Raw genomic sequence first — 144,179 nt, 5'->3', positions numbered from 1 at the left:
CACCCGGATCCTGCGCAGCAGGCGGGGTAGTAACTGGAGCGGGGAAAACGCATAAAGAAGTTTGAACTGATGCCAAGGGCAAACCAACGCATCGGTTCCGCAGGCCATCGGATCCCTTGAGCGGGATATGAACCTGTCTAGTTTCTTGTTGAGTCTCGATGCCATGATATCCACGTCCGGCACTCCCCATCTTTGGCAGAGTGCTTGAAAGACTTGTGGATGCAGAGACCATTCCCCCGGCCATAGAGTCTGGCGGCTTAAGAAGTCCGCCTGAAAGTTGTCCACTCCTGGAATGAATATTGCCGATATGCAGGGCACATGAGCCTTTGCCCATAGGAGAATCAAGCTCACCTCTCTCTGAGCGGCTTGACTGCTGGTTCCCCCTTGGTGATTTATGTATGCCACGGCCGTGGCATTGTCTGATTGAATTCTCACCGGGAACCCCTGCAATTTTGACGTCCAAGCCCTGAGGGCTAGTCGAGCAGCTCTGAGCTCCAAGATGTTGATGGGCAACTGCTTCTCTGGCTTTGCCCAAGTACCTTGGCGAGTGCAACCATCCAAAATTGCTCCCCAGCCCGTCAGGCTGGCGTCTGTGGTCACTATCTTCCAAGCCACTGGGCTGAAAGACTTCCCCTTCAGTAGATTCTGAGGGTCTAACCACCAACACAGACTTTGTCGGACTCTTGATGAGAGCGGCAACGGGATATCCAAGGCCTGTGGCCTTCTGCTCCATGCTGACAGGATGGCTGCCTGTAGGATGCGAGTGTGGCTCTGGGCGTATGGTACCGCCTCGAATGTGGCCACCATCTTGCCTAGTAACCTCATACATAGGCGAATAGTCGGTTCTTTCTTGCTTAGAACCAGTAGGATTAATTCCTTGATGGCTTTTACCTTCCTCAGAGGTAGGAACACTCCTTGTTGTTCTGTGTCTAATCTCATGCCGAGATATTCCAACTGCCTTGTGGGCTGGAAAGCTGACTTTTCTCAATTTAGGACCCAGCCGAACCTCTCGAGGTATTGGACCGTGAGGGCCACTGCTCGCTCCAAGCCGGGAGACGAGTGGTCTATGACTAGGAGGTCGTCCAGGTATGCTAGGATCGTGACCCCTTGGATCCTTAGCTTGGCTAGGATCGGAGCTAGGACCTTCGTGAACACCCGGGGGGCCGTAGCCAACCCGAAGGGAAGCGCCACGAATTGGAAGTGACGCGAAGCCACCATGAAGCGTAGATATCTTTGATGTGGCTGATAAATTGGAACATGAAGGTAGGCATCCTTTATGTCTATGGACGCCATGAAGTCGTCCTTCTGGAGTGTGGCAGCTGCTGACCGCACGGATTCCATCCGAAATGAGCGGATCTTTAGATATGCATTTACCATCTTTAGGTCCAAAATTGGCCTGACATCTCCCTTGGATTTTGGGATGATGAATAGGTTGGAGTAGAAACCCAGCCCCTGTTTTTCCAGGACTGGTACCTCTACTATTACTTCCTGGGAAAGTAGATGATCTAATGCCGATCTTAATGCGGCTCCCTTTTCCGGATCGTTTGGAATCCTCGACTTCTGGAAATGAGGAGGAGGAAACCTTAGGAAATCTAATTTGTAGCCTGTGGCCACGGAAGACCGTACCCACTCGTCGGGAATGCTGGCTTCCCAAATCTCTGAAAAGAGTCGCAGCCTTCCCCCCACCTTCGTGGGTGGGGGCGCCCCTTCATAAGGTTGGCTTGGGGTCTGGTTTTGCTGGTTTGCGAAACCACTGCCTTTTGCCTCTAACAGCCTGTCCTTGTGATTTGCTGTTGAAGCCGAAGTTTGCTTTTGCAGGAGGCCGTCGATACTGCTTGGCATTAGAGGGCCCCTGCCCAGGGGAATACTGTCGTTTAAACGCAGGTCCCTGAACCTTCTTCTTAGTTGGCAAGAGAGTACTCTTGCCGTTTGAAATGGTCTGAATGTATTTATCTAGGTCTTCTCCGAAGAGTCGTCCTCCATGGAAGGGGAACCCTACCAGGAGCTTCTTGCATGGGGGCTCAGCCTCCCAGCTTTTTAACCATAAGAGTCTTCTCATATGGATAAGGGATAACGATAATCGTGACGCTTGCTGGATAGAATCCTTGATTGCGTCTACCGTAAAACATATGGCCTTAGGGACATCCGAAAATTTTTCTGCCTGCTGGGCCGGAATAAGTTTAAGCATCTGCTTAAATTGATCCGATAATGCTTGAGCGACCCCAATCGCAGCCACAGCTGGCTGTACTACTGCCCCTGCAGTAGTGAAGGAGTTCTTAAGTAGTGCTTCCAAGCGCTTATCAACTGGATCCTTGAACACCTGTATGTTTTCTACAGGGCATGTTAACGATCTGTTAACACATGAGATGGCTGCGTCCACTGCAGGAGTAGCCCATCTTTTGGAAAATTTTTCTTCCATAGGATATAGGACAGAGAACCTTTTAGGTGGTAAGAAGATCTTATCTGGCTTGTTCCAATCTTGGAACAAAATTCCCTCTAATAGAGGATGGATCGGAAACACAGCATTGCTTTGAGGCGCCCTCAGTGAGCCCAAAGCTGAAACCGTCGATACCTGGAGATCTGGTACTGGCAAGTTGAACTGCCCCAGACTCCTCTGTATCCGGATCTTCGATCCCTGAACCTACTTGGTCCTTGTCCAAGAGGTCGTCCAATTCCCCTGAGGAAAGGACCTCCTCTTCTGAGGGTCCGCGCTCGGGCGACGGAGATCTATTCCGCTTACTGCCCCGCATAGCTGCGGCTACCCATGCTTTTCTGCATCTCTTTTAAAGAGGTGAGTAATACCTCCTCCGTGACCATCTTAGGGTTGGACTGACCCGCGTCAGCTCCAGCCCCAGATCCCGATGGCCCCAAGGCTCCCTGTGGGGAAAGCAGCGGCATAGCTTTGTCCGAGACCTCAGACTCTCTGGGGGAATCCCCACCTCTTGTACCCTCTGACCCGGATGCCATGGTACAATACCGAGGTACACCTGCTACCTATTGGTATTTGGAACTATAAAAGTTAATTGCCCAAACACCTGTTTGGGGGATAAAAAATGCTTCCTCTCCCCTAGATGACTTTTTTTTTTTTTTTTTTTTTTTTTTTCAAATCCAGGAAAGAAAAAACATTCTGTCCCCCTGAGTAGTATTGCAAAGAAAAACTATGAGATGGAAAGAAACAGCCTATTTCTAGGCTTGAAAAACAGTCCTCTGAAGACTGCAATATCCTTTCTGGCCACTGTGTGTCCTCGGCGCCCCCGTGCTGCCGCTCTGGTCTTTCTCCTCAGTTCCAAAGTATTGAATGGAACAAACAAGGAAGGGCCGCCCCTTCCTTTAAGCCACTGACCCGCCCTTCCCCCCCAGCAATCTCAAACAGGAAATGCCCCTCCCGACGGGGGGGGGGGTTTGGGAGGAAGGGACCTCTCTGTTCCAGCAAACTGCAGCCTGCAGCCTGGAACCATGAGGAGGTCAGCGTTTTGCCTGCTTTGCAGGCCTTGAGGAGGAAGACTGAATGGAGCATCGCCTGGAGGCTTGCAGGTAAGCACAGCTCTCTGACACACACATATATTTTTATATAACACAGGCCCCACTCAATGCTTTTCCAACACTACAAGGGAGGTCACATCTTATGGGGAATAATACATAGAGAGCCATCCTATCTTTATGATATGTGACTAGTTTGCCAGATGCAGTGCATAACTTTAGGCATGTCCCCTGTGACCCCCCAGAAAAAACCTGCTAAGAACCAAGTTCCGCAAGTTTTCCCCTCACTTACCTGCTCCATGCCGCAGGACTTTGCCAAGCAAGAGGCCCAATCTTCCCCCATCTCCGTGGGGATGTCTAGACCTTCAGGCCCTGGGTTCCTATGAAGGATCCACTGTCCTGGGCCCATATAGCACCCTGGCAACAGAAAACATTAGGCACCCAAAGGTTTCTAAGTTCTGGGCCCAGGGTCCAGCTCTCTAAAAAGAAAAGCATTATGGGCTATACCCCAAGGGTTTGGGGTCCGGTTACTGACCACTTTAGCGCTGAGGCTTTTTTGGACAGAACCGGTAGCTCACCTAATCCCAAGGATGCGGAGGCAAGCTAAACCATGACTAACACCTAAGACACTGGCGTAAAAACTGAGGTACTCCTCCTATGGGAGGGGGTTATATAGGGAGGGGCATTTCCTGTTTGAGATTGCCAGTGTCTACACCTGAAGGTACTCCATATAACCCATATAGTAATGAATGCCGCTCTGTGTCCCGTGATGTACGATAAAGAAAAAAAATCCATAAATATATCCTATAGTTTGTAGACACTTATTAGGATATTTTGTACCAACAACATTGACCTAAATCAGAGGTCTCCAAACTGCGGCCAGGGGGCCAGATGTGGCCCTTTGCTTGCTTTTATTCTGGCCCTTGGGTACAATTCCTCCTACTGCCACCAATGATGGGGCACAATTCATCCAATGACACCGATAATGGGGCACAATTTCTCCCAATGACTCCAATGATGTGACACAATTTCTCCTGAAAACACCGATTATGGGGCAACCATTACTCCCATTGACACCAATTATGGGGCACAATTTTTCCCATTGACACCAAAGATGGAGCATGGTTTTTTCCCCACTGACATCAGGACATTTTGTACTCCAAATGGCCACAGTCTGGCCCTCCTGAAGCCTGAAGCACAGTAAACCAGCCCTTTGTTTAGAAAGCTTGGAGACCCCTGGCCTAAATTTATGAAAAAACGTTTAAAAAATTGGATATGTTATATAGCAGAAAGTAAAACATTTTTTTTTTTATTTTTTTATTTGGTCTTTTGTTAAAACAAAAACAAAAAAACACGGAAAAAATAAAATAACGCAGAGGTGATCAAATACCACAGAGAAAAAAAAATACAAATTCTATTTGTGTACAGCGTCGCATGACCGCGCAGTTGTTAAGTTATGCAGTGCACATCGCAAAAAATGGCCTGTCATGTCCAGAGGTCACGTGGTTAAACCGTGAATTTTTTTTGCCCAGAGTTTATTTATACTTCAGGCAATAAACCTGGGGTGTCACAAACATGAAGTGATCCTCTGTAGGAGTTTTCCATATGACAGAGGTGCAGACATAGCCGAGGGTACATGGTACCAGTACAGGCCAATTACAGACTGCCTGAAGTATAAATAAACTCTGGGCAAAAAATTGGACCTCTGGAAGATTTACCCCCCTTTCATGATAGGCCATGTTTTGCTATGTGCGCTGCTTAAAGCGGGGGTTCACCCTTAGAGGGCACTTTTCCCCCTTAGATTCCTGCTCGTTTTTACTAGGGGAATCGGCTATTTATTTTAAAATATGTGCAGTACTTACCCGTTTACGAGATGCATCCTCTCCGTCGCTTCCGGGTATGGGCTTCGGGAATGGGCGTTCCTTCTTGATTGACAGTCTTCCGAGAGGCTTCCGACGGTCGCATCCATCGCGTCACGATTTTCCGAAAGAAGCCGAACGTCGGTGCGCAGGCGCAGTATAGAGCCGCACCGACGTTCGGCTTCTTTCGGCTACGAGTGACGCGATGGATGCGACCGTCGGAAGCCTCTCGGAAGGCTGTCACTCAAGAAGGAACGCCCGCTCCCGAAGACCCATACCCGGAAGCGACGGAAGAAGATGCAGCTCGAAAACGGGTAAGTACTGCTCATATTTTAATAAAAATAGCCGATTCCCCTAGACCGAACGAGCAGGAAGCTAAGGGGAGAAAATTTTTTTTTTTACAAATGGGTGAACTCCCGCTTTAAAGTGGAGGTTCACCTAAAAAAAAAAAAAATTATCATTGCATTTAGGCTATTTAGTAGAATGAGAATCGACGTTTGTTTTATAAAAATGCTAGCGGGACATACCTTTTTCTATATAGATGATCAACGCGGCAAATAACAAATAAATATACAGTATAAGACATAAAAATCAATAGTACCCTACTGGATATTGCACCCAAAAGCACCAGTGCTGCAAATATAGAAAAGTGTGCAAACAAAGCAAGAGAATTCCACATGCAGATAAAGTTCATTAATGCGGTAGCAATATCCAAATAAGATGCCCCTGCTGGGTACTGCAACCAAATGTACCAGTGCTGTAAAACATCGAAATATGTGCAAATATGGTGAATAAATAGATAAACCAAATATATTTCATAGGATGATAAAGTTCCTCAATAAAGTGTCCTTTTTTGTGTTTCACACCCCACATCAATGTGTCCAAGCAAATAAATACATCAAACAGATCCCAGCGGTGATAGAAATGAATATATGACGGTGTGATCACTCCATATGTACTAACAGCTCACCTCACACCTCAGGCCCCGTACACACGACCGAGGAACTCGACATGCCAAACACATCGAGTTCCTCGGCGAGTTCAGTGTGGAAGCCGCCGAGGAGCTCGGCGGGCCGACTTTCCTCATTGAACAACGAGAAAATAGAGAACATGTTCTCTTTTCGGCCCGACGAGTTCCTCGTCGGCTTCCTCTCTGAAAAGTGTACACACGGCCGGGTTTCTCGGCAGAATCCAGCTCCGACCGAGTTTCTGGCTGAATTCTGCCGAGAAACTCGGTCGTGTGTACGGGGCCTCACATCAAGATTGTTTACAGCACTGGTGCTTTTGGTTGCAATATCCAGTAGGTTAAGGTTGTCTTATTATATTTATTTGTTATGTGCACATTCACTTGAACTTTATTGATGAATTTGATCTGTATATAAGGAATTTTTTATTTTTATCAGTTTATTCTGGTTTGTTTGCACATTTTTATCTATGTGCAGCACTGGTGTTCTTAGTTGTAATATAACCCAGTAGTGTGCTAATGATCTCTGTTAGGGGTGTACCTTATGTTTTTAGCACATTCATCTGAACCTCTTGTGGCACTGAATTAGGGATTGCCACACAGTCACTACAAGTCCCAGCATGTCCAGGACTCCCCCTTTCCCATGCTGGGTTCCTGTCACTTCCTCACATATGGGATGTTCCCAGTACAGGGGGGAGTCCAGGGAAATCTCAGCCCCCCTCAATGTATAGAAGCCCCCCCAGCCATGTCAGTGTCCAGGCTGGACTTTAGAATGCTCCAACTCCCTCCACAGTCCACATACACCCCCCCCCCTGCATCTGACCTCTTGGTGAACTTGCTTGCAGCAACTTCTCTGGCTCCAGCTTAAAAGCACGTATCTCCAGCTGGACCCCGCCATGACTGAGGACAGGTGAGGGGGGGACGAGAGATGAGGGATGTGAGGAGAGATAGGATCGCACGGACTTGCAGTGAGAGATCTAAGAGGTGGAGGGGGCGGAACCAGCTCACAGAGCAGCAGGGACAGGGAGAACACTCACGCTGCTGCTTGGAGGCAGTCACTCTGCATACGATGTTCTATGGAGAGCTGATGGCCCTCCCATTCAACTCAGCGGTCCCGTGCGATGGGAGTGGTCTGTCAAAGTTTTTTTTTCACAGTCCCTTCCCTCAAGTGCCCTGGCGAGATGTGACAGCCGCACGGCGCCCGTATTGTCCAAGGCGCCTTGTGCGATCGCACAACGCAAAGGCCGGCCCTGCTCACGCAGACCCAGTGGAGGGAAAAAAGAGATTTTTAATACAGCTTACCTGTAAAATCTTTTTCTTGGAGTACATCACGGGACACAGAGCGGCATTCATTACTATATGGGTTATATGGAGTACCTTCAGGTGATAGACACTGGCAATCTCAAACAGGAAATGCCCCTCCCTATATAACCCCCTCCCATAGGAGGAGTACCTCAGTTTTGTAGCAAGCAGTATGCCTCCCAAAATGGTCCCCAAAAGAGGGGTGGGAGCTCTGTGTCCCGTGATGTACTCCAAGAAAAAGATTTTACAGGTAAGCTGTATTAAAAATCCCTTTTTCTTTCTCGTACATCACGGGACACAGAGCGGCATTCATTACTATATGGGATGTCCCAAAGCAATGCTTACAATGAGGGGAGGGAGAACATCTCCAAGACAAAAGGATTTAATTTAGAGATATACTCAAATCATAATAAATCCAACTTAGTTGAGAAAAATAATCTTAAATTTTAAATTTAACTCAAAAAAAGAGGAGCCCCCGGAATCCGAGGGTCTCAAACTGCAGCCTGCAGCACTGCCTGCCCGAAGGCAGTATCAGTATTCCTTCTTACGTCCAACTTGTAGAATTTTGTAAATGTGTGGACAGAAGACCAGGTTGCCGCCTTGCAAACTTGAGCCATAGAGATCTGGTGGTGTGCTGCCCAGGAGGCGCCCCTGGCTCTAGTAGAATGAGCCTTTAATGATACTGGAGGAGGCAACCCCTTCAAGCCGTAGGCCTGAGTGATTAATTGCTTAATCCACCTAGAAATGGTGGACTTTGCAGCTGCCTGCCCCTTCTTGGGCCCATCCGGTAAAATGAACAGCACATCTGTTTTCCGGATCTTCTTTGTAGCTTTAAGATAGGCCTTCATGGCCCTGACAATATCCAGGGTATGCAGCAACCCTTCCTTTCTGGAAGTAGGTTTAGGGAAGAAGGATGGTAATACCAAATCCTGGTTCAAATGAAAACTGGATATAACCTTCGGTAGGAAGGAAGGATGAGGGCGTAGAACGACCCTGTCCTTATGAAAAATAAGATATGGTTCCTTACAGGATAAGGCCGCCAGTTCCGATACTCTTCTTGCGGAAACTATGGCGACCAAAAATACTAACTTCCTTGTCAGTAAAACCAAAGGAATTTCAGCCAACGGCTCAAACGGTTGTTTCTGTAAACTTGACAGAACAAGATTTAAATCCCACGGACAAAGCGGGGATTTAACAGGAGGTTTAATACGTAAGACCCCTTGAAGGAAGGTCTTAACCAGCGAGTGGGTGGCCAGCGGCCGCTGAAACCACACTGACAGAGCTGAGATCTGTCCCTTGATTGTGCTTAATGCCAATCCCTTATCCACTCCTAGCTGGAGAAAACTTAAAACTCTATCGATGGTGAACTTGCGAGGAAGCCAAAGTTTGGACTCACACCAGCCTACATAGGCCTTCCAGACCCTGTGATAAATCACCCTAGAGACCGGTTTCCTGGCTCTGATTAGGGTAGAGATTACTTTCTGAGACAGACCTCTACCCCTGAGTATCAGGGATTCAGCCTCCAGGCCGTCAAATCTAGATGCCGTAAGGCAGGGTGGAGGATCGGACCTTGCGATAGCAGGTCTGGCCTTAGAGGCAGAGTCCAAGGGTCTCCCACTACCATCCTTAGGATTAGTGAGTACCATGCCCTTCTGGGCCATGCTGGAGCTACCAGGATAACTGGTATGTGCTCCACCCGGATCCTGCGCAGCAGGCGGGGTAGTAACTGGAGCGGGGGAAACGCATAAAGCAGTTTGAACTGATGCCAAGGGCAAACCAGCGCATCGGTTCCGCAGGCCATCGGATCCCTTGAGCGGGACATGAACCCGTCTAGCTTCTTGTTGAGTCTCGATGCCATGATATCCACGTCCGGCACTCCCCATCTTTGGCAGAGTGCTTGAAAGACTTGTGGATGCAGAGACCATTCCCCCGGCCATAGAGTCTGGCGGCTTAAGAAGTCCGCCTGAAAGTTGTCCACTCCTGGAATAAATATTGCCGATATGCAGGGCACATGAGCCTCTGCCCATAGGAGAATCAAGCTCACCTCTCTGAGCGGCTTGACTCCTGGTTCCCCCTTGGTGATTTATGTATGCCACGGCCGTGGCATTGTCTGATTGAATTCTCACCGGGAACCCCTGCAATTTTGACGTCCAAGCCCTGAGGGCTAGTCGAGCAGCTCTGAGCTCCAAGATGTTGATGGGCAACTGCTTCTCTAGCTTTGCCCAAGTACCTTGGCGAGTGCAACCATCCAAAATTGCTCCCCAGCCCGTCAGGCTGGCGTCTGTGGTCACTATCTTCCAAGCCACTGGGCTGAAAGACTTCCCCTTCAGTAGATTCTGAGGGTCTAACCACCAACACAGACTTTGTCGGACTCTTGATGAGAGCGGCAACGGGATATCCAAGGCCTGTGGCCTTCTGCTCCATGCTGACAGAATGGCTGCCTGCAGGATGCGAGTGTGGCTCTGGGCGTATGGTACCGCCTCGAATGTGGCCACCATCTTGCCTAGTAACCTCATACTTAGGCGAATAGTCGGTTCCTTTTTGCTTAGAACCAGTAGGATGACTTTTCTCGATTTAGGACCCAGCCGAACCTCTCGAGGTATTGGACCGTGAGTGATCTATGACTAGGAGGTCGTCCAGGTATGCTAGGATCGTGACCCCTTGGATCCTTAGCTTGGCTAGGATTGGAGCTAGGACCTTCGTGAACACCCGGGGGGCCGTAGCCAACCCGAAGGGAAGCGCCACGAATGGAAATGACGTGAAGCCACCATGAAGCGTAGATATCTTTGATGTGGCTGATAAATTGGAACATGAAGGTAGGCATCCTTTATGTCTATGGACGCCATGAAGTCGTCCCTTTGGAGTGTGGCAGCTGCTGACCGCACGGATTCCATCCGAAATGAGCGGACCTTTAGGTATGCATTTACCATCTTTAGGTCCAAAATTGGCCTGACATCTCCATTGGCCTTTGGGATGATGAATAGGTTGGAGTAGAAGCCCAGCCCCTGTTCCAGGACTGGTACCTCTACTATTACTTCCTGGGAAAGTAGATGATCTAATGCCGATCTTAATGCGGCTCCCTTCTCCGGATCGTTTGGAATTCTCGACTCCTGGAAATGAGGAGGAGGAAACCTTAGGAAATCTAGTTTGTAGCCTGTGGCCACGGAAGACCGTACCCACTCGTCGGGAATGCTGGCTTCCCAAATCTCTGAAAAGAGTCGCAGCCTTCCCCCCACCTTCGTGGGTGGGGGCGCCCCTTCATAAGGTTGGCTTGGGGGCTGGTTTTGCTGGTTTGCGAAACCACTGCCTTTTGCCTCTAACAGCCTGTCCTTGTGATCTGCTGTTGAAGCCGAAGCTTGCTTTTGCAGGAGGCCGTCGATACTGCTTAGTATTAGAGGGCCCCTGCCCAGGGGAATACTGTCGTTTAAACGCAGGCCCCTGAACCTTCTTCTTAGTTGGCAAGAGAGTACTCTTGCCGTTTGAAATGGTCTGAATGTATTTATCTAGGTCTTCTCCGAAGAGTCGTCCTCCATGGAAGGGGAACCCTACCAGGAGCTTCTTGCATGGGGGCTCAGCCTCCCAGCCCTTTAACCATAAGAGTCTTCTCATATGGATAAGGGATAACGATAAACGTGACGCTTGCTGGATAGAATCCTTGATTGCGTCTACCGTAAAACATATGGCCTTAGGGACATCCGAAAATTCTTCTGCCTGCTGAGCAGGAATAAGTTTAAGCATCTGCTTAAATTGATCCGATAATGCTTGAGCGACCCCAATCGCAGCCACAGCTGGCTGTACTACTGCCCCTGCAGCAGTGAAGGAGTTCTTAAGTAGTGCTTCCAAGCGCTTATCAACTGGATCCTTGAACACCTGTATGTTTTCTACAGGGCATGTTAACGATTTGTTAACACATGAGATGGCTGCGTCCACTGCAGGAGTAGCCCATCTTTTGGAAAATTTATCTTCCATAGGATATAGGACAGAGAATCTTTTAGGTGGTAAGAAGATCTTATCTGGCTTGTTCCAAACTTGGAACAAAACTCCCTCTAATAGAGGATGGATCGGAAAAACAGCATTGCTTTGAGGCGCCCTCAGTGAGCCCAAAGCTGAAACCGTCGATACCTGGAGATCTGGTACTGGCAAGTTGAATGCCTTATGGACCAAGTCCGACAATCCTTGAATCCACCAGCTCTCCCTCAGGGAGACTGCCCCAGACTCCTCTGTATCCGGATCCTCGATCCCTGAACCTACTTGGTCCTTGTCCAAGAGGTCGTCCAATTCCCCTGAGGAAAGGACCTCCTCCTCTGAGGGTCCGCGCTCGGGCGACGGAGATCTATTCCGCTTACTGCCCCGCATATCTGCGGCTATCATTTTTCCCATGCTTTTCTGCATCTCTTTTAAAGAGGTGAGTAATACCTCCTCCGTGACCATCTTAGGGCTGGACTGACTCGCGTCAGCTCCAGCCCCAGATCCCGATGGCCCCAAGGCTCCCTGTGGGGAAAGCAGCGGCATAGCTTTGTCCGAGACCTCAGACTCTCTGGGGGAATCCCCACCTGTTGTACCCTCTGACTTGTTTTTTGATGCCATGGTACAATACCGAGGTACACCTGCTACTTATTGGTACCTGGGACTTATAAATAGTTAAATGCCCAAACACCTGTTTGGGGGATAAAAAATGCTTCCTCTCCCCTAGATGACACTTTTCTTTTTTTTTTTTTTTTTTCAAATCTAGGAAAGAAAAAACATTCTGTCCCCCTGAGTAGTATTGCAAGAAAAACTATGAGATGGAAAAGAAACAGCCTATTCCTAGGCTTGAAAACAGTTTTCTGAAGACTGCAATATTCTCTGAGGCTCTGAGGAGGAAGACTGAATGGAGCATCGCCTGGAGGCTTGCAGGTAAGCACAGCTCTCTGACACACACATACACTTTATACACAGGCCCCACTCAATGCTTTTCCAACACTACAAGGGAGGTCACATCTTATGGGGAATAATACATATAGAGCCATCCTATCTTTATGATATGTGACTGGTTTGCCAGATGCAGTGCATAAAACTTTAGGCATGTCCCCTGTGACCCCCCAGAAAAAACCTGCTAAGAACCAAGTTCCGCAAGTTTTCCCCTCACTTACCTGCTCCATGCCGCAGGACTTTGCCAAGCAAGAGGCCCAATCTTCCCCCATCTCGGTGGGGATGTCTAGACCTTCAGGCCCTGGGTTCCTATGAAGGATCCACTGTCCTGGGCCCATATAGCACTCTGGCAACAGAAAACATTAGGCACCCAAAGGTTTTTAAGTTCTGGGCCCAGGGTCCAGCTCTCTAAAAAGAAAAGCATTATGGGCTATACCCCAAGGGTTTGGGGTCCGGTTACTGACCACTTTAGCGCTGAGGCTTTTTTGGACAGAACCGGTTAGCTCACCTAATCCCAAGGATGCGGAGGCAAGCTAAACCATGACTAACACCTAAGACACTGGCGTAAAAACTGAGGTACTCCTCCTATGGGAGGGGGTTATATAGGGAGGGGCATTTCCTGTTTGAGATTGCCAGTGTCTATCACCTGAAGGTACTCCATATAACCCATATAGTAATGAATGCCGCTCTGTGTCCCGTGATGTAACGATAAAGAAAGAGGATTATTTTTAAACCAACTGAGTATCTGTCAAGTCCCTTCTACCCCTCCTTCTTTTGCGACTTGCTGCATTTGTTTTTTCCAATTTCTCTTGCAGTGATTTATTGGCCTCCTGGACCAGTATCACACTTTAAAGACCTGTCTGGTAACCCCATGTTCTCCCTTCTGAAATATCCATCATTCTTAGTTACTTCAACATCCTTGTTAATGTTAAGAGCCTGGCTACAGCTTAACTTTTCAACTTAAACTCATCATTTGACCTAACAAAATGGACACACCTCAACTCACTCCAGTGATAAATACCCTTGACCTAGTTTTCTCCCATCTCTGCACTCCTTGCAAACTGACCAACACCCCCTTTCATCTCTCTGATCACAACTGCAGTTTCGGTGTCCTTGTCTTCAATGACCCATACCTACAAGCATTAAACACTTAAGTCAGGAGAAGGGTACAAAAGAATTTCCAAGGCATTATATATACACACCATGGAACACAGTGAAAACAGTCATCATCCAGCAGAGAAAATATGGCACAACAGTGACATTAAGAAGAACTGAACATCCCTCAAAAATGTAGGAAAAGATGAGAAGAAAAACTGGTCAGGGAGGCTGCCAAGATCTGCCAATATTGCTACCTCTCACGACACCCTCAAACATTTTTCTAAAACGGAGCTTGTATATCCCCCCCCCCCATGCCCTCCACTTGGTCTATTCCATGAGGATGAATACTATAACCATCAGCCCTCCCCTCAAATCAGGGTACTAGGTGTAAGACTCTGATCTCTCCTGTTGGTCCCAAATCCAATCATTGTCCAAACCTTGTAGACCGTACCTCTGTAAGAACTCTAAAATTCACCCATTTAACTAATGAAACCATCAAGCTCCTCATTCACTGCCTTGTCTATTGCAACTCCCTTCTCATAGGCCTACCTTTACATAGGCTCCCCCCCCCCTCCCTTATGCATGCTGCCAGACTCCTTTACCTTAACCACTAGCCGACCGCCCACCGCCGTTATACGTCGGCAAGTTGGCTCGGCTGGGCGAGAGCACGTAGTATAACGTCCTCTCTCCCAGCCGCCACTAGGGGCGCGCGCGCGCGCCCCCCGCTCGCCCCTGACTCCCGTGCGTGTGCCCGGCGGGCGCGATCGCCGCCGGGCACACGCGATCGCTCGTTACAGAGCGGGGGCCGGGAGCTGTGTGTGTAAACACACAGCTCTCGGTCCTGTCAGCAGGGGAAATGCTGATCTTCGGTTCATACAATGTATGAACCAAGGATCAGTGTTTCCCCTAGTGAGGCCACCCCCCCCCCACCCCACCCCACAGTAAGAACACACCCAGGCATACTTAACCCCTTCCCCGCCCCCTAGTGTTAACCCCTTCACTGCCAGTGGCATTTTTATAGTAATCCAATGCATTTTTATAGCACTGATCGCTATAAAAATGCCAATGGTCCCAAAAATGTGTCAAAAGTGTCCGAAGTGTCCGCCATAATGTCGCAATACCGAAAAAAAAAAAAAAAATAAAAAAAAAAATAAAAAAAAATCGCTGATCGCCGCCATTACTAGTAAAAAAAATATAATAAAAATGACATAAAAATACCCCCTATTTTGTAAACGCTATTAACTTTTGCGCAAACCAATCAATAAACGCTTATTGCGATTTTTTTTTACGAAAAATATGTAGAAGAAAACGTATCGGCCTAAACTGAGGAAAAAAACATTTTTTTATATATTTTTGGGGGATATTTATTATAGCAAAATGTAAAAAATATTCATTTTTTTCAAAATTGTCTCTCTATTTTTGTTTATAGCTCAAAAACTAAAAACCGCAGAGGTGATCAAATACCACCAAAAGAAAGCTCTATTTGTGGGGAAAAAAGGACGCCAATTTTGTTTGGGAGCCACGTCGCACGACCGCGCAATTGTCTGTTAAAGCGACGCAGTCCCGAATCGCAAAAAGTACTCTGGTCTTTGGGCAGCAATATGGTCCGGGGGGTAAGTGGTTAAGAACCACTGTGTCTGCAACCCCTCCACTAGCCCAGCAAATTGAATTTAAAAGACCAACATACAAAGCCATTCACAACTCTGCCCTGAGCGACATTAATCTCAAAAAATTAACCCAAACTATCTTTTACACTCCTCCCAAGACCTCCTGCTCGCTAGATCCCTCGTCTCCTCTCTCAATGCGCGTCTCCAGGGCCTCTCCCATCCTCTGGAACTCTCTACCTCATCTGTCTGGCTATCTCCTACTCCGCCTACCTTTAGGCATTTCTTGAAAACTCATCTTTTCAGGGAAGCCCATCTCACCTCCACCTAGCAACTGAACCTTTTACTCTTCCATCGGCTCATCCCTCAGTGTTGTTTACTTCTGTGCCACTTCTCCCACCCAATAGATTGTAAGCTCTTTTGAGCAGAGTCCTCTTAACCCTCCCAAATTTAGTGTATTGTAACTGTACTGTCTCCCTTTGTATTGTAAAGTGCGGTCTAAACTGTTGGCACTATATAAATTCATTAATAAAAAAAAATTAGCCTGCAACTCTAAGCAGCAATATACCATTGGAAAAAATCAAGAGATGGAGTTGCGCTCCAATAGCATAGAATGGTGTAAGTGGTAAAATGTTTAAATAACCAAAATAGTATAATTGATAAATGAATGTGCAAATATGCAAATAGACATTCCATGTCTCACTGTGGGTAGTGGTTGGCCCTTACGGTAGTTGCCGCGCCCTTACCCTCTGCACACAGTTTCCACTGCAGCACAGGAATAACTACTTTACCCAACAATATACCCTTACCTTTGGTATTGTTACTTAATATTGAGAAGGGCAGAAGCCAATGTAATAAGGAAACTTATTAGGATTTAGTGCTCCAAACATAAGAAAAAAAAAAAAAAAAAAGTCTTTACTTACAGTTGTCTAATCCAGTGCTGGAGTTGTGAGCCAAACTGACTGAAAGAAAAAAAATATCAAAAGTCCAACCATGTACACAGTCACATAACAAAATTTGGGGGGGGGGGGGGCAGGTGCATGGGTCCGAACACAAGCACTGTGCATTCAGATCCATGCACTAGCTCCTTCGTGCAAGTAAAGTTTGCGGCTGTGTCCATGCAGCTGTTGAATTTGCATCCACCAATATAGGCTGCCTGTGTGCAGCTTGGGATGAATGCATGTACAAAAAACAAACGCAGCCTGCTTGCAGAATGGGCATCAATGCCAATTTGCATGAAGCCGAAGTGTCTGAGACTTTCCAACCCGTCTAGCACCAGCTTAGACCCGACTCACTTGGACATCAACTTGTAAACCCAACCCTGACAAGCAATGTCTACAGTAAGCTTCTGCAAAGCATTTTTGCAGCCAACCCAAACATGAAGCAGCTTTCTTTAAACTCTTGGGGTTTCATATGAATGGCAAACCAGAGGTTTAGACAGTTCTGACCACTAACAAGCCCTCCTTAAGATAAGTTGGACGTGGCTGCAATGGCTGCCTAATGACTACCATTTATCCCAAGTGGATTCATTGGATGTATAAATACTGGATACACATCTAAACAATTCTGCAGGCTCCACACCAATGTCTGTTTTTTTATGAAGTTGTAATATTCAGGTACGTGTACAGTAATGAGGGTGGTGTGTAGAAAAGCATGGATTGCAGTAATATCCTCTCATATAGCAAAATGGCCCCTTTGAAGCAGTGTACAGAACCAGCTTACAGAGATCCGACTTGGCTCAGATTTCAGTTGCTACTCGATTACGCCATGTCAGTGACTTCGCACTGCCAAGCCAACTGCATTTCTTAGGAGTCCTCTACTGTCAGCTGCTACTGTCACACTAATGTACAATTATGTATTGTGTCACATTCTGACTCTATGGTTACATAGGTTACATAGTAGGTGAGGTTGAAAAAAAAAGACAAGTCCAACCTATGTGTGTGATTATATGTCAGTATTACCTTCAATGCCCCCTGCTGAGACCACCGCCTTGTAGAGTTGGAGAATTATCTTATCTCTGAAGTCAATACCCTTTTTTAATGCATGCCAGTATTCTGTTTGCTTTGTTAGCAGCAGCTTGGCATTGCATGCCGTTGCTGAGCCCATCATCTACTAGGACCCCCAGGTCCTTTTCCATCCTAGATTCCCCCAGAGGTTCTCCCCCAGTGTATAGATTGCACTCATATTTTTGCCACCCAAATGCATTATTTTACATTAAACCTCATTTGCCACGTAGTTACCCACCCCATTAATTTGTTTATATCTTCTTGCAAGGTTTCCATATCCTGCAGAGAAGCCATTTCCCTGCTTAGCTTTGTATCGTCCGCAAATAGAGATTGAACCGTTTACCCCATCCTCCAGGCCGTTTATGAATTAAATAGCACAGAACCCTTTGTGGGACCCCACTACCCACCCCTGACCATTCCGAGTATTCCCCCAGATCCTGGAGGTACAAGAGGGAGAGGAACAAGGACTAGAGGGAGAGGGACTAGAGGGAGAAGGACTAAGCCACCTGTCCATGCTACCAATACCTGAAGAGAGTATTATGCAAGTATTTCTATGTTCTAAGGCCCCATGCACACGAGACGCCATTACAAACGCCTCTAATCTCAGCTTTTCAAAGGCAAAAACCGGCATTTAAAACGCCCGTTTTTGCCGCGAATTGCGCGGCGTTTTGCCGCGTTTTACCGCGATTTGCGGCTGTCAGCGTTTATCCCCAAAACACTGTAGACCCTCCCCAAGCTCAGAATCGAACTATTTGTGCCGCGTTTTGCGGCGTTTTGCGTCTAAAACGCAAAAGCTGAAAGCTTCTGAACCCAAAATTTTGGGTTTGGAAAAACGGCCCTAAACCCAACTTCTTTGAAACGCCAAAAAACGTGAACGTGTGCATGGACACATAGGATAACATTAAATGTGTTCAGGGGCAGTTGAAAAAAATGCCCAAATGCCTCTGAACTCGAGTTTAGCAGCGTCTCGTGTGCATGGGGCCTAATAGTTTATCATCTGCAGCTACCCATAGCTTCTTGAGTTTATTGCTGAATCCATCTGACAAACAAGCAGCTCTGTCCTAGTACTAGCTCAGGGCCTCCTCATCACCGCAGATCTTGTCTTCAGGTCTCCAAACACAAAGACAGTGTTGCACCAGAACTTGCTGAACAAGCAAAAAAATATGTGTTCGAACACACAAACACCGTTAAAGTCTATGGGACACGAACATGAAAAATCAAAAGTGCCAATTTTAAAGGCTTATATGCATGGTATTGTCATAAAAAAGTGTTTGGGGACCTGGGTCCTGCCCCAGGGGACATGTATCAATGCAAAAAAAGTTTTAAAAAACTGCAATTTTTTTCGGGAGCAGTGATTTTAGTAATGCTTAAAGTGAAACAATAAAAGTGAAATATTCTTTTAAATTTCGTACCTGGGGGGTGTCTATAGTATGCCTGTAAAGTGGCACATTTTTCACCATGTTTAGAACAGTCCCTGCACAAAATGACATTTCTAAAGAAAAAAAAAAAAAAAGTAACTACTCGCAGGTATATTGAATTGTCGGGTCCTGGCAATTCAGATAAAAGTAATTGAAAAAAATGTCATGGGTTCCCCCCCAGTCCATTACCAGGCACTTTGGGTCTGGTATGAATATTAAGGGGAACCCTGAACCAAAATAAAAAAAAAATGTGCGGGGGTCCCCCCAAATTCCATACCAGGCCCTTCAGGTATGGATTTTAATGGGAACCCTGCACCAATTTTTTTTTTTTTAAATGGTGTGTGGGTCCCCCTCAAAATCCATACCAGACCCTTCAGGTCTGGTATGGATTTAAAGGGGAACCCAGCACAAAAAAAAAAAAAAAAAAAAAAAGTGTAGGGTTCCCCCCAAAAATCCATAACAGACCCTTTTCCGCGCACGCAACCTGGCAGGCCACAAGAATAGAGGGGGGGGGGGGGCGACAGAGCGGCTCCCCTCCTCCTGAACTGTACCAGGCCACATGCCCTCAACATGGGGAGGATGCCCTTGTCCGGTGGTTGTGGGGGTCTGCAAGCAGGGGGCTTATCGGAATCTGGAAGCCCCCCTTTAACAAAGGGGACCCCCAGATCCCGGCCCCCCCATGTGAATTGTCAAAAACCACAGTAGACAGCTTGGGACAAGTCCTTTATGAAAAATATATATTCCCCCCCCCCCCCCCCAACAATGTAAATCCATTCTCGAGCGGAGGATACGGAGAATAAAAACGCTGACTCGATCGTGCCTATATAGCTGAGAGACCACCCGTCACTTGCACGGGTGACCCCGTCCCCTCTGACGCAATGGAGAAACGACAGGGTTACCCAGTGACATGTACGAGTGACTCTGCCCCCCTCTAATGCAACGGGGGTTTCCCGTGAGACCACCAGAAACCCCCGTTGTGTCAGAGGGGGGCAGGGTCACCCGGGCACGTCACAGGTGGCCCGGCCCTCGGTTATTTAAGAGCTGTCACGGCAGGTCCGCGTCATTTGGCGGGCGCCTCTCATGGAGGCGAAATCGATCGTGTGTATCATCGGGTCGTGAAAGGACTACATTGCTGGATTTTTTTTTCTTTTTTCTTAAAAAGGACTTGTCCCAAGCTGTGTGTGTTTTTTTCCAATTTTTGTCATTTTTTGGGGTGAAATTGTAGGGGTACAATGTACCCTGTTACAAATTCACATAAGGGGGCTGGGATCTGGGGGTCCCCTTTGTTAAAGGGGGCTTCCAGATTCTGATAAGCCCCCCACAACCACCGGGTAAGGGTTGTGGGGATGATCCCTTGTCCCAGGTCCCCAAACACTTTTTATGCCAATACCTTGCATATAACCCTTTAAAATTAGCACTTTTGATTTCTCATGTTAGTGTCCCATTAGCTTTAATGGGGTTCCGCGGCTTTCAAATTTTCCCCGAACTCGACACATTGTTCGGTGTTCGCCAGAACACCCGAACAACCAAAGCTCGGCCCGAACTTATGCACAAGCCGAATTGTTTGCCCATCCCTAGTCTTTAATTATATATAAACACCAGGATATAGGAGCTCAATTCCATAAGGACTCCTCCTCTGTACATACAGTCACAGGTATCTGCTCCCTTCTCCCCCTGAAACGTGACAAATGTGACACCGGAGGGGGGGGGGGTATTCCAAAAAGCGGAAGTTCAATTTTTGGGTGGAACTCGGCAATGGCACTGTTCAAATCTGTGCAACGCCGACTTTGCGGTGCCTCATCGATTTGAAAAAGTTAGCTCGTGCGCTACTTCTTGCGATTTCGGTTACAACTTGCATAGACATCTGTGCGTGAAGCCGTGCAGATGTCTTCCACGTTGCACTTGAAATCGCTCTGACATGCAGCCTTGAAATTATGCGATTTCAGATGAAGTCGCACAAGTCACATTCAATGTGAATGAGAGCGAAGTGTGACATATACCACTCATTAGGATCTGCATTTAACATCTCAAACTTGAGCTGATAGGTTCACAAAAGCTGCTATAACACTCACAAAAACAAGCTAAAGGTAATATTCAGACAATGATTCCAGTCAATGATATGAAAGATGGAGCAAGCATTTGAAAGATAAAAAGGAAAAATATAAACTACCTGCAACAAGAAGAAGGAATGCACCAAACATTGCTGGTATTTTTCTTTGGATGGCTCCTGAAAAACATACAACTTGGAGAATGGTACCAGGAATGATTAAAGCCAGTAAAAGGGCATCAAATTAGGTGAGCATTTAGGCATATTTACATTGGATGGCTTACCAGGGGTGGACTGACAAATAATGGGGCCCCCGGGCAATAGAACATTATGGGGCCCCCAGGCTTACAGATAGCCACCACGCCAGGAGGCATTGCAGAGGCGGGGCAGCTAAAATCTCAGAATTTTCACATTAAAAGCATGTCGGTTTCGGACATATCAGGGACAGATGTAAAAAAAAAAAAAAAAAAAAAAAACAAACACAGATTTTTACATACTGTCCCTGGTTTTATTGAGCCTGGCAACCCTGATGGGGCCCCCTAGTGGCATGGGGCCCTCGGGCAGTGCCTGAGAGTCCCAATGGTCAGTCCGCCCCTGTGGCTTACTGTGTATGTTGGTATCGTTTCCAGCGGAGGGAAGAATGTATAGACATGAGAAAATCCAGTAAGTTTGTAGTCAGGCATGCTGTAATTTTGGATGCATTTGGATGCATTTTGCCATTAAAACCAACTCAAACACACGTTAAGGGACACGTACCCAGCCATGGAGAACACATGGATTCTGGTGGGTCAAGAGACTCTCTGCTGCTCAACCCTGGGTTTCCTCAGTTTGCTGTGCAGAAGGATGGTGCTCGATGTCAGCTCCTGATTACTGTGTAGCAGTGTTCAACTTTCATAAAGCGGCACACATCCTTGGGATCTCAAACACCCTTTATTGGCCACAATTAAAAGTTACACGGGATGTAACTTTTAAATTGTGACCGATCGAGCATTTGAGATTCAAAGCTTTATAAAAGTTCAAGATTATTGTACTTTTTGTATGCAATTGTAGCGCCCCCTTACTTTCAGTATGGGCACTAAGCGAAAGTTAGTGGGGAATGGGAGAGTTACTTTGCTCCCATTCAAAATTTGCTAAAATTGGGACTTCTGCCACTCCAGAAACGTCCACTGGGTCAGTCTGAGCTCCAGGGATGCAATACCATCCCTGGCCAGCAGTTGGCACCAGAGGGGTTCTGGCAGAGCAACTTTCCCCAGCAGCCAATCAGAGAAGTTTCTCCCTCGCAAGGCATGCTGGGGAAGGGTATATCTTGGACAGGTGTCATGTGCTAGAAAAGGTTTGTGGGGTCCCGGTTGCACGTGCGGCATCCACCTTCAGGGTGCGGGCATCCATGGACCCCGCCAGCGAGGCCCACCAGGCCAGAATTGCAGTCTACATAAACCCTCATCTGGAGGTAAAAAGGGACTCCAGTGACTTACTGGGTCCCCAGTTCTATTGAAAGGATCCCAGGCTGGGTGCCGTTCAATTGGGGGGGTCGGCTTGAGGAGAACCCGGAGGCAGGTTGTCCAACAGGGCTTGAACGAACCAATCAGGGATCTGGTGACCGGAATGTTGACAGGTACGTTTTGCTGTCATCTGGTGACCTATGCTAAAACCTACTGGGAGGATTCGCTCCATTTATCCATCTAGCTCGCTTAAAGTAATAGGCCTGTGGCAGAGGCCCTAGAGCCAGGCCTGTGAGAGAGATCTGTTCCTCCCAGCGAATCCTAAGTGACACCTCGGCTGCCAGGCTTGTGAGAGGGGTCTGTCCGGGGGCACTTTACCCACTCCAGCTAAGAGTGGCGACGTGTTATAATTTGGTACTCTATTGAGCAAGTACTGCTCAATTAATATCCGGGCCTGACACGGTTCTCCTTTTTCTTCATCAACCTGCTTTTCCCACTTAATGTTGATGTTGGCCTGGAATAAAGTATTGGAAAACCCTTTATTCACTGTCTGGACCTTCGCTCACTGCTTTGTTCTCCAACTGCACTCATACGCCATATCAAGGTAACTCAATATGCCGATCCCAATAACAAATCAGCGGCTCCTTCGGGGGTAGCGCGACACAATTATATTAAAGCGGTTGTAAACCATGGCTGGTAAAAAACAAAAACACATCTGTAAGGCAATTGCATAATGTGCTAGTAGGCAATATCAATGCCTACTAGCACATTATGGCATACTCACCTTAGAACAAAGCCCTCCAGCAGCGCGCTGTCACAGTTCACATCTTACCCTGGTCTTTCTTCCGGGTTTGCGCGGTCCCGTTGTGTGATTAGTCGGTGTCGCCGATGATGTCACTCGGCTCCGACATGAAGCTCTAAAGGTCCGGCCAGGTATGCCTAACCTTCAGAGCGCACGCACCAGGGATGTTGCTGTCTGCATGCAGGGTGACTATCTCCTAAATGGCGCACGTTTAGGAGATATTAATTTTACCTAGAGGCAAGTCTTATTATAAGTTTACCTGTAGGTAAAAATAAAAAGAAGGCTTTACTACCACTTTAAATATTCTTGTTAGGGGGGAATGGTGATAAAATAAATATTCTGTGAAAACACACACTAAATAAAATATATAAATGGATTAGGATTTTTTTTTTTTTAAGATATATAAAACAAATATTTACATGGCAATTAATCCTATATAACCTGAACTCCCAAAATAAGCCAAATTCAATATCACCCAATATTTACGTATACAAATAAAACCCTGTTAAAGTTTATACAGATAAACCCAGTTTTATTTGAGCTTTTGTCACTGTAGCACTTGTAGCTGGTGATATATATTATAAAACAGAAGTTAAATTTGATTGCACCAGTATATACTTATTATACACGCACGTATATGATATAGATTGATATGGGTTTATCGGTCTATATGGTGATATTAGTAGTAATTCATAGATTTATATATTTTTGTTGTCTTGCATTTAGCTTATTATGGTAGTTTAAATTATATTATGAAATATTCCAAGAATAAAAAAAAAACCACACACACCACAGCAGGGGCAAGAAAATTCATAGTACATTGCTCTGACACTTGTTTTAGGTGTCCTATAGGTGAGCGCTCCTACTCCAAGGGCCATCACGTGGCCTGCTTAATCCTGCAATTTTTTATTATTATTTTTTAACCTCTTTGTCACCGCGCCATAGACAAAAGACGTCTACAGCGCGGTGGAGTTGTTCTGGGAGGACGTCCCTGGGACGTCCTCCCAGAATCCTCCTCTCGTGCACCCCCTGGGGCGCGCTCCCGGAATCATCTGTGATCGCCGGGTCTAGAAGACCCGGCGCATCACAGATCGCGGTAAAGTGCCACTGGTAGCGGCCGTTTACCACGTGATCGCTCCGTCAAATGACGGAGCTTTCACTTGTAAACAAACCGGCGTCATGTTATGACGCCGGTTCCTCCCTCCCCTCTCCGTACCGATCGGTACAGTCTGAGAGGAGAGGGGGGAGAACGGAAGCAGCAGCAGCTGCTGTGGGCTGGATCTGTGACAAATGCAGTCACAGATCCAGCCACCCCTCCCTGCGCAATACTCTACAATAACCCCCTCATACTCTGCAATAGCCCCCCCATACTCTGCAATAACCCCCCCCCCATACTCTGCAATACCTGCTAATATGACAGAAATTAGATTTTTATTAATTTTTCTACAGAATTTTCAGTGTTTTTCTTTTATAGCGCGAAAAATAAAAAACCCAGAGGTGATCAAATACCACCAAAAGAAAGCTCTATTTGTGGGGAAAAAAGGACAAAAATTTCAGATGGGCACAATGTTGTATGACTGAGTAATTGTCATTCAAATTGTGAGAGCACCGAAAGCTGAAAATTGGTCTGGTTAGGAAGGGGGTTTAAGTGCCCAGTGGTCAAGTGGTTAAATATAAAGACCTTTTAATGTTTATAAAGACTAGGGTTGTCCCGATACCACTTTTTTAGGACTGAGTACAAGTACCGATACTTTTTTTCATGTAGTCGCCGATACCGAATACCGATCCTTTTTTTAAATGTCATGTGACAGTTTTCAAACCACAATACAGACTAAGGATATTTTCTTTAGAATTATGAAGAACTCTAACTCAAGACATTATAAAAGAATAAAAATGAGTAAAAATGAATAAAAATGTTTTATTTGCTTGTCACGCAGTAGTAAAAAACTCAAAGAATTTTCATAGAACATGTTGATAAATACAAAAAAAGTATTCTATTTAGGTATCGGGAGCATTTGCGCGAGTACGAGTACTCCCGCAAATACTCGGTATCGGTCCCGATACCGATACTAGTATCGGTATCTGGACAACCCTAATAAAGACCATTTCTGACTGTTTTAACTCAGCATTTCCCTCTAGGGAAAAATGACACAGCCACATCTTTATAGAAAACAGGTCTTATTCTAAAAGGCAAACCACACATCACACCTGTATTGCATGACCTGTCAATATACAATGATTACATAGCCCTGGTGAGGAGAATGATCTAAACATTGTCCACAACAGTGTTTTTCAACTCCAGTCCTCAAGGCGCCCTACAGGTCAGGTTTTTCAGGCGTCCCATGATTTTGCAAAGGTGATTTGATCAGTTTCATTGCCATAGTAATTACCACAGCCGTTTCATCTGAGAGAAATCCTGAAAACATGACCTGTTGAGAAACATTGGTCCACAATATATAAAAACTTTTTTCTCCCAACAAGATTTTTTCCCTACAGACCATTTGCTATTAAAAGTCAGTACATTACTACCATCAGATACAAGTCATGCATACAAAAATCTTACAAACAAGTGACAACTATCACAAGAAGATTCACCAGCTTACTCAGGTGGGCCATAATCCTTAGAAGATAGGATAATCTCTGGTCTCAGAATGGGAGAGATGATGGGCATCCTACAGCAGCTAAAACTGCGAATAATAAAAAAAGAAGGATTGTAAACGAGCTACAGAGGAGCACAAATCATTCACACCAACTTACTCACTGCTGGAACCAGACACCACATTATTAGAAGGCAACAAACACATTTACTTGCCTACTTATACCATGTTCTCAAAAGGTAAGTGACACCATGTGAGTATGATAAAGCTCTGCATGCGGTTAACCTTGTAAGTGCTGGGACAATTATACCTCTATTTCGATTATTTTCTTTTATGTTCTTAGCTTAGAAACGATGGAATAAAAACACTGCATTCAACAAACCTTTTAGAGAGTTCTGATAAATTTTAAGCATTGTGCAGTTCAAGCCTGGGAGCGCTGAATGTAGGGACAATTCAATGTGTTGCAGCATGCCTTTTTTGCCATGGGGGGGATGCATAGCTGCTTGCCCAATAAAAGGGCATGTACTTTGGTCCGGTGCAAATAGGACAAAAGAAGAATGTTATTAGGCTATTTCCTATGCTGCTCAAATGTTTTTTCATTGATTTAAAACAGAAAGTACCACATTTGACCACTAGATGGCACTAAACGTCATAGAAAATGCTTAGCATGGTCTAGTGGCCATATGCGTTAGGGCAGTGGTCATCAACCCTGTCCTCAGGGCCCACTAACAGGCCAGGTTTTATGTATTACCTTGGGGAGATGCAGACTCGACTACTGCGATCGCTGAGCAGCAAATGATATCACCTGTGATGCATTTCAGTTATCTTGCAAACCTGGCCTGTTAGCGGGCCCTGAGGACAGGGTTGATGACCACTGTGTTAGGGTGTTATCTTAGTAGCCAGTGTGTTGGGGTGCCATTGCAGTAAGGCACTCTGGTATGTGTGTTGTGATACATTGCAGAGAAATGCACATTACTATGTGTTTTTGTAATGTAACAATCTGAACGGACCTTCACAGAGTACCTGGGTGTACTTCGCTCTATTGATGTGGAAAATCTAAATGGGCACTAAGCCTTTTCCGTAGTGCTCTTCAATCCACTCTGGTCCAGTTGGTCATAGAATCCTGTAGCTGTAAAGGAGCGAATGGCAATGGCTGTGAATTCTCGCAACAAAGATGTCACCCATTAGCTCCCATGGCCCAGCCGTTGTCGGCACTCGCTCTTCTCCCCTGCAGCAGCCACTCCACAATATTGGAGAAATTACAGAGCTGCAATGCTCAAATAATGGTGAAACCCCCTACATACAATAATAATAACAGAGATGCAAATCAACCAATGTATTGGAACATAATGATGGTGTCACCCTCTCTGCAAACGGTAAGAAATATTGCAGAGCTGCAATAAGCAAATAGTAGTTAAAACCCTATATATATATATATATATATATATATATATATATATATATATATATATATATATATATATTTATATATCTATATATCATAATAAAATGTAAAATTGATGTACATATTTTAAATTTTATTATGCACAGGTTTGACAAAGGGGGCGTGGCTCTGCATATCGGCTCCACCCGTTCCCAACATCAGAGCTCCGATTTGACAGCTCCACTCGTTTTTTTTGGTCATATACACACCCGGCTTGCCCACCATACCCTGCTATGCTGGATAGATATTCACATTTCTGCAAGTCCTGCTAGGACTAGGCTGTCAGCAATGGGTAGAGGCACTGCCCCTGAATCCAGGGACAGATTTTTTCCAGGGACAATGTACTAAATCCGGGGACTGTCCCCGGTAACCGGGGATGACTGGTCACCCTACTGTAGTGCAAATCTGCAAAAAGCACTATAAAAATGCAAAGGTGTGAATCGGGCCTTAAAGGGGTTGTAAAAAACGAGCGATGCAAACCAGGAAGTGAATGAGAGAACAGAAACTAGAATGCCGGAGGTGATATAGATGAAGGAATTTAATAGGTGTTTACTAGTTTTTTTAACAGAATCATTACACTATTCTGTCTGTCTACCTTGCAGACATTAATTTTAGGCAAATTTTTTTTTCCTTTAACTGACATCTAGAAAGACCAAAGATCACTCCCTTAGGGCCCTTTCACATGGGGCGGATCAGTAATGATCCGCTTCCATGTGTCCGTCAAGCTCAGCGGGGATCCTCCGTAAAATCCCCGCTGAGCCGGCGGCTGACAGGGCGGTCCCCGCACACTGTGCAGGGACCTCCCTGTCTTTCCTCCGCTCTCCCCTATGGGGGGATTGGATGAACACGGACCGTATGTCCGTGTTCATCCGATCCGCCAGACGGAAGAAAAATGGGATTTTCTTCCGTCCGAAAAATCGGATCTTTGCAGAGGCGGATGATTACGGGTGTCAGCGGATGGTCATCACATAGGGACCAATGTATGTCCCGTTTTCATTCGCAACGGAATTGTCATCCACATGTGAAAAGGGCCTTAATCTGCTATTAATGAGCCAGACCATTTACAATGTAACAAAATAACGTTGCTACATCATACATCTTCTACAGTGCAGATAGTGCCGATACATAAAGGAGCAGCAAGGTCAGCTACTGTGATAGTAATAACAAAGCCAAGATTTGCTGGTAAATGTGGTTATAGGCCTGCAGGGGGCAGAAAAGGTAACACATACACCCAAATACGGTTTTGTTGGATGCCCCCAAAGTCATGGACTGGTCCAGCCTTCACTCTATAGTAAATTGCAACATGCGTTGGCGAATGCGCAATGACATGGAGAGATGATGTGCATAACGTTGCATTATTAAATGCATTGTGGTATCGTTTTTTATTACAACGCACTGTTTTTTAAATTAAATGTCGCCCCCTCATTTGTTTCAATGTAGTGCAGTGCATGTTGCCCTAACCTAGCTTGCTGCAACTTTTTTTTTTCTGGGTCAGTGACTGAGAATGTTTTGCTGCCAGGCGACTTAGAAATGGTAACCTATCCTTCCCTCAGTACGGGTTTCCCTCCAAAAAGTCCATACATTGTTTAGGGTCATCCTAACTTGGTAACCAGTATGCAAACTATGCATACGTTTTCTGTTTTGTTGTGAGAATTGGAGTGCAAGATGAATTTATCCACAGACGTATGTTAGGGATAAAAGGAATGCTGTTTATTTTCTATTACCCAGAAATCAAAGCAATGTAGAACACATCAAAGTCTGATATATAAAATTCCCTCATCGCCCATCACAGCTGGGTACTTCCTAATTAGAATGGTATTAACGTGATCAAATGAAGTGATAGCGCCATGCTCTGGGATTAATCACATCTTCATGTTCTTTTCTCCATTGATCTAAAGCATATTAAAGTAATATAGGTTGGCTTTCTAAAGTTCAATATGCTCCTGAATATCAATGAAGCTCCCAAAAGACAAACGCACACATGTATTTTTATTGCATCACTGCATATAATTCAATGCAAGCTGTACTGCAAATTCACAGAATCAACCGGTAATACACCTTCTAAAAAAGTCTCCCCTAGGGGTTTGTTTACATCACAATCCCCGTTTAGTGTGCAGTTTCACATGTGCATTTAGCAAGTTTACGTGAGTGCAGGTGTGGGAATGTGTATAAATCGCACGCATTCCCGCGGCCACACACAACGCAGTGTTTAAGTGCCCATTCACACCTAGGCGTATATACGCCTGAAGCGCGACGCCGCAGCAGCCCCTGATACGCTGGAGGGGTGAGTTTACATTGTCGGCTATGGAGATGGTTCACATCTCCACGCCGAACGCCGAAACGCCTGAAGCCCAAAACAAGTCCCGGACCTTTTTTTCAGGCGGCTTTCGGCGTTCGGCCATAGCCGACAATGTTGATCACCCCTCCTGTGTATGATACCGCGGCGTATTTTACCGCTTTTTGTCGCGGCAAATCGCGGGACAAAACGCCGCAGTTTGTCACGGCAATTCGCAGTAAAATACGCCGCGTTGTAGTGTGAATGCAGCCTAAGGCCCCGTACACACGAGAGGATCGATCCGCTGAAATTGATCCGCGGTGTGTACGATCCAGCGGATATTTTTCCGCGGATATATTTCGGGCCGACCGATTTCCAGCGGATAAAAATTTCTTAGCATGCTAAGAAATCTATCCGCTGGAATCGGCTCCAGCAGATCGATCCGGTGGTCTGTACAGACTCACCGGATCGATCCGTCCGAACCCATCCCTCGCATGCGTCGTAATGATTCGACGCATGCGTGGAATTCCTTATATGACAGCGTCGCGCACGTCATCATCGCGGCAAAGGCGCGACACGTCATCGCAATGGTATGTACACTCCATCGGATCAAAATCCTCAGAGGATTTATCCGCGAAAACGGTCCGGAGGACCGTATCCGCGGATAAATCCTCTCGTGTGTACCCGGCATTAGGCTCACATGGGGCGGATCAGTTTATCTCAGCAGGGGATCTGTCCGCTGATCCCCTGATGAGCTGAGCTGAGTGACAGATCCACGGACACAGCCCGCTCTGCTCTATGGGCAGTCAGATGTAAATGGACAGGCTGTCCGTTTATACCCCAGGTCCACACACACCCCTCCACTGTCCCCCTGCACTCGGCCCTCCACGGCCTCCCGACCAACCCGATCTGCCTCCTGTCCTGATTGGCCAGGAGGAGAAGCCAGACGACAATAGCGAATATTGATTCGCTAGTGTCACAAGTGGGTGGGTTCGGGGCACAGTGCTCTGCGCCACAAGCCCAACCTTTTTCAAGCCAATTAGAGTCTCAGGCTCTAATCATGTGGCTTGAAAAAAAACAACAACTCAGAAACCTATAAGTCTGGTGCCCCACATGCATCCCTGCATGCAAACTAGGGGGGCTGGGCCCCTGTGCCCCTTTATGGACTGGCCGCTCTTGATCTGATCCCATCCAGCCAGACAGAAAGGAACGGATCCCTTTTCATTTGTTTTTGATTGGAGGTAGCCAGGTGTAAATACACATCCGACCAGGGCCTGGGACAAGGGGTGGGCAGGGGGGAGGCTGCCCTGGGCACTGTGGTATCATGTGAGGAGGGAGGGGCGCCACAAAGAGATTGGGGAGGAGGGGATTTTTGTTTGGAAGGGGGAATTCAGGGGACCACAAAAGGTAAGCAATGTTCTAGGAGGGGAGATTTGGAGGGAATTTGTGCTGGGAGAATGGATTTGAAGTGGGTGGAGAAGATGCGTACAAGTAGTTGCCCGCAATCACAGCAGGACCATGGATCTGCGTGCGTAAACACACAGATCCACGTCCTGTCAGAGGTGAAGAGACCGATGTGTGTGTTCCCAGTACAGAGGAACACAGATCGGTCTCCTCCCCTTGTGAGTCCCCTCCCCCTACAGTTAGAAACACTCACTAGGGAACATATTTAACCTCTCCTAGTGTTAACCCCTTCCCTGCCAGTCACATTTATACAGTAATCGGTGCAGTTTTATAGCACTAATCGTTGTATAAATGTCCCATAAATGTGTCAAAAGTGTCCGATGTGTCCGTCGCAATGTCACGGTCACAATAAAAATCGCAGATCGCCGCCATTACTAGTAAATATATCCCCTATTTTGTAGACACTATAACTTTTGCGCAAACCAATCAATATACTCTTATTGTGATTTTTTTTTTTTTTTTTTTTACCAAAAATATGTAGAAGAATACGACGTATTGGCCTAAACTGTGGAAAATGTTTGTTTTTTTATAATTTTTTGGGGGATAGTTATTATAGCAAAAAGTAAAAAAATATTGCATTTCTTTCAAAATTGTCGCTCTATTTTTGTTTTATAGCGGAAAAAAAAAAAAACGCAGAGGTGATCAAATACCACCAAAAGAAAGCTCTATTTGTGGGGAAAAAAGGACGTCAATTTTGTTTGGGAGCCACGTCGCAAAACCGCGCAATTGTCAGTTAAAGCGACGAAGTGCCGAATCGCAAAAAGTGCTCTGGTAAGGAAGGGGGTAAATTCTTCCGGGGCTGAAGTGGTTAATGAATAAAAAAAAACCTAACCAGTAAAGTTAGCCCAAATTTGTTTTGTATAATGTGAAAGAATTGTGATCTTTATTCTAAGCAAAAACAATCGTGATTCTCATTTTGGCCAGAATTGTGCAGATCTACCTGCAAGGGAATATTTCCTTTTCTCCAGTGAGAATCTCATTTGACTTCCATCGTCCAATCATGTGCAAGCAACAATAATGTGTTTTTTATTTTTTTTTGCTTTTTCTTCTTTGCACAAGATTTTCCTAAGCTAAGGGAACATTGCCTTCCCAGTGTCACTGGACAGTGGAGGGGCAATTGGTCATGCAATCAAACCCCCAGCAACAAAGAAAAACAAAATCACAAATGTTCTCTGGCTAATAAATGTTGAAAAGGACCACACTGTAATGTCTCAGCCAGAATTCGAATGCTGGCCATACACTATCCGAAAAATCGCCAGAATCCATTTTCAAAAAACAAACATTCGGCCTTGAGCGCAAACAATTGCGCCATCATGTATTGACCGATAAATCACTCAGTGGACATAAATGAATGCATTTTTTGTTAGTTTTTTTACATATACCTAGGGCAGACAGTTCGGACAGGAAACACATTAACCTTTCAACTTATCGTTCGTTCGGCAGAAAATTTCCAAACTTGTCCTTTTGGCTCAAAAATGTCTCAAAGATTATCGATTTTGTGCCCACTAACTGGCCAAAAAACTAACACATAGGTAGATTCAGGTATGGGCGCGCAATTTTAAGACGGCGTAGCCTAGCGTGTTTACGCTACGCCGCCTTAAGTAAGAGAGGCAAGTACTGTATTCTCAAAGTACTTGCCTCCTTACTTAGGGCGGCGTAAGGGCGCCTAATTCAAATGGGTTGGGGGGGCGTGTTTAATGGCAATGAGGCTTGACCTCACGTTTTTGACGTTTTTTAAACACTGCGCATGCGCCGGGCGACTACATTTCCCAGTGTGCATTGCGGTTACGTACGCCGCACGGGCCTATTGATTTCGACGTGTACGTAAACAACGTAAATCCCGATTCGCGGACGACTTACGCAAACAACGTTAAAAATTCAAACCTCGCGGCGGGAACGGCGGCCATACTTTAACATTGTTATTCCACCTAATAGGTGGAATAACTTTAGGCCTCCTAAGGCCTTACGGAAACGGCGTAAATCGACTGCGGCGGCCGGGCGTACGTTCGTGAATCGGCGTACAAACTCATTTACATAATCTACGCCGACCGCAATGGAAGCGCCACCTAGCAGCCATCCGAAAAATTGCAATCTAAGATAGGACGGCGCAAGCCGTCCTATCTTAGATATGTTTAAGCGTATCTCTGTTTGAGCATACGCTTAAACATAAGTCGGCGTAGATTCTGAGTTAGGCCGGCTTATCTACTGATAAGTCGGCCTAACTCTTACTGAATCTACCTAAAACTGTCTAAATGACCGAATTTCGGTAGATTTTTCATACAGTGTATGGCCAGCATTACTTTCAAATGTTTAAAATAAATGACGCGCTTAGTTTAAGTTTTAGCGTTGTAATGGGGAGGGGACCTTTTTATTGACATCCCCAAAGTGGAAAGGTTTTATCTACATTTATGTCTCAGTGACCATTTTGTCACCAGAACAGGAAAAACGTGAAAATCTCACCAGAGACATAGCAACTCAGGGCCAGATTCAGGTATATCTGCGTCGGCGTAACGTATTACATTTTCCGCGGAAAACTTGCGGCGGTGTAACGTAAATGTAATACGTTACACCGCCGCAAGTTTTCCGCGCAAGTGCTTGATTCACAAAGCACTTGCCTGTAAACTTGCGGCGGCGTAGCGTAAAGCCGTCCGGCGCAAGCCCGCCTAATTCAAATGGGGCGTGTATCATTTAAATTAGGCGCGTTCCCGCGCCGAACGTACTGCGCATGCTCCGTTTTAAATTTTCCCGCCTTGCTTTGCGCGAAATGACGTCGCACCGACGTAATTTTTTGAACGGCGACGTGCGTTTTTTGAACGATGAGCGCGTGTAGCTTCGTGGATCGCCGTAAACAGCTAATTAGCATACCCAACGCGGAAAACTACGCAAACTCCACCCAGCGGGCGCCGAAGTATTGCATCCTAAGATCCGAAGGCGTACAAAGCCGTACGTCTGTCGGATCTTAGCCAAATGCCGTCGTATCTTTGTTTGAGAATTCAAAATAAAGATACGACGTGGCAAATTTGAAAGTACGCCGGCGTATCAGTAGATACGCCGGCGTACTCTCACTGTGAATCTGCCCCAAAACTTTTTAGAACCTCTATGAACTTTGAAAAGTATTTAGGCCGGGTTCACATAAATCCAGCTGCGGTTCCCAGCATGGGGTCCGGTGCGTTCCTATTCACCGGTTTAGGTGCGAATGAGGTCCAAATTTTTGCCTGAATTTACACCTGAACTGGACCCAAACACGGCCGCCCCGGAACTGTGTAACCAACTCCATTGCGAGCCAGTCACACTCGCATGTCATGTAAATTGCATACTGGTAAACCTGCATCCAATTCACACATATGGGAACCCACCATTAAGGAAATGCCAAGAACAAATTTGTATATAAATGAATCAGCCTATATATCTTCTATATCTACAAGTCATTTTAAAATGTAGAAATTTCACTGAAGGTAATCTCTTCTATGTATTGTGTTCACCATATGCTGAGTTTTTGTTTGTGACAAATGTATGTTATGCTGGTTACAGATTAGGGTGAGCAGATATCCCCAGTCTGAGGAACAGTCCCTGATTTTAGGGAGCTCCCCCCGAAAAAAAAAATTTTTTACCCCCGGTTAAAAAAATGTGTAACTGATTTCTGTCCAACTTTAATAACAATGGTGGGCTTAGTTTCTCAAAAAATAGGTGCAGGAACTCAACCACGACCCCATTCAAATTTCACAAACAGTTCAAGGGTCTTAAAGGGGCAATAAATACCAGGATTGCATTACATACAAAGTGCAGAGTTCAGGGGGTTACACACAGAGTGCAGAGCTGTCACTTGTAAACACAGAAACCAGACTTCTATGTTTACAAGTGATTGTGGTGAGCAGGCACCAAAGGGTCTGAGCCAGAGGTGGTGGAACTGAGTTCCCCCAAGTTCCCCCTGAAAAAAAGCCCTGCAGGTAAGTAACCCTGTTCTCACTGACCAGTAAAGAAAGGGGGCACACTAAGCATCAAGGGAGTTCACTGACCAGCAATGGGGCACATTCACCACAATAACCAACAATGTTAATTGGGGAGAAAATAGCCACCGATCACGAACAGTTATGGGGCACTCACCACTGATCAGCAACATTTAGCGGCACTTATCAACCACCATAGATAGGAAGGCACTGACTCCTGACCACTAAAATCTACAAACTGTTCTGTACATGACAAAGTCCTGACCCCTGCACTTTGATTGCTGCACTATACAATATAGGTTTTATTGTATGCTACATCGTCCTTAAAGCCCTGTACACACGATCAGTCCATCCGAAGAGAACGGTCCGAAGGTTAACCGATGAAGCTGACTGATGGTCTGATGTGCCTACACACCATCAGTTAAAAAAAACGATCGAGTCTAACACGGTGACGTAAAACACAACGACGTGCAGAGAAAAATGAAGTTTAATGCTTCCAAGCATGCGTCGACTTGATTCTGAGCATGCGCGGGTTTTTAACCGATGCTTTTGCGTACTAACCATCGGTTTTGACCTATCGGTTGCGTCCATTGATTGAATTTTAAAGCAAGTTCTACATTTTTGGACCGAAGGATAACTGACCGATGGGGCCCATACACGATTGGTTTGGACCGATGAAACGGTCCTTCAGTCCGTTTTCATCGGTTTAGACTGATCGTGTGTACGCGGCCTACATTGTTAATGCTATGTTGTAGACTACATAGTCCTGAATGCTGCTTTGTTTACATTATGTTTTGGGTTACATAGTCCTGAATGTTATACACTATAGAAGCCTGAACTTTATATACCACAGAGGCCTGACCCCTGAACTCTATACACTACAGAGGCCTGACCCCTGAACTCTATACACTATAGAGGCCTGACCCCTGAACTCTATACACTATAGAGGCCTGACCCCTGAACACTATACACTACAGAGGCCTGACCCCTGAACTCTATACACTATAGAGGCCTGACCCCTGAACTCTATACACTATAGAGGCCTGACCCCTGAACTCTATACACTATAGAGGCCTGACCCCTGAACTCTATACACTATAGAGGCCTGACCCCTGAACTCTATACACTATAGAGGCCTGACCCCTGAACTCTATACACTATAGAGGCCTGACCCCTGAACTCTATACACTACAGAGGCCTGACCCCTGAACTCTATACACTACAGAGGCCTGACCCCTGAACTCTATACACTACAGAGGCCTGACCCCTGAACTCTATACACTACAGAGGCCTGACCCCTGAACTCTATACACTATAGAGGCCTGACCCCTGAACTCTATACACTATAGAGGCCTGACCCCTGAACTCTATACACTATAGAGGCCTGACCCCTGAACTCTATACACTACAGAGGCCTGACCCCTGAACTCTATACATCATAGGTGTCAAACACAAGGCCCGCGGGCCAAATCCAGCCCTCCAGGCCATTTCATGTGGCCCTCGCACCTCACCTGCAGCTGCAGGAGAGCTACAGCCCTCCTCTGTCCTACTCCAGACCCTTACTTTCTGCTTTCAAGCAATGCATCCAGATTTTACCCAGCAGTAGCATAAGGAAAGGGGGGTGTACTGTGATGTAAGAGAGAGTGGGGGGACTCAACTTCTGATGGTGGGGTGGCTCTTGACATCTAATGTAAAGGGCAGGGGATGCTCTGGACATCTAATCTTACAGATACAACCGGTCCTTTTGAGGGCAATCATAATGCTGATGTGGCCCACGATGAAATTGAGTTTGACACCCCTGCTATACACTATAGATGCCTGACCCCCAAATTCTATACACTATAAAGGCCTGACCCCTGAACTCTATACACTATAGAGGCCTGACCCCTGAACTCTATACACTATAGAGGCCTGACCCCTGAACACTATACATTATAGAGGCCTGACCCCTGAACACTATACATTATAGAGGCCTGACCCCTGAACACTATACACTATAGAGGCCTGACCCCTGAACTCTATACACTATAGAGGCCTGACCCCTGAACTTTATATACCACAGAGGCCTGACCCCTGAACACTATACACTATAGAGGCCCGACCCCTGAAATCTATACACTATAGAGGCCTGACCCCTGAACTCTATACACTATAGAGGCCTGACCCCTGAACTCTATACACTATAGAGGCCTGACCCCTGAACTCTATACACTATAGAGGCCTGACCCCTGAACTTTATACACTATAGAGGCCTGACCCCTGAACTCTATACACTATAGAGGCCTGACCCCTGAACTCTATACACTATAGAGGCCTGACCCCTGAACTCTATACACTATAGAGGCCTGACCCCTGAACTCTATACACTATAGAGGCCTGACCCCTGAACTCTATACACTATAGAGGCCTGACCCCTGAACTCTATACACTATAGAGGCCTGACCCCTGAACTCTATACACTATAGAGGCCTGACCCCTGAACTCTATACACTATAGAGGCCTGACCCCTAAACTCTATACACTATAGAGGCCTGACCCCTGAACTCTATACACTACAGGGGCCTGACCCCTGAACTCTATACATCATAGGTGTCAAACACAAGGCCCGCGGGCCAAATCCAGGCCATTTCATGTGGCCCTCGCACCTCACCTGCAGCTGCAGGAGAGCTACAGCCCTCCTCTGTCCTACTCCAGACCCTTACTTTCTGCTTTCAAGCAATGCATCCAGATTTTACCCAGCAGTAGCATAAGGAAAGGGGGGTGTACTGTGATGTAAGAGAGAGTGGGGGGACTCAACTTCTGATGGTGGGGTGGCTCTTGACATCTAATGTAAAGGGCAGGGGATGCTCTGGACATCTAATCTTACAGATACAACCGGTCCTTTTGAGGGCAATCATAATGCTGATGTGGCCCACGATGAAATTGAGTTTGACACCCCTGCTATACACTATAGATGCCTGACCCCCGAATTCTATACACTATAAAGCAGGCCCGGATCCAGGAGCGCAGTGACTCAGAGTAGGGCCCCCATGACTGGGTTATCAGTGAAAATTAACCATTGGCTGTGAGGGGTTGAGGGGGAGGAGAGAGGAGGTCATAAAAGGGGCTGTTCCCGCCCCTGGGAAAGCACAGTGAGCTGAAAAGTTCAGAGCAACAGGTATGTTTGACCTTGCTGCTATTTGGGCCCAGCTGCAGGCTGAAGCAGCTGCCCATGGACCTGACTGGCTGCGGGATCAACTGCGGCCCATACTGGGGGTTGCTCCCGCACCAGCGAACGAGGGGGGACGTGCGTCGGCACGAGCTCGCAGGTCTAGGCCTCCGGAGCGCTTTTCTCCGGATTCGTCCCCAAGAGCCCAGCGTCACTTTGGGAATCCCGATCCTCGGGCCCCTCCGGGCCCCCCCGCGAAGCGTGCGGCCAAGAATTCTGGGGGGGGGGTCCGGGAGGAATCCCCAGTGCGGACGGGGTTCTGCGGGCAGCCGCTCCGCCAGTCCTGGGGCGGCCGCGGCACCCGCGCGGCGAGTGGAGTCTGAAGTTGCGGGCCCCGCCCCTCGCGTTGTTACGCGGGGGTCGGCGCCTCTGCGGGGGAGACCTAGGAGCACGACCGCCAGGCCAGACACCTCCGCAGCCGGCGGCCTGTCTCCAGATGTGGCGGTGGCGGCAGTGAACTGCGTGGTAGCGGTCGACGGGGCTGGGGTCCCACTCCCTGGCCCACGGAAGGCGATGGCGAAAACGGCGAACGGGTCTGGCGGGCGGTCGGACGCCAGGCCTGCGGCCGCCAGGGATCCTTCCCCTGGTGAGTTGTCGGAAGTGTCGGATGAGCCTGCTACGCTCCGGTCCGAAGGGGAGCTTTCGGAGTCTGATGAGGAACCACCCCCCCGGCGGGGGGCAGCTGCGGTGGAGGTGATCGGGTCGGCTAGTGGTTCTAACCCTAGGCAGCCGGGTAAGTCAAATTCACCTTATTCTCCTGCTGTGCATTTGAATGTGGGGGGGCAGAGTGGCAGTGGGGGGGTAGGGGTGCCCGGTGTATTTCTGTCGGCGGGGGGCGGGTCCCCGCCCCCTGGCAATGTGTCAGGCGGAGGGGGCGGCGGGTTTGGCGGGGGGATTTGCGGGTTTCTTGGCGTGCATGAAAGAACTGGTGGGCAGGTTTGAGAGCGCGGGGGGGCGGCGCCAGGTCCGGCGGCGGCATGGGCGGCTTCCGCGGGGGGTGGGCCGAGTGTGGTGGTGGCTACGGCGGCGCCGGCGGCTCCGCTGGTGGTGGCAAGCTTGCCCCCGCCGGTGGTAGCCCCCGCGGCCCCGGCCGCTACAGCAACCTCAACGGCTCCACAGGCTGGGGACTCGGTGACTCCCCCGGTGGTGCCGCCTGTGGTGGCTCAGGCCAGTGTGGTGGCTCCAACGACGGCAGGGGATGGAAAAGGGGCCGGGGACACTGCTGCCAGGCAGGAAATTATCCGCTTGGCAGATGCGGCGAAATGTGAGATATATCTTTGCTATGAAGCATCTCTAGGGACTCATCTCAAGTCTGAAGTCAGGGAAAAGATCTGGAAGGGTGAGTATGTGGAGATTTTTTCTTTGCTCCCGTTAGAAAAATTTAATTTGGATAGGGGGAAACCGGACGAATCCAAGAAAGAGGAAGAGGAGAGGCGCAGGTACCGGCTGATCCCGCGTACGTTCGCCAATTGGTTACAGGCATTTAGCATACTGGCATGTGTAGTGGGGGAAAAGAAGCCGGAATGTTGTTCAGGTCTGTTTATTTACCAGAATGCCATTGGGGAGGCTCACAGGGTGTATGGGGGCTCCGCGTGGCTTAGGTACGACGAACAGTTTAGGCAGAGGATGGCGGTCCGGCCTGACCTGCGTTGGAATCAAAAAGACATGAACTTGTGGTTATGCTTGATGACAGCGGCCAGGGCTCCAGGGCAGTTATTTCCAGGGGGGGCCGGGGGTTCCAGTTCCCAGGGGCAACCGGCCGGCAGAGCAAAAGGGGTGTGTTGGCAATTTAATGCGGGCTCTTGCAAGTTCGGGGGTGCCTGTCGGTACAAACACGAGTGCTCGGGCTGCGGTGGCTCCCACCCGCAGTCCAAGTGTTTTAAGCAGAGCAGGGGCCGTACCGGGGAGTTTGCTCACAAGAGGGACGACGCCGGTGAAGGTGGAAAAGATGCGGCCGTTTCTCGGCAGATATCCGGATAGAAGGGCGGCGGCTATGTTGGAGAGGGTTTTTTTCAGTGGGGTTTTTGATTCCGTGTGAGCTGGGGGTTGTTCCCCCGGTGCCACGAAATTTACGGTCTGCGTTACTTCATCCGGACGTGGTTTCGGAGAAACTGAGAAAGGAGGTGGCTCTGGGGCGCATGGCAGGTCCTTTTGGGGAAGCACCTTTGGCGGACTTGGTGGTCTCTCCGCTGGGGGTGGTGCCCAAAAAAAGAACCTAACAAGTTCAGGCTAATACACCATCTGTCGTTTCCGAAGGGTGGGTCGGTCAATGATGCCATTGATCCGGAGGCTTGTTCGGTCAGTTACACATCGTTTGATGCGGCGGTGCACTGGGTTAGGCGATATGGGCAAGGGGCGTTAATGGCAAAGACGGATGTGGAGGCGGCATTTCGGCTGCTGCCGGTTCACCCGGACAGCTTTAGGCTGTTGGGATGCCACTGGGAAGGACAGTTCTACGTTGACCGGTGCCTTCCCATGGGGTGTTCTATCTCCTGTGCGTTCTTTGAAACGTTTAGCTCTTTTTTGGAATGGGTGGTGCGGGACGTGTCGGGAGTGAATTCGGTTATCCATTATCTGGATGACTTTCTGTGCGTAGGGCCGGCTTCTTCCAGGGTGGCGTCAGTGCTCCTGGCCACCCTGGAACACGTGGCGGAGAGTTTTGGGGTTCCGCTGGCCCCTGAGAAGACAGAGTGTCAGGGATCGGATGGGAGACTGAATTGATGAGGTCGGCCTCTCTTATATCTCCTGTCCTGGCTCCGCTGAAGGTGAAACAGAGGAAGCCGAAGGACAGGAGGGACACGAGTGCCTGGAGCCGGGGGTCCCGGGAGAACAGCTTGGCAGGGTTCAGCGGCCTGGAGTAGTCCGTGATGAGTTGCGCATGAACAGGTGAAAGCCAGGCAGGTAACCGAGGGTTAACAGTGACCAGGGGCATAGACAGGAGCAAGGTCTCAGGGATAGCCAGGTTCGTCAGCAAGCGGGCAGTGAGGTACCGAATCGTAGACAGAGCCAGAGTCAGGAACGGAGCCGGGTCAGAATACTGGGAAAACATACAGGATCAAGCAGGATTACAGAAACAAGCTGAAGATCAGTCAGCAAGGGCACAAGATCCCAGACACCCTTTAAATAGGCTGTCTGGCGCCAAACTGAATTAGGCTCGTACGTGTGCGCGCGTGCCCGTATCTGTGCGCATGCGTGCCCGCAATTGCGAGCTCTGGCGCGCATGCGCGCATCTGTGAGCCATTCTATGGCAAAGACTATGCGCTTGCGCACGTCTATGTGCAAAGCGTCTTACGGGAATTCCCTGACACAGAGGGGTCGCGCACGGTCATGACTTTTCTAGGGATCACTTTGGATTCCGAAGTCATGGAATGCAGGTTGCCAGAAGATAAGGTAGTGGCGCTTAAGGCTGAAGTAAAGGGCATGGTAGGGGTGCGCAAAGTTCGACTTAAGGAGCTCCAGTCATTGCTGGGGAAGCTGAACTTTGCGTGCCGCATTTTGCCAATGGGGCGGGTTTTTTGTCGGCGGCTGTCGGCTAGCACAGCGGGGGTGGTGGCTCCTACACATTTTGTTAGCTTACAAAAAATACACAGAGAGGACCTACGGGTATGGCATTCATTTTTGGAGGAGTTTAACGGGAGGGCTTTATGGATGACGGGCCCTGTCAGCAATTTTGACTTGGAGTTATACACGGATGCTGCGGGGTCCACAGGCTTCGGAGCTTTTTTCCGGGGCAGGTGGAGCGCGGGCCCGTGGCCGGTCAGCTGGGTGGAAGCAGGGTTTACAAGGAACCTGGTCCTGCTGGAATTGTTTCCAGTGGTTCTGGCGGTGGAACTGTGGGGGGCAGAGTTTAGGGATAAAAAGGTGAGATTTCACTGTGACAACCTGGGAGTGGTGCAGGCGATTAACCGGGTGTCGGCATCCTCGCCACCGGTGGTGCGATTGCTGCAACACCTGGTGCTGAGATGTCTGCAAAGGAATGTATTTATTCATGCAGTTCATATACCGGGAGTGGAGAACGTCATTGCTGACGCCTTATCTCGTTTTCAGTGGGACAGGTTCCGAGAGTTGGTGCCGGGATCGGAACAACACGGAGTGCCTTGTCCAGAGGAGCTGTGGAGGATTGCGTTGGCGTGATCTCTGGTTGGCTCAGAAAGTCAGTGAGTGAAGCCACATGGGTGGCGTACAGTAAGGTATGGCAAGAGTGGGAGTCTTTGGCTACCTGGGCGGCGATTGATCCTTGTGGGCCGGACGTGCGAGGTTTGTTATTTTATTGGGTGGCTAGATGCATGGAGGATGGGGTGTCAGTATCGGTACTAAATCAGAAGATGGCGGGTTTGGCGTTCCTGTTCAAGTTGCGGGGTTGCCAAGATTTCACCAAGGATTTTTGGGTTAGGCAGGCGCTCAAGGGGTATAGGAAAGCTCGTATGACCCGGGATGTTAGGCGCCGGTTTCGTTCTCGGTGCTGCAAGGTTTGGTGGGGCAGTTGGCGGGTATTTGTTCCTCGGAGTACGAGTCAGCGTTATTTAAGGTGGCGTTCATATTGGCGTTCTTTGGGGCCTTCAGGATAGGGGAGTTGGTGAGCCCATCGAAGAAAAGGCCCGGCGGCCTGAGTTATCAAGAGGTAAGTTGTGGGCGAGACAGGGTGTCGCTTTGGCTGCGCAAGTCAAAAACGGATCAGATGGGAAAGGGACGAGAGGTTCTACTATTTGCCCTGCCGGGGTCTACGCTGTGCCCGGTGGGGGCGGTTCGGGCGTTTCTTGACATGCGCCCGGGGGCAGAGGGTTCCTTTTTGATACATGGTGATGGGTCCCCCCTTTCCAGGTACCAATTTGTTACCATTTTTAAAAAAGGGCTCCGTGCGGGGGGAGTGGATGAGAAAAGTTTTTCTTCTCACTCCTTCCGCATTGGTGCGGCAACTGAAGCACATAGATGCGGTTTGGGAGTAGAGGTGGTGAAGCAAATCGGCAGGTGGGAATCTAGGAGATTTAGGAGCTACGTCCGCCCTCATCTGTTGGATAGTTAATCCCTGATAGGGAGGAGGGGGGGGGGGACAAGTGCATGGTGTGTATCATGTTTGAAATTTGGGGGTCAGTGTGTTGGTGTGCTGTGAGTTACCCGGTTCTTTCTTGTATATCTTTCTTTCAGATGGTACCCCGGCCTTGGTGTGGATCCTGGGCCACTCATATGTAGTATGGGGAGCAAGGCGGGCTGATGTTAGGCCGGATGGTCGGCAACTGGGCTTCCCAAGGGAGGAAGCCTGTGTGCGCTGGCTGGGGGTCCCGGGGATGCTTTGGGGCAGAATGGTTCCTGAAGTGCATCGTTTTGCACGGCTGGACCGGCCTCCCGATGTACTATAGTTACATGTCGGAGGTAACGACCTGGGGGTCAGATCGATGCTTGATGTCACCAGGGATATTAAGTTTGATATCCTAAGGTTGAGGACGGAGTTTCCGGGTACGGTTATAGTTTGGTCTGACATTGTTGCTCGGACCGCCTGGAGGTTAGCAAGGTCAGTAAGCAGGATCAACCGGGCCCGAAGGAAGATCAACCGGGATGTGGGCAGGTTCATGGCTCGGAACGGGGGGCTGGTGGTGCGCCACATGGAGCTGGAGGAAGAAACATGGAGGTATTTACGAGGGGATGGGGTGCATCTCACGTCAGTTGGGATAGACATGTGGTTCTTGGGCTTGCAAGACGGGATTCAGAGGGCCATTAGGGTGTGGAGGGGCACCCAAGGATAAGGTTTTACCCTTGGGTGCTGTGGCGTGGTTTTGGTCTCTGCGGGTGAAGGAGGAGCCGGAAAATAAGGGAGTTAAGACCTGTCGGTGACAGGAAAAAGGATGGTGCCCAGATAACGGAGGTTACCTGGAGGGAACGGTATGGTGCTCTGCGGTCGGGAGGGTCTCTGAGCACGCATCGGCTTGAGGCCTGACAGAAGGGCACGAGAGACCGCAGTGCGATTGAGGAGTTAATTGTATATATATGTTTATATATATATACAGGGTTTGAGTTTGTGTATATATATGTTTATATATATTTATAGTGTTACAGTTACAGGCTTTCGCCTGCAGAGACCAACGTCAGTTAGTTATAGGACAGGTGTGTTGTTTACGTTAAAATTGTTAAATTATTATCTTTAATAAAAATAAGGCTGCTACGGCCTATTATTTTACCCAACAACTGGTGTGGTCTCCATTTAATGGGAAGAAGGTTGGTTTTGGGTAGTAGGGGTAATAATACGGTTTAATTGCACATCTGTTATACCATAGTCAAGCAGGCCCGGATCCAGGAGCGCAGTGACTCAGAGTAGGGCCCCCATGACTGGGTTATCAGTGAAAATTAACCATTGGCTGTGAGGGGTTGAGGGGGAGGAGAGAGGAGGTCATAAAAGGGGCTGTTCCCGCCCCTGGGCAAGCACAGTGAGCTGAAAAGTTCCCACCCACCCTCCCTTGTTTTTTTTTTTCATATCTTGTGGTCATGTAGGTCATGTTGTACGTCAGTGTTGTGTTGTGTATGTTGGTTTGTGTTTTGTTTCATCCATAGGTTCAGCGAGGTTGTCGTGGCAGCGTGGTTTTGGTCTCTGCGGGTGAAGGAGGAGCCGGAAAATAAGGGAGTTAAGACCTGTCGGTGACAGGAAAAAGGATGGTGCCCAGATAACGGAGGTTACCTGGAGGGAACGGTATGGTGCACTGCGGTCGGGAGGGTCTCTGAGCACGCATCGGCTTGAGGCCTGACAGAAGGGCACGAGAGACCGCAGTGCAATTGAGGAGTTAATTGTATATATATGTTTATATATATATACAGGGTTTGAGTTTGTGTATATATATGTTTATATATATTTATAGTGTTACAGTTACAGGCTTTCGCCTGCAGAGACCAACGTCAGTTAGTTATAGGACAGGTGTGTTGTTTACGTTAAAATTGTTAAATTATTATCTTTAATAAAAATAAGGCTGCTACGGCCTATTATTTTACCCAACAACTGGTGTGGTCTCCATTTAATGGGAAGAAGGTTGGTTTTGGGTAGTAGGGGTAATAATACGGTTTAATTGCACATCTGTTATACCATAGTCAAGGCCTGACCCCTGAACTCTATACACTAAAGAGGCCTGACCCCTGTACACTATACATTATAGAGGCCTGACCCCTGAACACTATAGAGGCCTGACCCCTGAACACTATACATTATAGAGGCCTGACCCCTGAACACTATACATTATAGAGGCCTGACCCCTGAACACTATACACTATAGAGGCCTGACCCCTGAACACTATAGAGGCCTGACCCCTGAACTCTATACACTATAGAGGCCTGGCCCCTGAACACTATACACTATAGAGGCCTGGCCCCTGAACACTATACACTATAGAGGCCTGACCCCTGAACTCTATACACTATAGAGGCCTGACCCCTGAACTCTATACACTATAGTTACATAGTTACATAGTTAGTCAGGTTGAAAAAAGACACAAGTCCATCCAGTTCAACCACAAAAAACAAAATAAAAAAACACAGTAAAATCCTATACACCCAACTTCATACCCACAGTTGATCCAGAGGAAGGCAAAAAACCCCAGCGGAGCATGATCCAATTTGCTACAGCAGGGGAAAAATTCCTTCCTGATCCCCCGAGAGGCAATCGGATTTACCCTGGATCAACTTTACCTACAAATCTTAGTACTCAGTTATATTCTGTACATTTAGGAAAGAATCCAGACCTTTCTTAAAGCAATCTACTGATCTGGCCAGAACCACCTCTGGAGGGAGTCTGTTCCACATTTTCACAGCTCTTACTGTGAAAAAACCTTTCCGTATTTGGAGGTGAAATCTCTTTTCCTCTAGACGTAAAGAGTGCCCCCTTGTCCTCAGTGATGACCGTAAAGTGAATAACTCAACACCAAGTTCACTGTATGGACCTCTTATATATTTGTACATGTTGATCATATCCCCCCTAATTCTCCTCTTCTCAAGAGTGAATAGATTTAGTTCTTCTAATCTTTCCTCATAGCTGAGCTCCTCCATGCCTCTTATCAGTTTGGTTGCTCTTCTCTGCACTTTCTCCAGTTCTCCTATATCCTTTTTGAGAACTGGTGCCCAAAACTGAACTGCATATTCCAGATGAGGTCTTACTAATGATTTGTACAGGGGCAAAATTATATCTCTGTCTCTGGAGTCCATACCTCTCTTAATACAAGAAAGGACTTTGCTCGCTTTGGAAACCGCAGCTTGGCATTGCATGCCATTATTGAGCTTATGATCAACTAAAACCCCCAGATCTTTCTCCACTACAGACCCCCCCAGTTGTACTCCCCCTAGTATGTATGATGCATAGAGGCCTGACCCCTGAACTCTATACACTATAGAGGCCTGACCCCTGAACACTATACACTATAGAAGCCTGACCCCTGAACTCTATACACTATAGAGGCCTGACCCCTGAACACTATACACTATAGAGGCCTGACCCCTGAACTCTATACACTATAGAGGCCTGACCCCTGAACACTATACACTATAGAAGCCTGACCCCTGAACTCTATACACTATAGAGGATTGACCCCTGAACACTATACACTATAGAGGCCTGACCCCTGAACTCTATACACTATAGAGGCCTGACCCCTGAACACTATACACTATAGAAGCCTGACCCCTGAACTCTATACACTATAGAGGCCTGACCCCTGAACACTATACACTATAGAGGCCTGACCCCTGAACTCTATACACTATAGAGGCCTGACCCCTGAACTTTATACACTATAGAGGCCTGACCCCTGAACTCTATACACTACAGAGGCCTGACCCCTGAACACTATAGAAGCCTGACCCCTGAACTCTATACACTATAGAGGCCTGACCCCTGAACTCTATACACTATAGAGGCCTGACCCCTGAACACTATACACTATAGAAGCCTGACCCCTGAACTCTATACACTATAGAGGCCTGACCCCTGAAGTCTAGGAGCGCCGCCCCCCCCCTCTCCTGTCACTCTCTCTCTCCATAGATAGATTCATGCAATGCATAATTCTATCTATAATTCTATCTATGGTTGCCGCTGCTGCCCCCTATTCATGTGCCCGGCCCCTTGTCATATGAATTACAGCGGCGGGGGTGTTTTGGAAGCGCCTGATTAGAGCCATAGGCTCTTAGGTTTCCTGATTAGAGCCTGTGGGCTCTAATAAGCTTTCAAAAGGGTAAACAGCGGGCGCATTGCTGTGCGTTTGTTGATTACTCAGTGGTGTGTTAGGGAAGAGATACTGGCAGTTTTTCAAGCGCCTCAGTGTAAAAAAGGCCTAATAGAGCAGGTCTTGGGCTAGAATTATTGCTCTTGCTCTAATGCACGAGGCGCTACCTCACAAATGTTTTTTTTTTAAAATGCTGTTTACATATGTAGATGCAACTTGCGTATGTGTTCCCTTCTGTGCGCAAGCACGCGGGGAAGAGGGCTTTACATTTTTTTTTTTATCGTTTATTTTACTTTTATTTTTACACTTGTAAACATCCCTTGTAATAGGAATAGGGAATGGCCGCTCTTTATGGAGAGATGTGGGGTCTATAAGGCCTCCGAGGGTCTTAGAGATGACTGGAGACCATCTGGTCACCGGAAATCTCTATGATCAACGTCCAGCGGCGACCGATTCGTTCTCCGGCTCGCCGATCGCACGGGTGAGCTGGTAGAAGCATCGGAGGGCGGCCATCCCCTCCCGCCGCCTGTAAGAACGATCAAGTGGCTGAACTGCCGCTATGATTGTTCTTATGGTGCACAGAATCGCCGGCTGAAAAAGATATCTGGATGAGGCCTGCAGCCTCACCTATCATTCAGATATCCCCACTGTCCATGACATCATGACATGTCCATATGACGTACCTTGGCAGGAAGTGGTTAAATTGCAGTTGGTTTTCATTGGCAAAGCAGCTATATTAGAAAATCATGCTAACAGCAGTGTGTGACCCTTGCTCTCTGTGGTGAAGCAGTGGTCTCTCTGCAAAGATCTGCCACATCTCCAGAGCTCTCCAATTAGTGTGACGCCTTGCTGATTGCAGTGCTAGAAGTCTGATGCAGAAAAAGGTGTCTCTGCAGAGAGACTACTGCTTCCCCACAGAGAACAAGGGTCCTACTCTGCAGCCCCTGGGAGGGGACAGGTTTTTCTGCTCAGGCTGTGGCTGCTTTAGAAAGAGCATGAAATGTAATCCATTCAACATCTCTTGTTTTGATGCATCTGGAATGCAGTGGCGGCTGGTGCTCGAAATGTTTTGGGGGGTGCAAACAAACTGAAAGAAAAACCCCATCAATTGCAGCTACTGTGCCCATCAAACGCACCTACTGTGCCCATAGATTGCTGCTACTGTGCCCATAAATTGCCACTACTGTGCCCATAAATTGCCACTACTGTGCCCATCAATTACCGCTACTTTGATCATCAGTTGCTGCCAGTGTGCCCACCAATTGCTGCTACTGTGCCCATCAGTTGCTGCAAGTGTGCCCACCAATTGCTGCTACTGTGCCCATCAGATGCTGCCAGTGTGCATCCCCCGCCCGCCTGGCACTTACCTGTCTCAGTAGGGCAGCGGGTCACGGCGGCCATGTCCTCCACGTTCCTCGATGTGTTCTCCCGTCCTCTGCTATGATTGGATGCCTGATAGGCGTCCAATCACAGCGCCTGTTGTTTCAGCCAATCAGGTGACAGGTAACAGACCCGAGCACCTCAGTGTTAGGAAAGCAAATATTCATTCCATTTGCTTTCCTAACACAACGATGAGTGAACTGCGAACGCCCAGCATGGCGCCCGCTGTTCACCTTTTTGGACGCCTATTAGAGGCTATGGTTCTAATCCGGTGCTTCCAAAAAATACCCCGCCGCTGTAATTCAGGTGCCCGGCGCCCAGAAAGGGGCCGGCTACCTGAATAGGGGGTGGCGACCATAGATAAGGGGGAGTGGCGATGCATGAATCTATCTATAGTGATAGGTGACAGAAGAGAGGGGGTGGAGACTGTGCGCCCTTTATGGACGCACCGCCACTGCTGGAATGTATTGAAGGTGTATTTAGACATGCTGTGAGATTTTAGTTACCATGGAAGCCTATTAACATACCTATTGAGTTACCTGGCCTGATTAACACCCATGCAGGTTACAGTTTACAAATTACAGGTGCATTTAAAGAAGCAAAAACCAGAAAAACGCACAGATGTGAGGAAACCATGTTATATGGACTGTAGTGTGTTTGTGCATAACTGAAAACACGCTAAAAAAGCATAGGTGTGAACCAGGCCTAAATATGTGTTGTTGATGCATTGTCATAGCTCCCAACTGTCCCTGATTTGAAGCAATGTCCCTCTGTCCCTCTTTCATCCTCATTTGTCCCTCATTTTGGTCTGATCTATATAGTTGTTTATAAAATGCACTTTTTATCTATCAAAAAGTGTTTCCCAATGCTAAATCTTTCATCCAATTTCTAAATTGCTGCATATGTGCATTTTAAAAGCAAATAAAAAGGAATAGTAGTGGTAAAAAAAAAAAAAAAAAACTTGTGGATTTAATTAACCTTTTTTTTGGAGTTACTTCTCCTTTAAGGGGGTGTGGCAGGGGGCGTGTCCCGTGCCTACATACGTTTGTTAGTAGGTGCCCCTCATTCCCATCTCAAAATGTTGGGAGGTATGCATTGTGCATTGTGTAAGTTTTTACAGCGTCTGCTTTGCTTTAAATGATGCCCAGTGTGTAAGGGGGCCTTAGGGTACTTTCACAATGAGGCACTTGGTGCTATTTTTAGCGGCGCTTTACCGTCTTGTTTGCCTCAATTTTTGCCCGCTAGCGGGGAGATTATAACCCCCGCTAGTGGCCGAAAAAGGGTTAAATTTGCCTGCAAAATGCTGCTGCAGCTGTGGTTTGCAGGCGGTACGGCCGCACTGCCCCATTGATTTCAATGGGCAGGGGCGCTATAGGAGCGGTATTTGTTTACTTTTTTTACTGTCCTGCCAGCGCAATGCTCCAGTGTGAAAGCCCTCAATCTTTCACACTGGATAGAAAGGAGTGGCTCTTTCAGGGACTTTTTTAAACGCAATAGCGCCTCAGTGTGAAAGCAGCCTTCCGCAACCCTGTAAACAACGCCGTCCGCTGCGACGCACAATATTGACACAAAGCAGGCGTTTGCGAAGCTTTAAAAACGTAGGTGAAACGCCTGCTTTTAACACTAAACTTAGCCCACTTTTTTTTTGCAGGGTTCAAATGTGCTTTAAAATCCCGCAAACTACAAATGTGATACTGAAGGGTTATGCTGGGACTTCTAGTCCCTTTGCAACGTCTCAGCCAACTCTGAAAGATGTAATGCGCTTCTCACCTCGCCTGCTCTTCTCTCTTTGGCGCACTAGATGGCGCTCCCTCCACCGAGCAGACACAGGCCTGGACTTGCGCCGTTGCCATGTAACGACGTTGGCGTCGTCTCCAAGGGGAAGAAGTGTGGTGAGGAGTCAGACGAGGGGAGGAGGAGGGGGCTGCGGTCACATATGACTGTACACGACACTTCCGGTCGGCTGGTGGAGGAGGAGTGACGGGGACACGGGCAGGAGGGACTGGGAGAACAGCTAGCAATGAGCGGCAGTGCTTTAAATCAGAGGAGGAGATAAGACGAGGCGAGTGGAGTGTCCTATCAGCGTGTGCCCGGCAGACATGGAGCTACAGGTGAGAACTCCTCTATAGTGTGAGGTGGGGGATGGAAGCTCTTCTCTATACAGAGGACAAGTTTCTCATCGCTGAGCCCTTTAATTATTACTTACCCAGACAATGGGCCTTATTATCTAATAACAAGTGGTGGCCAATGGCCATACACCCTTCAATTCTTCTCATGTGAGATCCAATCCCTCAAACCAGAAACAAATCCAATATCCAGAACTTCCTCTCTCATCGATTGACATGGGAGCTGATTGATCAGCGTGGAAAATGATCGATTCTTCTGCATTAATGATTCGCTTCTACATTTTTATTGTATTGTGATGAGGTTGTCTGCTGGAAACTTGCTGGTCATATCTTCCTACTATCCATCAACTTCCACTTCCCTATGTGTGGAATATCGATCAATTGTGTTGATCCTATTAGGAGTGATCGATCGGATAAGAAATGTATCATTTTATTGGAGGATGTAAGACCAACAGACACCTATTGTACAGAAAATCTACTGACACCTGTGTATTGTGTAGGTACATCATTCCAGTACATTGGGGTAGAATCAGGTAGGGGCGCGCACTGATACGGCGGCGCAGCGTACCGTCTTTACGCTACGCCGCCGTAAATTACAGGAGCAAGCGCTGTATTCACGAAGCACTTGCTCCGTAATTTGCGGCGGCGTAGCGTAAAAGGGGCCAGCGTAAGCCAAATGATCCGGTAGGGGGCGTGGATCATTTAAATTAGGCGCGTTCCCGCGCCGAACGTACTGCGCATGCGCCGTCCCTAAAAATTTCCTGACGTGCATTGCGGTAAATGACGTCGCAAGGACGTCATTGGTTTCGACGTGAACGTAAATGGCGTCCAGCGCCATTCACGGACGACTTACGCAAACAACGTAAAATATTCAAATCGGGACGCGGGAACGACGTCCATACTTGACATTGGCTGCGCCTCCTAATAGCAGGAGCAGCCTTACGCCGAAAAAGCCATAATGAAAACGACGTAAAAAACGAACGCCGGGCGCACGTACGTTTGTGAATCGGCGTAAGTATGTAATTTTCATACTCTACGCTGACAACTACGGAAGCGCCACCTAGCGGCCAGCGTGAGAATGCACCCGCACCCGCTGGGAGCTTCGTTCTGGTCCCCCCTTCAACGTCGGCGCCTCCATTGCAACTGTGGGCACCTGGCCGTGACAGCTTTCGGCTTCACAGCCGGGCACTCACTATGCATGCGTGAACGGCGCAGCGCTCCCTGAGTGGACAGGTGATCGCCTGGGGCCTGTCACGTGTCCCAGGTGATCGCCTACAGGGAGGGGCCACTATAACGCGATATGACGTATCGCCTTAGAGATCCCTGGGCGGAAGGAGGAAGTGGGACAGGAAGTCCCACTCCTTCTGAAGCCCCCTCTCCCCCAAGAAAATGACATGCCAAATGTGCCATGTAAGGGGGCGAGGAGTGGATTAAGCGGAAGTTCCACTTTTGGGTGGAACTCCGCTTTAAGCCCCGTACCATTTTGCCGCTAAAGTACCAGGCCACTTTTTGCGATTCGGCACTGTCGCTTTAACTGACAATTGCGCGGTCGTGCGACGTGTCTCCCAAACAAAATTGGCGTCCTTTCTTTCCCACAAATAGAGCTTTCTTTTGGTGGTATTTGAACACCTCTGCGTTTTTTTATTTTTTGCGCTATAAACAAAAATAAAGCGACAATTTGGAAAAAAAAATCAATATTAACTTTTTGTTGTAATAAATATCCCCCAAAAATATATAAAACATTTTTTTTCCCTCAGTTTAGGCCGATACGTATTCTTCTACTTTTTTTTTGTAAAAAATCGCAATAAGCGTTTATTGATTGGTTTGCGCAAAAGTTATAGCGTTTACAAAATAGGTGTTAGTATTTTAGATTTTATTTAATATATTTTTTTTTACTAGTAATGGCGGCGATCAGTGATTATTTTTATTTCGTGACTGCGACATTATGGCGTACACATCAGACACTTTTGACACATTTTTGGGACCATTGTCATTTTCACAGCGATCGGTGCTATAAAAATGCACTGATTACTGTTAAAATGACAGTGTTGATGAAACTAACACTAAGCACTGCATAGTTGTTGGTAGATCTAAAGGAGAGATTGTGCAATGCGACTGTAACCTGTATGGCCAGTTTTAAATGTGTGAGTTTTCTGCTAGAGATTCAGGTCACACATAGCTAATGCAAGTTGCCTTTTTTTTTTTTTTTTTCCATCAATAAACTTTAATGTGTTTTGGCCTTGGCTTACAATGCACAATCTTTCCTACGATTTAAAGTGAATGTAAAGGCAGATATATATATATATATATATATATATATAATTTTATTTATTTTTAATCTTGCTGCATTCTACGCTGTAAGATAAAAAGCCTTCTTTGTGCAGCAGCCCCCCTAATACTTACCTGAGGTCCTCTCTGTCCAGGCGTCCCTCGGCCGTCTGAAATTCTCCTTCCTGATTGGCTGAGACACAACCGGGGCACTATTGGCTCCTGCTGCTTTCAATCAAAGTCAGCTAGCAATCAGGAGAGAGAGGGGGCAAGGCCGGGTCTAGGCTCCTTGTTTGAATGGACACAGGGAGCTGTGACTCAGCATGGGTGCCCCCATAGCAAGCTGCTTTCTGTGGGGGCACTCAACAGGAGGGAGGGGCCAAGAGCAGCAAAGGCAGACCCGAGAAGAGGCGGATCTGGGCTGCTCTGTGAAAATCCACTGCACAGAGGAGGTAAGTATAACATGTTTATTATTTGTATAGGGGGGAGGGGAGGGAACTTTCCAATCACTTTAAGCAGAACTCCAATGTGGAGCTTTTTCCCTTATACCCCCCTCTCCAGCTTGCTGGTCTAGTGACATTGCAGGACATTCTTCTTTCTCTGTGGTGGTGATGGTTGGGTGGACATTCCTCCTAGACTGAGCGACAGTCATGTATTGACACATGAGCACCATTTACTCCTGGAGTACTGTAAGCCCAGCCTGCGTAATGATGCACTTCCATAGTGTGGTTGTGTTTGAAGGGCTGACTGTGGTTACAAGAAAAGGGCAGAATGACGTGACTGTCATCCTGCCCAAAGAGAACTGGTGGTGGTCTGAGGAAGTAGCTGGGGACAGCGCTGGAGTGTGGAGAGGGTAAGTAAGAATTGGCATCTTTTTAATTTAATAAAAGAGGGGGGCACATTATTATTAAGAATATTATGTTTGGTGTCCTGCTTTAAGCACTGAACAGTGGTGAAAAGCACCAGGGGAGGAGTCATGTCCAGATTAAGACGCCTTTCACACTGGGTCGGTTTGCAGGCGCTATAACGCTAAAAATGGCGCCTGCAAAGCTACCTGAAACAGCCGCTGCTGTCTCTCCAGTGTGAAAGCCCCGAGGGCAGTGCGCTAGGAGGACGGTAAAAAAAAGTCCTGCTAGCAGCATCTTTGGAGCGGTGTGTATACCGCTCCTGCCCATTGAAATCAATGGGCACCACGGCTGGGGCTTTGCGCTGGGTTTTAACCCTTTCTCGGCCGCTAGCGAGGGTAAAAGCGGCCGAATGGCATCGCAAAAATTGACAGCAAAGCGACGCTACAAATAGCGATGCTTTACCGCTGACGCCGCCTCCGCCCCAGTGTGATAGTGACCTAAGAGAATGCTGTGCATTGTTATGCTGACCATACATTACACACATGGAAATTTGGCCAGTTCAGCAGGGGCTGGCTGAATTTCAATCCATGTATGACCACTATGGTTGAACAGAAGTAAATCTACCGATGACTTCTGTCCACCTGCCCTGTTGGAAAATGTGCTCTTGATCAGTGCAGCAGGCTATAGACTGCAGTGCTGATCGGTGTACTCCAATGAAGGGGTAGACTATCCACTGGTAGAATACAATGACACAGCTGGGAGGATTCCCCCATCCACATCAAATATCTACTGATTGAATGACCTCTCTATGGCCAGCTTAAGCCATGCTACTGATTATATATATATATATATATATATATATATATATATATATATATATATTTTATATTATATATTCCATTTTGCTTTTACAGCACCTGACACAAGACCGCTGTTTTGTAGAGACCTCGTCAGGAACTTCACCCAAATGGGGAAGTTGCGCTTATTAACATACTCTGCCCCCCGCTGCCACACTTAGCACTTTTTGGGGGGGGCGGGGGGGTGTAGTGGACACTGAAGATGATGGCGCCTGCACCCAAAGCTGATTTGAATAATCGGCTCAGCGGGGGACATCACTGGATCCCTGGACAGGCAAGTGTTCTTATAATAAAAGTCAGCAGCTATAATAGCTGCTGACTTAACGTTTTATTGGGGGGAGACTGGAGCTCCTTTTTAAGCTAGCCATACATTTTAGATGTCTGTTGTTCAATAAAACAAATCGCCTGCTTTCCACCAGCCACACTACACTGCTTGGATGGAGGAATCTAAACTGGCAGCCACAGTACTGGTAGTTTCCTGAGTTTCCCGATCAGCCATTGCATCTGATTGGTGGCTGAACGGTGACTGCATCCAATTTTTTCCACCCTTTTGTCAAGCCTTTGAAGCTGAATAGGCCACATCTTGGGCCAGATTCACAAAAGAGATACGATGGAGTATCTCAGATACACCATCGTATCTCGGATTTTTTCTGGTCCTATCTATGCACCTGATTCATAGAATCAGTTACGCATAGATAGGGCTGAGATCCGACAGTGTCACACTGTGTTACACTGTCGGATCTTTTTTTTGATTTAAAAATGGCGCCGGGGGCGTTCCCGCTGATTTACACTGAATAATATGTAAATCAGCGAGATACGCGAAATTCACGAACGTACGCGGACCCGACGCTGTGTTCTTACGTTGTTTCCGTAGCGGTTTTCCGTCGTATACTTACCCTTTCTAAAAGCAGGGGTAAGTATTGTTAAGTATGGCCGTCGTTCCCGCGTCGATTTTGAAATTTCCTACGTCGTTTGCGTACGCCGATTCACGAACACGCGCGTCGCAAGTCCCGCTCACGTCGCAACCACTGACGTCCTATTGACGTCAGTGGGAGCAATGCACGCCGGGAAATTCCCCGGACGACGCATGCGTATTTAAATCGGCGCGGGAGCGCGCCTGATTTAAATATGACACTCCCCTAGCCGCGGAATTTGAATTCCGCTGGGGGAGTTAGGATCCGCCGTCGCAAGTTTGGAGGTAAGTGTGTTGTGAATTTGACACTTTCCTCACAAACTTGCGAGGGCGGATCTTAATTCACATAGGTTACACGGATCTAAAGATCCGCTAACCTTTGTGAATCTGGCCCCTTGAATTTCAGTTGATGCAGCCAAAGGGCCAGATTCACAAAGAGATACGATGGTGTATCTCCTGATACAACATCGTATCTCTGACTTACTGGTCTTATCTATGCGCCTGATTCATAGAATCAGGTACGCATAGATATGGCTAAGATCCGACAGGTGTAACTGTGTTACACCGTCGGATCTTATTTTCAATTTGAAAATGGCGCGGGGGGCGTTCCCGCTGATTTACAGTGAATAATATGTAAATCAGCGAGATACGCAAATTCACGAACATACGCGGACCCGACGCAGTTTCTTACGACGTTTCCGTAGCGGTATTACTGACGTATACTTACCCCTGCTTCTATGAGGCGCAGCCAATGTTAAGTATAGCTGTCGTTCCCGCGTCGATTTTGAATTTTTTGACGTCGTTTGCGTACGCCGATTCAGAAACCCGCGCGTCGCAAGTAACACTCACGTCAAAACCACTGATGTCCTAGTGATGTCAGTGGGAGCAATGCACGCCGGGAAATTTCGCGGACGGCGCATGCTCATTTAAATCGCCGTGTGAACGCGCCTGATTTAAATAGTACACTCCCCCTAGCCGCGGAATTTGAATTCCGCCGGGGGATTTGCGAGACGCCGCCGCAAGTTTGGAGGTAAGTGGTTTGTGAATTACCCACTTGCCTCTCAAACTTGCGGCAGGGTATCTTAAATCAGATAGATCACGCGGATCTAAAGATCCGCTGATCTACCTGAATCTGGCCCAAAATGTTTATTTTATTGCAGGTATTTACCGTATTTATCGGCGTGTAACACGCACAGGCGTATAACGCGCAACCTAACTTTAAGAGGGAAGTTTCAGGAAAAAAAACTTTCCGCAGCCCCCTGTGTATAACACGCAGGCACAGTTTCCCCTCTATTTTCAGGGTAAAAAAGTGAGTGTTATACGCCAATAAATACAGTACATAGATATTGCACATTCACATCAGTCCCTGCCCTCAAGTAGCATACGATCTAAAGTCCCTAATTCACATGCTAGGGCCAATTTAGATAGGAGCATATCTTTGAAGTGTGGGAGGAAACCCGCACAGGGCAACTTTTTTAAATTCCATGCAGGAGGTGTCATGGTTGGGATTCGAACCAACGACCTAGTGTTGTCGGTCAGAAGTGCTATTCACTAAGCCACCGTGCTGCATACACACATTTTGTGCAAAGTAATCATTGGTCACCGACTTCACACCAGTGCGATTCGACAGTTAAAAATCGCATGACATTTCGTAGCCTATTGCCGGCAAAAAAACTGTTCAAAACGTTGTGATTCTGAAAAAGGTTTCAGCACTCTTTTTTTTTTTTTTTTTTTTTTTTTTTTTTGGCGATTTCATTGCGACTAGCATTGACTTCTGTTACATGAAGCCGCAATGAAATGGCACATCAAAATTGCATTGATTGGCGGCTTTGAAATTGCGCTGCTGTGGTGCAATTTCAAAGCCGCACTTGTGATTATTATTTGTGATTATTTGGAGGGTGAAAAAAATCTGTAATTGTTTTATGTAGGAATTGAATTGCTAGAAGAGATGTTGTGTTGGGGCTGCGATGATCCGTGTCCCCAGATGTTTACTTCTTTTGTTTCTTTGTCGATCACAGAAGTTGTCGCCTGAACAGTCATGGGGTTTTTATGACCTTGTTTTGATTAAGGATTGTGTGCCGGCTCTAACCAAACAAGTTTTTCTGCCCAACTTGTTCATTATACACTTTGGGAAACCAGATTCTTGTCTTGTGCAGCTGAATCATTCTATTTCCGTAGTTCTCATTTGTTGCAGATTTCTTGTGTGTGTAATAAAAAAATATATATACACGCGCGCACACACGATCAAGCAAGAGGATTTTTAACCACTTCAGTACCATGGGTGTTTTTCAGATTTGGTGTTTACAAGACTAAAACTTTTTTTTTGCTAGAAAATTAATTAAAACCCACAAACATTATATATATATTTTTTCTAATACCCTAGAGCAGGGGTCTCCAAACTTTTCAAACAAAGGGCCACTGTATTGTCTTTCAGACTTTAGGAGGGCCGGATTGTGGCCAGCAGGGGGCAATGTCCCGGACCCAGCTCCAGTGAGAAAAAATGTGGCCTCAGGGTTGGTGGTCAGTAGGAGGAGGAGTAGGGCCCCTATCAGTATGAGAAATAGTATCCCATTATTGATATTAGTAGAAGAAATTGTGCCCCATAACAGTTGGAGGAATAGTGCCCCATATGTGGGAGGAATAGTGCCTCATATGTGGGAGGAATAGTGCCCCATATCAGTGGGAGGAATAGTGCCTCATATCAGTGGGAGGAATAGTGCCTCATATCAGTGGGAGGAATAGTGCCCCATATCAGTGGGAGGAATAGTGCCCCATATCAGTGGGAGGAATAGTGCCTCATATGTGGGAGGAATAGTGCCCCATATCAGTGGGAGGAATAGTGCCCCATATCAGTGGGAGGAATAGTGCCTCATATCAGTGGGAGGAATAGTGCCTCATATCAGTGGGAGGAATAGTGCCCCATATCAGTGGGAGGAATAGTGCCCCATATCAGTGGGAGGAATAGTGCCTCATATGTGGGAGGAATAGTGCCCCATATCAGTGGGAGGAATAGTGCCCCATATCAGTGGGAGGAATAGTGCCCCATATCAGTGGGAGGAATAGTGCCCCATATCAGTGGGAGGAATAGTGCCCCATATCAGTGGGAGGAATAGTGCCCCATATCAGTGGGAGGAATAGTGCCCCATATCAGTGGGAGGAATAGTGCCCCATATCAGTGGGAGGAATAGTGCCCCATATCAGTGGGAGGAATAGTGCCCCAAGGGCCGCATAAAGGCTAGCAAAGGGCCACATCTGGCCCTCGGGCCGCAGTTTGGAGACCCCTGCCCTAGAGAATAAAATGGCGATCATTGCAATACTTTTTGTCACACCATATTTGCGCAGCGGTCCTACAAGCGCATTTTTTTGGGGAAAAATTCACTTTTTTTAATTAAAAAATAAGACAGCAATAAATTTGGCCCAATTTTTTTATATATTGTGAACGATAATGTTACGCCAAGTAAAATGATACCCAACATGTCACGCTTACAAATTGCGCCCGCTCATGGCATGGCGTCAAACTTTTACTCTTAAAAATCTCGATAGGCGACGTTTAAAAAATTCTATAGGTTGCATTTTTTGAGTTACAGAGTAGGCCTAGGGCTAGAATTATTGCTCTCGCTCTAATGATCGCGGCGATACCTCACTTGTGTGGTTTGAACACCGTTTTCATATGCAGGCGCTACTCACGTATGCGTTCGCTTCTGCGCGCGAGCTCGTCGGGACGGGGCGCTTTAAAAAAAATTTTTTTTCTTATTTATTTTTATTTATTTTATTTTTTACACTGGGGAAAAAAATAAATGATCACTTTTATTCCTATTACAAGGAATGTAAACATCCCTTGTAATAGAAAAAAGCATGACAGGTCCTCTTAAATATGAGTTCTGGGGTCAAAAAGACCTCAGATCTCATATTTAGACTAATATGCAAAAAAAAAAGAAAAAATTGAAACTGTCATTTTTTCAAATGACAAAAAAAAAAAAAGTTTCTTTAAGACACTGGGCGGGACTGACGTTTTGACGTCACTTCCGCCCAGCAGAGCTATGGGGACGGGTGGGGGTGATTTTTTTCCCTCACTCGCATTCCCACACAGCAGCCGAGCGGACCCGATCGCCTCCGCCGCTACCGACGGCTCCGGTAAGCGGCGGAGGGCGCGGGAGCCCTCTCCCGCCGCCGATAATGGCGATCTCACGGCGAATGCGCCGCGGAGACCGCCGTTATCGTTAACAGAACCGCTCACACTAAAGATGAATACCTCGGTTGTGGCAGCAGCTGCTGCCGTTACCAAGATATCCGTCTTTAAAGTTAGGCCGTATAAAGTCGTACATCGGTCTGGAAGTGGTTAAAGGAATGTATTGTAGCTTGTTCAGCGCTTTGAAGCTGAGTGAATAGAGACTTAAAGAGGTAGAAAATCCAGGAAAAAAAAATTCCCAGCCCCCCTGCAAGGTAATGGCATAGTGTGCTAGTGTGCATCACATGCTAGCACATTATGAAAGACTTGCCTTACAGAGGAAGTAAACCGCAACCCCCCCCCCACCCAAAAAACGAAATTAACCTGCGAGAGAGACAAAATGAGCTAGTATGCATAGCATACTAGCTCATTATGTGGCACTTACCTGAGATCGAAGTCCTCCTCGTTCCCGCCTCCGTCGTCATGTCTCCTTGCATCATCTTCCTGTTATCGGCGATGTGATTGGCCGGAGCGGCGATGACGTCGCTCATGTGCAAAATCACGGCATTAACCCCCGATAATGCCATTGACAAAAGTCACTTTCAGTGCGCCTGTCTAGGGGATACAGGAACAGGCATTGCTACTTGTCCTGTCCCTCCGCTAGGGCTGGGGAAAAATCGCTTTGAATCGAGTTGCGAGGGCAAATCGATTTAGATTTTTAACAAATCGATTTTTTTTTTTTTTTTTTTTTTCATAGGACCGGCGCTCCGCAGACTAAGCCGAAACCGCGGCCTCGCCTAAAAACTTAGGACCGGCGCAGTGTCCATCAGGGAAAAAAAATTTGAATAGTGTATCGACTTTTAAAAAAAAATGGCAGATTTATTTGGGGGCCAAAATCGCCCAGCCCTACCCTCCGCACCTGCCGGCTCCTGTGCTGCCCGCTTCTTCCAGAAGCTTCAATCTGTGGGCAGCCCCACATTTACATGGTGGAAATGAGTATGCAATAGTGGACAGGAGTGCCTTAGAGAAGAGGCTGTGAAGGATTGGCGAGGACAATGTTGTAGCACGTTCCAGCACCCCTACAAATAAGATTGTTTCTGCGGTTGGTCTTTATTTATTTGTTAGGTTTATATACCTAGTGAGACCTCCTTTGCAAGAATGAGTTTGGTTAGAAAGTTATATAACCATTGTATTTAATGAAAAGCTTATTGGCCAACTAGGGTTAAAGGCTAAGTTTTTTTTTTTTGTTAAAAAATAAAAATAAAAATATTTATAATTGCACTTCATTTTGCAGGCGTATAACACGCACCCTTACTTTAAGAGGGGAAGTTTCAAGAAAAAAACTTTCCACAGCCCCCTGCGTATAACACGCAGGCACAGTTTACTCTCTATTTTCAGGGTAAAAAGTGAGTGTTATATGCCAATAAATACAGTAAATAAAAAGCATTTTTTTATTATTATTTATTTACACTGCAGTGTGTAAAGTATTGCATCTGCGATCAGACCCATACAGGCAGATGGTTACTGATGTGCAAGAAGTGTCAATGAACCACACGAGTGCTCACCAGGGCCCGCTCAGGTAATTGAGAACTAAAAGTCACCTGCTGCGGTGGTAGATGGTACTTGTAGTTCTTTCATTCACAAAGCTGTGTAAATGACTCGGCTGTGTGAGCGGAGCCGCGCATAGCTGTGCTGTCTTTAAACTTTGACAGCAGGTGCAGGGAGAAGATCCCCAGCCCTCTGTCACACAGTGGTATGGGGGGGGGGGGGGGTAGGTTCTTTATTGTAACGTGTACATGCTACACCCATATTTAGAGCGTAAAATGTTACAAAAGGTGAACTTATCTTTTAAACACTGACCGGCCCCTAACACTGGTCTGTATCTGTTGTGAAACATTTGTGAGTAAAGTCTACCTGTGTTTAGTATTGCCGAGGCCCATAAAAGGCAAGAGATCAACATGGAAGTGATAAGTGCACATTTCAAAGTTGCCTTTTTTGTATTACTTGTAGTATAAAGGTTCTGATAAAATGGGGATATCTCTGCCATGTTTGAACTTTAAACATTGATTAAGTGGCTTAATGAACTTGTGTCCTACTTTCCAGAGGAGTTTGCCATTGCTGTCCATGAGTTTGCTTTAAAAAAAAGGTTTTACCAGTCAAACGGAGTGTTGTGTTTTTTTTTTTTTCTTAATTAAAATGATTTTATTTGTCATCTCCCTGCTTGGCCTCTTTCACACAGGGCTGTCTGATCAGGTTCGCCTGTCAGTTTTTCAGGCGGTCCTGATCGGCCCCTGTCACACGGTCTGACCGATACGTCCCCATCCATCCATGTCGGATCGGGTGAGATCTGATGAAAACGGACATGCTGTCCGATCTCTCCATAGGAGACAGCAGTGCTGGACAAGCCCCTCCCTGCTCAGTGAGCAGAGAGGGACCTGTCATCCACCGGCTCAGCGGAGATATCTTGTGTCCCTGCAAGGCAGGAAATAGAAACGGTGTATAATATTATTATTATTATTATTATTATTAGTGTCACTTGAGATGTCAGTATCAGTTAGTTCCGACCCAGTGTCAGATTGTATGCTGCACTATCACAGTCCCGCTCTAAGTTGCTGATCGCCACCATTACTAGTATTAAAAAAGAAAATAAAGAAAAACTCCAGTGTGTGTGTGTGTGTGTGTGTGTGTATATGTGTGTGTGTATATATATATATATATATATATATATATATATATATATATATATATATATATATATATATATATATATATATATATATATTATATACCATATTTGGCTTTGTCGGTCGTTAAAACAACAAAAAAAAACCTGGCTCCTAACTTTTTTAGCTGGCTCCTAGATTCCAAGCAAATTTGTCAAGCCCTGCTAACAGCTTTATCTTTGCTTCTGCCTTTAATGTGGATTGCTGGATAAAACGGTCTCTTTCTAGATTAAGCGCGTTGACGCTCTTTAACCACTTGACCACTGGGCACTTAAACCCCCTTCCTAACCAGAAGGGTTTCAGCTTTCGGTGCTCTCACATTTTGAATGACAATTACTCAGTCATACAACATTGTACCCATATGAAATGTTTGTCCTTTTTTTTTCACACAAATAGAGCTTTATTTTGGTGGTATTTAATCACCATTGTTTTTTTGTTTTTTTTTACGCCATAAAAGAAAAAAGACTGAAAATTCTATAATTGGGGGGGGGGGGGGGGCGCTAAGAGGCTGCTCTGCTCTGTTCTTCTTTCATGCAATGAGGGCAGTAAATCTTGTCTGTATCAGTACTGTATGCAGAAATCTTGTAATTTAGGCTGTGAAACTCAGTTTTTCTACTGTTCTCGACCAACTACAAGGCGATAAACTTTATCTTCATATAGGGCTTACATGACCCGGTGTTTCTGTTTATCCCTTGTATCGATACCGGCAGTTTAACTCCATGAATAACTCACTGTAGGAAGACAGACGATGAATCCTTTTGAATGTTCCGTTTTAATGATGGATAATTATAGGTAGAAAAATGTTGCAGTTGTAAGGCACATGGAAGATGTTTAGCATGGAAAGTATACAGGACTTATGAGAGAGAGACAGGAAGTGGAGGAGAATATAAGGAACTACAGTGAGAGAGAGAGAGTTCAGCTGGACAGAAGGGAACAGAGCTTAAAGGAACACTAAAGGCAAAAATGTTTTAAAAAAACAAACAAACATGTTCTACTTACCTCCACTGTGCAGCTCGTTTTGCACAGAGTGTCCCTGAACCCTGTCTTCTGGGGTCCCTCGGCGGCTGTCTTGGCTCCTCCTCGCAAAAGCTTTCCACCTGGTGGAAAGCCTTTGCGAGCGCGCTCCCGTGATACAGCGGCGGGCATAGCCGCCGACTGTATCACTCGGCCCCGCCCCCCGGCGCGCCATGTCATCGGATGTGATTGACAGCAGCGCCAGCCAATGGCTGCCCTGCTATCAATCCGTCCAGCCTAGCCAATCAACAGACAGGCTGGGAACCGATGAGGATCACGGGGACACGCGTGGGACTTTCAAGGGGTGAGGTAAGTAAAACTGGGGTTTGGGGGGGGGGGGGCCTTCACCGTCGGATGTTTTTTTACCGTCGGATGCATTAAGGTGAAAAAACATTTACCTTTACAACTCCTTTTAAAGACACAGAGCAATAATAATTCACATAGTAACACAACATCTCCAATAATATACAGTATCTCTATTCTGTGGATTAGAGATTTTGCTCCCTAACCATATAGCTGTTGTTTTTTTTTTTTGTTGTTTTTTTTTAAGATTTACCACGGCATAAAGATAATTGAGGATAAATTTACTTTTTTTTTTTGTTTTTTTTACTTTTACATATTAACTAAATTATACACCACACTTTTTTTTTTTTTTTTTTTAAGGTTATTGATCGAAACAATAATCAACCAACTAATCGATTATGAAAATTGGTTGCAGCCCTAAGGAATTCCCTCCAAAGTTAGGGATTTTCTGGTGATATTCCAAAATTTGCGTTCTCTTTCGCTCTTGGTGACGACTGCAAACAGGACAAATAGAGGGTGACCTTTCCTAAAGGGGACACAGACAGGTGTTCAAATCCATCTCCAATCTATCCAAAAATAAAAATAAAAAAAATTCCCAGTAATTTTATACTTTAAATAGAACAAATGTTCTGAGTTCTGATCATGTTACTTCAATGCTAGCTAAACCACATTTGCTGACAAAGAAGAAAAACAATAAAATGACTAATAATTTCACTTCTTGTTTTCTAAGTATCACTCATTTACATTGTTCTGATTTTGCTTGGAAAACAAAAGAGGTTGATTTACTAAAGGCAAATCGGCTGTGCACTACAAGCTACAATCTGGGGTGAAGACCTGAAATGAGGGGAAGCTCTGCTGATTTTTATCATCCAATCATGTACAAGCAAAAATGCTGTTTATTTTCCCTGCATGTCCTCCTCAGATCTACAGCGACTGCACCTCCAAGTGCACTTGTAGTGCACAGTGGATTTGCCTTTAGTAGATAACCCTCAATGTGTGACTGACTTTCCAGGTATAGTAGCTGGCCTATTATATTATTATAAGCCCCCCACCCGCAGACCCCCGACAACCAACGGCCAGGGTTGTCGGGAAGGGGCCCTTGTCCTCATCAACATGGGGGCAAGGTGCTTTGGGGTGGGGGGTGCAGGGCCCGCCCCAAGAACCCACCCTCCCATGTTGAGGGCATGCGGCCTGGTGCGGCTCAGGAGGGGGAGGGGCGCTCGCTCGTCCCCACCCCCTTTCCTGACTGGCCGGGCTTGTGTTCGGATAAGGGTCTGGTATGTATTTTGGGGGGGGGGGGACACCCACGCCATTTCTTTCGGCGTGGGGGTTTCCCCTTAACATCCATACCGGACTGAAGGGCCCAGTATGCTCATGAAGTGGGAAACCCATGCTGTTTAAAAAAAAAATAATCGGCGTGGAGTTCCCCCTAATTATTGGGGGATCAATGTCGCACTTCAAGTTGTGGGGCAAAGTCGGATCCACAGTGGTATGACTGTCTTGTCAAAATCGCGGCGACTTTGAAGTCGCACAAGTGTGAAAGAGGCCTTAGGCCTCATGCACACTGGTCGTTTTTACAGCTGCTGCTTTTGGCTTCAGGCATTTTTTTTTCTACAGCCAGTAAACTCCCCAGCGTGTTATCTGATTCACACATTGTTGTTATCAGCGTTTTTGGGCTGGAAAAAAACCCCAGATCTAGCGAGTTTGAAATTTTTTCAACTGTAAAAACGCTCTAACGCAATCAAAGTCCGACAATCGAGAGAGAGGGGGTGGGGCTGAATGGCAGCTTGTTGTCTAAATGGACACACAGAGCTACATCTGGGCTCGGGTGCCCCCATAGCAAGCTGCTTGCTGTGGGGTCACTTGACAGGAGGGAGGGGCCAGGAGCAACAAAGGGAGACCCAAGAAGAGGAGGATCTGGGCTGCTCTGTGCAAAACTACTACACAGAGGAGGTAAGTCTAACGTGTGTTTTTGTTTTTTTTATTAAACAAACATTTTAGAATCACTTTTTAATGTTCTGGATTAACCACTTAAGGACCGCCTCCTGCACATTTACGTCGGCAGAATGGCACGGCTGGGCACAGATACGTCCCCTTTAAGTGCCCAGCCATGGGTCGCGGGCGCGCGCCAGAGACCCGGTCCGAAGCTCCGTGACCGCGCCCGTGGGACCCGATCGCCGACGGTGTCCCGCGATTGGTCACAGGAGCTGAAGAACGGGGAGGTGTGTGTGTGTGTGTAAGTGTGTAAACACACCTTCCTCGTTCTTCACAGTAGCAATGTCACTGATCGTCTGTTCCCTGATATAGGGAAAGGCGATCAGTGACGTCACACGTCCAGCCCCGCCCCCTACAGTTAGCAACACATATGAGGTCACACATAACCCCTACAGCGCCCCCTAGTGGTTAACTCCTAAACTGCAATTGTCATTTTCACAGTAAACAATGCGTTTTTATAGCACTTTTTGCTGTGAAAATGACAATGGTCCCAAAAATGTGTCAAAATTGTCCGATGTGTCCGCCATAATGCCGCAGTCACGAAAAAAAATTGCTGATCGCCGCCATTAGTAGTAAAAAAAAAAATTAATTCCCTGATGTAAAGCGCTGCGCAAACTGTTGGCGCTATATAAATCCTGTAGTAGAATAATAATAATGCCATAAAACTATCCCCTAATTCATGGGTCTTCAAACTACGGCCCTCCAGTTGTTCAGGAACTACAATTCCCATCATGCCTTGTCATGTCTGTGAATGTCAGTGTGTTACAATGCCTCATGGGATGTGTAGTTCTACAACAGCTGGAGGGCCGTAGTTTGAGGATCCCTGCGCCTAATTTGTAAACGCTATAAATTTTGCGCAAACCAATCGTTAAATGCCAATGGTTTACCAAAAATAGGTAGAAGCATACGTATCGGCCTAAACTGAGGAAAACATTTTATTTTTTATATCTTTTTTGGGGGTATTTATAATAGCAAAAAGTAAACAATATTGTTATTTTTTTTTTCAAAATCGTCGCTCTATTTTTGTTTATAGCGCAAAAAAAAAACAAAAAAACGCAGAGGTGATCAAATACCACCAAAATAAAGCTCTATTTTTGGGGAAAAAGGGACGCCAATTTTGTTTTAAAGCCACATCGCACAACCGCGCAATTGTCAGTTAAAGCGACGCAGTGCGGAATCGCAAAAACTGGCCAGGTCCTTTACCTGCATAATGGTCCGAGTCTTAAGTGGTTAAGACAAGTACAGGTATGCATTATAAAGGCATATGCTTTTTTTTTTTGCATATCATGTACGAGGTTTACAACCACTTCATATCACGTGTTTAGGAGTAAGGTTCCCTTTTTTTTAATTTCCAATCTTTTTACTGCTGTTTTTATAATGTGAGAAAATTACAAAACTTCATCAACTGTTCGTATGCCAAAGAAGTACGGAGAAGGTTGGGTGTCCTATTGTCTTACATGAAGATAATATAGTTTAGTCTGTAAATGTTGTTATCTTAGTAAAGTTAGGCTAAGATTAGCCAGTGTTCCAGAAGATAAGCTAGAATTACAGTGCTGGCTGTTGACTAACGCCGTGTCATATTGCAGCCTTTGGCACTTGGATTACCGGTAATGTTGGGCCAGGGTAATACAGTTCACTATTGGAAATGTTGATTAGGTTCACTTATCTGCATATGAAGAGGAACTGAACTCTGGAAGTTGTGCCTGGGGAATAATTCAAAGAAAGCCGTCACCCCGGGGTGGGGCAGGGATAGCCACCTCCGCTGGGAAAAGACAGTAATTATTATTATTATTATTGGCTAGAATAGCCACTTCCTATAATCAAACTTAGAATCCAGCAGGGCGATTGTATCAATTGTCGCCGCCGTGCCATCAATTGTCACCGCTGTGCCCCCTCAAAAACTACCAGTTTGCCCTGTAAAATGCTGCCAGATTGCCCCCTCAAATACCACCAAAACGCTTACCTTTCTCGGGTCAGCCACCCTCCCTCCACTGTCCCGCGATGTCTTCTCCCGCCCTCAATGTCGCTTCAGCCAATCGGGTTACCGGTAACCCGGTGGACCTGATTGGCTGAGACGCGTGTCAGTGTTAACCAGGGAACCCACACCCCGTGCGTCCCCTGGTTAACTGTTTGGAAGCAGATTACTGCCAACAGGCTGTAATCGGAAAGCCTATCGGAGCCAACGGCTCTGATAGACACTTCCAAAGCCAACCAGCTGCTGTTATTCAGATGGTTCGGCGCTCACCAGGGGGCCGGCCATCTGAATAGTGGGTACAGCGGCGCTGGCGACACTACATAGATTCATGCAATGCATGAATCTATGTATTGTTGACTTCAGTGGCGGTGCAGGAGAGAGAGAGGGGGCGGCGCTCCTGCGCTCACTATCGAAGCACCGCCACTGCAATACTATATAGCAGCGATCTCAAACTCAGTTTCAGTTGTGTGTGTGTGTGTGTGTGTGTGTGTGTGTGTGTGTGTGTGTGTGTGTGTGTGTATACACACACACACACACACACACACACACACACACACACACACACACACACACACACACACGTTGGAGGAAAGCTTCAGAATGGCAAAAATGTTTTTATTACGAATTACGTGAGCAGCCTGCAGTTCCTCTTTAAGGCAGTGTTTCTCAACCCGTTTCCAGTCTAGGCAACCTTTAAAATTATAGACAGTCTCGAGGCACCCTATTCTACAATGTAACAAGCTATTCGAATAGCTTTACATAATGCAGCAACACCAACACACGGAGGCGATTTATCCTTCCAAAGCAAATACACATAACTGATGACGTCATTGGTTGTTAGGATGCCAGTGTCTAGAAATTCGTTATGTTGCATAATGAAAAGCCGTGGCTTTGTGTAACCAAGAGGCAGGCTGGATACACCTGATGGCTTTTTGCTAAGCCACCCCTGAAGAAACCTCAGGGAAACCTGGTTGAAAAAGGCTGAATTAAAGCGGGGGTTCACCTGCAATTTTTTTTTAAAAAGCCAACAGCTACAAATACAGCAGCTGCTGGCTTTTAAAACATGGACACTTACCTGTCCAGGTTGCCAGCGACGTCGGCAGCCGAAGCCGAGCGGCTTCCCCCGCCACCATCCTCGGTAAGGGAATCGGGAAGTGAAGCGCTGCGGCTTCACTGCCTGGTTCCCTACTGTGCATGCGCGAGTCACGCTGTGGCGTTCCACTGGTCCCTGTTGTGTTCTGGGAGCCGAGTGTTTCCCAGAATACAACGGGGGGGTGACGCGGAGGGGCCGGACTCCCGCAGGAGTCTATACCCGGAAGTGGTGCAAGTCCCTGTTTTATACAGGTATCTGCACCCCCCCCTGAAAGGTGTCAAATGTGACACCAGAGGGGGGAGGGTTTCGAAAAGCGGAGTTTTACTTTTGGGTGAACCTCCGCTTTAAGAAAACAAAGTTATTGCATGTATCAAATGCAGCTTCCTATTTGTATTTATTTAGTGTGCATTGAATTAGGGCAGCTTTAGGCCCCTTTCACACGGGGCGGATCAGTAATGATCCACCTCCGTAAGCTCAGCGGGGATCGCTCCGTTGATCCCTGCTGAGCCAGCGGATAACAGGGCGGTCCCTGCACACTGTGCAGGGACCGCCCTGTCTTTTCTCCGCTCTCCCCTATGGGGGGGATCGGATTAACATGGACCGTATGTCCGTGTTCATCCGATCCTCAGACGGAAGGGAAAATAGGGTTTTCTTCCGTCTGCAGAATCGGATCATTGCGGAGGCGGACGAGATCGGGTGTCAGCGGATACCCGCAATCTCATAGGGACCAATGTATGTCCCTTTTTCATCCGCACACGGATGGATGAAAAACGGACATACGGTCCGCAGGTGTGAAAGGGGCTTGCACACCCACACTAAAACTAAATCAATACCTAACCCATAAAATAGGATTAGCGTTTACTCTTACCTATTAAAATAAACATTGGAAGTGTTTTGTTTTTGTCCCGGAAAGTGGCTCACTGTGGGATTTAACCCCTTAAGGACCGCCTTGCGCCGATTTGCGTCAACAGAATGGCACAGCTGGGCACAATCGGCCTGAGTTCCATGACCGTGGGACCCAATCGCTGCGGGTGTCCCACGATCGGGTCACAGAGCTGAAGAACGGGGAGAGGTGAGTGTGAATGTCACTGATCGTCTGTTCCCTGTCATAGGGAATGACGATCAGTGACGTCACACACCAAGCCATGCCCCACACAGTAGTAATCACTCCCTAGGAAACGCTTAATCCCTTCAGCGCCCCCTACAGGTTAATCCCTTCACTGCCAGTGTCATTTTCACAGTAATCGGCATCAGTGCATTTTTATAGCACTGATCGCTGTAAAAATTACAATGGTCCCAAAATAGTATCAAAAGTGTCCGATGTGTCCGCCATAATGTCGCAGTCACGATAAAAATTGCTGATCGCTGCCATTTCTAGTAAAAAAAAAATGAATAAAAATGCAATAAAACTATCCCCTATTTTGTAGACGCTATAACTTCTGCGCAAACCAATCAAACGCTTATTGCGTTTTTTTTTTTTTTTTATACCAAATATATGTAGAAGAATATGTATCGGCCTAAACTGAGGAATTTTTTTTATATACTTTTTTGGGGATATTTTTTATAGTAAAACATATTGAATTTTTTTTCAAAATTGTCGGGTCCCCCACCAGTGCTCCTGGCTCGTGCCCCCTCTCCAGACCAGCCTTCTAGCAAGTGCTGGAAGATCAGAGTGAAGAGCGGTGACTGACAGTTACTGCTCTTGGTAGATCGAGAGCTGAGCGATCAGTGCTTACGTTATCTGATTGCTCATTTCTCTTGCAGCACTGAGGGGAGTATGTCTGTCTGTTTTGTGTTTTTTTTTTTTTTTAACGCCCACATTTCTTCTTTTAAACACACCGATGTGACATAATGTACTGTAGGTAGTACATGTACCGGCAAAGATGGTGTTTCTGTGTACAGTGGCAGTAGTATAGCCCGGGTGTGACTAAGGTTGTGATGGCGGTTTTGAAGTGTAGGAAGAGGAAGTGCACACACCATCTGATCAGAGCAATTCTGATGATATGAAAGTATATAGAGAGGAAGTTTCAGAAGTTCTGACAGTAAAATATAAAAGAGCGTGCATTCCAGGAAACGAAAGGAAACCAGTTTCCCCGTCAAAAAGCTGCAGGACACGCAAAGGTTTATGTCATCTGCACCTGAACATGAAGGAAGCCAAACTGCAAGCATCGGGACACACAGTGCAATCTGATGGCTGTACTAAGCAAGCAGACACCAGACAACTTTCTTAAAGTGGACCTATAGTTAACCACTTAAGACCCGGACCATTATACAGGTAAAGGACCTGGCACCTTTTTGCGATTCGGCACTGCGTCGCTTTAACTGACAATTGCGCGGTTGTGCGACGTGGCTCCCAAACAAAATTGGCGTACTTTTTCCCTCACAAATAGAGCTTTCTTTTGGTGGTATTTGATAATCTCAGCGGTTTTTATTTTTTGCGCTATAAACAAAAATAGAGCGACAATTTGGAAAAAAAATCAATATTTGTTGCTATAAAAAATATCCCCCAAAAAGATATAAAAAAACATTTTTTTCCTCAGTTTAGGCCGGTACGTATTCTTCTACCTATTTTTGGTAAAAAAAAAATCGCAATAAGCGTTTATCGATTTGGTTTGCGCAAAATTTATAGCGTTTACAAAATAGGCGATAGTTTTATGGCATTTTTATAATGCGATCAGCGATTCTTCTTTTTTTTTTTTTTTTTTTTTTTTTTTGTGACTGCGCAATTATGGCGGACACATCGGACAATTTTGACAAATTTTTGGGACCATTTGGGACATTTTTGGGACCATTGTCATTTTCACAGCGAAAAATTCTATAAAAATGCACTGATTATTGTGATAATAGCAGATGCAGTTTAGGAGTTAACCACTAGGGGGCGCTGTAGGGGTTAAGTGTGACCTCATATGTGTTTCTAACTGAAGGGGGGTGGGGCTGGACGTGACACGTCAGTGATCGTCTTTCCCTATATCAGGGAACAGACGATCAATGACACTGCCACAATGAACAACGGGGAAGCTGTGTTTACACACACCTCTCCGTTCTTCAGCTTCTGTGACTGATCGCGGGACACCGACGGCGATCGGGTCTGCGGGCACAGTCACGGAGCTTCGGACCGGGTCGCAAGCGCGCACTCTCGCGACCCCACAGCTGGGCTCTTAAAGGGGACGTACAGGTACATGCCGTGCCATTCTGCCGACGTATATCGGTGTGAAGGGTTTCTTAAGTGGATAAAACAGAACTAAAGTTATTTTATTTTATTTTTTTTATATTAAACATACAGTAAAACCTTGGTTTGAGAGCGTTTTGCAAGACAAGCAAAATGATTAAATACATTTTGCCTTGATATACAAGCGATGACTTGATATAAGAGTAGCGTCATGTCACAACTGAGTATAACTGTAGCAATATGGTTACATTTAATGAAGGTACAAAATTTAGAAACTTATTGCTACACTTAGAGGTGCCTCTCTTCTCTTTTATACCCTGTAAAAAAAATGCTTTGCTATACAAGTGCTTTGGATTACAAGCATGTTTCTGGAACGAATTATGCTCTCAAACCAAGGTTTTACTGTACATACAAATATATGTCAGATTAATTCATAAGGTCTCAAAAATAGGAAAACAGACAAACCTTGCACCTCTCGGACTAAAGTATCTTGGCGCAATAGATACATTTTACACATCAAATTGTTTGCCACTAATCCTTAAACTATGGCAGCTTACTTTATACAGTGTCAAATTATCTTTATTTTGCGCACACATTTCTTCTCTTCTTTTACTCCCATCTATCTCCTCTAGCTCCCTCCTCAAACCATCATATAATTGATTACTAGGATCTAGCCAACATGACCATATTTTATCAAACCTTTAGGGCAGGTATATGCAATTACAGCTGGAGGTCCAATCATACCTCTGCCTCTGGGTGTCATGCTTGTGGCTGTCAGAGTCTTGCTATGCCTCATGGGACTTGTAGTCCTGCAACAGCTGGAGGTCCGCTAACTGCATATCCCTGCTTTAGGGTGTACCTCTATGCTTTATATGTTAATTTTTCTCTTTTAAAGTGGTTGTAAACCTTAAATTTGCACTTTTACCTACAGGTAAGCCTATAACAAGGCTTACCTGTAGGTAAAAAGAATATCTCCTAAACCTGTACGGTTTAGGAGATATTCCCCTCGCAATGCGGGCGGCGCATGCGCAGGAGGGATCCACGGCGGAAGATCCGGCAGCCGCCGGACCTTGCCGATTTTAAATCTCCCGCGCGCATGCGCGGGAGTGACGTCATCGCCGCTCCAGCCAATCACAGCGCTGGAGCGGCGCCGCTCCAGCCAATCACAGCGCTGGAGCGGCGATACCCGGAAGACACGCCGGAGCAAGATGACATCTCGCTCGGCGTGAACCAGGTAAGTGTCGTTCACCTCGTTTTGAGGTAAGTATTTCATAATCAGCTATTATGCGGTGCATACTAGCTGATTATGCATTTTGCCTTACAGGTAAAAAAAAAAAAAAAATTATATATGCGGTTTACAACCGCTTTAAATATTTAGTTGCGTTTCTCAACACGTTGTTTATTGGTTGGAGGATCAGCAGATGACCATTTGTGTAAAATAACTTTACATGCTAAATATAAGGATCTTCTCCACACCTCTACTGGCTGTACAGCGTGAAGAAGGCGCATGTTTTGGTGGCCCCTATGTACCTGTAAGTGACTGGTGTGTGTTTGTGTACAGCCTCATGTACCAATCCAGCTATACACATGTCTATGCACATTTGAGCAGTTGGATGCGTACATTAGAGCTGCACGATTAATCGTCAAGAATCGTTATCGCCATCTTTTTCCAGTTGCGATTCTTGACACAGGGTTTCAAGATCTTTGACATGAAAATAATTTTCTCTCTGCACTCAGCCAAAAGTCAAAGTCTAGGCAGCCTGCCAAGTTTTGAAAACCTTCTTTATCAGTGGAAAGTTAAGTCTAAACATTGTATCACATTGACTTTTACATTAAAGGAATAAACTTCTGTATGTAAATTAGTAACATTTAAAATCATTATTTTTTTTGCTAGAAAATTACTTAGAACCCCCAAACATTATATAATTTTTTTAGTAGAGACCCTAGAGAATAAAATGGCGGCTGTTGCAATATTTTATGTTGCACTGTATTTGCGCAGCAGTCTTTTTTTGAAAAAATTACTTTAATGAATTAAAAAAAAAAAACTAGCCAGTAAAGTTAGCCCATATTATTTTTTTGGTATAAATGTAAAAGATTTTATGCCGTGAGAATCGTGAGAGAATCGTGATCTTCATTCTAAGCAAAAACATTGTAATTCTCATTTTGGCCAGAATCGTGCAGCTCTAGCGTACATGCAACACAATCTACTACCTCATCTTCCCCAGTGCTGCCAGCAGTCACATGAGGCTGCAGTGGGTGGGTGTGTCTGGGAATCTCTCCTAGCATGGGTTCTCAGATTACAGCAGAAGGGACTGGAGCGGAATGAAACGCTTACTTTGGATTGAAAAACGTTTTAGCACTTGCAGTGCTTTGAGAAGGTATTCATACCCCTTGAAATGTTCCACATTTTGTCATGTTGCAACCAAAAAACGTAAATATATTTTATTGGGGTTTTATGTGATAGACCAACACAAAGTAGCACATAATTGTGAATTAGAAGGGAAATTATAAATGGTTTTCAACATTTTTTTTTCTCCAAATAAAGATGTGAAAAGTGTGGCATGCATTTGTATTCAGCCCCCCTGAGTCAATGCTTTGTAGAACCGCCTTTCTCTGCAATTACAGCTACAAATCTTTTTGGGGATGTCTCTACCAGCTTTGAATATCTAGAGAGTCACATTTTTGCCCATTCTTCTTTGCAAAATAGCTCAAGCTCTGTCAGATTGGTTGGAGAGCTTCTGAACAGCAATTTTTAAGTATTGCCACAGATTCTTAATTGGATTTAGGTCTGGCCTTTGACTGGGCCAATCTAACACGGGGATATGCTTTGAAATAATCCATTCCATTGTAGCTCTGGCTGTATGTTTGGGGTCGTTGTCCTGCTGGAAGGTGAACCTCTGCCCCAGTCTCAAGTCTTTTGCAGACTTTATAGGTTCTCTTCTAAGATTGCCCTGTATTTGGCTCCATCCATCTTCCCATCAACTCTGGCCAGCTTCCCTGCTGAAGAAAAGCATCCCCACAACATGATGCTGCCACCACCATGTTTCACAGTAGTGGTGTTTTTTTTTTTTTTTTTTCTTCCAAATAGTTTTTATTGAGTATATTTCAAATACATCGGTATGATATTGTAAAGGTGAAAAGCCATAAACAGTATAGAGTATCTCAACGGAGCATAGAAACATGCAGCGGTAAATAGCACACTATAGAGGCCATATAGTCGGAATGCATAAATCAAACAGTGTTGCTGTAACAGAAGACATCTATACTAACAAGAGGGGAGGGGGGAGAAAGGAGGGGGGGGGGTATCCGCAAGGAGGGGGGGTGGGGTGAGAGCGATTCAGAAGGAGCAAAGTTGGGACATAAGTACCTGAGAGTATCAAGAGCATCAAGCATATTCAAGCAAATTCAAGGGTGCATTAATGATTCCATTTGTGGGCGTACCAGTGTTGCCACGGGTTCCACAGGGCCATTATGGTGGAGTGCGAGTGTCTCCCCCTAGCTAGGATGGTCTCATAGGAGTAATGGGTTTGTACCAAGTTCACTAGTTCGGACATGGTGGGGATATCTTTAGATTTCCAGCGTCTAGCAATCAAAAGTCTAGATGCCAGTAGAATGTGTGATGTCACCAGTCTCAAGGGGGGTGGTATATCGTCAATGGTCAGATTAAGGATAGCTAGGTGTGGAGTCAGTGAGATGGGTAGGCAGAGGATTTCTCGTAGCATTGATTCTACTAGTGTCCAGAAGTGTCGTATAGTGGGGCAGAGCCAGAAGATGTGGATGAGAGTGCCTTTGTCGTTACAGTCCCTCCAGCAATTAGGGGAGGTGCGGGGATGGAACTTAGCTACTCTGGATGGTGTCAGGTACCATCTCATCAATAATTTTTGTGAAAGTTCCCACAAGGAGGTGCAGGAGGTACACTTGTAAATGGATCTGATCGCAGTTTGCCACTGGTAATCAGAAAATTGGGTTTGTAAGTCAGTTTCCCAGTCAGTGATAGGTTTGGATTTTTTGAAGGAGTGCTTTTCCTGCAGGGTTGCATAGATTAGGGAGGTGCCCTTGCTAAAGTGAGTCTTAGAGAAGAAGTACCGCCAAAGGTTCGCAGGTAAGGAACCCTCTAGGGACGGGTTCGCTAGGAGACAGTGCTGAAGTCTATAATAATTAAGGTAGTCTGAGTTTGGAGCTTGGAAGGTTGTTTGCATATAGGAAAAGGACGCTTTAGCTACCAGGGGGCGCAGTTCGTGAGTGAGGGTCATGTTGCCAGTCAGCCAGTTTGGGACAGTCAGGTCAGGGGTTAACAGTTTAAGCGTCTCTATAGGTATGGGGATGGGTTTGGTTGGGAGAGTCGCCCACTTGGAGGAGTGTAGTATGTTCCAGATCTTGGCAGAGGCTTGGATGGTAGGGGAGTAAAGGCTTAATTGCGGGTTTTTAACGGTTGTACTAAACAGCCATTGGGGTAGATTTGAGCCCGGAACCATGGCGGTCTCAATATCCCCCCAAAGCGTATTGGGAGTTGGGGACATCCATTCCTTTAGCTGCGATAGAATCGTGGCAACATAGTAGTCTCTGATGTCAATGAAACCCATGCCCCCAGCAGTTCTATGTTTTACAGTCTTAGCCTGGCTACATCTGGGTCTTTTACCTTGCCATACAAAACGACCCAGGATGGATTGCAAGGATTTGAGGTAAGAGTGTGGAATAGGGATAGGAAGAGTTCTGAAGATGTATAGTAGTCTGGGCAAGACCATCATCTTAAAGGCCGCAAGCCTTCCTGCCCAGGAAAATTCATGTTTGGAGATGTTTGTCGTTTCGCGGATAAGCATCTGTTTTATCTCAGCGTAGTTATGGGGAAACAGGCCTTTTGTGGATTTGGTCAGGGTGATACCCAGGTATGGTATTCCCAAGTCTGCCCAAGGGTATGGGAATTTGTTTCTAAGTAAGTTGCTGGTGATTGCGTCTAATCCTATGTCTAAAATGTAGGATTTATGTTCATTCACTTTATAGTAAGATACAGCACTAAATCGTTGTAATAACTCTTGTACCGAAGCCAGGGAGGACAGGGGGTCTGTTAGCATAATGACCACGTCGTCTGCAAATAAGTTAATTTTATGGTCTAGGGTGGCAATTTTGAATCCCGCAATTTTGGTGTAGTTTCGGACGTGTTCTGCCAGAGGTTCCATAATAAGGTTAAATATTAGGGGAGACAGGGGGCAGCCTTGACGAGTTCCATTGGTGATTGAGAAAGGTCTCGAGAGAATTTCTGAGGTGTATACCTGGGCTGAGGGGGAAGAATAAAGTGCCATGATGGCAGACAAAATGTGTCCCTTAAATCCAAATTTTTGGAGGGTGGCGTGCATGTAGCCCCAGTGGACCCGGTCGAACGCCTTCTCCGCGTCCAGTGATAGGAGCAGAGAAGGCGTTCGAGTCGACTCGGCAGTATGGATGATGTTGATAATCCTACGGGTTGCATCAAAGGTTTGTCTGCCCTTGGTGAAACCAGACTGGTCTCTGTGTATGAGTAGTGGCATTAAGTCAATCAAACGGTTGGCTATGAGTTTGGCATATATCTTAGCGTCCAGGTTAAGGAGAGAAATGGGTCGGAAGTTTTGGGCACAGGTGGGTTCCTTGCCTGGCTTCGGCAATGTAACAATTAAAGCAGATAACATTTCAGGGGGGAGAGTGGAGGAGGAAGCAGCGTCATTGCAGACATTAGCAAGGAATGGCGATAGGATCGGACCAAATTTTTTGTAGTACTCGCTAGTTAGGCCGTCTGGGCCTGGGGATTTGTTGGAAGGCAGTGCTGAAATCGTGTGTAGGATTTCCAGGTGGGTGAAGGGGGCATTCAGCATCTCCAACTGCCCCTCAGACAGTGTAGGGAGATTGATTTCTCGGAGAAAGGATGCTATGTCATGAGGGGAAGGTTGGGGGACAGACTGGTCATCTTTCAAGTTATACAACTTATGGTAGTAGTGGCTGAAGGCATCAGCAATGGCCGAAGGGTCAATCAACTTTTGGTTTGAGGACGGGTGAAATAGGTGGGTTATCTTAGTTTTGGCGCGATGGCCTTTAATTCTATTGGCCATAGCTTTGCCCGCTTTGTTGCCTGTGGAATAATGTTTTGCTCTAAAATGTGTGTGGGCCCTCTCAAAGGAGTCCAATAGATGGGCCCTCAGTTCTTGCCTAAGTAGGTTTAGTTTATGTTTGGTCGCAAGGTTCGGAGTAGATTGATTTTGGGTTTCTAGGGCCTTTATATTGGAAGTAAGGGTGTCTAGGCGCTGCGCCTTCATCCTCCTCTCCCTAGCCCCCAATTGGATAAAAATCCCTCTAACGAACGCCTTATGGGCGTTCCATAATACAGAGTTGTCAGCCACTGATCCTGCATTGAGGGAGAAAAATTCAGTTAAGCGTTCCTTGATGTATTCAGAGTGAGTAGGGGAGTGGATGAGGGAGGCATTTGCCCTCCAAATCCGTGCCCGTGAAAGGGAGGGGGAGTCATTGAGAGACATGGTGACAGGTGCGTGGTCAGACCACGTAATGGTGGAGATGTCGGATGCAGAGATTCTGGGAAGGGACCATTTGTCCACCAGGAAATAGTCAATCCTTGTATAGGAGTTGTGGCGAGGAGAAAAGTAGGAGTAGTCTCTTTCTGTAGAGTGAAGACACCTCCAGGCGTCATAGAGATCGTGAGTTCTTAAGAAGGAGCCCATGGGCGATGTGAGCCTGCTCGGTCGGGAAGAGGCGTCAAGTGAATTGTCAGGTACAATGTTAAAGTCCCCGCATAGTATGAGGTGGCCGTGTTTGAAGCGGTCGATTTTCTTCAGGAGTTTGGACAGGAAGGTGATTTGTTTTGTGTTGGGAGCGTATACAGTCACAATGGTGTATCTAACGTTGTTCATGGAGCAGTCCAGAGCCAGGTATCTGCCATTGACGTCCACCAAGCTGTTGTGGAGAGTAAATGATACCGTATTTTTGATGGCAATGAGGACACCATTCTTTTTGTCAGGTCCAGATGCTTTAAAAATGTTGGAGAAGTGCTTATTGGTGCAAAGCGGCTCTGCAGATGATTTAAAGTGTGTTTCTTGCACACATAGGACATCGCAGAGGGATGACTGAGCCGTTTTCCACATAGATGCCCTTTTGACCGGGTGGTTTAGGCCCTTGACGTTCAGTGTCAGGAACTTTGGCATTGTCGATAGGTGAACTTGTTATGTGTAGGTAAAGAGGTACTCACAGTTCGCGGTGAAAGGTAGATCAGCGGTTCAGGAGGGAGATGCTCTCAGGGTTCCGGTGCTCTCTGGGTGCCGGAAGGGGGGTTAGGAGGAAACAAAAAGAAATACAGGTAAATAGAAAGTCAGTATCCACGTATGTAGATCAGCAACGTTGATGGGTGTACGAATACACCAGTGTCAGTAGTATACCAGAAAGACTACTGAGTATTTGGGGGGTAAAAGTTCGTGGATTTACTGCAACGAGCAGGCACTAAACCGGAGTGCATTGTAGGACTGGTAGTGAGGAGTATACTAACCACGGGTTCACATGTCAACACTGGGGTGAGGACCCTTGAAGTTGGAGCGTGGTGTACTAGGGATCGACGCTTGAAGCGGTGTAGCATCGCCGGGAATCAAATGCCACTTCTTGAGGAGCTGGATGCCTTCTTCCACCGTATGGACGCTATGTTTCACCCCATTCTTAGTGATCAGAAGTTTGGTCGGGAACCCCCATTGATATTGGATTTTGTGGTTATTCAGTGGTTTGGTAATCGTCTGAAGCTGTCTTCTTTGTTGCCGGGTGTACTGGGAGATGTCAGCAAAGAGTTGCAGCTTAGCATATGGCATAGGTAGTTCACCAAGACGCCTGGATTTGGACATGAGCATATCTTTGGTGTGGTAGAAATGTATTCTCATGAGAGTGTCACGAGGGATTTCAGGCGGCAGGTGCGATGGTTTGGGTAGGCGATGGATACGATCGATGATTGTCTCAACAGCCGGGAGATCAGGGAGGAGAGAGGCAATCATTTGTCTGGCATAAGCATTGAGATCGGCTGGAACGATAGTTTCGGGTATGCCACGTATTTTCACGTTGTTGCGCCTGGATCTGTCTTCGAGATCCGCCATTTTGGCTCGCACCCATTGATGTTCATCCCTGGTGTGATCATGTGCATCTACCAGGTCATTGACTGTGACTGTCATGGCACCCATTTGTTGTTCAATGTGTCCCACTCTATGGCCCATATGCACCATTTCATTTTTAAACGCTGAGAACATGGAAGAAATATCATTATGTAAGGAGCTGTGCAGGGATATCAGCATGTCTTTCAGCGTTGTGTCTATGACTGGCTGATTATTGGTGGGGAAGGCAGCGATGGGGGATGCTACTGGTGACAATGTGGGGAGACTGTCTGATGTAGGCCTTACCTCAGAGGCCTGGGAGCCAGAGTCCAGCCGCATCCGTGTCTTCACGGGACTGCTAGATGAGGAGGCCGGTCCGGGCGGCGGGGACATGACAGGAGGAGACGAGCGTGGGTGGACAGATTCCTCATCATCCGGGAGGTCTGTGTATGCTCTATCGCCGCGCGGTGAGCGGTCGCGGGCGCCATCTTGGCCTCGAGTGTCATGAGGCAGTGAGAAAAAGTCTGTCAGTTTCCGCGGTTGGCGGTCGTCTTTTCGTTTGCGGGAGGATCCGGTATGTGTCCCCAGTGTCTGAGGAGCAGGGTGATGCATTTTGGTGCCGTGGATTAGCGCGGTAGTTGTAGCTGTCCTCCGGTTAGTGCGGGAGCCGTGAGTTCAGGCGTCCATGCAGCTCGGCAGTTGGCCACGCCCCCCAGTAGTGGTGTTTTTCAGCGTGATGTGCAGTGTTACATTTCTGCCACACATAGCGTTTTGCTTTTAGGCCAATAACTTCTCGTCTCCTCTGACCAGAGCACCTTCTTCCACATGATTGCTGTGTCCCCCACATGGCTTCTCGCAAACTGCAAATGGGACTTCTATTGGTTTTCTTTCAACAATGGCCTTCTTGCCACTCTTCCATAAAGACCAGATTTGTGGAGGGACCAACTAATAGTTGTCCTGTGGACAGATTCTCCCGCCTGAGCTGTGGATCTCTGCAGCTCCCCCTGAGTTATCATGGGCCACTTGGCTGCTTCTGTAATTTAATGCTCTCCTTGCCCGGCCTGTCAGTTTAGGTGGACATCCTTGATTTGGTAGGTTTGCAGTTGTGCCATCCTTTTTCCATTTTGGGATGATGGATTAAACAGTGCTCAGATGTTCAAAGCTTGGGATATTTTTATAACCTAACCCTGCTTTAAAGGGGTTTTAAAGGTAAATGTTTTTTTAATTTAATGCATCCTATGCATTAAGGTGAAAAAACATCCGACAGCACTGAGCCCCCCCACTCCCCCTCTGAGCCCCCGTTTTATTTGCCTCACCCCTCGAAAGTCCCGCGCTCGTCCCCGTCATCCTCTTCGGTTCCCAGCCTGCCTGTTGATTGGCTAGGTTGGACGGATTGATAGCAGCGCAGCCATTGGCTGGTGCTGCTGTCAATCACATCCAATGATGCGGCTGAGGTGCCGAGTGATGCAGTCGGTGGCTATGCCCACCGCTGTATCACGGGAGCGCGCCCGCAAGGGCTTTCCACCATGCTCGCTCGCATGAAGGTGGAAAGCTCTTGCAGAAGGGGAGCCGAGGGACCCCAGAAGACGTGGATCTGGGCCACTGTGTGCAAAATGAGCCACACAGTGGAGGTAGGTATAACATGTTAATTATTATTTTTTTTTTTTTAAATAACAAACTTTAGTGTCGCTTTAAACTAATCCACAACTTTATCCCTGACCTGTCTGGTGTGTTCCTTGGCCTTCGTGGTGCTGTTTGTTCACTAAGGTTCTCTTAAAAAAAAAAAACCTCCTGAGGGCTTCACAGAACAGCTGTATTTATACTCGGTTTGAATTGCGCACAGGTGGATTCTATTTACTAATTGGGTGACTTCTGAAGGCAATTGGTTCCACTAGATTTTAGTTAGGGGTATCGGAGTAAAGGGGGCTGAATACAAACGCACACCACATTTTTCAGATATTTGTAACAAATGTTGAAAACCATTATTTTTTCTTCCACTTCACAATTATGTGCCACTTTGTGTTGTTCTATCACATCAAATTCCAATAAAATACATTTACATTCTTGGTTGTAACATGACAAAATGTGGAACATGTCAGGGGTATGAATACTTTTTCACTGAAAATGAACTGAATCGATGGCCCATTTTAGTAAACCTATCCTAATCCTATACGTTTGTTGGCTATTTTTTATCTAGGTATTTGTTTTCCTTTTATGTTTAGTATGCATGTATATTTTGCAATACATTTTTTACTCTGATCTAATTGAATGTATATGCAGAATCTATAAAAGAAAATCCTGTTATTACCTAGTAGACTCGGAAACCTTGAGGTAGCACTTGGCTGGTTTAGTGGCGTGTTCTCCCTTTTCAATCCATCATTGTGCACGTGGAACCGCTTTCTGTAAAACATGTGCATGCTGAAGATCCTTCACTAATGGAGTTCTGTAAATAATTGAACAGCTTTCATTTAAAGACCGCTATACTCCGTTACTCATTACAGCCAAATAAATTTTCCATCCTAAAAGACTGTTGGTTAACCTCTTGCCGACCAGCTGCCGTCATTGTACTGCGACAGGTTGGCACGGCTGCTCAAACCACCATAGGTGTATGTTGGCCACATTTAAAGCGATAGGGGGCGCAACGCCGGAGCCGATGCTCGTCGCCGACAGTCTGCCTGTCCTCCGGCCACCTGGGATGGCTCCGTTCCCCTGTTCTGATAGTGAAGTAGAGGGAGATCTGCTGTTCTTAGTGATCAGAAACCGTGATCTCTCTCCTCCATCAGTACAATTTCCCCCCCCCCACAGTTAGAAACACCTCCCCAGAGAACACTTACCGTATTTATCGGCGTATACCGCGCACTTTTTTGCCCTGAAAATCAGGGCAAAATCGTGGGTGCGCGATATACGCAGATACCCGCTTCGCGCGCCGTGTTTGAATGCCTGCGCCGGCATATACTGAGCGCAGTACGCTCGTGTACATTCGGCCAGGCTCGGCTTCGCTCGTAGTCACGCTCTGTGACGTTTATGCCTGAGAAGCCGAGCCTGGCCGAATATACCCGAGTGTACTGCGTTCGGTATACGTCGGCGGAGGCTTCAAACTGAGCGTGGGAAGCGGGGATTCGACATGAAGACAGCGCGGGAGAAGCCGGGAGGACACCACCACGGACGCCGGACCAGACGAGGCCGCCGATGGACGCCGGGCAAGACACCAGAACTGTAAGTAGTAAAATGTAATAAAATGATTTTTTTTACAGGATTTTAGGGTCAAAATTAGGGGTGCGCGCTATATGCCGGAGCGCGCAATACCCCGAGAAATACGGTAACTCCTTGATCACCCCTTCCCTGCCACTGACATTTATGCAGTAATCATTGTCTAGTTTTAGCTCCGATCACTGTATAAATGTCACTGGTTCCAAAAAAGTGTCAAGTGTCCGATCTGTCCGCTGCAATGTCGCAGTCCCACTTAAAATTTCAGATTGCCGCCATTACTAGAAATAAATAATAAAAATGCCATAAATCTATCCTCTATTTTGTAGACGCTATAACTTTTGCGCATACTCTTATTGATTTTTTTTTTTTTTTTACAAAAATATGTACAATACAGGGGACAGATGCAGCATTGGACCAATGCTGCATCCATCTAGGTGAGTATAAATCTGAAAAAAAAAAAAAAAAAAGATTCCCATACTTCTCTTCTAAGTGGTTAAAGTAGAATTATAGGCAAAACTTTTTTTCTCTTTCATCCATGGATGGACACGGCTCCCTTAAATCTTGATATTTCACCCAAATGTCAAGATTTAAAGGAGCTGTGTCCGTCCATGGACTTCAGAGAAAAGGATTTTGCGGCAAGTACAAAAATCCTTTTTTTTTTTTCTCCTGCAAATTAAGGGAATCTCTTGGGGAACCCTAGGCCACCAGAACTAGTGTCCCCATTGGAAGATTTCCCCTCCCTTTTTTATTTAATTTTTAATTTTATTTTTTTACTTTCAATGCTAATGGTAAACGGGACAAATGGAGACCGCAATAAAAACTGACCAGGATTTCCTCTCCACTCTATCCAATAATCCAATGAAAAAAAAAAAAGTTGTGCATTTTAGTTATACTTTTTATATAAATGGAATATTGGGGGGGGGGGGGGGGTAGAAAAGCTAAATAAAAGGAACCTCAAAACTTGGTTCTGTGATGACAACTTTTACCATTCGGAACTTGGTTTCTTATACCTATTTTCTGTACAGAATGCCCTTTTGTAAATGAGTAATTTTGTATTTGTTTTCCTCACAGGAGACTTTGCTGATCTACAAGGAGATCCTTTTAAAGTATTTATTTGATGGCAGAAAATTTGTGAATGAAGCCTGCAAAGAACTTGAACCATGCCATCTTATAGCGCTGACGTTTGCCTCCGCGTTGTTAATTGTGTGGCTTTACAACTTCGTCTTTCAAAAAGAGAGTAAGTTTTCCTTTAGTAACCTACAAGGTTAAAGGGTATCTCCGCTTTTGTGGGAAGCAAAAATTGCAATATCGCAACATGGAGATGTTCTGTACTGCCTTGGTGTACAAAACACCCCCCTAGAAATGTCATTTCCTGCTTGTGTAATTGGCTCACTGATTTTCCCAGAAGTCTGCACTAAGATACAAGTCAGATTTTAGGCATCCTAATGCTCCTAAGAGGCCATTCACACAGGTCCGACTTTGGATTCGACTTCAAGTCGCACTGCATGAAGAAATTTAATGTAAGTGAATGGAGCCGTCTTGATGCACACTACTGCAGTCGCTCCGATTTGAAAAAAGGTTCCTGTATTACTTCAATCAGACTTCTAGGAGACTTGTACCCATTGATTTCAATGGAAGTCGCCTCCAAGTCGGATCCCCGTTCATAGTGAGGCAACTTTACAGGAAGTTTCCCCAGTGTGAACCTGTTCTAAGGCAAACCCCTCCCTCCCACAGGGGAACTCCACGCTAAATTTTAAATAAAAAAAACGGCATGGGTTCCCCTCCAGGAGCATACCAGGCCCTTGGGTCTGGTACAAATTTCAAGGGGAAACCCCTACGCCCCAAAAAAATGCATGGGGGTCCCCCCAAAATCCATACCAGACCCTTATCCGAGCACGCAGCCCGGTTGGTCAGGAATGGGGGTGGGGACGAGCGAGCGCTCCCCCCCCCTCCTGAACCGCACCAGGCCGCATGCCTTCAACATAGGGGGGGCCCCCATGTTGAGGGCACCCCCTTTGCTGACCGGCCGGGCTGCATGCTCGGATAAGGGTCTGGTATGGATTTTGGGGGGACCCCCACACGTTTTTTTTGTTTTTTTTTGGCGTAGGGTTTTTTTCTGTGTACGGGGTTCCCCTTGAAATCCATACCAGACCCAAGGGCCTGGTATGTTCTTGGAGGGGGAACCCATGCTGTTTTTTTTTTTTTTTTTTTATTTGGCATCAAGTTCTCCCTCTTGGAGGCGACTTCAAGTCGCGCTGAAGTCGCCCCAGTTCGCGATGAAGTCGCCCCAAGTCACGCTGTGATTCATACTCAAGTTGTGTCCAAGTTACCTCCCAAAGTCTTGCTGGAAGTCGTGTTGCCCCTGTGTGAATGGGCTCTAAAGGTTTAATCGCTTTTAAAGGGATGCAGGCCCAGCAACTTTCCTCATTGGAGCATTGCATGAGCATCAGCTCATTGATAATTAGGGGCACTCCAATTCAGAATCCATATCCAAAAGATATAAGCGTACACACAGCTATTCCTTTAGTGTAGAAACAGGTAGGAATCTGCAAAAGTATTCCTTTAAAATTCCTGCATCGTACATGGATCACCCAGAGGGGATTGTTTTTTTGGGTTTTTTTCGCAACAAAAGAAGTTACTTTTTAAAGCTGCTAATCTATTAAACAATAAGGACTGTATTTCTACTGGGATTTTTTCACAGGAAGACTTACAATGGCCTTTCAGTATAGTTATCAGGACTGTAGCAGGTTTTTCTGCACAATTGATGGTTCTTCTCATTTGTCATCCGGTGATATGTTCTTCTCTGAAGCTCTTTGTTTACATTGCTTGTGTGAGAGGAGGAAGCAGACGCCCTTTCCCTAGCTAGTCCCTATGTCATAAGCAGCATGTTACCTGTGTGCTCATTGTATTCACTGCAGGGAATATGAATAATAAATGTGGTAACCATATGTGCTTTTATATATTGGAGACAAGCATTTCTGTAGTCTGCATCTCACAGCAATCGGTAATACCACATTGTGTAATTTATCAAATTTTTCGCTATATATAAGCGTATTAAAAGAGAAGTCCTTTTTTTTTTTTTTTTTTTTTTTTTTTTTAATAGTCATGCTTCGGATGCAGCATCAGACCGATGCTGCATCTGTACCTTGGCATCTCTGCAGTGAAAACCGAGCCAACGAACGCCGCTGATGGCTCGGTTCTCACTCCTCCCCGAGCAGAGCGATGCTGACTTACTGCTGCTCCACTTCTCGGCGCTCATTGGAGCGCTGAGCAGTGGAGGGGTGGGGAGCGGGCTTCTCAGCGGGGAGCTGAGACTGCCATCAATCGGAGCAGCTGGCGGATCCAGACCTGGACACGCTGCCCCAACTGATGGCAGTGACGTCGGCGGAGAGCAGACTTCAGACCGCTCTCTGCTGAAAACGAGTCCAAAACGAATTGCACTCCTGTGACCCTTAGGAGAAGCCCAGCCTAAAAAGCTCAGGCTGAACTTCTCATTTTAAGCCCTGGTTCACACTGATGCTACTTTGAAATGGTGCTACTTTACTTGAAGTTGCACGATTTCAAAAGTAGCAGGGTCAGCGCAATTTCAGGTGCTACTTGATAGACATTTGTGTGGCTTCATACACAGATGTCTATAGAAATTGCACCTGAAATCGGCAAAAGTAGTGCAGGAACTACTTTTGCAAATCTGTGCGGCGCCGCAAAATCGGTGTCGCACCGATTGGAACAGTGCCATTGCCGCCAATAGGCTGCGACTTGTCATGCGATTTTGATCTCTCAAATCGCGTGACAAATCGCTCCAATGTGAACCTAGGCTAAAGGTTGTTGAGGATTTTCACAGCCTTTGGGAAGTCACATAATTGGTGAAATGATGTCCACCTATGTGTAATTTAAGTGTCACATGATCTGTCATTACATATACACACCTTTTTGAAAGGCCCCAGAGGCTGCAACACCTAAGCAAGAGGCACCACTGATCAAACACTGTCATGAAGACCAAGGAACTCTCCAAACAAGTAAGGGACAATGTTGTTAACAGGTCAGGGTTAGGTTATAAAAAGATATATCCAAATCTTTGATGATCCCTAGGAGCACCATCAAATCTATCATAACCAAATGGAAAGAACATGGCACAACAGCAAACCTGCCAAAGACGGTCGCACACCAAAACTCACGGACTGGGCAAGGAGGGCATTAATCGGAGACCTAAGGTAACCCTGGAGGAGCTGCTGAATTTCACAGCAGAGACTGAAGTATCTGTACATAGGGTGACAATAATCCGTATGCGCCATAGTGTTTGGCTTTATGGCAGAGTGGCCAGAAAAAAGCCATTACTTTCAGCAACAAACAAAATGGCACGTATTGAGTTTGCGAAAATGCATGTGGGAGACTCTCTCAAAATGTATGGAGGAAGGTGCTCTGGTCTATGAGACTAAAATTGTACTTTTTGGCCATCAAAGAAAACGCTATGTCTGGCCCATCACATCACCCAAAGAACACCATCCCCACAGTGAAACATGGTGGTGGCAGCATCATGTTGTAGGGATGTCTTTCAACAGCCAGGACTGGGAAACTGGTCAAAGTTGAGGGAAAGATAGATGACGCTAAATACAGGGATTTTCTTAAGCCACTCGGTGTGTGATTTGAGGCTAGGGTGGAGGTTCACCTTCCAGCAGGACGATGACCTCAAACACACTGCTAAAGCAACACTTGAGTGGTTTAAGGGGAAAAATGTAAATGTGTTGGAATGGCCTAGTCAAAGCCCAAACCTTAATCCAATAGAAAATCTGTGGTCAGACTTGGATTGCTGTTCACAAGCGCAAACCATCCAACTTAAAGGCGCGGGAGCAGTTTTGCAAGGAGGAATGGGCAAAAATCCTAGCGGTAAGGTGTGGCAAGCTCATAGAGACCTATCCAAAGCGACTTGGAGCTGTGATAGCCGCAAAAGGTGGCTCTACAAAGTATTGACTTTAGGGTGGTGAATAGGTATGCACATTTACTTTTTCTGTTATTTTGTCCTATTTGTTGTTTGCTTCCCAATAAAAATAAAATAAAAATCTTTCTGTAAATTAAATGATGCAAATCCTCAAACAATCCATGTTAATTCCAGGTTGTGAGGCAACAAAACATGGAAAATGCCAAAGGGGGTGAATACTTTTGCAAAGCACTGTAGGTGAATTTGAATGCACTTTTCAGGGTTTTCTAGTAAAATATAATGGCTTGGGTTTTCTCATTACGCAATATTTTCTAGTTCACCTGATATTAAATTTAATGTGCGTCAAAAAATATAAATTTCAGCGATTCAGTTCAAAAAGTGAAACTCCTATATTCTATAGATTCATTACACACAGAGTGATGATATATTTCAAGCATTCCCTTTTAGTTTTTATTATGGCTTACAGCGCGTGAAAACCCCAAATTAATATTTTTTTAGAAAATAAGAATATTGTGAAATATTGTAGACTCATAGGGGTTGATTTACTAAAGGCAAACACTGTGCCCTTTCCAAAGAGTAGTTGCACTCTGCAAGACCAGTTGCTCCAGAGCTTAGTAAATGAGGAGCAGTTCTGCCGACTTCCATCATCCAGTCATGTGCAAGCAAACTTTTTATTTATTTTTTCCTTGCATGTGATTGGGCATTCTTTGCAAAGTGAAGATTTACCTAATTTTACCAAGCTCTGGAGCAACTGCAGTACACAGTCTATTTGCCATAGTGTCACACTCTAATTAGCTGATTAACTCAAAAAATTACCTGTCAAAGCCCCGCTCTCCTCTTGTCCGTTTTTCATCCGATCCGCTAGACGGATGTAAAATAGGGTCTCCATCCGTCAGGATTGTATCAGATATCGGTGAATGTCAGTGAACATGTCACCACTGGCATCCATTGCTCCATTAGGCCAAATAGAGCATCCGATCAAGTCCGCCTAAAAAACTGACAGACTGACCTGATCGGAAAGCCTGCATGAAAGGGGCCTAAATGGTCTCTCAGTCTGGTTCAGTAGTTTAACCACTTCCCGCCCGGCCTATGGCCGATTTACGTCCGGGAAGTGGTTATGAAATCCTGACAGGACGTTCTAGAACGTCCTGCAGGATTTCATGCCGCGCGCGCCCGTGGGGGCGCGCATCGCGGCGATCGGTGATGCGGGGTGTCAGTCTGACACCCTGCATCTCCGATCTCGGTAAAGAGCCGGAGACGTGATCAGCCGTGTCCAACCACGGCTGATCACGATGTAAACAGGAAGAGCCGTCGATGGCTCTTCCTCACTCGCGTCTGACAGACGCGAGTAGAGGATAGCCGATCGGCGGCTCTCCTGACAGGGGGGGTTAGCGCTGATTGTTTATCAGCGCAGCCCCCCCTCGGATCGCCACACTGGACCACCAGGGATGCCCACCCTGGAGCACCAGGGTGGGCAAAAAAAAAAAAAATGACAAAAAAAAAAAAAAAAAAAAAAGCCTAAAAAATAAAAAAAAAAAAAAGCATAAAGAAAAAAGATGCCAGTCAGTGCCCACAAATGGGCACTGACTGGAAAAAATCAGTGCTGCCACCCCAGTGTCCATCAGCGCCACCCCAGTGTCCATCAGCGCCACCCCAGTGTCCATCAGTGCCACCCCACAGTGCCCATCCATGCCCAGTGCCCACCTATCAGTGCCCATCTGTGCCACCCATAAGTATCCATCAGTGCCGCCCATGAGTGCCCATCTGTGCCGCCTATGTGTGCCCATCTGTGCCGCCTATGTGTGCCCATCAGTGCCGCCTATGTGTGCCCAATCAGTGCCGCCTATGTGTGCCCATCAGTGCCGCCTATGTGTGCCCATCAGTGCCGCCTATGTGTGCCCATCAGTGTCGCATACCAGCGCCGCCAATCAGTGCCACCTCATCTGTGCCCGTCAGTACTACCTCATCGATGTCCATCAGTGCCATCTCATCGGTGCCCATTAGTGCCGCCATATCATTGAAAGAGAAAACTTATTTACAAAAAAATTAACAGAAAAAAATAACGTAATTTTTTTTCCAAATTTTCAGCCTTTTTTTAGTTGTTGCGCAAAAAAAAAAATCGCAGAGGTGATCGAATACCACCAAAAGAAAGCTCTATTTGTGGGGAAAAAAGGACGCCAATTTTGTTTGGGTACAGTGTAGCATGACCGCGCAATTGCCATTCAAAGTGCGACAGTGCTGAAAGCTGAAAATTGGCTTGGGCGGGAAGCTGCGTAAGTGCCTGGTATGGAAGTGGTTAAACAATCATGGGGAAGAATGCTGACTTGACAGGGGTCCAGAAGACAGTCATTGACACACTGCACAAGGAGTTCAAGGCCCCTTTCACATTGGCGCCGCTATACCGTCAGATTTGCCGCGGGATTCGGCGCTAGCGGTGCCGTATTAACCCCCGCTAGTGGCCGATAAAGGGTTAATACCGCCCATAATGCCCATAATGTGTATCTGCAGAGGTGCATTGCGGGCGGTATTGCCGCGGTTTCCCATTGTTTTTAAATGGGAAGGAGCGGTATACACGCCGCTCCTCTCACCGCTCCAAAGATGCTGCTGACAGGAGATTTTTTTTCTCTTCCGCCAGCACATCGCCTCAGTGTGAAAGCCCTTGGTATGCAGTGCAGGAGTTTTTCAGGCGGTATATAGCCGCGCTATTTTTAGTGATGTACCGCCTGAAAAACTCCTCAGTGTGAAAGGGGTCTTAGTCACAAAAGGTCATTGGTAAAGAAGCTGGCTGTTCAGAACGCTGTATCCAAGCATATTAATAGAAGGTTGAGTGGAAGGAAAAAGTGTGATCGAAAAGGGTGCACAAGCTACAGGAGAAACCGCAGCCTTGAGTGGATTGTGACAACCTCAGAAGCGCCTTACCTGGGCTAAGGAGAAAATGGACTGGACTGTTGCCCAGTGGTCCAAAGTCCTTTTTTCAGATTAAAGTAAATTTGGCATTTTCTTTGGGAGTCAAAGTTCCAGAGTCTGGAGGAAGAGTGGAGAGGCACAGAATCCAAGCTCCATGAGGTCCAGTATGAAGTTTCCACAGTCATTGATGAATCAGGGAGCTGGTGTTGGTCCACTATGTTTTTTCAAGTCCATAGTCAGTGTAACCCTCTAGCAGGAAATTCTAGAGCACTTTGTGCTTCCCTCTGCTGACCAGCTTTATAGAGATGCAGATTTTATTTTCCAGCAGGAGACTTGGCCACCTGCCCACACTGCCAAAAGTACCAATAGCTGGTTTAATGACCATGGTGTCACTGTGCTTGATTGGCCAGCAAACTCGCCTGACCTAAACCCTGTAGAGAATCTGTGGGTTATTGGCAAAAGGAAAATGAGACACCAGACCCAGCAATGTAGATGAGCTGAAGGCCGTTATCAAAGCAAACTGGGCTTGCATACCACCTCAGCACAGGCTGATCGCCTCCATGCCACGCCGCATTGATACAGATTCAAAAGTAGCCCGACCAAGTATTGAGTGCATACTATACTGTACATGGACACACTTTTCAATAATTCAACATTTCTGTATTAAAAATCTTTTTATTTTAAAAAATGTTTTGGTCTTCTGTAATATTCAAATTTTCTGATATATATACTGTTTTGGGTTTTCACTAGATGCAAGACCTAATCATGAAAATTAAAAGAATGCTTGAAATCACTCTGTGTAATGATTCTATAAAATGAGTTTCGCTCGCTCATGCGATGACCTGCTATCACTTACGATTTACACAGATGTTAATATGCATACTAGCTCATATATGCCTTTGTCTTGCAAGGTTTTTTTTTTTTTAAATGGGGTTTACAACCACTTTAAATACATTTTAGTTGGTATGTTCAATACTTTTTTGCTGTGTCATTCCTTTTTTTTTTTTTTTTTTTTTTTTTGCATAACCGAATTTCTGAACTTATTTGTTTTGGTTTCTTTGTATGGATTGCATTGGTTGTTACTGACATGTGGTGAAAATGTCATGTCAGTAGCACCTTTAGAAATATATTTACCTGAAAAAAAATGGTGACGTGTTCAGTACTTATTTTAATTCAATCTTACTTTATTCAGAAAAAAGAGAAACAAAGACAAATAACGTCTTAAACCTTACATACAGTAAAAGCAAGTACATCAACTGTAAGCATCGTGTTTGACATAGTGAAAACATGTCTAAGTTACATGGGAAAAGGGAAAAGAGAGAAAAAAAAAAGAAAGCGAATAGGAGCATGTGTGTGTGGACCACTATATGGCCGTACGATTGAGCATTCTCCCGGTATATGGAATAATCAGTAGTTGTATCTACCAACCTCACATTAGTGAGGGGTTCAGTATTGCATCACACGCGGTATATTGGGAGAGATTATACACAAATCTGGAAGTAAAATAAGACCCATAGGGTCTCACAACGGGTAGATAGCCATAGGCGGGTCGGGGCCACGATACGTTAGCTCTATGAAGTCTTAAGGAAGTATTTAGAGATCAGGAAAAGGACAAGAAGCAGGGGCAGATAAAAAGGGGGGGCAAAGAAGCAGGGGACAAGAATCAAGAGACAAGGGTCACTCCATCATGGCGTCAGGGTCACATCATCCATGCCTCGCTCGGCCCAAGATATAAACTCAGAAGAGTATCGGAACATGGACCATGAAGTCCAGGTGAGAGAAAACTGCTCACTTTTACCACCCTCCTCTGCCAACAGACGCTCAAGGTCCCTTATGCGGTCCACTTCCACAGCCCAGTCCCCCAGGGAAGGCATGGTTGCCGATCTCCAATGACGGGGGATCACCACTCTGGCCGCCGCCAGGAAGTGACGTAGTACATCATTTTTGATGGATTTGAACGTGCCAGGAAGTATAGTTCAGTACTTATTTTACCTGGTGTGTGTGTGTGTGTGTGTGTGTGTGTCATATTCACTATTTTGTCAAAAGTATTGGTGTACATGAACCTTAAAGTGGATGTAAACTAGGGTTGTCCCGATACCACTTTTTTAGGACTGAGTACAAGTACCGATACTTTTTTTCAAGTAGTCGCCGATACCGAATACCGATACTTTTTTTTTAATGTGTCCCCAAATGCAGCCATGTCTCCCCACAAATGCAGCCATGTCCCCCCACAGATGCAGCCATGTCCCCCCCATATCCAGCCATGTCCCCCCCATATATGCAGCCATGTCCCCCCCCATATCCAGCCATCTGTCTCCCCCCATCCAGCCATCTGTCTCCCCCCCATCCAGCCATTTGTCTCCCCCCCCATCCAGCCATTTGTCTCCCCCCCATACAGCCATGTGTCTCCCCCCATCCAGCCATGTGCCTCCCCCCCATCCAGCCTTGTGTCTCCCCCCCCTATCCAGCCTTGTGTCTCCCCCCCATCCAGCCTTGTGTCTCCCCCCCCGTCCAGCCATCTGTCTCCCCCCATCCAGCCATGTGTCTCCCCCCCATCCAGCCTTGTGTCTCCCCCCCATCCAGCCATCTGTCTCCCCCCCCATCCAGCCATCTGTCTCCCCCCCCATCCAGCCATCTGTCTCCCCCCCCATCCAGCCATCTGTCTCCCCCCCCATCCAGCCATCTGTCTCCCCCCCCATCCAGCCATCTGTCTCCCCCCCCATCCAGCCATCTGTCTCCCCCCCATCCAGCCATCTGTCTCCCCCCATCCAGCCTTGTGTCTCCCCCCCATCCAGCCATGTGTCTCCCCCCATCCAGCCTTGTGTCTCCCCCCCATCCAGCCATGTGTCTCCCCCCCATCCAGCCATCTGTCTCCCCCCCCATCCAGCCATCTGTCTCCCCCCCATGTGTCTCCCCCCCATCCAGCCTTGTGTCTCCCCCCCATATGCAGCCATGGCCCGCTTACCTGCTACCGCCGACTGTGTACAGTACTACGGCCAGGAACATTACAGCTTTGAATAGCTTTAATGATTGGAGCCGCGCTGCGTGTATAGACACTCCCCCTCGCTCGGGATTGGACAGTTCACCCGAGCAAGGGGGAGTGTCTATGCGCGGCGCCAATCATTACAGCTATTCAAAGCTGTAATGTTCCCGCCCGTATTACACAGTCGGCGGTAGCGGGGATGCGGCGTAACGGCGGCGGATCGTGGCGGTGGTTTGCGGCTCCGGCGGCGGTGGCGGCGGGGGGGTTAAGTATTCTATTTGTGTATCGGGGCAGGGTATCGGCGTCTGAGTACCGCCGAAAAAACTCGGAATCGGTCCCGATACCGATACTAGTATCGGGACAACCCTAATGTAAACCCACTCTCATCCTTTCTAAACTCCTGCCATAGTGCTGATCTATAAGGATATACATGCCTCTCCCCTCTGTCTGTTATAAGAACGGAAAAACTGCAGATTCTGTGGGTGGGTCTGTTGTCTGGAGCTCGGTGGGTGGAGTCGTGATGTCAGAAGACTCGCCGCCCTCCTCTACACTCCTTGTCAACATGCATTTTTTCCTGTGTATTCCTTACACTAAATTCTGCTATGATCACTAACATCCAGTCAAAATAACCACATGACTTTAGAAAAGGGGTGGGGGTGGGAATTAAAAAATAATGCCTGTCTCCAGGCAGAGATATGTAAATAACCTGTCACTCTCAGCAAGGGGGCAGAACGGACCAAGGTTTTTCTCTGCAAGTCCGTTTTATTTCACTTAACAAAAGAGGATTGCTCAGAGCTGGATTAACTCTGTGTGGCAAGACTGAGCACAGATGATAGGAAATCTCATACTCTACATTGTGACATCAAAAAAATAAATACATTTCGGATTTACAGCCACTTTAAAAGGGGTTGTAAACCCTCAGGGGTTTTCACCTTAATGCATCAAGGTGAAAAATCTTCTGTTGCTGTCAATCAAATTAGATGATGCAGAGGCGTGGCCGAGTCCTACATTTGGTGTCTATGGATGCCCGATGCTGGACTTGGGAGTGCATCCGCAAGGTATTGCTGAGATCTTGGCTTTATTCTTCAAATAGTTGGGTTATTAAAGTGGTTGTATACCCGCACATGAAGAATTTTTATACATTTTTTGCTGAAATGGACCAGAAGACGCACCGGGCTCCTGTGCAATTTACACCGGAGTCGCTCCGGAGATGTGTGAACTGGCTCCATAGACTCACAATCTCCTGACATGTGAATTGGATGCAGAGAAACCAATTCGCAATCATGTGAACCCAGCCATAAACTACTTTTTTTTTTTTTTTTTTTTTTTTTTCAGTGTTTGTTGATTTTTATCATAGGAAAAACGGTACATATGAATAGATGTCCCAAACCACTTTTTTTAATCTAATGTATATATATTTTTCCATTTTATAGGCCTTCTAACACGGTGCAAAAAACAATTTTTCCGAATAATAAGGAAATTGCCATTCGTTGGCACAAAAGTAAGTAAACAATATTATTACCGCCATGCCACACACCGTCCAATTATGTCTTTTGATGTTTGGTTTTACATTAAATATGACTGGGGGTCACTGATTTAAGCTGGCTACCACATTGGTAGTGAATGTAGATGATGCTGCTCCAGATACAATAGTGAAGGCGTGCAAAGATTGACAATTTTATTAAAATGAAAAACACAATCCAGCCATTTTTTTTTTAAATGGGAAGGAAATCCAAATCAAATTTGGAGGTGGACTTGCTGTTGTGTTTCGGATTATTGTCCTGCTGCATAATCCAAGTGCACTTCAGCTTGAGGTCATGAACTGATGGCCAGACATTCTCCTTTAGCATTTTCTAGTAGAGCTCAGAATTCATGGTTCCAACAATTATGGTAAATCGTCCAGGTCCTGAACCTGCGAAGTGGCCTCAGACCATCACGCTACCACCACCAAGTCTGACTGTTGGTATGATCTTGTTCTGAAATGCTGTATTTAGTTTTATGCTAGATGTAACCGGATGCAAACCTTCCAAAAAGTAACATTTTTGTCTCATCAGTTCACAGAAAATTTGCCTTTAAAGTCTTAGGAAAAATCAAGATGTTTTTTTGGTAAATGTGAGATGAGCCTTTGTGTTCATTTTAGTCAGCAGTGGTTTTGGCCTTCCCATGGATACCATTTTTGCCCAGTCTCTTTCTTATTGTTGAATCGTGAACACCGATCTTATCTGAGCCAAGTGAGGCCTGCAGTTCTTTAGATGATGATCTGGGTTCTTTTATGGACGACCTGGATGAGTCATCGTCATGCTCTTGGAATAATTTTTGTAGGCCAGCCACTTCTGGGAATGTTCACCACTGTTCAAAGTTATCTCCATTTGTGGATAATGGCTCTCGACGTGGTTCACTGGAGTTCCAAAGCCTTAGAAACGGCTTTGAAACCCTTCCTAGATCGATACATGTACATTACTTTTGTTTCTAAGCTGTTCTTGAATTTTTTTAAATTGTGGCATGATGTGTGGCTTTTTGTGATCTGTTAGCGTGCTTCACTTTGTCAGACAGCTTCTATTTATGCGATTTCTTGATTCAACAGGTCTGGCAGTAATCAGGCCTGGGTGTGACAAGTGAAATTTAACTCTACTTTCCAAAAAATTGTGGTTAATATATAAAAAAAAAAAAGTTTCCTCAGTTTAGGCCGATACGTATTCTTCTACATAGTTTTGGTAAAAAAAATCGCAATAAGCGTTTGATTGGCTTGCACAAAAGTTATAGCATTTACAAAATAGGGGAAAAAATAGGGGATAGTTTTATGGCATTTTTATTAATATTTTTTTGTTTTGTTTTACTAGTAATGGCGGCGATCAGCGTTTTTTTTTTTCTTGTGACTGCGACATTATGGCAGACATATCGGACACTTTTGACACATTTTTGGGATCATTGTCCTTTTCACAGCGGAAAGTGCTATAAAAATGCACTGGTTGCTGTGAAAATAGCAGTGATGGGGTTAACCACTAGGGGGTGCTGTAGCGGTTAAGTGTGACCTCATGTGTGTTTCTTACTGTAGGGGGGCGTGGCTGTAGGTGTGACATCACTGATCGTCGTTCACCTATAACGGGGAACAGACGATCAGTGACACTGCCACAGAGAAGAACGAGGAAGGTGTGTTTACACTCTCCTCTCCCTGTTCTTCAGCTCCTGTAACCCGATCGTGGGACACCGACGGCGATCGGTCACGGAGCTTCGGACCGGCTGGGCTTCTTAAAGGGGACGTACATGTACGCCCATGTGCCCAGCCGTGCCATTTTGTCGACGTATATTCGTCGTGCGGCGGTCCTTAAGTGGTTAAGGATTTCCATTTTAGGACCACAAGATGGGAGCAACCAAAACAAAAAGTAGAGGCAGCCATTTAGCTAAAAAAAGTGAGTTTCAGTGTGAGCACAGCCACCGCTTTCATAAAGTAATAAGTACATGTAGAAAATGTTACTGTATTTATCGGGGTATTGCGCGCTCCGGCCTATAGCGCGCACCCCCTAAAGTGGACCCGATATTACTGTAAAAAAAGATTTTTGTACTTAGTTTTGGTGTCTTGCGCGGCGTCCGTCTGCGGCTTCGGGTGTCCTCTTTGTCGGGTCCGGCGTCCTCCCCGCTCGATCCTCGCTTTCCTGTGCCGAATTTGAATACTGCGCCGGCATATACCGAGCGCAGTACACTCGCGTATAGTCGGCAATGCTCGACTACTCTCGCGCTCACGTCCTGTACGTCCATGACGTGAGCGCGAGAGGAGCCAAGCCTGCCCGACTATACACGAGTGTACTGCGCTCGGTATATGCCGGCGCAGTATTCAAACTCGGCGCGGGTATCGGCATATATCGCGCACCCAGGATTTTGCCCTGATTTTCAGGCAAAATAGTGCGCGGTATGCGCCGATAAATACGGTACATTCCTCCATATCATGTGCATACATACCAGGTAATATACAAGTGTATGTGATGCTAGGTTTGCTTTAAATATTCATCAAAAACAGGCAACCCAGGCTGTAATCTTCTCTCTGCAACAAAGGGTTAATGGGCTTGGACACGCACAGTCTTTTCAAACAAAGTAGCTGTGCGTTTATCAAGGGACATTGTGTTTTTTTTTTTTTCTTCTCGCATGCTTTGTCCTCTCAGCCAACTGTCGCAGTTTACTAGAGGTCATTGCACTCCTCCAGTCTGTACAAATGATGTCATGCTGCTTGGTATTTTCTAGACTTCTTGGAGAACCTTTAGGGCTTTTTAATTAAAGCGGAACTTCAGTCATTTTTTTCATCTTTCCGTCTATTAAATCCTCTGCTGTTGTTGTTTTAACTTTGGATTGTAAAACATTTTTTTTTTCCTGACAATAAATGCCTCAAACAGCCCACTTTCTCTTTCTTGTCTGATAAAAAGCCTAGGCTTATGACAGCATGCATCTCTCCCTTCCAGTTTTCCAGGGAGGATGGATGAGACATAAGAGGGCCAATGAGAGCTGTGTGTGTGTATATATATTTAATTGTGTGTGTGTGTGTGTATGTGTGTGTGTATATATATGTATATGTATATGTGTGTATATATGTATATATATATATATATATATATATATATATATATATATATATATATATATATATATATATATATATATATATTTATAATAAATTAGGGATGCACCGATATGTCGGTGCCCGAAAATAGCAATTTTGGGGACATGCCGAAATACATTTAAAATTGCTGATAATGACCGCCCTCCGTGGGCGGTACCATTGCGTATAGGAGGGGTGGCAGGTTCTTGTACAAAAGAACCTGCCACCCCTCCTACAATTGAAAATTGAGCTAGGAAGAGCGCTCGCGGCAGTCGGCACACAATATGTACAGTGCCACTGCCGCCTATACGCAATGGGTACCGCCCACGGAGGGCGGTCATTATCGGCAATTTTAAATGTATTTCGGCATGTCCCCCAAATTGCTATTTTCGGCCGATATATCGGTGCATCCCTAGTAAAAATGTATTTGATTACCTGCCGGTTTTGTATGTTTGCCCACTGGTTTATTTTAACGGTGAGAGACGGGATAACAAATATCTCGAAAAACGCATTTCAAATTTAAAAGTTATAAATTTGCAATTTAATGAGTGAAATAAGTATTTGATCCCCTATCCATCAGCATGATTATTGGCTACCAGGTAGGTTTCTTCTATACAGGTAACGAGTTGAGATTAGGAGCACAGGTTCGCACTGGGCTGCGGGAGTGATGCCGTCCGAGTTCAGCTGAACTCGCACAATTTCACTCCCGCTGGCAGTCCCGATTTCGGCCACGGTTTCAGAGACATCTGTGCAGGTTTCTGCTCAGATGTCAATGTAAATCGCGGCCCGAAATCGCAAAAAGTAGAACAGGAACTACTTTTTGAAATCGGTGCAGCGCCGCAGGTGCGGCATCGCACCGATTAGGACGGTGCCATTGCCGACAATTCCCGCGGATTTGAGATGCAATTTGACATGTCAAATCGTTCCAAATCGTACCAATGTGAACCAGGCCTTTAAAGGGAGTGCTCCTAATCTCTTCTTTTTACCTGTATAAAAGACACCTGTCAACAGAAGTAATCAATCGGATTCCAATCTCTCCACCATGGCCAAGACCAAAGAGCTGTCCAAGGATGTCAGGGACAAGATTGTAGACCTACACAAGGCTGGAATGGGCTACAAAACATTTGTGTAGCAACTTGGTGAAAGGGTGACCACAGTTGGTGCGATTATTCGCAAATGGAAGAAACGCAAAAAAAAGCTTGTGGCGCTTCAATGATCATGAGAACGGCGAGGCATCACCCGAGAACTACACGGGAGAATCTTGTCAATGATCTCAAGGCAGCTGGGACCATAGTCACCAAGAAAACAATTGGTAACACACCATGCCGTGAAGGACTGAAATGCTGCAGCACCCGCAAGGTCCCCTGCCCAACAAAGCACAAGTACAGGCCGTCCGAAGTGTGCTAATGAACAGCTGAATGATTCAGAAGAGAACTGGGTGAAAGTGCTGTGGTCAGATGAGACCAAAATTTGGCATTAGTATTTTGCCGTGTTTTCATTTTTTAGCAGCTATAATCTCTCAAAAGCGTGCGGCTCATAAACGCTGAATAGCTGTTTTTTTGTTTGTTTTTTTACGTGTTTTTCAGCGTTTAAGCTTTTTTACAGCTGAAAAACTATCCTTCAAACGCAATAGTTCTGGGGGGGTTTCCAGCTTGAAAACGCCCCGCCAAAAAACACAGATAAAAGCTTGTGTGCAGCATGGACCCATAGGATAACATGTTGGGGAGTTTACTGCATGTAAAAAAAAAAAGTCTGACACCCAAAACAGCCGCTGTAAAACCGTCCAGTGTGCGTGGGGCAAGTGGAACTTATCGGTGGTGTTCTCAGGGGCAACAGTGCTTCCCAATGTCAAAGCTCAGCTATAGATATGGTATTGATTGTAAGGGGGTGGGGAAGAAGCAAGAAAACCACTAATGTATAAGTGATGAGTATCAACACTTAAAGTAGATCATGTGCCCTGTTGGGTACTGTTGCTGTAACCAATACTAGTAGTCAAAAATGAGGGGAAAAGGGATCAGGGAAACGATCAACAGGGGGACCTAAAGAAGTTACTCTAAGCAACAGTTAATGATCGAAAGTTACCATGGTACAAAAATTATTTTATTAGTAGTATCAAAGGTAAAATTTAAAAGATATACAGCTGTGAATAAATAGTATTCAGACATAGGTAACAATTGATTACCATATACAAAATTACAAACGGGACTGACAAAGACACACAAACAAGAAATTCCAGCACGGTCCGGACGAATATGTGTTCAGCCTATAGTTTGGTCAGCATAGAGTAAATTGATTATGAGTCGCAGATATGGGGTATGACGGCATCTGGGAAAAATCCTAATCCAGATGCTCCTCTCTGCAATTGCCAAATTATGCTGACTAGTGAACTGGCTGGACACCGTGCGGGTAGGGGGGGAAGGGTACAGGATGGGAGGGATGCGGGGAGATGGAGCAGGGAATGGTAAGCTTACTCTGAAACCACTGGTTAATGTTCTTGTTTGAAATATACAAAACAAGAAAAAAAGTGAATGGAAGGAAGGGGAAAAAAAGTTCCCATAAATTATCAAAAAGAAAAGTAGTAGTAATGTTTTTGATATTTCCCAGACACAAATTGACAATAATCCTGGTTAGCAGATGCTTGGAGTATGTCCAGAGGCAATCACACGGCAAAGCAGATTAGTTGTGTTAGTTTAGTTGGATAGCACAGAAGAAGTCTATTATTAGTTGTTTCTAATCGCTAAACAACTTGAAATTTAGTGACTGGACTCATTAGTTAGTATTTGGCAGTGATACTGAACAGATGAGGCATACCTTACACTTTGTGCTTGATAACTGAAAGTAGCACACCTTTAAGCACGGCAAATAGATTAGCAGTAAGTAGAGTGTTAAATGCTTTCACATTAAAGTGGAGTTTCCATCCCAATTTTTTTTTTCATTATTGTGCTCATTAGACCTAAAAAAGTGAAAAAAAAATTAAAACATTTTTTTTTACTCATCTGGAAATGCCTGTTGCTATGCGGTCCCACAAAATCTGCCTTTGAAAGCACCTAGGATTCTGACATCATCTCCCTCTAATGCTTCTGGGAAATATGTGTCATCATTTCCCAGGATGCAGTGCGCTGTCCAATTATCACTCCCCATCCAAGTCTTCCAGGAAGTAAGTGCTTGTAGGCTTCACAATGCCCACAAGCAAAATGACAACGGTGTAGACATAGTTTTATAAACCAGCTTTTTTGAATATCTATGCGGATCGGCGGCTGATTGTAAAATAGTAAGTGACCAGATTTATATTAAATAAAATGCATGATGAAAGGACATACATTTAAAAAATGCTAATTGTGGTTGGAACTCCGCTTTAAAGCTTGGTTTTACATTACCACATTGTTATCTGCTTAAAGTTCAGGGAAATCTTTCCAAGCTTGTGAGTTCTAGGTAGCATCTCATGCGTGGTCCTTTAAGTAGGAATATGTCCAGGTTATCTCTGAATTTTTCCCTGAAGTCTGTATGGATCCCGTGGGGGCGGGGGGGGGGGGCGGGCTGTATCTGCCTGATTCGCAGTTCAGCCGGCCTGTTTAGCTCGTGTGCTCAGGAGCTCCAGCTCCAATAGGGGTGGTAGGCACTGCAAGACCTCCACCGTCCTCCACGTCCGTCCTTCCCACACGCGCACTACGTCATGTGACCGCGCCGGGTGATGACGCCAACGCGTTTCGCCTAGCTCATTGGCGTAGCTTCTTCTCAGACGTGACGTATATGGTAATCAATTGTTACCTATGTCTGAATACTATTTATTCACAGCTGTATATCTTTTACATTTTACCTTTTGATACTACTAATAAAATAATTTTTGTACCATGGTAACTTTCGATCATTAACTGTTGCTTAGAGTAACTTCTTAAGGTCCCCCTGTCGACCGTTTCCCTGATCCCTCATTTTTGACAGCTATAGATATGACATGTCCTGTTCCATTCTTTTTATTTCTTTTTAGACATAAATGGTGACATCTGCTTTAGAGAGTGACAGTGTGGTGTACTTTTTTTTGAACAGATCCAGAAAGAACTGGATAAAGCTTTAAATGACATGGCTCATCTTGTGTTAAATGCAAAGGATGGCGTGAGCTTCGTGACCTCTCTTCCTCGCAATGGACTGAAGCAGGAGCAAGTCATGGAGAAGCTGAAGGAATATTCTGCTCTAGGTATGACATTTTTTAATTATTGCTGTCCTGTTAATTTTCAATAAGGTGTATGTACACACTGAAAACTCCATAATCGATCAGTGAAATTAAAAGGTCCACCACGACCATTCTTCTTCCTTTTTTTTTTTTTTTTTTTTTTTTTAAACCCAGCAAGGAAGGTTTAAAAGCCCTTTGATTGTATTACATTGTCTCTACTAGTTAGTTTTTCCTTTCACTTCCTGTCTTTCTAACACAAAAATAATCCACACTATTTTAGTAAAGCAGAGAAAAGTTAGAGCTTCATCACTGTTTTATTGCTGTGTCCTTATGGAGGGATAGTCTAGCTTGCCCATGTTCACAGATATGAATGCGCAAATTCTCAGAATGATCAATAACTTGACGTGTGGTTGGCTGTTTTTTAGATTCATTGTTTGCTTTAATTACTGTAAATACTCGAGTATAAGCCGACCCAAATATAAGCCGAGGCACCTAATTTTACCACAAAAAAAAGGGAAAATGTATTGACTTAAGTAAAAGCCTAGGGTGTCCATCTACATGCCTCACTGTGCCTATGCCTCACTGTGCCTATGCCTCACTGTGCCTATGCCTCACTGTGCCCATGCCTCACTGTGCCCATGCCTCACTGTGTCCATGACTAGACTTACGGTTAACATGGGAGTATATAGAAGGGGTGCGCAGCTTTGAAAAATCAGTGGTCCCCCAGATAGCAAACTTTGCACACTTGTAGACGAGAACTGGTGCTACATGTGTGCCAAGTTTCGGGTCCAGGGGACCTACGGCTGTTACCGGAGAAATTACCGTTTAACATTGGAAGTCTATGGGAGGGGTGCCCGATTTTGAAAAATCGGTGCTCTCCGGCCGTAGGTCCCCCTGGACATCAAACTTTGCACACTTGTAGAGGAAGAGAAGTTTGGGGTCCAGGGTACTGGGCCGGTACTGGGTCCCTAAAGTCCGGAAGATCAGGCGCAAAAAGGTGACTTGAGTATAAGCCGAGGGGGCATTTTCAGCACCAAAAAAATTGCTGAAAAACTTAGCTTATACGCGAGTATATACGGTACTTGCACTGAATTCACTGGGCTTCATATTTCCACTGTTTCTCTGTTCTATCTCCAGACATTACAATATAGTCTCAGAATGTGCACATCATGAAGGAAAGAAGCCAGCAGATAGGACGCTCTCCCCCACCATGTTATAGAATACAGGCGGTCCCCGGGGTACAAACACCCAACTTACAAACGACTCCGACTTACTGATTGAGGGAGACAACAGGAAGTGAAAGAAAATCTACCCCTAGGAAGGGAAATTCTCTCCTATAAGAGTTATCATGGGGGGATAAAGGTGTCTCCTCCGACGCTTTATCAGCAATCCTTTATTTCTACAACAATCCAACATTTTCAAAATACAATTGTCACAGGGACAGAAAGTGAGGTGAAATCTTCCGAACAGTCGCACGTACCACGTACAGCAAAACAAATTATCCAGGGGTGCTAACCCTTCCCCATGCTATCCCAAAAAGTTACTTAAAAAATGTAACTGTTCCAACTCCAAATTCGACTTAAGAACAAACCTGCAGACCCTATCTTGTTTGTAACCCTGTAATAGGTTTTCTTCAAATTTTGTCCCATTTTACATCCATTACGTGTTCCGTGTTCAACTATTATAGCGCCAGAAATATCAGAATTTCTAAAGCCTTATACACACGATCGGACTTCCATCGAACAAATCCGTGGATTTTTGTCCGAAGGGCGTTGTCCGTGAACTTGTTCTGCATACAGACGGCCGAACTTTTTCGGCCAACATACACCAAGCCACATGGTTTTTCAGCTCTTTACCGCCACCCTTTGGGCAACTTCTGCTATTGTCTGATGTTTAGCAGTGGTTCAGAGCATGCATGCTTGTACTTTGGATTTTAGTCTGGCGGATTTGTGTACACACGATCGGATAATCGAACGTAAAACATTTGTTGTCGGACAATTTGAGAGCATGCACAGCCAACATTTGTTGTTGGAAATTCCGACAACAATTGTCCTATGGAGCGGATTATCCGATAAAACATGTCAATCGGGCAATTGTCGGAATATCTGATCGTGTGTACGGGCCTTAACACGAATACGCCTGTGATGCATATACTTTAGAAACTGGCCAGTAAAGAGTTGATGCACATATACTGTTGTAAAAACTGGCTAGTGAGCTCCCTTTACCGGAGGACCATCTCACAGCTGACATGTATGCTGGAAAGCTAGGTGTGTGTGTGTGTGAAGGACCCAGTGTAGAGGGTGGAATGTCACTTGTGGGGTATCCTCTATTAAAGCGGGGGTTCACCTGCAAACATTTTTTTTTTAAAAGCCAGCAGCTACAAATACAGCAGCTGCTGACTTTTAAAAAATTAACACTTACCTGTCCAGCGCGTAAACCTCTGCTTTTAAAGGCTAACGCTGTATCTTAGACCCTATAACATATTGCACCGACTGTAAATTTAGAGTGTAACATGGTGCCAATCTGACCCTCCAATAGTGTGCAAGAGTTCAACCCCCCTGGTAGTCACTGTCATTTATTCTCAGATGTCTGTGAATAAACTACAAGTCCCATCTTCCACTGCTGCCAAAACAGCCCTTATCCTTCAAAGTATGGAGTCTATTTGACCTCTTAGGCCCCTTTCACACGGACAGACAGTTCAGGTCCACCTGTCGGTTTTGACGGCGGACCTGAACGACCACTCCATGTAGTATTATGGAGCGTCGGATGTCAGCGGAGACATGTCCGCTGATATCCGATCCGCCAAAATCGGACGTATGGCGATACGTCCATATTGGATCGGGAGAGATCTGATGAAAACGGACATGCTGTGAGAAGAGAGGAGCTCCGCCAGCTCAGCGGAGATCTGCGGACTGATCTCCCGCTGAGCTGGCGGGAGTAGGCGGACTCGTGTGTAACTGGACTTGAGGTATGCTGTGGTATCTGGCACTAAGCCATTGGTAGTAGATCTTTTAAGTTCTGTGTATTGTGACTTGGGACCTCCCATGGATTGGACATCCCACAGATGCTTGATTGGGTTGAGATCTGGAGAATTTGGGGGGAAGGTAACATCTCAAACTCAGATTTTTGCAATGTGACAGGGCATAGAATGCTGCTGAATGAGGACACTGCCATCACGGAATACTGTTTCAATGAAGGAGTTTATTTGGTCAGCAGTAGATAGTATGTGGCCAAGTAACATCCATATGAATGATGGGACAAAAGGTTTCCCAACAGAGCATTGCCCAAAGCATCACACTGCCTACGCCTGCTTGCCTTCTCCCCATACTGCATCCTGGTGCCACATTTTCCCCAGGTAAGTGAAGCACATTCACCTGGCCATCCAAATGTGATTTTATTGGACCAAGCTTCCTTCTACCATTGCTCTGTGGTCCAGTTCTGATGCTCACATGCTCATTGTAGGCAAATTTGTCTGTGGACACAGGTCAGTGAGGGCACCCTGATTGGTCTGCGGCTACACAGCCCCATACAAAACAAACTGTGATTCCCATTTTTTCTGCTTTCAACATTCTCTTTCAATAGATTTTTATTGAGGTTTATATGGAAACATAATAACCGGTTACAGAATAAACAATTGTTTAAAACTGTTGAAAAAAAAAAACATTACATGCAACATGAGCAACATATCTAAAGCCTGCAGAATCCTGAGTACTTTGGTTGAAAACATTGCGGTCTTCGCCAATATGCGAGGAAGGTTAGAGATCCCCAATCCCAGCACCCCTAATGGGATCAAACTGTGCTAGGAATCGGACGTCATAACCATCCAAACTTAATCAATGTTCTGTCACAGACGAGGAGGAGGCGGGGCTTTGTTACATTGGATGGCCGCCGACTAGACTGCATGTCACATCACCGGTATTCTGGAGATCAGGTACATGAGGCAGGCAAATGGGCACAGTGAGGCTGCAGATGGGCATTGTTTACCCTCTTTCCCACTTACAGTAGCTGCTGCATTTCTTACCCTAGGCTTATACTCGAGTCAATAAGTTTTCCCAGTTTTTTTTTTTTTTTCTGGTTGAGTTGAGAGGTATCTTAATATAGCGCGTTCTTCCCCCGAAGAGTCCCTATGCGCATAGCGGAGTTCCTGGGGAAAAAGAGGACCCAGGAACCAGAAGCAGCACAGAGCAGCAGAAGGGGTGGAAGACAGAGGCTACGCAGGGCAGGCTTGCGTCAAAAGCCAAGTCTTCGGTAACCCACAGAAGACCAGAATAGTAGGGGCCTCCTGGAGCTTGACAGGGAGGCTATTCCATAGAACGGAATAACAAGGCCCGGCCACCACGCCGGATCTTCTCGGGCACTGAGATGGGCACTATATTGGTAACATAAGGTGCCTCGTTTTATATTCGGGTCGGCTTATACTTTTTTGATGAATGTTACAATTACTTGACTCCTATGCTGATAAAAAAATACACAACATTTTACATTTAAAACTGCTTTCATCTGTCTGTATAATAAACCATAGTTAATAAATCTTGGTGGGCTATTATATCTGCTAATTCAATTTATATTATTTGTTCTGCTGTTTGCAGCACTAATATTCCTGGCAGAGATGCATTTTCCAGTAATAGTAAAGACATTGTTCTTTTTTAGGTGAGGTATCTTGGGAGAAGGGAAAGGTTTCTGGGACTGTTTATAGTGGAGACGAGCGGCTGACTAAGCTGCTTGTAAAGGTAAGCAGACATTTTTTATTCCAAGGTTATTCCTTTGCTCTTTATTGTAAATGGTTGTTTGGGAAGGCTAGGGGGGTTCTCCTACTTGAAGGAATTACTGAAGAGTAAACTAAAATAAATAAAATAAAGTAGATGATGAAAGCTGCATTGATCCTTATAGGCAGATAGGATGGTGGAGTGGATTATATGGATTATATATATATAATAGAAGCTGATTGGATTCTATCCAAAGCTGCACTGGATTTTGTACTCTTCAGTTTTAGTAAATCAACCCCACTTATGCTGGCTATATACTAGCCGAAAAATTGTTGGAAAATATGTAATTTGACTGCTTGTTTTTAGTCTAGTTAATGGGCACAAATAGAAAATAGGTTTTAAAGCGGGGGTTCACCCTTAGAGGGCACTTTTTCCCCTTAGATTCCTGCTCGTTTTCTCTAGGGGAATCGGCTATCTGTTTTAAAATATGTGCCGTACTTACCCGTTTACGAGATGCATCCTCTCCGTCGCTTCCGGGTATGGGCTGCGGGAATGGGCGTTCCTTCTTGATTGACAGTCTTCCGAGAGGCTTCCGACGGTCGCATCCATCGCGTCACGATTTTCCGAAAGAAGCCGAACGTCGGTGCTCAGGCGCAGTATAGAGCCGCACCGACGTTCGGCTTCTTTCGGCTACGAGTGACGCGATGGATGCGACCGTCGGAAGCCTCTCGGAAGACTGTCAATCAAGAAGGAACGCCCGCTCCCGAAGACCCATACCCGGAAGCGACGGAAGAAGATGCATCTCGAAAACGGGTAAGTACAGCTCATATTTTAATACAAATAGCCGATTCCCCTAGACCGAACGAGCAGGAATCTAAGGGGAGAAAAAAAAAAATTTAATAAATGGGTGAACTCCCGCTTTAACTTTTCAGAGCTGAAAAATCGAAGTAACGGGTTGGAAAATCCTGCCGAAATAAAGGATACATTGAAAGGTTAATGTGTTTCCCAATCAAACGGTTTGCACTAGATACATGTGACAAAACAAATGAAAAACTGATATTTATGTCTATTGAACGATTTATCGATAGAAATTTGGTCATTTCACGATGGCACTATCGTTTGCTCTCACGGCCGAGTTTTCATTATTTGAAAACCATATTAAATTTTTTTGTGTAGTGTAGTGTAGCGTTAGTCTCTGTGGCAGTCACTGGTTACTCTGGGTAAAACGCACATTTCTTCTATTGGGGCGGCTCAGTGCGGCGAAACTGCACTTTGGGCAAAGCACTGCTAACCTTGCAGGTTTTGTGTGGGTGAGCTTCACTTTCCCATGAGGTCCTGCGTTTTCGGAAAGCTCACCGAAGATGCAGAGACTTTCTGAATCTGCACCAAAACAGCAGGACCTCCTTGAAAGGGGGTTCACCCTAAAAAAAAAAAAAAAATTCTAACATTACATTGAGGTCACTTCAGGCTAAGTAATTGACGTATGACAAAAGCTTCCCCCCGGCGCATACGGCCGTGTCACGAGTTGCCGAAAGAAGCCGGACTGCGAGTCGGCTCTATACGGCGCCTGCGCACCGACGTTTGGCTTCTTTCGCCAACTCGTGACGCGGCCGCGTCAAAGTTGGAAGTGACCTCAATGTAATGTTAGAATTTTTTTTAGGGTGAACCTCCGCTTTAAGTCTATGGGAAAGTGCACCTAACCCGCACGCAGACTGTAGTCATCTGTGTTAAGGCTCAGCGGGGCAGTGTGAAACCACCCTTTAGACTTTTAGTCACGTGGCCCAGTGATGGAACAATACTCTTCTACTTGTAGTCAAATTACAATGAAACCCTAGCTCCTCATAGTAGCCAATTGTGTCTGTTACATCTGTTCTACTTTATGTGATCGCGTTGCTTACTGTTTTGTTTCACTAAAGTAGAATTCTTCACAAATGCACATTTTATGGATGCTGGTGTATTTTTTTACTCCTTTTAGGTGTATGGAGAATTTGCTTGGAGCAATCCCTTGCATCCTGATATCTTTCCTGGCGTGCGCAAAATGGAAGCGGAAGTAGTGAGAATGGCGTGCACGCTCTTCAATGGAGGCCCTCAGTCATGTGGCACAGTAAGGAGTCCCTATAAACTCTTACGTTATCAACATTTTTATTCTGAAAGTTTGAAAATAACAAGCAATTTTCTGTCCATCTAATCGGCTAGTCTGGAGTCTGTGTCCTTTAGTAACCCTGATGACTCCTATCGACTAGAACATCAAAATGTAAAGAATTTTTGAAACCACAAAAATGTGGTGAATAAGATTTGATGTTGTAATGTAAGGGGGTTTTCTGTTAAAGCTGATGGGATGTGTTTTTTTATTTGTGCTCGCTTGAACGTGTTCATTCTGACTTGTGCTGAAACATGCTTCTGCATTACACTAAAACAGAAATCCAGGCAATCAAAAAAGAAGAAAATTAATTGCACATTAAAAAATAACATAACCAATGTAGTTCTTCCTGCAATATTCCACTTCAATCCAGAGATTTTCCCCATAATACACAATTTTCTGCAACTAGATAACTTCATTCTGATGGTTGTCATCATTCAACCTACTTCCTGTGAGCCCAAATTGGGGCCTGGGGGTTGGTTAGTGACAGAAGTTTTTTCATCTTAATGCATGGGATGCATCAAGGTAAAAAAAACACAAGTGGGTAAATCTGAAGACAAAAATCTAATGGTGTGTATGGGGCGGAAGTGACACATTTGTTGGGGACCATTGACACCAATACAGTACAGTGATGATCAGTACTGAAAAATATGCACAGTCACTGTACTAATTACATCGGCAGGGAATGGGGTTAACATTTGGGGCAATCAAATGTGTCCTTGATCATCAATGTGCTTTAAATCTTTTTGAAAAGTAGCCGAAATTTAGTGCTGTGTGTCTGCCTGTGGTTACAGCTGTCTGCTGCGGGTCATGAACAGCTGATTTTACTGAGCTGTCAGCAAACAGGAAGCATGTGGAGAGTCCTCTGTACAGCATAGATCTTTGTACAAACTCTCTTGTGCAATATGTTCTGATGAGAGCAACACACACACTTGCATATCTAGCTGCTCGCTTCACAATGTCCAATCAGCTGGCTTTTTACACATTTTGCAATGTGTAAGTCCTTTCGTAAAACCAGTGGCATATATATATATATATATATATATATATATATATATATATATATATATATATATATATATATATATATATATATATAATCTCTAAGGGCTGTGCAAATTAACTTTTAATTAATCTTAAATTTTTTTGATCGATTAAAATTCTTTTGATTAGTACTCACCTCTCTGCCGGCTTCTGGCCCTTCAGACGGTCATGGACACCGGCGGGGCTTGCCGTGACCATCTGAAAGGCTCCTTTGTTGTGCCTTCATATCTGCATGCCGGCGGGACCTTACTATCTGCCACACGCAATGGCTGTTACACTTCCCTCTATCACTTCCCTCTTATCACCCTGGGATTCTACAACCATCCACTGGGAGTTGTGATAGTTCCCTTCACGGGACATCTACATGCCGACGGACTGATGTTAACCTCTCCTCATCTGGATTCAGCAGTGGTATCATACACATTTTTATACCAGTATCATACTTGGCTACATGTTTTTATGACTGCTTTTGGTACCGTTTGGTATTACTCGCATCATTTTTAGTTTATGTAGCTACATCGATTTTATCTCCAGTGTAATATTTATTTGGTTATTTACTTGAAGACTATAACAGTTTTAATGCTATTCCCATCCAGCGCTGCCTTTGTGTGTTTTTTATATCCTGCTATCCATTTTTCCAGTGGTTGGAAGCTGCACTGGGAATCAGCCTGCAAGGAGATCAGCTAAAAGTAGTTGGATCTGTATGTGCGTTTATAATCGAAATTAGTCGATTAATCGATCAAAATTTTTCTGTTTGATCGTTTTTTTTTTTAATCAGTAACGGCCCTAATATATTCTGTTACTGATTACAATTTTCGTGTTCGATCTTTTTTTTTTTTTCATGAAATAATTTCGATTAATTAACGCACATACAGATCCAACTACTTTTAGCTGATCTCCTTGCAGGCTGATTCCCAGTGCAGCTACCAACCACTGGAAAAATGGATAGCAGGATACAAAAAACACACAAAGGCAGCGCTCGATGGGAATAGCATTAAAACTTTTATAGTCTTCAAGTAGGTAACAAAATAAATATTGCACTGGAGATAAAATCGATGTAGCTACATAAACTGTAAAAATGGTGGGAGTAATACCAAACGGTAGCAAAAGCAGTCATAAAAACATGTAGCTAAGTATGATACTGGTATAAAAATGTGTACAACGATGCCACTGCTGAATCCAGATGAGGCAGGGGGTTAACATCAGTCTGTCGGCATGTAGATGTCACCAGATCTCCGACGGAACTCCCTGAAGACCCGGAAGCCGACAGAGGTGAGTACCGATCAAAAAAAAATGAAGGAATAATCGAGGAATTAATCAATTTCCACAGCCCTTATATATATATATATATATTTTTTATTTAAACTGAAGCATGTGACCCTGTGTTATGAACTTAGTCATTTCTATGATCACTTACACAATTTGCAGTGTGCTTCAAAGCTGCATTCCATTCATGCACTGAGGTGCCTTTCAGAATGAATGACAGCACAACACACTAATGCAAGGATAATGTGTTGCCATAACACATAGGTGTGCAGTTGGTCTTTATTAATAATTAGACTGACTATTTTAATTATATGTTGACTATTTTAATTATATGTGGAGTCTATTAATACCCAGGTGTAATGCACAACATGAAATATGTTGGGTCTACTTAAACACATACAAGGTGGAGCTGGAATTTAGTAGATGAGAGTATTTCTTGTCTGTCAGTTCTTGCTGGTTGTTGTATAGAAATCCCTGACCTATGAAGGATAAGACCCACTTGTTTGTCAATGAAAGGGTGAGGAATGCTAGTCAGGCTAGTGGGGCAAGACCAGAGTTGTGTAACAGATTTGCACTCAATCGTTTTACTTTTCTGTTTTGCAGGTCACATCTGGAGGTACAGAAAGCATCTTAATGGCCTGTAAAGCATACAGAGACCTGGCATTTGAGAAGGGAATTAAATACCCAGAGATGTAAGATCTGTTGTCTGTTCATATTTAGCTGTTTGTTTTAAATACAGTGTGCATTGTCCTGAAACATCTAAAAATCACATAGATTTTAGGGATGATTTGCCTTCTAAAAAAGGTGCAGCATAGATTAGGCAAGGTCCTGGAAATGTCCCTTAGGCCCCTTTCACATGGACACCTCTGTGAAGCAGGATCTGCTTGCTCAATGGGGAATCTCTCTGTTGATCCCCACTGAGCAGGGGGATGACAGGTCAGTGTCCGCTGTGCAGAACGGACACGGACACAACCCTCTCTCCTCCTCTGGGGCAATCATTCAAAAATATAAAGTAAAATACCGTATTTATTGGGGTATAGCGCGCTCCCGCGTATAGCGCGCACCCCTAAAGTTGGCCAGAAATTCCTGTGGAAAAATAGATTTTGTACTTACAGTTTTGGTGTCTTGCGCGGCGACCTCGTCGGGTCCGGCGTCCGTCTGCGGCTTCGGGTGTCCTCTTCGTCGGGTCCGGCGTCCTTCTGCAGCGTCCTCCTTTCCCGCGCCGAGTTTGAATACTGCGCCGGCATATACTGAGCGCAGTACACTCGGGCAGGCTCGGCTACTGTCGCGCTCACATTCTGTACGTCCAGGACGTGAGCGCGGAAGGAGCCGAGACTGCCCGACTATACACGAGTGTACTGTGCTCGGTATATGTCGGCACAGTATTCAAACTCGGCGCGGGTATCGGCGTATATCGCGCACCCACGATTTTGCCCTGACTTTCAGGGCAAAAAAGTGCGCAATATACGCCGGTAAATGACAAAAATAAAATTGAAGCGATGCGTCCATCGATGGTCGCGCACAGAAGCGAACGTATGCGCAAGTCCTGCCCACATATGTAAACTGTTCAAACCACACACATGAGGTATCACCATGATCGTTGGAGCGAGTGCAATAATTCAAGACCTCCTCTTAACAGGAGGAGGTCCATTTGTGGATAATGGCTCTCACCGTGAATTATTGGCGTTCCAAAACCTTAGAAATGGCTTTGTAACTCTTTCCAGACTGATAAATCTCAATTACTTTGTTTCTCATCAGTTCTGGAATTTCTTTACCCGCCCCCACTTCCGGCTAAGTTCGCCGCAGTTAGGGCTCTTTCACACGGAGCGGATCCGTATTGATCCGCCCCGTGTGTGTCCGTCTACTTAGCGGGGATCATCTGTAAATCCCCGCTGAGCTGTCGGCAGACAGGGCGGTCTTTCCTCCGCTCTCCCCTATGGGGAATCGGATGAATATGGACCGTGTGTCCGTATTCATCCGATCCGTTCCGCCAGACGGAAGAAAAATAGGGTTTTCTTCCGTCTGAAAAAGCGGATCTTTGCGGAGGCGGATCTTTACGGACGTTAGCGGATGCATCATCCGCTAACGTCTGCAATCCCATAGGGAAGCATTACAAGTCCGTAAACGGACTTGTAAAAAATGGACCGTTCGTCCGCCCGTGTGAAAGGGCCCTTAGGTTCCTCCTTCCCACGTGGCCTGGTCATTCACAAAGCACAGTGCACTTCGTGCATGCTCAGTAGGGAACCGTCTGTGAAACCGCAAGCCGATATGGCGGCAGCAGCATTGAAAAAACGGCTTGGGTGAGGACACCACTGGATTCGTAGACAGGTAAGTGTCCTAATACTAAAAGCCAGCAGCTAAAGTATTTGTAGCTGCTGACCGTAATCAGGATGTGGAAATTTACCTTGGCTTTCCAAAAAATGTGGCTGATCAGTTATGATTTAGGAGGAGGGGTGGCATATTTTCTCTTTCGTTCATAGACGGACACAGCTGTGTCCGTCTATGAACGCAGAGAAATGGATTTTACGGTGAGTACAAAAATCCTATTTTTTTACCTAGGGTCTGGCTTTTTTCCTTTTTTAATAAATGAAATCATCATTTCAAAACTGCATGTTGAATTTACTCAGGTTATCTTTGTGTAATATTAAAACGTGTTTAATGATCTGAATCATTTAAGTGTGACAAATATGCAAACAAAATCAGGAAGGGGGCAAATACTTTTCCACAGCACTGTATGTATGTATGTGTCTGCAGTGTTATTTTGGCAGCAAATTTCGATTTAGTTTTAGTCTTCGTTTTAGGACTAAAATGGCATTTTAGGTTTAGTCCCATTTTAGTCTTCTGCAATTGTTTTTTTTAAATTGTTTTTATTAAGTTTCTGAACAATACATCAACACGACAGAAGACAGTACAAACATATACAGCTCATATGCATTGAACATGAATCAATATATACGTTGTTACATGGTGTTACATAGTGCTTCCTGAAAGGTGGAGGTTTACAACCATGGATCAATGAGAACAGGGACAGGGGGAGCCAAAATGCTCCCCCCCCCCCCCTAGCGGCGTGCTCCCTCGGCGCTCCGGCCAACCAAAAAGAAAAGAAAAAATAAAAATAAGAAGGAAACAAATTATTCTCTATGCCCTCACGGCCAACATGTCATCTATTACAGGTGTTCACCCCGCAGTTTCATCTTCTGCTAGCCAGGCTCGCCATATTTTGTCGTATTTCTGCGGGCAACCCCGATTTACATATGTATCTTTATACAAGGGAAGGCTGGCATTCACCAGGCCCCTCCACTGCATCAGGGAGGGTGAAGTAGGCTTCTTCCAATGCATGGCAATGTTTTTGCGTGCATAAAAAAGTAGTAGACTCACTAACGTGCGTTTGGCAGAGGATTGGACTACGTTCTCGACAACACCCAGGACACACACCTCCATTGCCAGTGGCAGCTGGACTGCCGCAACTTTGTTAACCATTTTCAGCACTTTTTCCCAATATTGTTTTATCACAGGGCACCTCCAAAAAATGTGTGGGAAATCGCCCGGAGAGGCACTACACCTCCAACACTCGGGGGAGTGTGCCGGGTTCATTTTGTGGAGTCTATGTGCGGTAAAGTATGCTCTGTGGACTATTTTGAACTGCACCAACCTGTCTCGAATGGAGACCAAGGTGCGGAAGGGAAGATCCCACACATCATCCCAGTCATCTGTGTCCAACGTAGGAATGTCGCGCTGCCATCTGGACCGAAGCCCCTCCAGAGGAGGGAGAGACACAAAAATTAGGTAGGAGTATAGATGTGAGGTAGGTTTCGTGTCACAACAAAACCGAAGTGTTCTCTCCAACTCCGACTGGGCCACGATACAGGACGACAGCGGGAACTGCGCCGAAAAGGCATGTGCCACCTGGTGGTACCTGAAGAGGTAGTGTCGGGGCAGGTTAAACGTGGACTCAAGCTCGTGAAAGGATAGTAGTTTATTTTGCGAGACTATATGTGAAATCAATTTAACGCCGCGCTTCGACCATGCTACCGGATCCGGGAGCCTGTAGAAGTGCGCTAGGGTTGGGTTTCCCCAAATAGGTTAACGTCTGTGGACCTACGGGGCATGAAACCGGTCTGGTCTGAGTCAATCACCGTGGGCAGCATAGGGTACAGTCTAAGGGCAAGCAGTTTAGTCAAGATCTTGAAATCAGTATTGAGTAGGGCAATAGGTCTGTAAGAGGCGCATGAAGTTGGGTCCTTGGGGGGCTTGTATATCAACGTCAAGTGGGCATGGTACATGGAAGCTGGGAGACTGCCGTCCGTCAGGGATGATGTATAAAGTTGGGCTAGCAGAGGGGCCAAGAGGCCCGCGTGTGCCCGGTAGAAATCAAGCGGGAGTCCATCCGGCCCAGGCGCTTTGCCCGGAGGGAAGGATTGGATGGCCCTTTGCACCTCTAGGACTGTAAACGGTTGAGTCAATGCCTCCCTTTCTCCGTCGGATAACCAGCCTAACGCCAAGGAGTCCATCAGAGTGGTTATAGTCTCAGGTCGGAAGTCCGCGGGAAGTCCCGAGGAGTACAGCGCCTTATAGAAGTCACTAAATGTCTGGAGGATTTCCTGGGGAGAGGACACCGTATCACGCCCAGCCGTCCGAAGGAGAGAAATTGTGGTGAGAGGGTGGTCATGCTGGGCCATCAAGGCCAACAGGCGGCCATTCCGGTCCCCCTGCTCAAAGGCACGTTGTCTGCTCTTGTGAATCTCCAGGCGAGTCGCCTCTGCCATGTGGAGATGTAGGTCCCGTTGGGCTGCCATCATCCGATCAAAATGATCCGAGGTGGGGTCTATATTGTACCTGTCAGTGTTGTCGACAATCAGTTGCTCCAATTCCCGGGTCTGAGCCGAGTGTTTTTCTTTATCGTTACATCACGGGACACAGAGCGGCATTCATTACTATATGGGTTATATGGAGTACCTTCAGGTGTAGACACTGGCAATCTTCAAACAGGAAATGCCCCTCCCTATATAACCCCCTCCCATAGGAGGAGTACCTCAGTTTTTACGCCAGTGTCTTAGGTGTTAGTCATGGTTTAGCTTGCCTCCGCATCCTTGGGATTAGGTGAGCTACCGGTTCTGTCCAAAAAAGCCTGAGCGCTAAAGTGGTCAGTAACCGGACCCCAAACCCTTGGGGTATAGCCCATAATGCTTTCTTTTTAAGAGAGCTGGACCCTGGGCCCAGAACTTAGAAAACCTTTGGGCGCCTAATGTTTTCTGTTTGCCAGGGTGCTGTATGGGTCCAGGACAGTGGATCCTTCATGGAAGAAGAAGGTTCCCAGGGCCTGAAGGTCTAGACATCCCCACGGAGATGGGGGAAGATTGGGCCTCTTGCTTTGCAAAGTCCTGCGGCATGGAGCAGGTAAGTAAGGGGAAAACTTGCGGAACTTGGCTCTTAGCAAGTTTTTTCTGGGAGGTCACAGGGGACATGCCTAAAAGTTATGCATTGCATCTGGCAAACCAGTCACATATCATGAAGATAGGATGGCTCTATATGTTGTTATTCCCCTTAAAAAAGTGACCTCCCTGGTAGTATTGGAAAAGCTGTGAGTGGGGCCTTTTGTGTACAATGTATGTGTGTGTCAGAGAGCTATGCTTACCTGCAAGCCTCCAGGCGATGCTCTATCCAGTCCTCTTCCTCATGCCTGCAAGGCAGGCAGAACGCTGTCCTCCTCGTGTGTTCCAGGCCTGCGGCTGCAGGAACAGAGAGGCCCTTCCTCCCATACACCCCCCCCGTCGGCGGGCACGCGCGCGGCGCGCGTGCACGTGTTTATAGGCGCATTTGGCGCCGTTTTAGCTGGGGGGGAAGGGCGGGTCAGTGTTTTAAGGAAGGGGCGGCCCTTCCTTGGATACCACAGCTCATTCAATACTATGGTTTGAGGGAGGAAGGACTGGAGTGAAGCACGGGGCGCTGAGGACACACAGTGGCCAGAAAGAATACTACAGTCTTCAGAAGATTGTGGTTTAGCCTAGGAATAGGCTGTTTTTTCTTTTCCATCTCATAGTCTTTTCTTTGGCAATACTACTCAGGGGGATAGAATGTTTTTTCTTGCCTAGATTGAAAAAAAAAAAAAAAAAAAAAAAAAAAAAAGGAAAAGAAGTTTTTTTTTTTTCTTTTGAAAAAAAAAAAAAAAAAAGTGTCATCTGGGGAAGAGGAAACATTTTTTATTCCCCAAACAGGTGTTTGGGCATTTAACTATTTATAAGTCCCAGGTACCAATAAGTAGCAGGTGTACCTCGGTATTGTACCATGGCATCAAAGAACAAATCAGAGGGTACAAAAGGTGGGGATTCCCCCACAGGGTCTGAGGTCTCGGATAGAGCTATGCCGCTGCTTTCCCCACTGGGAGCCGTTGGGCCATCGGGATCGGGGGCTGGAGCTGACGCGAGTCAACCCAATCCTAAGATGGTCACGGAGGAGGTGTTACTTACCTCTTTAAATGAGATGCAGAAAAGCATGGGAAAGATGATAGCCGCAGCTATGCGGGGTAGTAAGCGGAATAGATCTCCGTCACCCGTGCGCGGACCCTCGGAAGAGGAGGTCCTTTCCTCTGGGGAATTGGACGACCTCTTGGACAAGGACCAAGTAGGTTCAGGGATCGATGATCCGGATACAGAGGAGTCTGAGGCAGTCTCCCTGAGGGAGAGCTGGTGGATTCAAGACTTGACGGACTTGGTCCATAAGGCATTCAACCTGCCTATACCAGATCTCCAGGTATCGACGGTTTCAGCTTTGGGCTCACTGAGGGCGCCTCAAAGCAGGGCGGTGTTTCCGATCCATCCTCTATTGGAGGGAGTCTTGTTCCAAGATTGGAACAAACCAGACAAGGTTTTCTTACCACCTAAGAAATTTTCTGTCTTGTATCCTATGGAAGAAAAGTTTTCCAAGAGATGGGCTTCTCCTGCAGTAGACGCAGCCATCTCATGTGTTAACAAATCGTTAACATGCCCTGTAGAAAACATACAGGTTTTCAAGGATCCAGTTGATAAACGCTTGGAAGCACTACTTAAAAACTCCTTCACTGCTGCAGGGGCAGTAGTACAGCCAGCCGTGGCTGCGATTGGAGTCGCTCAAGCTTTATCGGATCAATTTAAGCAAATGCTTGAACTTATTCCTGCCGAGCAGGCAGAAGAATTTTCGGATGTCCCTAAGGCCATTTGTTTTACGGTAGACGCTATCAAGGATTCTATCCAGCAAGCGTCACGTTTATCGTTATCCCTTATCCATATGAGAAGACTCTTATGGTTAAAAAGCTGGGAGGCTGAGCCCCCATGCAAGAAGCTCCTGGTAGGGTTCCCCTTCCATGGAGGTCGGCTCTTCGGAGAAGACCTAGATAAATACATTCAGACCATTTCAAACGGCAAGAGTACTCTCTTGCCAACTAAGAAGAAGGTTCAGGGGCCTGCGTTTAAACGACAGTCCTCCCCTGGACAGGGGCCCTCTAATGCCAAGCAGTATCGACGGCCCCCTGCAAGAACAAACTTCGGCTTCAACAGCAGATCACAAAGACAGGCTGTTAGAGGCAAGAGGCAGTGGTTTCGCAAACCAGCAAAACCAGCCCCCAAGTCTACCTTATGAAGGGGCGCCCCCACCCACGAAGGTGGGGGGAAGGCTGCGACTCTTTTCGGAGATTTGGGAAGCCAGCATTCCCGACGAGTGGGTACGGTCTTCCGTGGCCACAGGCTACAAGCTAGAGTTCCTAAGGTTTCCTCCTCCTCATTTCCAGGAGTCGAGGATTCCAAACGATCTGGAGAAAGGAGCCGCATTAAGATCGGCTCTAGATCATCTACTTTCCCAGGAAGTAATAGTAGAGGTACCAGTCCTGGAACAGGGACTGGGTTTCTACTCCAACCTATTCATCATCCCAAAGCCCAATGGAGATGTCAGGCCAATTTTGGACCTAAAGATGGTAAATGCATACTTAAAAGTCCGCTCATTTCGGATGGAATCCGTGCGGTCAGCAGCTGCCACACTCCAAAAGGACGACTTCATGGCGTCCATAGACATAAAGGATGCCTACCTTCATGTTCCAATTTATCAGCCACATCAAAGATATCTACGCTTTATGGTGGCTTCGCGTCATTTCCAATTCGTGGCGCTTCCCTTCGGGTTGGCTACGGCCCCCCGCGTGTTCACGAAGGTTCTAGCTCCAATCCTAGCCAAGCTAAGGATTCAAGGGGTCACGATCCTAGCATACCTGGACGACCTCCTAGTCATAGACCACTCGTCTCCCGGCTTGGAGCGAGCAGTGGCCCTCACGGTCCAATACCTCGAGAGGTTCGGCTGGGTCCTAAACCGGGAAAAGTCAGCATTCCAGCCCACAAGGCAATTGGAATATCTCGGCATGAGATTAGACACAGAACAACAAAGAGTGTTCCTACCTCTGAGGAAGGTCGAAGCCATCAAGGTGTTAATCCTACTGGTTCTAAGCAAGAAAGAACCGACTATTCGCCTATGTATGAGACTACTAGGCAAGATGGTGGCTACCTTCGAGGCGGTGCCATACGCCCAGAGCCACACTCGCATCCTGCAGGCAGCCATCCTGTCAGCATGGAGCAGAAGGCCACAGGCCTTGGATATCCCGTTGCCACTCTCATCAAGAATCCGGCAAAGTCTGTGTTGGTGGTTAGACCCTCAGAACCTACTGAAGGGAAGGTCTTTCAGCCCAGTGGCTTGGAAGATAGTGACCACAGACGCCAGCCTGACGGGCTGGGGAGCAATTGTGGAGGGTTCCACTCGCCAAGGTATTTGGGCAAAGCCAGAGAAGCTGTTACCCATCAACATCTTGGAGCTCAGAGCTGTTCGACTAGCCCTCAGGGCTTGGACGTCGAAATTGCAGGGGTTCCCGGTGAGAATTCAATCAGACAATGCCACGGCAGTGGCATACATAAATCACCAAGGGGGAACCAGGAGTCAGGCCGCTCAGAGAGAAGTGAGCTTGATTCTCCTATGGGCAGAGGCTCATGTGCCCTGCATATCGGCAATATACATTCCCGGAGTGGACAACTTTCAGGCGGACTTCTTAAGCCGCCAGACTCTATGGCCGGGGGAATGGTCTCTGCATCCACAGGTCTTTCAAGCACTCTGCCAAAGATGGGGAGTGCCGGACGTGGATATCATGGCATCGAGACTCAACAAGAAGCTAGACAGGTTCATGTCCCGGTCAAGGGATCTGATGGCCTGCGGAACCGATGCTCTGGTTTGCCCTTGGCATCAGTTCAAACTTCTTTATGCGTTTCCCCCGCTCCAGTTACTACCCCGCCTGCTGCGCAGGATCAGGGTGGAGCGCATACCAGTCATCCTGGTAGCTCCAGCATGGCCCAGAAGGGCATGGTACTCACTAATCCTAAGGATGGTAGTGGGAAACCCTTGGACTCTGCCTCTAAGGCCAGACCTGCTATCGCAAGGTCCGATCCTCCACCCTGCCTTACGGCATCTAAATTTGACGGCCTGGAAGCTGAATCCTTGATTCTCAGGGGTAGAGGTCTGTCTCAGAAGGTAATCTCTACCCTAATCAGAGCCAGGAAACCGGTCTCTAGGGTGATTTATCACAGGGTCTGGAAGGCCTATGTAGGCTGGTGTGAGTCCAAGCTATGGCTTCCTCGCAAATTCACCATTGATAGAGTATTAAGTTTTCTCCAGCTAGGAGTGGATAAAGGATTGGCATTAAGCACAATCAAAGGACAGATTTCTGCTCTGTCAGTGTGGTTTCAGCGGCCGCTGGCCACCCACTCGCTGGTTAAGACCTTCCTTCAAGGGGTCTTACGTATTAAACCTCCAGTTAAATCCCCGCTTTGTCCGTGGGATTTAAATCTTGTCCTGTCAAGTTTACAGAAACAACCGTTTGAGCCGTTGGCTGAAGTTCCTTTGGTTCTACTGACAAGGAAGTTGGTATTTTTGGTTGCCATAGTTTCCGCAAGAAGAGTTTCGGAACTGGCAGCCTTATCCTGTAAGGAACCATATCTTATATTTCATAAGGACAAGGTCGTTCTCCGCCCTCATCCTTCCTTCCTACCGAAGGTCATATCCAGTTTTCATTTGAACCAGGATTTGGTATTACCATCCTTCTTCCCTAAACCTACTTCCAGAAAGGAAGGGTTGCTGCATACCTTGGATATTGTCAGGGCCATGAAGGCCTATCTTAAAGCTACAGAGAAGATCCGAAAAACAGATGTGCTGTTTATTCTACCGGATGGGCCCAAGAAGGGGCAGGCAGCTGCAAAGTCCACCATTTCTAGGTGGATCAAGCAATTAATCACTCAGGCCTACGGCTTGAAAGGGTTGCCTCCTCCAGTATCATTAAAGGCTCATTCTACTAGAGCCATGGGCGCCTCCTGGGCAGCACACCACCAGATCTCTATGGCTCAAGTTTGCAAGGCGGCAACCTGGTCTTCTGTCCACACATTCACAAAATTCTACAAGTTGGACGTAAGAAGGAATACTGATACTGCCTTCGGGCAGGCAGTGCTGCAAGCTGCAGTTTGAGACCCTCGGATCCCGGGGGCTCCTCTTTTTTTGAGTTAAATTTAAAATTTAAGATTATTTTTCTCAAATAAGTTGGATTTATTATGATTTGAGTATATCTCTAAATTAAATCCTTTTGTCTTGGAGATGTTCTCCCTCCCCTCATTGTAAGCATTGCTTTGGGACATCCCATATAGTAATGAATGCCGCTCTGTGTCCCGTGATGTAACGATAAAGAAAAAGAGATTTTTAATACAGCTTACCTGTAAAATCTTTTTCTTGGAGTACATCACGGGACACAGAGCTCCCACCCCTCTTTTTGAGGACCATTTTGGGAGGCATACTGCTTGCTACAAAACTGAGGTACTCCTCCTATGGGAGGGGGTTATATAGGGAGGGGCATTTCCTGTTTGAAGATTGCCAGTGTCTACACCTGAAGGTACTCCATATAACCCATATAGTAATGAATGCCGCTCTGTGTCCCGTGATGTACTCCAAGAAAAAGATTTTACAGGTAAGCTGTATTAAAAATCTCTTTTTTCTTGACACTAGTTATGGAGGAGATGTATTGCCCTCTAGAGTAAGCCTTGAACGCGTCCCATACAACCTCCGGGGAGGCAGTACCCATGTTCCGTTCCCAAAATTCAGACTTTTGCAATTGTTTTTAGTCAACTAAATCTCCAGTAGATTTTAGTTGACTAAAATGTCCTACGTTTTAGTCGACAAAAATCGAGTGGGTGTAATTAAATTGTAATGCATTATTTAACATTTCTCTACAATTTCCAAACTCATTATAAACTGCTGGAGTGAAGAATCGAATATGTTCTTATTTGTGGTATTGGGTTAGAAACATTTTGAAGTCAAATTTCAATTTAGTTTTAAAATGCTTTTTTAGTTTTAGTCGTATTTTAGTAGACTAAAATAATATTCATTTAGTCGACTAAAATGTTTTAGTCAACTAAATTAACACTGTGTGGCTATATACTGTAAGTTGAACTCCTGTCATTTTACTTATGTTTTTGGCTTTATAGCGTCGCCCCTGTAACTGCCCACGCAGCGTTTGACAAAGCAGCTAATTATTTTGGAATGAAGATGGTGCACATTCCCTTGGATAAAAAAACAATGAAAGTGGATGTGAAGGTAATTATTGTGTCTTTTGAAGTTATATATTCTGCAATGATTGGAGGTATGTAGGTTTTGTGTTTGTGTTTTTTTTTTTCTACGGGCCAATTTATTTTGTTTAAATTGGAAATGCCATCTCTCTCTGAACATAAAGAGAACCAGTCGCCACCATTTGAAAGGACAGGCTGCATATGTAAGCACATGTAGATTTATCATTACAATGTAAATGCAGAAACAAGATTTTTAGAACATCAGCAAACATTACTAAGATTGTCGACATCAATCTGCCTGTCTGACATATTTATCAAAAAAAATAAAAAATAGTAGTAAAAGTAGGCATTACCTGTACAAGTGTTTTTCCTGCGTTACAGAGAAGACCAAAAGCTCTTGTCCTATGCATTGTGGAGATGGCACTACCTCCTTCAGCTATTGCATCCGTGCCACAATAAAACAATTTGTAAACAGTTAATACATTCTTTTCTAAAGTTACTTTTTTATGGTGGTGAAGATGGGCAGAGAGAGAAGTTGCACGTTTATGAAAACTTTTTTTTTTTTTTTTTAAGTCTTGCAATGTTAAGTTTGCTTATATTCTCTTTATTTTAACAGGCCATGAGAAGAGCGATTTCAAAGAACACAGCCATGTTGGTTTGTTCAACCCCACAGTTCCCTCATGGCATTATTGACCCAGTAGAAGAAGTCGCCAAGGTAAGCAAGGCTTTGTAAGAGGGCACTGAGCCAGAAATTTACTGAAATTCCTGGTTCGAGTTGGGTAATAAATTGCAGAGCATTCAAGACTTGCTACATCATCCCTCACTGTATTATGTCTACTGCAATATGTAATAAGTACATTACAGTCATTTCATTAAAAAAAAAAACACTGCTTAATTGGACAAATGCCTTTTTTTTTTTTCTTAATAGCTGGCTCTAAAATACAATATCCCGTTTCATGTGGATGCCTGCTTGGGTGGTTTCCTGATTGTGTTTATGGAGAAAGCCGGATTCTCCCTTCCACTATTCGACTTCAGAGTGAAAGGAGTGACCAGCATCTCAGCAGATACCCACAAGGTAAACCCCGGGGTGGGGTGTTGTGCCAATATATATTTATATAGTCCTATCTGTGTTACACAGTCAGGTCCATAAATATTGGGACATGGACACAATTCTAATCTTTTTGGCTCTATACACCACCACCATGGATTTGAAATGAAACGAATAAGATGTGCTATAACTGCAGACTTTTTATCACCTATTTACTCCTTGTTGTCATCCTGGGTTCAGTTCTCATCCACACTATCCCCTTGGGGCATCTCTTTTCCATAACTGCAGACTTTCACCTTTAGTTTGAGGGTATTTACATCCAAATCAGGTGAACAATGTAGGAATTACAACAGTTTGTATATGTGCCTCCCACTTTTTAAGGGACCAAAAGTAATGGGACAATTGGCTGCTCAGCTGTTCCATGGCCAGGTGTGTTATTCCCTCATTATCCCATTTACAAGGAGCAGATAAAAGGTCCAGAGTTAATTTCAAGTGTGCTATTTGCATTTGAAATCTGTTGCTGTCAACTCAATATAAGATCCAAAGAGCTGTCACTATCAGTGAAGCAAGCCATCATTAAGCTGAAAAAACAAAACAAACCCATCAGAGAGATGGCAAAAACATTAGGTGTGGCCAAATCAACTGTTTGGAACATCCTTAAAAAGAGAGAATGCATCGGTGAGCTCAGCAACACCAAAAGACCCGGAAGACCACGGAAAACAACTGGTGGATGACCGAAGAATTCTTTCCCTGGTGAAGAAAACGCCCTTCACAACAGTTGTCCAGACCAAGAACACTCTCCAGGAGGTAGGTGTATGTGTGTCAAAGTCAACAATCAAGAGAAGACTTCACCAGAGTGAATACAGAGGGTTCACCACAAGATGGAAACCATTGGTGAGCCTCAAACAGGAAGACCAGATTAGAGTTAACTAAACAACATCTAAAAAGCCTTCACAGTTCTGGAACAACATCCTATGGACAGATGAGATCAAGATCAACATGTACCAGAGTGATGGGAAGAGAAGAGTATGGAGAAGGAAAGGAACTGCTCATGATCCAAAGCATACCACCTCATCAGTGAAGCATGGTGGTGGTAGTGTCACGGCGTGGACATGTATGGCTGCCAATGGAACTCGTTCTCTTGTATTGAAGTGACTGCTGATATAAAAGCAGCAGGATGAATTCTGAAGTGTTTCGGGCAATATTATTATCGGCTCATATTCAGCCAAATGCTTCAGAACTCATTGGACGGCGCTTCACAGTGCAGATGGACAATGACCCGAAGCATACTGCGAAAGCAACCAAAGAGTTTTTTAAGGGAAAGAAGTGGAATGTTATGCAATGGCCAAGTCAATCACCTGACCTGAATCCGATTGAGCATGCATTTCACTTGCTGAAGACAAAATTGAAGGGAAAATGCCCCAAGAACAAGCAGGAGCTGAAGACAGTTGCAGTAGAGGCCTGGCAGAGCATCACCAGGGATGAAACCCAGCGTCTGGTGATGTCTATGCGTTCCAGACTTTAGGCTGTAATTGACTGCAAAGGATTTGCAACCAAGTATTAACTGCTTTCCGACCAGCCGCCGTATAACTGTTATATATAACAGTTATGTATAACAGTTATACGGCGGCAGGTCGGCTCTGCTGGGCGAGATCACGTAGCTATACGTCATCTCACCGAGCAGCCAATAGGGGCGCGCGCCCGGGATCACCGCTGGGCACCCGCGCTCGCTCGTTACAGAGCGAGAACCGGGAGCTGTGTGTGTAAACACACAGCTCCTGGTCCTGTCAGGGGGGGGGGAAATGACCTACCGTCTGTTCATACAATGTATGAACAGCGATTTGTCATTTCCCCATACCAGTCCACTCCCCCTTCAGTTAGAACACACCCAGGGAACATGATTAACCCCTTTCTTGCCCCCTAGTGTTAACCCCTTCACTGCCAGTGGCATTTTTATAGTAATCAATGCATTTTTATAGCACTGATCGCTATAAAAATGCCAATGGTCCCAAAAATGTGTCAAAAGTGTCCTCCATAATGTCACAGTACCGATAAAAATCGCTGATCGCCGCCATTACTAGTAAAAAAAATATTAAGAAAAATGCCATAAAACTATCCCCTATTTTGTAAACGCTATAACTTTTGCGCAAACCAATCAATACACGCTTAAACTGAGGAAAAAAACTTTTTTTTTTATATATTTTTGGGGGATATTTATTATAGTAAAAAATATTCATTTTTTTCAAAATTGTCGCTCTATTTTTGTTTATAGCGCAACAAATAAAAACCGCAGAGGTGATCAAATACCACCAAAAGAAAGCTCTATTTGTGGGGAAAAAAAGGACGCCAATTTTGTTTGGGAGCCACGTCGCACGACCGCGCAATTGTCAGTTAAATCGACGCAGTGCCGAATCGCAAAAACTGGCCAGGTCCTTTACCTGCATTTTGGTCCGGGTCTTAAGTGGTTAATCTGTCCCATTTAATTTTGGGCCCTTAAAAAGTGGGAGGCACTTTGCACTGCTCAGTGAGGAGAGGTCTGGGAACTGATTGGAGGGAAGGGACACACCCCCTTCACACAGCACTCAGGAGCAGAGCTGAGGCTCTCAATCGGCTGGAGTTTCTTCCCCTGTCACCTTTTTTCTATTGGTGCCAGAAATACTTGTCATAAGTGATTTATGCTGGTGGCAGAGGAAGAAAGCAGCAGACAGTAATGACAGTGCTCTCAATTGAGACAGGTACACAGAGGGATATGCTTTGTTCATATTTCATGTCTGAGGTTTACAACCACTTTAAGGGTAAACAATGTCTAGCCTTTAGAACCACTTTAATTTATCCAGCTGCCCATGTCACAAGCGGCAATGCATGTAGGGCAGCCCGACACTTCTAATTGTCGTCTCTGCTCAGCCCGGGGAGAAGGACTTGTCCTGTGGATGTCATTAAGATGCTTCCTAGGAAGCCATGGTGTTATAAAGCTCCTCGGACGCATGATGTCAGCAGAAGCCATCAAGTGTTGCTTTCTGTCTCTGCCCCCATCCTACTTAAAAAATGTAGGGAGATTTACCACGCTGCTAAGTGAAAGTGGGGGCAGCTGCTGGCACTAAAACATACAGCCTCGGTTTTCCCATGAAGAACAGGACTCGGCAGGGGTGTCCCTTATCTCCATTGCTTTTCATTTTATGCTTGGAGCCCCTTGCCGAGTCTATTCGCTCCCATCCGGACATTCGTGGGGTGGTGATGCGGCAGGGAGAATATAAATTGTCGCTCTTTGCGGACGACATCTTGCTCACTATTACCAAGCCACTAATTTCCCTCCCTTCACTGCACAAACTATTATCTTCCTTTAGTGCCATCTCAGGATATAAGGTTAACACTTCCAAAACTGAGGTTCTTCCCATTCATATTTCTCCAACCCTACTGTCTCAACTTAAGGAATCCTTTCCCTATAAATGGTGTACTGAGTCCCTCAAATATCTAGGTATTCTGCTTACTCCCTCTTATTCATCTCTCTATACAGTTAATTTCCCCCCTTTAGTCATGGACATTAATAAGTCCCTGCTGACATGGACAAAATACCCTCTTTCCCTTCTTGGTAGGATTAACGTTCTAAAAATGTCCATTCTGCCTAGATTGCTCTATCACTTTGAAACGTTGCCGATTGCCTTACCCTCTCCCCAGTGAAAAGCAATACGTAGGAGTTTTTTAAAGTTTATATGGGGTGGCGGGACTCATCGTATAGCAGGTTCAGTGGTGTTTGCCCCTAGATCCAGGGGTGGTTTAGGTGCTCCGGACATTAAGTATTATTACGCTTCACATTTGAGGGCTGTTGTGTCCTGGTCCTCCCTACATGCTCCGAGTCAATGGGCTACTATTGAGAGAGGGGTGCTATACCCGGTTCACCCTTGCTCTTTGGGGTACACTTCCTTCCCTGGATCCTATTTTTAAGCGTCAATGTACTGCCCCAATGGCCTTTACTCTAAACATTTGGCGTAAGTGTCTCAAAAGCTATCCCCTTGCCTCGAATTGCCCACCACTTGTAAATGTTCTGTTTTATCCAACCATACCAGATAGTATGTCCCTGGGTAGGATTTCCTCATGGCTCAATGTGCCTCTGTTTCAACTACGGAATGTGGTTAATCCCGTTACGCGGAGATTGTATACTTTTAACGTTTTGTGCAGAAAATTTAATATACCATCCCATCTTTTTTATTTTTACCTACAAGTTAGACATTTCTTTCATTCCAAATCTCCCACCTTGACCCTCGACAGACCGACAGCTTTCAAGTTTTTGTGTGCTCAGGGCCCTCACCAATTACATTTAATTTCCTCTATCCACCGTATCCTCCATGAGTCGACTCCTATTTCTGAAACCACACACCTTTATATGAGAAAATGGTCACACTTATTGGGTAAGCCTATTACGGTTCAAGTCTGGGATAAGATTTGGTCCTCTATTTTTAAGTCTTCTAAATGTGTGACCCATCGAGAAACGTCCATTAAAATCCTCATGTTCTGGTATAAAACCCCCGATGTTATTCATACGTATGTTCCCTCGGTTTCACCACATTGCTGGCGTTGTGGAAACACTACTGGTTCCTTGTTTCATATCTTTTGGAATTGTTCCCTGGTCCAACCTTTTTGGCAGAAGGTGAGGCTACTGTTACAGGAGGTGATGGATGTGTCCCTTTTGTTTGACCCTTTAAATTTTCTTTTGGGACTTCCATTCCCTGGCCTAACCAAAAATGTGAACAGCCTGGCCGCCTATGTCTTACTGGCAGCCAGGAGGCTTATACCGCTGTGCTGGTTGTCTACAGCTCCCCCTCCGTGGTCCAGATTTCTGCATCTGGTTACTGAGATTCGGAGGATGGAGTATTTAACAGCGTCTGTCCATGATTCTATTCCACAATTTGATAAAGTTTGGGACCACTCGAGATACGGGACTTCTGTATCACTGGCCTCACCTTAGTCTTTGTTATTACTCTCTGATTTATGGTGCTAATTTTTACCTTGGAGTTGTTTGTTCTATATTATCTTGTTATTCTTGTGCAGATCACTACTGTGATCTGCATACTTGGACACTGTATTCTTGTCAATTGTTTTTATGTTCTCTTTTGAGAAATCTCTTTGATATCATTATGTTGATGTTATCATTCTTTTGTACTCTATGATTCAGCTCTGTACTATGTGCTTCTTAAAATCCAATAAAAATACAATTTTGAAAAAAAAAAAAAAAAAATATACAGAAAAATATGTGACAAGAATAAAGGTAAAATGTGCAGCGCTACAGGAGTGAGCAAACCCTAGTGAGCAGGATGTGTGAGAGTGATATAAATCAATATAAAACACAAGTGTCACAATGGGAACATGGGTAAATTTAGAGAATGAGTATAACAGAAAAATAAATTGCTGTATATACGAGCATCTCAGCATAGGAGACTCATGTTGGTCCAAACGTCAAAAAACAAATTTGATTGGTGAACGTGAGCTGATATTACAAGTCTAATGAAAAACTGCACACAGCAACAGATGAAATGTCTATGCGACAATAAGGTTGATAATAACCGATCTTCCAGCTGATTGGGAGGTGGGGAGAGATGGACAAGGAGACAATCATATATAGACAAGTTGGATACTCTTACCATGTGACGTGGACCCAAATACCTTTCGGTCTGGGTTTTACGCCTGCTGCCTATACTGCGCTCTTTTTATCTGTGATCACTTCGTGTAACCATTGCCGGATGTTCACTATTTTTTATCTGCCATTTTTACACTTTTGGTTCCTGTGTTTTAATAAACCCCTTTTTGGTTACTCTGATCTACGCCATGTGGAGGCTTTTTTTTGCTCTCTTCCATGCTTTTTGCATACCCTCAAGCTGTGGAGGAGTAACATCACTGCTTCAGCATACACCAACAAACTGCCGGGAGTCTATGAATGTGGAGGAGGTCATCAGGATTTGCGACGGGAGAGGCTATACAACACTGACGGAGACGTTGACGGGAAAAGCCTGTTACTACATCACTCTGGCCTCTGCTTGATTGACCCAGACCGAGAGGTATTTGGGTCCGCGCCACATGGTAAGAGTATCTAACTTATCTATATATGATTGTCTCCTTGTTCATCTCTCCCCACCTCACAATCAGCTGGAAGATCGGTTATTATCAACCTTATTGTCGCATAGACATTCCATCTGTTGCTGTGTGCAGTTTTCCAGTGTTGCATAGACATTCCATCTGTTGCTGTGTGCAGTTTTCCAGTGTTGCATAGACATTCCATCTGTTGCTGTGTGCAGTTTTCCAGTGTTGCATAGACATTCCATCTGTTGCTGTGTGCAGTTTTCCAGTGTTGCATAGACATTCCATCTGATGCTGTGTGCAGTTTTCCAGTGTTGCATAGACATTCCATCTGTTGCTGTGTGCAGTTTTCCAGTGTTGCATAGACATTCCATCTGTTGCTGTGTGCAGTTTTTCATTAGACTTGTAATATCAGCTCACGTTCACAAATCAGATTTTTTTTTTTGACGTTTGGACTAACATGAGTCTCCTATGCTGAGATGCTCGTATATACAGCAATTTATTTTTCTGTTCTACTTATTCTCTAAATTTACCCATGTTCCCATTGTGACAATTTGTGTTTTATATTGATTTATATCACTCTCACACATCCTGCTCACTAGGGTTTGCTCACTCCTGTAGCGCTGCACATTTTACCTTTATCCCCATCCTACATGGCCTTGATGAAAAATATAAAAATGAGGTTCATGGAAGAAGTTTTACTGAAATATGTGGAGTAGTATCTAAGGTATGTTGACATATTACTATGCAATGACTTCACTGTTAATCTAAGAAAGCAGATGTAAGAAGGAAGAAATGTACTTGGTGTATGTCAGAAATGTAAGTAGTAAACTTTCTGTTTTTAATTCCAGTATGGCTATGCACCGAAAGGCTCCTCTGTAATACTGTACAGCAACAAGGACTACAGACAGTACCAATACTTTGTAGCATCAGACTGGCCCGGCGGCCTCTATGCCTCTCCCTCTATTGCTGGCTCTAGGCCTGGTGGTATAGTAGCTGCTTGCTGGGCCACAATGATGCACATTGGAGAAGATGGATATATTGACGCCACTAAAAAGATCATTACTACTGCACGGTTCATCATAAAGGAGTAGGTTTGATCTAGAAATCTATGAATTATTGCTTGTGCTCATTCTGCTCTGCTTGCATTTTGCACAGGTTACATGTTATAAAATGTGTGTTACAGGTTTTCCATGCATATATGCCTTATCTGTATTGCGTAAAGAACGTTTTTTAAATATCTGTTCTTTTATAGTAGAGATAAGTGGCTAAAATGTCAGAACATTTTGGGATGTATTGAGGCTTTTTATGCGAAACTACAACACATAGGAAAATGTATAGGGCTGTGGAAATTAATGATTAATTCCTCGATTAATCGTTAATTTTTTTGATCGGTACTAGTGGTGCAACGGATCGTAAATGATCCGTGATCTGAATGGGTCACTATATGTGGATCGGCACACCACGTGATCCGCGGAGCTCCGCTGCTGCCTCGCCATAGGAAAGGCCGTGGCTTTGGCCTAGCTCCTGGAGCGGCGTCCATCTTGGTCCACCCGGCGGCGGCCTAGGTGAGCCTAGAGCGGCGAGCTAACGTCATCACCCGGCCTCAACTTGCTCGCGTTCGGCCGGCTTCTCTATTAAGAATAAGCAAGCACTAATCTTCCTATACAGTGGGGGAGATGTGGACCATATTACAGTGGGGAGATGTCTGTGGAGATTATAGTGGGGGAGATGTCTGTGGATATTATAGTGGGGGAGATGTCTGTGGATATTATAGTGGGGGAGATGTCTGTGGATTACAGTGGGGGAGATGTCTGTGGATCTTATAGTGGGGGAGATGTCTGTGGATCTTATAGTGGGGGAGATGTCTGTGGATCTTATAGTGGGGGAGATGTCTGTGGATCTTATAGTGGGGGAGATGTCTGTGGATCTTATAGTGGGGGAGATGTCTGTGGATCTTATAGTGGGGGAGATGTCTGTGGATCTTATAGTGGGGGAGATGTCTGTGGATCTTATAGTGGGGGAGATGTCTGTGGATATTACAGTGGGGGAGATGTCTGTGGATATTACAGTGGGGACTATATATGGTGGTGATCCGAAAAATGTATGTGCGTTATAATCAAAATTAGTCAATTAATCGATTTAAAAAATCAATTAATCTAACACCATACGGTCAATAGACATGAACAATATGATGACATATTTGCAAATGTTACAGAGAGCACCCTAAGCCTTGAATATACTGGGGCATCAAGAGTGGCCTGTAGAAGGTGGCAGGTCAGTCCTTGAAGGTGTTCACATAGCAATTTCCAACGTGTTTCGAATTTACATGCATTTTCCTTCTTATGGGAAAGGAAAGGGTGCAAAAATAGAAAGTCATGGATGAATTCCAGGTGCTGTTTTTGCATGTGCGTTTTTGGTATGTTTTTAATGCAGTCCAGTGCCTTTTTTCACCCCTCTTTTTTATTAACCTTGGATAAGGACAAGTGTGTTCCAGAGCGTTTTTTTTTTTTTTTTTTTTTGCGTTCCAGTGTGTTTTTGATGCGTATTACAGCATTTCGGTGCAGGTAAAATGCCGCATGTTCTACTTTTTTTTTTTTTTTTTTTCTGGAACTGCAAGCACTGGTGTGAACTATGCCATTGAAAACCATACAACCTACTTTCCATGCGTTTTTTGATGCAGAAAAAAAACCGCACTGGGCTGTGGTGTGAACTGGCCCTTAGTGAAGGTACAACATTTAGCAACTTATTGCTACACTTAGAGGTGCCTCTCTGCTCTTATATCCTGTAAAAAAAAATGCTTTGATATAAAAGTGCTTTGGATAACAAGCATGTTTCTGGAACGAATTATGCTTGCAAACCAAGGTTTTACTGTATGTGCTTGTCACGACTATCCAGCCTAAGATAGATGTAGCAACACTGCAGACTACCCACGTTACTGCTGGGACCATGGGATCCATGCTGCATCTGTCCCCCGCCAACTCTACACCATGAACTGAGCATTCATAGATCATTAAGTTCTTGGGTCAGTGGTGACTGTCAATCATCGTTCTGTGCTCTGCCCCTCCAGCGCTCACTGGAGCACAAGGCAGGGGGAGGGGATGGGAGCGGCTGGTTCACGTTCTCCATCTCTGCAGAGCCTAGACTGGCTCTGATGTCAGCCAACAGCAGACTAAAGTCTGCTGTCAGCTAAATCTGGGTCTCAGGAGTGCAGAAATAAGTGCACTCCCATGATCCACAGGAGAAGTATCGCCAAAAGAGCTTTGGCCATACTTCTCCTTTAAGTAAAAAGTAAGTAAACGGGTTTATGGTTTTATAGAATGTTGTGATTTACAGCAGCCCCTTATTTAAATCCAGTAACCTGTTTGTTCATTTTGTTGGAGTTTTTTATGTTTTTTTTACTGTCCTTTAAAATTATTGCCAATGCAATGCTGCTTAGATCTGCTTTTTGTAAAATGGCTATTTGTGATTGATTTGCAAATGGTCTTGCAGTTCTTGCTGCATGTACAGTAAAACCTTGGTTTGAGAGTAACTTGGTTTGAGAGCGTTTTGCAAGACAAGAAAAATGTTTTTAATAAATGTTGCCTTAATATACAAGTGATGTCTTGATATGAGTAGCGTCATGTCACAACTGAGTATAAAAAAAGAAGAGAGGAGCCTCTAAGTGTAGCAATATGGTTACATTTAATGAAGGTACAACATTTAGCAACTTATTGCTGCACTTGGGTCCTGTACACACGATCCGTCCATCCGATGAAAACGGACTACACACCATCAGCTCAAAATCCGATCGAGTCCAATGCGGTGACGTAAAACACAACGTCGTGCTGATAAAAACGAAGTTCAATGCTTCCAAGCATGCATCGACTTGATTCTGAGCATGCGTGGGTTTTGAACCAATGCTTTTGCGTACTAACCATCCGTATTCGAGCGATCGGTCAGGCATCCAGTCCGATTTTAAAGCAAGTTCTAAAACTTTGGACTGAAGGACAAAAGTCTGATGGGCCATACACACGGTAGGTTTGGACTGATGAAACTGAACTTCAGTCCGTTTTCATCAGTTTGGACTGATCGTGTGTACAAGGCCTTAGAGGTGCCTCTCTTCTCTTTTATACCCTGTAAAAAAAATGCTTTGATATACAAGTGCTTTGGATTATAAGCATGTTTCTGGAACAAATTGTGCTCTCAGTCCAAGGTTTTACTGTATGTGTTTTATTGGCTTATTTACTTCAGCTGACTCGAGAGGAACCAGCCAAGTTTTTGAACCTTTAATGGGCAGGCAGAATGTACCAAGTTGATCGATCAATCAGCTTGGCTACAAACAGTCTGCAATATTCTCTTGTGATTATCACTAGCGGCAGCTATAGCCGCTAGCAATAATCACGGTCTTCTCCCAGTGGGCACGGCTTCCTACGTCGGCACTGTCTGTGTTGATGGGGGAATTCCGCGGTTGCAGGAAAAAATTTGCACCATGTATGACTGGCCTTAGTAGTGGATCATGAGTGTTTTTTGTTTTTTGTCTGTTTATCTTCACTGATGGGGTTAGTATTTAACTTTAATATTGTCACATGGTTTGCTTTTATCTTTGAAGGTTGCAAAAGGTCAAGGAAATCTTTATTTTTGGAAATCCAGAGGTGTCTGTCATCGCGCTGGGATCAGATACATTTGACATTTACCGCTTGTCCAACTCTTTGACAGCTAAGGGCTGGAACTTGAATACTCTTCAGTTTCCATCTAGGCAAGTACATTTTTAAAAGCTGGTTTCCGACTCGTAAACCTCTATCATAACTGTAACTTCCTGCTCTTATGCTCCTGAATTCCACTACCTTATTTGCTGGGGTATAAAACGACCTTTTATACTTAAAAATATGGCGCAAAAATCGGGGGGTCGTCTTATACGCCGGATGCAGACTGCGGGCGCTTATTTTTTAAAAGCTGCGCCTCCTCCTCCTCGTGCTGTTCCGTGATAGGCAGAACACTAATTTTCCCAGCAGAGCCTGTGTTCCGCCTATCACGAACGTTGTCTCGGCCTCGAACAATACATATATACATATACATTTTTTTTTTTTTTTTAATGTGGAAGAGGGCAGGTCTGTAAGCTTCATGTGTTAGTTGATGCAGTGATGGGGTGGGTATAGACCTTGACATAGTTTCAACTGACTGACATTCAGTATTTTTATTGCAAACTTCTAGTCCGTCTAAGCCCTGGTTCACACAGTGCGATTTGTCATGCAAGTTCAAAATTTCATGACAGATCGCACCCCATTGCTGGCACTGGAACCGTTTAAAACTTTGTGACTCTGAAAAAGGTTCCTGCGCTACTTTTTTGGGGAATTTTATTGTGACTTGCATAGACTTTTGTTAAATGAAGTTGCAAGCCTCAATGAAATCAGAGGTGCAAATTGCACTGATGTGCGGCTTTGAAATCCTGCTGATCTAGCGCGATTTCAAAGCTGCAGCGATGTGAACCAGGTCTAAATGTAATAAATGACCACCAGGGAGGAATAGCAGGAACCTGCGGCTTGCAAATTGCCCTAATTACAGTATCTTCTAAAGTTGGGGTCTGCAAACTTTCTAGACAAAGTTTACTGTTCTTCAAACTTTAGGGGGGCTGGATTGTGGCCAGCAATAGTACCGTGTTTCCCCGAAAATAAGACCTAGTGTTATTTTCCAGGAGGGCTGCAATATAAGCCCTACCCTGAAAATAAGCCCTAGTTAAAATGTTTGTAACATCCTATAATCCACTCTATAATCCACTCTATTACAGTAGTATATAATGTACAATGTGTGTGTCTCTGTAATATAATTGCCGGAAAGAGAGCTCCTGCGGGTCACAGAAGCGCTGAACAAAGGTATTTTTTGCACAATTATATTACAGAAACACACACATTATACATTATATACTACTGTAATAGAGTGGATTAAATGGTTTTACAAGCATTTTAACTCTGTTTACACTGGGGATTCCTGTCAGGCAGGGAGAGAGAGGGGGGAAAGACAGCACATTACATAGTAAGACCTACCCCGAAAATAAGCCCTACTGTGTCTTTTGTTGCCAAAATTAATATAAGACCCGGGCTTATTTTCGGGGAAACACGGTAGGTACACCTTAAAGCAGGGAGGGCACAAAAAAGTTTTATAATACCAGCTCTTGACGCTTCAGAAACAACACTTCTATTGGGTTAAAGCAGTGTTTCTCAATTCCAGTCCTCAGGCCCCCCCAACAGGTCAGGTTTTCAGGATTTCCATTATTTTGCACAGGTGATTTGATCAGTTTCACTGCCTTAGTAATCACCACAGCCTTTTCATCTGAGGGAAATCCTGAAAACCTTACCTGTTGGGGGGGCCTGAGGACTGGAATTGAGAAACACTGGGTTAAAGTATTCAGAACCCATAGAAAGGCCTATATTCAGACTAGTAGTTCTTTTGTAAAGAACTGACCGATTATACAGATACCACAGTTGGGGAGGTCTCAGAAACCAATGTTTCCGGTGGTTGAGCCAGCGCTAATAGTCTTCATTTGCTTTTTTATGACAGCATTCACATGTGTCTCACCGTGCCGCATACAAAGCCTGGAGTTGCACAGCTTTTTGTGAAGGACATTCAGGAGTCTGTCGCCGTGATAATGAAAGAACCTGGAGCCAAAACCACTGGAGTGGTAACTATTATTAATTAATTATTAATTAACTATTAATGATTTTTAAACCTCGATTAGAAGTATTGCATTAGAGATATTGTATATATTGTGTTTTCTTGTGACGGTTTTATTATTTGACATTCTATAAGTGCAGCTTTCTTTCAGAGGAAAATAATGTGGACATTACATTTGTAATTATGGTTTTGTACGTTAATCTATACAGAACTAAAATGTAATGCCCCGTACGCACGATCGGAATTTCCGATGGCCTAAAATCCGATGGAATTTTTCGTTGAATTACGTTCAAGCTGTCTTGCATACACACTGTCAGACGAAATTCCGACCATCCAAAACGCGGTGACGTAAAACATTACGACGAGCCAAGAAAAATGGAAGTTCAACGCTTCTGAGCATGCGTCGACTTGATTCTGAGCATGCATGGGTTTTTTCTCCATCGGAGTTGCACACAGACGATAGGAATTTCCTTTTTTTTTTTTTTTCTCTATCGGGAAAAAATAAAACATGTTCTATTTCTAAACACAGATGGGGAAAAAAAGTCCGATAGGGCCCACACACGATTGGAATTTCCGATGAAAAAAGTCCATCGGAAATTCCGATCGTGTGTACGCGGCATTAGTTTTGTGGGAAGTTTAAGGTGGGTTAAAATGCTGTACTCAAAGATATTGGCTGCAAGGTCTCCCATTGGATTTCCTGTTCTGGCTTTCTACTAAGGGCACTGGGATTGTGTCACATTGTTGTGGCAGGATTCTCCATTTATTCATGTAGGTGTCCCTGAGGAGAATCCAACTGTAGTGACACCATAACTTTAGTCTGTAATGGCAGTAAAGACAACCTGAAAATCTAACCTAAAGAGTCTACCCCAAAAGCAGTTATTGTGGGTCCAGTATACCAAGAGCCACCAACATGGGCATTTCGCTTTTCGATTGACCAATTAAGTTTTGGCTCCTCCTGTTAATAACATTGAATCTATGTTGTTGGTGCGTTCAGTGTGACATTTCAGTTGCGATCTCGGGGGAATTGTTGGGTAACCGTAGAAAAAGTTGAAGAGGATAAGAAACTTTACCAGGTTGTCTTGTATATTATCCTACCCTCAGTTTTTTTTCCTCTCGTACTCCTTTTTATTTTCCAAAATACATCGAGACTCGAGTATTATGCCGGCCAAATCTTATCGAAGAATTTTCGTACGAATTTCGCAACAGCCGATTTTCGTGCGGCAATCAAATTTGAGGAATCGCACATGTTGGAAATTTTTGGAAATCAAACAATTTTCTAATCAATGATGGGAGAATCGTGCAAGAAATGTAATGGAAAGAAAAATGCGCATGTGCAAGAAAAGAAAATTCCCAGAGAGATTCCCGGCCACAAATTCATTTCTGTAGCAACATGAAGGCTTGGATGGCCGAATTTCGAAAATCAATCGTGGCATCATCGGATCACAAAAAACAAACTCTATGATTTTGAAAAGAAAATTTGTTAGAAATTAGAGGTCGGTATGGGGTTTTTCTCTGGCCGATGCCGATATTTGGAAATCGGGGCGGCCGATATACGTTGACGATTTTTGCGGCCGATATATATATTTTTTTTCTTTTTTCCTCCATCTCAGAAAACCTAGGCTGGAGAGGTGGGGAGGAGGTTATTGTTTAGAGTGGAGAGGTGGGGTGCAGCCTATCGGTGTCCATCAGTGCCACCTCATTAGTGCCTACTAGTTCAGCCTGCCAGTGTCCATCAGTGCAGCCTGTCAGTGCCACATCAGTGCAGCCTATAAGTATCCATTAGTGCCCACCAGTGCAACCTCATCAGTACCCACCAGTGGAGCCCATCAGTGCCCACCAGTTCAGCCTGTCGGTGCCACCTCATCAATGCCCACCAATGCATCCCATCATTGTCCACCAGTGCATCTCACCAGGGTATCACATCAGTGCCAATCAGTGCATCACATTAGTCCTAGCTCATCAGTGCCCACCAGTACAGTCTAATGTCATTCACTGCCACCTCATCAATGCCCACCAGCGGAGCGCTTCTGGCTCCATTTTTCCTCCTAGCCTAGCCAAAGAAAGCTCCATTCGTCCCTGACGTGCTGCGCGCCCCGCCCCTGCCTACAAACCCCAGAATGCAGCGCGGGCCGTTAACAGACAATCGGTGGCCCCCGCTGCCGACTTCCTCCACTAAAAGAAAAAAAGTCAGAATTCCACCCAGCACGCCCCTGCATCATATCCCTGACAATCAGCATTTTTTACATAATAAATCGGCCGATGCCGGTTTCATTAAAAAGGCAAAATATCGGACTGTATATCAGTCGACCTCTATTCGAAATTTGAACGCGTATGTCCTGCTTTAGTAACACATTTTAGCTTGGTGTTTCTAAAGTAAGCAGGGTTTAAAGCCAAACTCCGGGAAATATTAAAATTCTCCTTAAGCAAATCTCCATCCTCAAACCCCCACCTCCTTATTTATTTATTTTCTTTTAAGCTAGTTATTACCTGGTTGTGGGTTTTGCACAGTTCAGATCCAGCATTGTCCTGCTAAGATCCCCTTCTCTTCTATAGCTCTTCTGGCGGCCTCATAATGACATGTTGCTAGGCCTGCCCCCAGGGGCGGACTGACCATTGAGTCACTTGGGCACTGCCCGAGGGCCCCATGCCACTAGGGGGCCCCATCCGGGTTGCCAGGCTCAGTAAAACCAGGGACAGTATGTAAAAATCTGTGTTTTTTTTAGATCTGTCCCTGATATGTCCGAAAATGACATGCTTTTAATGTGAATATCCCAAGATTTTAGCTGCCCTGCCTCTGCACTACCTCCTGGCGTAGTGGCCATCTGTAAGCCAGAGGGGCCCCATACTCTTCTATTTCCCGGGGGCCCCATGAGTTGTCAGTCCGCCCCTGCCTGCCCCCTTTTCCTTTTTTGTGCATGAAATATCCCAGGAGCCATAGAGAGCACAGTGCACATCATTTGCTTAGGCGAGTAATATGCATGGGTGGCAGGACCAAACTTATTTTTATTTTTTTTATTTTTGTGAATGAATTAAGTACAGACAGGCTTTGCAGTTGATGGCTTGTAGTTTTAAATAAGCTACCAGGGCACTTGATTCTTCCTGTCATTCAGTAACTGCCTGCTGATTATGAGGTACAGGCAGATGGCTACACTGACAGTCTGCAGGAGCATGAGCATGCACCTGTGAAAAAAAAAAACATTTTTTTGCAGGTAAAAAAAAATGTGAATTTATTATTATTATTGATACCGTATTTATCGGGGTATCGCGCTCTCCGGCTAAGAGCGCACCCCTAATGTGGACCCGCAATTCCTGTAAAAAATTTTTTTTAGTACTTACAGTTTTGGTGTCTTGCGCGTCGTCCATCGGCGGCCTTGTCGGGTCCGGCGTCCGTCTGCGGCTTCGGTGGTGTCTTCCCGGCTTCTCCCACGCTGTCTCCCCGTCGAATCGCCGCTTCCCGCGCTCAGTTTGAACGCCTCCACCGACATATACCGAGTGCAGTACACTCGGCTACATTTGGCCAGGCTCGGCTTCGCTCGTGCTCACGCTCTGTGACGTTTATGCGTGAACACGAGCGAAGCCGAGCCTGACCGAATGTAGCCGAGTGTACTGCACTCGGTATATGTCGGCGCAGGCGTTCAAACTGAGCGCGGGTATCGGCGTATATCGCGCACCCACGATTTTGCCCTGGATTTTCAGGGCAAAAAAGTGCACGGTATACACCGATAAATACGGTAATTTGTTTTCAGAAAGGTGAACTTATTCTTTAATAGAATGGACAGGCAGGGCTTAAGGCTGGGTTCACACTATTGCCGTATGCGGCTCACAGCAGGAGTCCGGTGCGTCCCCTGTCCACCGTTTTAGGTCTGATTTCAGCCCGAATTTTTGGCTGAATTCGGACCTGACATTATGGGCCACTTTGTGTTGGTCTTGCACATAAAATCACAATAGAATTTATTTATGTTTTTGGTTGTAACATGACATAATGTGGAAAATTTCAAGGGGTATGGATACATTTTCAAGGCACTGCACGTGAACTGGCTCCATAGAGAGCCAGTCACAATCTCCTGCAATTGCACTAGTGTGAACCCAGCCTTAAGGGGCTCTGTCCAAGTCTATGCATTCCTTCCCTTTTTTTTGCATTGTGTTGTCTCTTGATTTGATTTTATTATTTGTAAAGCGCCAAATACAGTTCAAGAACTGCGCCTAAGCAAATGACAGCTACATTTTAAGTACCATTAGAATGAATAATCGCACATAACTGAACACACGTTCTTTAGCAATGATCTTGTGGTGATTTTCATTTTCCAAAGAAAGCCATTTTAGGGTTAAGACGTTTCGTTATAAATTGTGCCTAGGAATATTTACCCGAGTTTGCTGTAATATTTGCTTGTGCTTTGTTTACAGGGTGCCATATACGGGATGGCACAAACAATACCTGACAGATCGATGGTGATGGAGATTTCCAGAGCCTTCCTGGACTGCCTGTATCTCACTGAAATGCCTTCCAGTGCCAAACAGATAAACGGTTCACCTGGGCACCAATAACCAACGACCTTCTGTGGGCGGTACTCTACGAAACGGTTTTATGGAGCCAACACAGCAGGACAGCACATAGACTGCTTTTTATTACATTTACTTTTGTAGCCTTTTAAGGAACAGGTATATTTTGATGATCATTTTTGTATGCAAGGTACTTGTTGTTCCTTATTTTTTCCTAATTCAGGGTAAACATGCGTAATTTATTTAGTGAATAAGTGCTATGTAATAACTGTAGAACATAATCATTGCACTTTTTTTTGTATGAGTGCACCTTTGCTTTGTTAGCGTGTACAGATCTGACCTGCTTCTGTTTGTCATTGTTCTTGTGGACAAACCACCCTGTTATATGTGTTCTAGGCTGTTTGACTTTCGTTTACATTTAGTCCTTCTGAATTAACATTAGGCTGATGACGGGCAAAATAGATCGAATTCCATTCATTCAAATTTCATAAAAGCTTAACCATGTTTGTGCAATTTTTAAAAAGTTGGTTTTGATCGTTTTTAGATCTTCAGCTTCCATTAGAATAATACCTGGTAATCCAGCCATTAGGTTTCTTGTTCAGGCACTTCCTGTTATAAGGTAACAATGCTCTCCTTCTATCTCTCAATGCTCTTCAGCATTTTTGCCCTGCCACATGTGCTTCCACACATGACTGCTGGCACTCGTTGCACGGGCATGCCTTCCCCTATGTAGCCAATGCTAGGTCTCATGCATGTGAATAGAAAGAGTCTGAAAAATACTTGGGAATATCAGCAGCTATAAGATGCAAAAAAAGAAGAAAACAGTATTTTCTAAAATTAAAACACATTTTTTTTCATTATGAAGAGCGATATAGTAATATAAATGTCATTTAAGTGGATGTAAACCCGACTCATGAAATTTGAGCTGGGCACATATATCTGCAGTATGTTGTTATCTCTTTTCAATGAGCTGAGTCTTATAGCTCTCTTCGCAATGGTTCCTCTGTTATCAGCCTGAGAACTGACAAAAGCAGCCTGAATCTTTTGTCAAAGGAGGTTGCTAAAATAGATTAGCAGAGAGCAACTCCTATTACAAAACAGCTCTGAGAGTCTCTGCCTATGATGAGAGGGGGTGTGTGCCTTTCCTCCAATTAGAAATGTTTACTCCCATGTATTTTCTATTTTTGTATAATTTTAAAAGCACAAGGTGTATTATAAGAGCAAAATTAAATAAAAAGACGAGATTCAAAAAAAAAAGTCAGCAGCTACACTTTTTGTAGCTGCTGACTTTTAATAAACACAAAAACGACTGAAGCTCCTCTTTAATGTAAGGAATTGCATTGTAAAAACAAACTTATCCTAAACATGCATTTTAACATAAAAAAAATGGTGTCCAGTGGTCCTTCAAATGCCTCGGACAACTTGAATCTGGTGGTCAAGTGTCAGAAGTTTTTTCACCTTAATGCATAGGATGCATTAAAGTGGAGTTCCACCCTTATGCAAAGAAACGTCTCCAAATCAAATCCTTGAAAATTTCAAACACAAAATCTCAAAAGGAATCGAAGATTTTCTTACGCTGATTTTCTTTCTTTATTTCTTCCACGTCTTCTTTAATCTCATCGATTTGTCCCTCAATGGTTTCCTCGTTGGATCCAATTTCTTCAATTATTTCTTGGATTACTTTGATTTCTTCGCTCAACACTCCTCTCTCGTCCTTTGCCTCGTTCATGGCTAACTTTAACTTATATAAAATAAATGAAACGATTAGAAAGGCCATTATAGAGACTATGCTGTGAAAGCAAAGCCATTTAAATATTCGCTGTCGCCCACTGGATGCTTGGTAGTATGTCACCACAAATCTTCCCGCCAGGCCGCCTCACAAACACCTCAGAGCGTCAGTGGAACGCCTCAATTAGCAATCTTGGCTGTATGCCCAGACATCACACTCTGTGTTAACCAGGAAGAGAAAATCTCCTAACACGATCTCAACTTTCTAAACCGTATATACATGTGAACACAGCAGATATACATGTAAAACCTATGTAGGGAGATTTGTTAATCTCTGTGCATTATCTGAGGCTGTTCACTTCACTGGGTGTATGGAGGATTTACATCCACTTTAAGGTTTAGATCCAATTAAAGAAAGCTAGCACTTAAAATCTAACAACTGTTATAGTGTAATTCCCAGTATACTGTGTGCTGGGTAAAATACAAGCTGAAAACGATTCTATATTAATGCTTAAGGTTGTTTATACGCGGCTCAAGCTTTGTCTGTCTGTCTTCTGTTGAATCGGCGGAAATTCAAGTTATGGGTATCCCATCTGCACAACCTGCTCAACAAGGAAGAAGTAGTG

At 45.5% G+C, this 144,179-nt stretch overlaps 2 protein-coding genes across 5 annotated transcripts in view; one reads left to right on the top strand and one right to left on the bottom strand.

Moving 5' to 3' along the window:
- LOC120908962 (protransforming growth factor alpha-like) overlaps window positions 1-25,733 on the bottom strand; it is a 47,331-nt gene extending 21,598 nt beyond the window's left edge. The window contains exons 1-4 of one of the 4 annotated variants that reach the window (XM_040320497.1): window positions 25,695-25,711; window positions 25,537-25,620; window positions 20,813-20,884; window positions 16,142-16,180 (exon numbers count right to left, since the gene is read on the bottom strand). In XM_040320497.1, coding sequence (XP_040176431.1) covers window positions 16,142-16,180; window positions 20,813-20,884; window positions 25,537-25,549 — 124 coding nt within the window. In that variant the 5' untranslated portion in view covers window positions 25,550-25,620; window positions 25,695-25,711. Of the gene's footprint in view, window positions 1-16,141; window positions 16,181-20,812; window positions 20,885-25,536; window positions 25,621-25,690 lie in introns of all 4 variants that reach the window. The other 3 variants (XM_040320499.1, XM_040320498.1, XM_040320496.1) reach the window with 3 other exon arrangements.
- A 24,652-nt stretch (window positions 25,734-50,385) lies between these two features.
- SGPL1 (sphingosine-1-phosphate lyase 1) lies at window positions 50,386-142,685 on the top strand. Its single transcript, XM_040320495.1, has 14 exons — window positions 50,386-50,551; window positions 84,279-84,444; window positions 95,467-95,534; window positions 102,666-102,813; window positions 107,440-107,519; window positions 109,471-109,599; window positions 112,549-112,637; window positions 123,477-123,585; window positions 124,174-124,272; window positions 124,486-124,632; window positions 131,526-131,764; window positions 135,266-135,412; window positions 137,212-137,332; window positions 141,730-142,685. The coding sequence occupies exons 1-14, from the start codon at window positions 50,540-50,542 to the stop codon at window positions 141,868-141,870; spliced, it is 1,695 nt and encodes a 564-aa protein (XP_040176429.1). The 5' UTR covers window positions 50,386-50,539; the 3' UTR covers window positions 141,871-142,685.
- Window positions 142,686-144,179: the final 1,494 nt, after the last annotated feature.

Source organism: Rana temporaria, chromosome 8 (assembly GCF_905171775.1).
Source record: "Rana temporaria chromosome 8, aRanTem1.1, whole genome shotgun sequence".
Classification (NCBI taxonomy): domain Eukaryota; kingdom Metazoa; phylum Chordata; class Amphibia; order Anura; family Ranidae; genus Rana; species Rana temporaria.
This window is presented reverse-complemented; position numbering and strand designations above follow the sequence as displayed.

What these genes read in the sequence shown, in the direction of transcription:
- SGPL1 (XM_040320495.1), top strand. An exon ending in CAATGAAAGTGGATGTGAAG is followed by an intron (nt 123,586 to 124,173) that starts GTAATTATTGTG and finishes TTATTTTAACAG; the next exon opens with GCCATGAGAAGAGCGATTTC. An exon ending in GAGCCAAAACCACTGGAGTG is followed by an intron (nt 137,333 to 141,729) that starts GTAACTATTATT and finishes CTTTGTTTACAG; the next exon opens with GGTGCCATATACGGGATGGC.